At 37.3% G+C, this 144,179-nt stretch overlaps 1 protein-coding gene across 1 annotated transcript; it reads left to right on the top strand.

Annotated features, from left to right (window-relative positions):
- Positions 1-72,036: 72,036 nt before the first annotated feature.
- Positions 72,037-121,351, top strand: prkx (protein kinase X-linked). Its single transcript, XM_088914600.1, has 9 exons — positions 72,037-72,745; positions 89,205-89,373; positions 90,814-91,077; positions 95,880-95,999; positions 107,067-107,162; positions 110,557-110,614; positions 116,673-116,750; positions 118,264-118,417; positions 119,252-121,351. Exons 1-8 carry the CDS (start codon positions 72,571-72,573, stop codon positions 118,387-118,389), a joined length of 1,086 nt encoding a protein of 361 aa, XP_088770726.1. The 5' UTR covers positions 72,037-72,570; the 3' UTR covers positions 118,390-118,417; positions 119,252-121,351.
- Positions 121,352-144,179: the final 22,828 nt, after the last annotated feature.

Here is a 144,179-nt window from a genome sequence, read left to right as displayed (position 1 = left end):
CAGGTCATTAACCATTTCAATTCAGTTCAAGCTTTATTTACCCACTGGAGGAGATTTGTTGTACAGCAGAGTCAAACACAACAATACAACAAAAACAAACACCACCAACAAAGAACACCATTAAACACTAGTAGTGTTTCAGGAGATAAGAGTTATTTTGCATTGTTTGAGATTGAGATAACAGAGTTTGAAATTATTTCATTCCTAAATCTATTGAGATTGTACTGGGGGGGGGGACACAGAGACTTCTCTCAAATGGGAGTAGAGTAAATTGACAGAAGAGACAGTGAGCCCCATACTCCACAAAGCTCTTGGTCTTCTTTGGAACCCTTTAAAATCAACAAATGAGACAGTAGTAAACACTTTCAATAAATGATTGGACTAAAGTGATTTGTAGTTACATTAACGTGGTTACACAACTCTCATTGCCGTGAAAGCTTGGCCTTTGAAAATTGAAGTGATCGGGTTTCATGGTGGTAACACTTCCCCCAGAGCATTTCCAAACCAGCAACAAGACCTATTATTTCACTTAGAATTAAGCGTCATTAAAACATTTCTAATAATCTTTGTGTGCCTTGACTGAACAGCCTGATGCCTGTCACTGTGATGGCACAGGAGCGTAGATAAAGAGTCCTCGTCTTTGTGATCTTAGCCAGAGAATGACCTAGTAGTCTTTGCATGTGGGAAAATAAGGGAGGTGAGTTTGTCTTTTGGATAATGGTCTTCCCTAGAACAGTGAAGATTTCAACTCCCATGATGACTGTCCACTGCTGGCACCTGGATCTGTGATCTGTAGGGTGGGTACCAGAGGTATACCAGATGGTATCTCAGCCAATCACTAACTAGTGATGACTCCCCATATAAACCCAACACATTTTTGCCAGTTAACCACTGACTTGAAATCTTTCTCCAACTAATTGGCAGACTGACTTTTACAACCATGTGACTGCAAGCCATCTGAGTCAGGACTTAAACCTTTCTCCAAGAAGCCAGGCTGAGAGAGTGAGTTATTAAGGTACAGAATTCTTACCCAAGATATTCTTCCTGAAACAAAAGAAATCTTGTGTCTACAAACCAACTGTTATTTTCACCTGATCATCGCAATTAGACAGTTGGACTCTTTATTTTTGTTAACATGCAAAATATCTGAGCATATTCTTAACAAAAGCTATAGTCTGAATAAATTAAGTTCCCTTGTCTAGGCTTAGGCTGGACCTCAAGAAGATAGACTATGCACAGACTGTTTTTAAAGACTGCAGTCAACAAGACTCTACTTTGGAACAAGTAATAGTTTATTCCATGCTGAAAAGAAAAGAAAAAAAAAACGTTTCGGACATGGAGCCTTCTTCAGGTGTGAGAAAGACAGGGCAGTAAGCAAAGGTAATGTAGCGGGAGAACAAAACCTGGGAGAGAGGAGGAGCGAGGGGTGGGAGCGGGGAATAGAAAGACTGGCCAATCAGGAGGTGTGAAGTCAGGATAGGTGAAGATTGGTGCAAAATGAAACGTACAATGAATAGAGAGAATTTAGAAGAAAAGTAGTCTGTCGTTAAGAGAAGGGGGAAGGTGTGATCCTAGCTGCAATATAATTTTGGTTTCTGTAGTCTTTCTGATGTATGAGTTTGGAAAACCGTCTTTGAGAACACAGACGGCGAGATTAGAGTGGTCATGGCCGTCAGAGGTGAAATGAGAAACAATGGGCTTGGTGAGATCTTTAATCTTCACAGCCCTAACATGTTCTCTCAAGCAGTCTCGGAGTCTCCTTCCTGTTTCTCCAATGTAGATGGCTGGGCATTTACTGCAAGAGATACAGTAAATAAGGTTGCTCATGGTACAAGATGCCATCTGGGTGATCCGGAATTGAATGAGTGTGGTGTTAGATGTGTACTTGCAGGTGATACAGCTCTGATGCAAGGGAAAGTGCCTGGTGTGGATGGTTGCTGAGGGCGGTCAAGGGAGCTGTGAACAAGAAGGTTACGCAGATTATGTGGTCGGCGATGATGATGGGGCGGTCAGAAAAGAGGGCCCCAATGGAGGGATCATCCTGTAGGATGGAAAAGTTGTCGTTAATAGTCCTGGGAATAGGAAGTGTGTTGGGGTGGTAGGGAAGCACCAAAGGAATGCGATTGTTACGGCGGGAGTTCCTGATTCAGTTGATGGTCCGAGGGGTGTTTTTGGCTTGGGCAAGGGCCCTGTCAATAACACTGCTAGGGTATCTGTTGATGAAAAAGGAGTACATTTTGAGGGCTTGGTTCTGGAAATCGATGTCGTCGCTGCATAATCATTGTAGCCGAAGGACCTGTGAAAAAGGGAGAGAGTTTTTAGTGTGTTTGGGGTGAAATGAGCTACACATGGAAGTACATAGTAGTGGAAGATATGTTAACTGTATATTTGAGGGATGGGTGGAAGTTGGTGAAATGATGCAGAAAGTGCTCAAGCTGGTCATTAGAGCATGTGGCGGCACCGACACAGTCATCAATGTATTGTTTGTAGAGGTCAGGGACATAGCCAGTGTAGGAAGCAAAGAAGCGTTCTTCTACCCAGCCGACAAAAATATTGGCATAGCTGGGTCCCATTCTGGTGCCCATGGCAACTCCACTAATCTGTTGGTAAAAAAGGTTATTGAATGAGAATGCATTCAGTGTGAGAACCAATTCTGCAAGGCATTCCAGGGTGTGGTGGATGGATCAAGCACTGTGCGTTTGTCCAGCATCCGCTTGAGGGCTGTAAGCCCATCATTATGGGGAATGACGGTGTAAAGAGATGTGATGTCCATGGTAAAAATGTAGCATTTGGGGCCCTGAAATTGGAAATCATTAAAATGTCCTTGATGTATGAGGGAAGACGTTCAACCAGCGGTCTCATGAGGCTGTCAAGAAAGGCCAAGATGTAAGTAGTCGGACAGTTTCATGCTGATATGATGGGGCGTCCAGGGGTGTCCAGTTTGTGATTTTGGGGAGGAGCTAAAATTGAGATACCTGCGGATGTTCAATGATGAGCTTGTTCGCCTCCTGGGGGAGCTACTTACTGCTGATAAGAAGGGATATGGTGGATACCACTTCCGTTTGGTAGTCAGTGGTAGGGTCCTGTTAGAGAGGGAGGTAGGCAGAAGTGTCAGTTAGTTGTCTAGAGGCTTCAAAGATATATAGGTCCTTGCGCCACACCACAACAGTGCCTCCTTTGTCCGCTGGTTTGATGACGATATCATCTCTGTTGCGGAGAGACTGAAGTGCCCGAATTTCTCCTTGGGTAAGGTTGGACCTGTGTTTACTGGGTATAGAGAGTGTCTTGGGAGCTTGACTGGTACATTGGTTACTGAAATAATCGACTGGTGGAAAATGGCCAGAGGGCCAGAAGAGTCCAACAGCTCTGTTTAGGATTAATATTGTTAATGACATCAATAACCGGATTGTTGTCATCTGTCTGTGAAGAGGAATTGTCAGCAAAATGTGCTCTGAGACGGATCCTGCGGTAAAAGCAGTTAAGGTCGACATTGGTCTGGGGGATGTCCAGCTTCCTGGGAACTGGTACAAAACTGAGGCCTTTGCTGAGGAGGGATCGCTCATCCTGTGAAAGGGAAAGGTCAGAAGGTATAGTGACAACAAGGTTAGGATTGGTGAAGGTGTTAGGGGTGTTGATGGTTTTCTTCTGTAGAAGATGACTGAGTTTTTTATCCTTCTCTGTAGTGAGAAACTGGTAGAGTTTGGAGTTGAGAGATCTAATGAGGTTAGTTATAAAAGGAAGATGATGTGGAGTTGTCAGCCATAGAAATTCCTTCGCTTCTTTGATGTTGTTGTCGGAAAGGATGATCTGTTTTTTGAGGGAGAAAATGGTAGAAATCATTCGTTTCCTAGAAAATTGTTTTACAAGTCTTTGACTGTTACTCTGGGTGGTATCGGAGTCAAAAGAAAAGGTATTAAATTTCAGGTGAAATCCTTTAGGAATGATATTATGTCGACGACATCTGTAAAGGAATAGAAGGTGGTTAGAAAGCCTAGTCTTGGAACAGATAGCTGTGAAGAGACGGAATGGTGGTTTAGTGAGAGAAGGGGGCAAGTGGCCCAGGGAGGAAGAGAAGGTATGACGAAGAGATCTAGAAAAAGATTTGGAGGAAGGCATAGTGGGTCGCAGCAGGTGTAGGTGTAGTTCGGGTGGGTAGCTGCGTCAGCATGCGTAGGCTGCAAAGGAACAAGTAATCCCTCCATTGTGGCCCTCTTTTCTGACCGCTCCATCATCTCATATCGCCGACCACATAATCTGCGTAACCTTCTTGTTCACAGCTCCCTTGACCGCCCTCAGCAACTATCCACACCAGGCACTTTCCCTTGCAACAGAGCTCGCTGTATCACCTACACTCATTTAAGGCCCCTCAGGACAATTCCGGATCACCCAGATGGCATCTTGTACCATGAGCAACCTTATTTACTGTATCTCTTGCAGTAAATGCCCAGCCATCTATATTGGAGAAACAGGAAGACCCAGAGACCGCTTGAGAGAACATGTTAGGGCTGTGAAGATTAAAGATCTCCCCAAGCCCATTGTTTCTCATTTCACCTCTGATGGCCATGAGCAATCTAATCTCTCCGTCTGTGTTCTCAAAGATGGTTTTCCGAACTCATACATCAGAAAGACTACAGAAACCAAAATTATCTTGCAGCTAGGATCACACCTTCCCCCTTCTCTTAACGACAGACTACTTTTCTTCTAAATTCTCTCTATTCATTGTAGGTTTCATTTCACACCTCTCTTCACCTATCCTGACTTCACACCTCTTGATTGGCCTCTCTTTCTGTTCCCCGCTCCCACCCCTCGCTCCTCCTCTCTCCCAGCTTTTGTTCTCCCGCTACATTACCTTTGCTTACTCCCCTGTCTTTCTCACACCTGAACTAGGCTCCACGGCCAAAACGTTGTGTTTTCTATCTTCTCTTTTCAGCATGGAATAAACCTATTACTTGTTCCTTTGCAGCCTATGCATGCTGACGCAGCTACCCACCTGAAAGACTCTACTTTGGCAGAGCTGCCTGAGGCCAACACAAGGTAAAAGCTCTTTCTCTCTCCACTTTGGACCAAAGGACACTCCATCACAGAACTACATGTAGATACTGTAATTACCCTTCACAAAATCCGGTTAAAACTTTTTATTTGGATAATTTATTAGCAGAAGACCTAAACTGTAGCATTTCCTAGGACCACAAAATAATTTATTCACAAAACTTTATTGCAGTGAATTTATCAGCCTTTAAAGTACACTTAGCCTTGTTCTGTTGAACAACATATTGTTCTACAAAGATGTTTTGTACTGAAATGCAATATAACATAAAATGTTTTTCCAACAAGCCTGAGGCAAAATTGCTGATCCTTGGTTTTAGTTTTGGTTTAATATGTTTTACAACAATCAAACTACCCTACTTTAAATTAGATCTTTCAGCTCAGTAGTCCAGTAGATAAAAAAAGAACAACATAAAACTATTGTCATTCACAAACAGCATACTATAGTTTAAATAAGTTAAGACGTTTAAATAAATGTAATAATTGTGCCAAAGCATAGTTCTAATGTGCATTAGATGTAAACAAAGAGGTTGTAATAAAACAAATATAAATCCAAGCCCATACAAAAGAGCTGTCACATAGTGTTTTTAGAGTTTTTTTGAAAAGCAGCAAAGGTTAGACAAAGTATTCACAAAGCAGTGCACAAATTCATTTTTCTCTGAATGAAGCACCCACTTAGAAATACATTTGTCATAACAGTGCAATGTCAGTTCAAAATGACTGGAAAACACATTACCATTAGAAAGTAACTTCAAAATGTTACTGGGTCTTTTACATGTCACTCCCAATTTATTGCTTATTGTTCTAGAGGGAATATCACTCCAGGGTAATCTTCAGCTTTGGGCATACTAAATTATCAGTACAGTTTTGCATTTTAATAATTCCTTTTATATAGATTATGCACAAAATGTTTTGGAATTGTCTAGAGAGTGAGCCTTGCAAGAGCTCAATGTGCATTTTTTTCTTTATTTTACTAATCTTATTTTTGAACAAAAAACTAAAATTCCTAAACATTTATGTAGTCATCTAAGATGTTTTGAATGTTAATTGTGAATTTTTGTACTGGGTATTCAAACATATATCTAAATACTGATATACAGAATAGTGTGACATTTTTCAAAAATCATTAATTTATTAATCTCACAATACTTGCTAGGAGAAAATCTGAACAACTAGATAATAGATTTCCTTTGGCCAAAAAATATGCTTTTATTCTTCTCAAATTTAAGGGTCACTATTGACAAAAAAACATTTCCCTTTTGTTTTCATTAGGATTTAACACTTAGCAATTCTACAATCATGCATTTAGAATTTTAATTAGAATTTTAATCACCATTTGTGAGAATTTATCTTAAAGATTAAGCCTTTATTCTGTAATTGTTCTCACTTTTTAGACAAAGCATTTATTAACCTCTTTCTGAAAAATGTGTGCATGAACTTGTGGTAATCTGATATATACTTAGGATGCATAAAATATAATATTATACTGTAAATGTGATAAAAATATTCATTTAGATATACATTTAGATATAAACTCAGAATCTTTTAAATACATTTAAAGTGATTTAAAAACAATCTTTTTATTGTATCTATGCCGAGTGAAATAGTAGTGTGGTGGTCAGTGTTGTGGTCTCACAGCTCCTGGGCTCCAACCCTAGGCCTGGGCATTTGTCTGTGTGGAGTTTGCAGCCTTTTCATGTTCATATGGGTTCGGTATCAGTTGGTTTGGTGTCCTCTCACAGATGTGCTAGCTAGGCTTGACTGAGAATAGGACAATCTGAACACAGCCAATGGAGTCCTTTCAGGAGAGAGTAGGTGTGTGTGAGTCCTGCCTTTAACCCTGGGCTTCTGGGACAGGCTCTAGCTTGTCTTGACCCTCACTCAAATAAATAACTTTCAGATAATGGAGAGAGGTAGACGGGCACATAGATTACAGTGGTCTAATTCTATTGCTACTCAGTCTACTCCTGAACAGTAACCACAAAAAAAAAATCACAGCTTAAATAACTTTTAATAGTTCATCGAAATAGTGGACATCAGCAAAAGTAGGTCATCCAAATTAATCTCTATGTAAGCAGATCTAATGACACATTGAGATGAGCAACTTTCTGAAGGATATTGCTGGAATATAAAGGCCAAATATAATCATCACTATACACTTTTTCCTTAACCAACAAACTATATTGTGCACTGCATTTAAAGCAAACCTTATTGCATTTTAGAAATGTGAAAGTCCGTGTAGTCATTTTTTTTAAATAAAAGGAAAAATATTGTCATTTTTTAAACAAAGGGCGAAGAATGAAAAAAAATGAAAATATGAATAAAAAGTTACAATTGGGCTTTATTCCTCAGGAAAAAGGATAGTATCTACTATATTTTACCTTTTAAATGTGTTCCCGAAATGTTCTGTTTTATGATGACTACCTACACGTTTTTGTACTGACAGAGGAAGAGAAAATGGAAGGTCAAAAAGTATTTTAACCTATGGAGCTCTCCTGTTTATCCTATTGAATAGTCTCAACTAAGATGTGCAAATCACAGCACCAGTGGCTTAAGTGTGTGTTACTGCATTTCTTGATTGTAAGGGAGTTTTAAAAGTTGAAACCTAACTCAGGTGACTCTGACATGACTTAACACCTCACATCTGGCAGGTTTAGGACACTTCTCCTAAGCTGTCCATCCCAAACACCAGCACAAGGTTAATGGCTTGAGGAAATTACTTTCTGTCAAGAAAAGAACCAACCTAAACCTCGAAGAATCTCCCATATCATCTGTCTTTTCATTAGCTCTGAACAAAATGAGGTGGTTTCCTTCAGGGCAATTTGATTACAAGAGAAATCAAGCATGAAGAAGAATGTTACAGTCTGATAAAATTCTTGTTAAGCCACAGAGCCATTTATATCATAACCCATTATCTGTCAGCATTTGAACTCTTCAATATCTAACTGTCTTTTCTAGCAGTGCTTATCATTTGGGGTATCAGCCCTCATAATACACAATCTAGAGTCATCCCATGCATTGTGCTGACAACTCGGTCAATTATTAACGCTAGAGGACCATGGGATGATAACAGGCACTTAATTCAAAGCCATCAATTCCAGCTGCAGGAAAGGAGGAACAAACAATAGAAGCTAAGAAATGAAAAAGTAATAAACAGACTGAAATGTAGGAGTGCTCAAAACTCTTGAGTGTTTAGTGGTATTTTGCTGTAGGGATCATAGAAGTGAAATAGGACATTTAAATAATCTCCAGCTGATTATCTCATATATTCTTTTGATACTATAATACAGTAGGTAAAGGCATCCTGTATTGCATTTAAGTTCTTGTAGGTATTTTTGAAGGAAAAACTGGTCCTCAGCATTCTTAGAATACTAAACATTCCAAGGACATCACCTGAAACCTTAATTCTGTAGCTAATGTGTTTCAGTAAAGGCAAACAGCCCTTCTCTGTGCCCAGCTAAAAAAAGTACCTGTTCTTGCAAAAAATAACTGGTTGCAGTCAACAGTAAATCCCGGCACTATAGCTAACAACAAATACTCTGTGTGTTCAGGTCACACTTAAGTTCTCTCATTCCATTCAAATTATTTTTGAGTCCTTCAGCGGCAACTTAATCAACTACAACTACTATGTTTCATTGTGTTAACTGCAACTGCTATGTCTGGATCATCTCACACGAAGACACTTTTTTAGTACTGTATATTCTGTCTACTGGCCAACAATTTCTTAGGAAAAATTTAAGATACTGTACTGTATGTTAGCATTTAAATGCATTCCCACAATTCTCTGTGATATTCCTCTGATAGAGGAAGGCAAAGTGAAAGGTCACCTATGGAGGCCTCTTTATCTTTATCCTATTCAAGAACCTAAAATAAGATGGACAATATGTATGCAATCAGATTGGAATGCTGCCACACCTAACAGGTTTTATAAACCTCTTAATTTGCCCAGAGGTGTAACTAATTTCATACAGAGCCTATCCAGAGAGATCCTCTTCCTCGCATGGAATTTCACTCCCTCTGAGTGCTAATTACTCAATCACACCAGCTCTACCACATTCTACAGGTTTTTCTAATTAACAGGCAGCTCTCTCCCAAAGCCATGTCTCACTACCTCACAGACTTACTTTGGGATTTAAGTGATTTTTTAAAATAAATGATTAACTTTAAGCATTTACTCATGATTGTATTCTCATACCATCAATTTTGTTCTAACATCAGTAAGAATTTCGTAACCAACAGAAATAAATTTCACTATATATATTTTTTCCAGTAAAGCTGAAGAACTATATTCTAATCTTAACCATGATTTAAAAACTGTAATTTGAAAAACTCAGTACCTGTAATGTAGTATTGTTTATCACCGCATACATTTAATATGAAATGTTGCTCCTCTTTAAATAAATAAGGGATAACGTTTTTCATTCAGAAACAATGATTTATTAATCATAGAATGCTTAATATTAGTTATTGTAAGATTCTGTAGGCAGGACACTCCATCTGATAGAAGATGTTTGATCTCTTATCATGTTTTGACACAGTACCTCATCCAGTATATTTGCAAATCACAGCTTTGATGACTGTTTCCTTCCCACAAGCGTTAAAAAACAGCTTTTCCTGTGGCAGGGTGAGAGTGAAAGCCATGCAAAAAGAAACAGTAGAGTACTGTGAATGCTCAGCAGAGGCAGTAAGTACACACGGTCCAAGGTCAGCCGCAGAAGAATAAATGTCCTTGCATACAAGTAAAATGCTAGGTGTTTATGGTTATATAGAGTATAGTATAGTATACTTCTAATAAAACAATGCATTATTATTAATGCAATAATATAAGAACAACCATTTGAGATAGAAGGAAAAATCTAAATATATATATATTCCTTTTTATAATGTTGCACTAGTATGCAGAAACCATACTATTTTCTATAAGTAAATCATAATTTTTTCACATTTTAATGATATGTTGCATAAACAACTTTAATAATTATTACCACTGCTGTGGTTAGGAATCATCATAATAGTACGTTTTATGACTTCCTGTCATTATTTTTCAATGTGCCCTTTGCCTCTAGGCCTCCAGATCCTAGCTGTCCAACACTGTTATTTCACGCTGCATCTGTCACAGATCTTAGAATCTGAATTGGTTAAAAATACACTCATGCTTCACCTTCTCCAGATAATTAACTTTTTGACTCCTCAGCGCTCTAAACTTGTCATTCAATGGAAAGCAGACAGAATCATGGAAGAGCTAATGCTAATACTCTAACAGTACTGATGCAGTACAGTACTGATGCAGTAAGAAGGATGTGTCTGCTCGGTTAAACATTAATGTGATATCATGTGCAACTGCACAAACGTTCCCCACAAAAATATTGAACACTTAAATTAACTTTAGTTTTCCATTTTAGTTTATAAGGAATAGTGATCAGGCATAATCAAACTAATTGAAATGAGTTCTTTAAAACATAACAACAAGGAAGTAATGGAAATAAACTGAGTAAAACCTAAGGTAAATTAAACTTAATGTACACTTTCAAGTAACTTTTTATGTTTGGAGTTGTGTTTCTGCTATTTTGAAGTATAGGTTTTGCAGATATGATTAAAAAACGTTTGTTGCAAATAGATGAGGTAATGGTAAGTGGTTGATTGCAGAAAAAGTTTAAACTAGGTAAAAATTAAAGAACTTTTCCTTTTGGAAGTTTGCTACTGTAACTGAAACTAAAACTAATTTGGTAGACATTTCAGAATTCCTTTATAATTGCCTATAAACACTTTATCAGAGTAGTGTCTGTAGTCTCTAACAAGTTACTGTGGATGTTATAAACAGTTATAAAAAATATTATATATCCAGAACTACAGTATTCTTTTTTTAAGAATTTTAAATCATCATAATATGGTTCCATCCATTACAGTACCGTTGAAATGAAAGCACAAATATGCAATGATTTTTCTTGACACCCAAATGAATAAGATAGATATTTATATATTAATAATAAACTTTATTTTATATACTGTAGCACCTTCAAAAGAGTTTTTCACAAAGTGCTTTACAGAATGACAACAACAATAAAAAATACACAAGATATGCACAATGAAAATACACAATGAGAGGAGACAGTAGATGGGGTACTGAATATAGTAGGAGCAGAGGGGTAAACAATAGAACCAGTTACTGTAAATAAAGGCCCTTCTAAAGAAGACAGTTTTTAAATATCCTTAGGGATAGAGTTCCAAAGCTTTGGGGCATCACAGGAGAAGGCCCTGTCACCCATATAGTGTAGACAGGCTTGGGGGACAGATGGGAAACCATAATTAGAAGATCAAATGTTACAAGGTGGGGAGTAGGACAACAGCTCCAACAGGAACTGAGGTGCCAAGCCATGCAGAGCCTTATAGGTGAGCATGAGGAATTTGAAGTTGACACGAAACCTGACAGGAAGCCAGTGCAAAGTCTCCAGGGTAGGAGTAAGTGATGTTCAATGTAGATTTAGTAACCCTAGCAAGTAGAGCATTACAATATTCAGTTCGGGAGAAGACAAATGTATTGATCAGCTTTTCAGCAATATTTAGTGATAAAACAGGATGTAGTCTGGCAATATTTCTGAGATGAAGGAATGATGTAATAATTTAAATGGAAATATTGAAATACAGTACTTGCATATAAAATGAGGGAAGATGGATTTCATTCTGAAGTCATTTTTATTTATAGTGACTGTTAAAAGAACACTGTATTGCAGAATTACTATAAATTTAAAGGTTGTGGGAGGCTGGAATAAAGATTTCTGAGAGTGTGGAACAAGATCCCCAGCCATGCTGTTGAAGCCAATACCCTGACTTCTTGTACAAAATCAGCTGGACCTTGGATCAATTAGCTGCTAAAGTCCAAACAGGCTAGATGGGTTGAATAGCCTATTTTCATTTGCATCTCCTCCTTTGCTCTTAAATTTAAATTTTCCTTGTCTTCTGATGGCAATCTAAAGGATTTAATGCAGCTACCATTTTCTGTTTATCCGTTTAAATGCCCATGTTTCTGTTTTTCTGATGAGCTAAATGGATATTACACTTCCAGCTGTTCCTGTTCAGCATTTCTGTCCTCAGGAATGGAATTACAGTTCTCTACTATTTACCCAATTGCTTTGTTTTAACTTAACACATTAGCTTTCTTAAGCAACACATCCAAGTGAGGCATTCTATAATTGCTTTGAAGTATGAGAAAGTGTGCATTGTGTGAATAATTTTACACCTGAGGCAACAGGATCTCTTGACCTTGTGCCTCAGGCTCCAAGATCTCCCAGGTGCGTAACTGATGTTCTTCAGTGCTACATTGCAATTAGGGGTGTATTAGAAGAAATTAGAAAAGACTGGTGGGCTCCTGGTTTATAAGCATGGCTCTTGGTAATTATCTAATTATCATACCAATCAAGGTTGAAGTATTACCCAAATGAAGCTACCCTAATTAAACAAACAAAGCTATCCAAATTCAACATTAAACAGTGTTTGCCATTTCTGTACATCATGTAAAGCTAAAAACATTAAATTATCTTTAAGGAACTTTGTGGTCTCTTTTGCAGTTGTCCTGAATCTGCACATCAGTTATTTTATTCCAGAGGGCTTGAGTTTTTATGCCTCAGAATATATATATACTGTATATATTTTACTTAGCTGATACATAAAAATCCACAAACTTAGGGTGATTTGTGAAGCTGGATGGAAAAGGCAAAAAATCTTAAAATGTATTGATTTCTTTCACAAAAAAGCAATTTCTGCACCTGCAGAACTTTTTTGTGAGTGTTTCCATTTGATTTTTGTGCTGCCTACTGATAAAAGGCATCTGTAGAGGACTGGAAGGGTGCCTGCCTATCCTCAGCTGCAGAAGTGCTGGATCATTATGATGGATGGCTCTTGTGTAATCTGTCTTTTGTTTGTGTCAGCTCATGATAGCTTTTCAAAGGGGGGGAGAGTTGTTTTTTTTTCATACTTTTTATCACTTTAATACAACCACTTGCATTCACAATTTGTGAAAGTATGTTTAAATTGTCTTCATAAACTGTTGAAAGTGTGCAAAGCTGAGCACGAGTTAAATACAGTACATTTCTTGAAAGATTTTACATTCACCCCCACCACCTCTAACAACAGCAGCAGCTCCCCATCATAAAAGTGGTGTTGTAGTAGTACAACATGTATAAGAATACATAAGAAATAAATAGTAAAATGTAAATATTTGGAACTAGAATAAATAAACATACTGTACTTACAGGAAAAACAAACTCCATCTAGAACTGAATTAGAAGATTCTTATGCGGCAAGCTTTCCCATTCTGCCCAATACTACTGACTCTTGTAGTCAGGGCTGAATTAAGCCTGTACTGTATGGAGCCCCAACCAATAAACTCTTTGCCCCACCCCACCCCTAACTCACTGAAACACAAATATGTTTTTTAACCCCCACCACTATGGGAGCCTCTAGACCTCTACAGCACCATGTTTTCAAATAAGCCGAATTCTTCATTTTAAATTATTATACATTGTGGATGGAATATTAATGCACAATTGTCTTTTGACACCATTCACACTGAAAAGAGGCCAAAGTAGTGCTCACACATTGGTGTGTCCTAACCGTACTGTTGGTAAACTGTGTTTATAGTGGTATTAATGGGGAAATATGATACAAATATTAAATCATGCAATAACTGCAAAACAAATGTTAAGTGCGTTCACTTTTATAGGACCTTTTTTTTTGCTTTTTTTTCCTGGTGAATTTTTAGATAACTTCATCAGAATCTAAGGATGCTAGTGTAAAGCTGTTCTCAGTTGCTCTTACATTAATTTTTCCTTGCTTCTCTGTTGATCAGAAGCGATTTTTCACTCTTTTCAACAAAGGAAATGACATCACTAGAGAGTGAGGATTGTATATTCAATGGAAAGTGTCCACGTGTTTCTTGGGCCTGTATATATTCATGATTATCTCTTGTGACTTATAATATGGTAATCTCTCAGGAAGATTGAACTAAAGAAGAATAACCAACTTGTTTCCTGTAGGATTTTTTTTTAACAGCCTGTCAGTTGATTGAAGCCAAAGTGACTTAGTGGAAATACAGTAGGCAGCTGGGTACTCTAAAACTTAGGAAAAGAAAGTTATGGAGCTCACATTCAACCCCCTGTAAAGCTTATCTGGTTGCAACCAATTTGTTAAGTCTAGAAATCATACCTCTTTGGATGTGTGTGACTAATTATCTGAGTATTCCACATTTATTTATAGAATAAATAAAGGATTTATATTTTTCTTGTCTCAAAATTGAAAATAAGGCTTTGAATATATTTCGCTTACTATACTCCGACCACTTTTAGAAATCCAAGAGAGGTCAGCATATTATGATTTATGTCAATTTATGGATTATGACAGAATCTTCATGACAAGAAGGATTTTTCTAAGATCGGCTAAGGTAAAGCTGGGGAAAAAATATCCCAGTGACAGTGTTTATTCATTTCAAAGCTATATTTTCGTCACAGCCACAGAACTGTGAATGTGCATTAAAAATACAGGCAACGTAAATACACCAGTTTCATTTCTGATATATAACAAAAAACTGTGAACGTAAAAAACAAATTACTAAAAGACATTCAAAGTGGATATATCAGAAATGGGTAACGTTACAAGAAGCAGCTGGGAATAATACCTGTCTTACAAGAAAACAACCACAGTTTTAAAAGCAAAATATAACAGATTACATTTAGTTAATTTTGTATGTGCATTGTACTCAGCTTTGATAACACAGATGCATTTACTAAAACAGATAAAAAACACGTTAAGTGTTATCATTTATATTATTATTCTTAGTAGTATTAAATCATAGTAGTGGTTCAAGTAGGTACTGTAGCTGCGTCAGCAGGTGTAGGCTGCAAAGGAAGGTAGCGGGTTTATTTCATACTGCAAAGAAAGAAAGCACAATGTTTTAGCTGTGGAGCCTTCTTCAGGTGTGAGAAAGACAGGGTAGACAACAAAGATTAAATAGCACAGGAGAACAAAAGCTGGAAGAGTGGAGGAGGATGGAGAGGCAAAGAGGCCACTCCGGTGGTGAAAAGTGGAGAGGGGTGAAGAAAGGTGTGAAGTCGAAACCTGCATGAGAATAGAGAAAATTATACTAAATTAAGTCTGTCATTGAGAGAAGGGGGAAGGTGTGAACCTAGTTTCACGATGAGTTTTGTTTCTGTTGCCTTTCTGCTACAGGAGTTGAGAAACCCTTCTTTGAGAACAGGGACAGAGAGATCAATGTGATCACGGCCGTCTGAGGTAAAATAAGAAACTATGGGCTTGGAGAAATCTTTAATCTTTACATCCCTAAAATGTTCTCTCAAGTGGTCTCCTAGTCTCCTTCCGGTATCCCCAACATAGATAGCTGGGCATTTTTTGCAAGAGATACAGTAAATGAGGTTGCTGGAGGTACAGGATGTCATCTGGATGATCCAGAATTGACCTACCCTGAGCGTGTTGTTAGATAAGTATTTGCAGGTGATGCAGCAAGTTCTATTACAGGGGAAGATGCCTGGTGGGGATGATTGCCGAGTGCGGTCAAGGGAGCTATGAACAAGAAGTTTATGTAGATTGGGTGGTCGGCAATAAGAGATGATAGGGAGCTCCCCCAGGAGGCGAACCGTCTCAACATCGAACATCCCCAGGTATCCCAATTCTACTTCTTCCAAAATCCACAAACCCGACACCCCTGGATGCCCCATTGTCTCAGCATGCAATTGTCCGACCACACTCATCTCTGCTTTTCTTGACAGCCTTATGAGACCGCTGGTTGAAATGCTTCCTTCATATATCAAGGATATTAACCATACCCTCCAACTTTTCAATGATTTCCAATTTCAGGGTCCAGAATGCTCCATTTTTAGCATTGATATCATATCTCTCTACACCGTCATTCCCCACAATGATGGTCTTACAGCCCTCAAGCACATGCTAGACAAACACACAGTGCTTGATCCACCCACCCATACTCTAGTGCGTCTTGTGGAATTGGTTCTCACACTCAACGCATTCTCATTTAATAACCTTTTTTATCAGCAGGTTAGTGGAGTCACCATGGGCACCAGGATGGGACCAACCTATACCAATATTTTTGTCAGCTGGGTAGAAGAATGCTTCTTTGCTTCCTATACTGGCTTTGTCCCTGACCTCTACAAGCGATACATCTATGACTGCGTCGGTGCTGCTACATGCTCTAATGACCAGCTAGAGCACTTCCTGCATCAATTCATTAACTCTCACCCATCCCTCGAATATACAGTTAACATATCTTCCACCACTCTTCCATTTCTGGATGTATATTTACATCTATTAACCATCCACTACTCTCTAGCTCGGTCTATTACAAACCCACAGATTCACACAGCTATCTCCTGTACAGCTCTTTTCACCCCACTCACACCAAAAACTCTTTCCCCTTTCACAGTTCCTCAGGCTACGTCGACTCTGCAGTGACAACATAGATTTCCAGAACCAAGCACTCAAAATGCATTATTTTTCATCAACAGAGGATACCCCACCCAGGTTATTGATAGGGCCCTCACCCGTGCCAAAAACAGCCCTCGGATCATCAACTCGATCAGGAACTCCCAGTCTCACACCTGCATTTCCTTGGTACTTTCCTACCACCCTAACACACTTTCAATCCCCAGGACCATCATTAACAAGTACTCCATTTTACAGGACGACCCTGCCATTGGTACCCTTTTTTCTGACCACCCAATCTACGTAAACTTCTTGTTCACAGCTCCCTTGTCCACACACGGCAATCACCAGGCACCTTCCCCTGCAATAGAACTCACTGCATCACCTGCAAATACTTATCTAACAAAATGCTCATTCAAGGCCCCTCAAGTCAATTCTGGATCACCCAGACGACATCCTGTACCTTCAGCAACGTCATATACTGTATCTCTTGCAAATAATGCCCAGCTATCTACGTTGGGGATACCGGAAGGAGACTAGGAGACCGCTTGAGAGAACATGTTAGGGCTGTAAAGATGAAAGATTTCTCCAAGCCCATAGTTTCTCATTTCACCTCAGACGGCCATGATCACATTGATCTCTCTGTCCCTGTTCTCAAAGAAGGGTTTCTCAACTCCCATAGCAACAGAAAAGAAACCCTGAAACTACAGTAGGTTCACACCTTCCCCCTTCTCTCAATGACAGACTTATTTTCATATAATCTTCTCTATTCTCATGCAGGTTTTGACTCCACACCTTTTTTTCACCCCTCTCCACTTTTCACCACCTGAGTGGCCTCTCTGCCTCTCCCTCCTCCTCCACTCTTCAAGCTTTTGTTCTCCTATGCTATTTAATCTTTGCTGTCTGCCCTGTCCTTCTCACACCTGAAGAAGGCTCCACAGCTGAAATGTTGTGTTTACTCTCTTCTCTTTTCAGCATGGAATAAACCTATTAGTTGTTCCTTAAATCATAGTAGTTCAAGTAGGTAGCTGCTTCAGCATGCATAGGCTGCAAAGGAACAAGTTAAGATTTATTCCATGCTGAAAAGAGAAGAAAAGTAACTCAATATTTTGGCTGTGGAGCCTTCTTTGGGTATCACCTAAAGAAGGCTCTGCAGCTGAAACGTTGTGTTTCTTTTCTTCTCTTTTCAGCATGTACAGTACTGTATTAAATTATAACTTGCTTATTCTCAGATGGTCAATTCATGCAACACGTTTACAAGAAACAATTTATATATTGTATAGCTGGCATTGCAATTTTTCACATTTGACCTAGGAACATTTGGATCGATAGATTAAAAGAAGAAAGTTCTTCTATGATTTAGTTTAGTGGCAGAAATATCCTAAAATGTGCATTGATACGCAAGTTCCTCCATCAACTACAGTCTAGAGAACTACAGTCCTTCTAGATTTATTACTGTATATGGTTTCACAACATAGTTCAATTCATCATTTGTTTCAAAAGCCAATTACCTGAAAAAAATAGAAAAAGCTTTGAACATCACTACATGGTAAATTCACTTTTGCTAAATCACTTATAGCAATAATTTAAACATATTCTTATTTTAATTAAACTACAGAGTCATTAAATTATTTATGCCAGTATTACAGTCTTCTTACTAATTGTATAATTAAAAAAACAACCTGGCAAGTGTTGTTTTTGTCTGAAATTTGAAATACTGTATATTTTTATTATTTAGGTATTGCTGAAAACAGATGTGAAATGTATGTTTGAAACAGAAAGGCTTTTCTCCCTGTCACCCTTCCAGAGCCAAACTGCAGAGAAGACTTTTCTTATCTTGTCAGCCTCAGTTGAATTAAGTTGTAAAAAATAATAAATATTCTGTCATTTTATTTCTCTGCAGTATTATCATATACCAGCAGCCTGTACCTGTGTAGTGGGAGAAGGAGGGGTGAGATAAGCAGTGTGCAGCACATCAGCTCATTAAGATAGTGTGCTGCTCAAGGAGACAACTGTATACTAAAGACCAAGTTAAGTGCTGCATTTTCTATAGCACTAAAACTAAAGAGTAAAAATTTTCAGCTGCTTTCATGCATCATATGAGTTTTTTTTCCCAAGCCATAATTGCTTACTGTACATACAGTATGTTGATCGTATAGATCACCCGAATGTCTCTAATACTTTCACTGAAAATTAAAATGAATTAATTAAAATTAATAGAATCCTACAGGTTTCATAAGACTAGTAACTTTCAGATAGAAGTCATTTGGGCCATTATGGTCAACAATTGCTAATTGTTCTGAAGATCTTATCCAGCTTTCTCCTGATCCAGTGGACTTGGCTACAAAGCATTTCTGGGTAGCTTGTTTCAGTCATTCATGACCTTTGTGTAAAAAACAGTCTTCTTTTTCTGTCTTAAATGCACTGCCTGAGAAATTCATTTGTTCAAGGCTGTATTTAGTTCTTCAAACTTTTTGTTTGTCTGTTCTTTTTTTGTTTTGTTCTTCCTTTAATATTGTGTTATCCTTTTTAATCTATCATATACAGGAGCTGCATATTTTAATCTGCTTATGCTACAAGTTTACAATGGTAAATTTTAGATGATTGATATAAATCAGGAAAAGCAGTAGTCTTAACTCAAATCCCTGTGACATCTCATTAATAATCCTTTCCTAGTTCAAGATTTACCCCCTTATCAGCACTTTTTGTTTTTTTGCACATAAGCCAGTTCATAATCCACATGGATGCATTACTTTGGATTCCCACAGCTTTCAATATAAGATTTAATCTTTTATGAGGGACTCTGGGAGAAAAGGATCCAATATTGACTGTTTTTTTTAAACAGTTATTCTTAACTACAGTGTTAAAGATGACAAAGTGGCATTGTGTTTCCAATTTTACTGCTGTATGGTATAAAGATTATGATTTCAGTGTTTATTGTGAATGTAATTACATAGAAAAAAGTGATTGATCTAAACACAGTTGTCACTTTTTCCCTCCTATTTCATGCACACTGTGTAATACAAATACAATACAACTGCTGTATTTGCTACTTATACTGTATATCTACTGTATGTGTGTGCTGTGCAGTTTGAGACCCACTGAAAGCATTTCAGCAGCATTCATTTAAGGAGGAAAGTTAATTTATATGCATCAATTTACCTACATTTTTTGTTCTACATCCTTGGTGTTTAAGTTCAGTAGTTAAAAATTGACAAAGATAATGGCAGACCTTTGAGAACATAATGTATATTATGTTTTATTTCTTAAATAAATTAGAAAAAGCTGTGTGAGTCACAACTTTGTTCAATGCAGTTTAAAGCCAAACCAATGATGGATTCTATGACTATGCTTCCATGACAAGCAAACAGCCTCAACGCAACCTCAAAAAGAGGGATTGGATTAAATCAAATTTTAACCCAACCACAAATCACAAATTACAAGTTCATTACTTAAAAGTGGGTTTCCATTCAGTCAATGGAGGTAACCACTGTCAAAAAAGAAAGATGTCAGCAAAAACAAGGTTTATTATCTGTAATGTGATGTATAGATAATTTTTTTAAATTTTATCCGGGTTAAAATGTTATGTTGCTGTTGGTTTTAAAAAAAGCAAGTATTTTTATTCAGTTATGGTATTTATGGTGTGACATTATATTTTTATGTCTGTTTTGACCTGAATGACTAAGTTGTAATTCACTGGTCTCCAGAACTGTTCATACATTTACTATGTGTATTAAGATCTGTAGGGAAAAATATATCTACATGGTATAAAACAACAACACACTAAAGTGGTGTTTTTTTCTGCATGTCAGGTATTAAAAGACAGGTGTTCACTACAGCTGTAGATTCATATTCTTATCCCCCATGGTAGAATCTACATTGCAAATGTCTATAAAAGCAAAAAAAAATCTTCTGTCTCTTGGCTTGCTACCCTAAAAGCTATTCATCAATTTGTTTATAAATTACTCAGCAGAGATTTGGTAATAGCAGTAATCAATAATTCAAATAACACTTTTCACTGGGCTCTACGGCACAGGCACACAGTGTGATTATTTTTTTTTTCCCACAGAAAAGCAAGATTGAAGCCCATTTTTGACCGTGCCAGATTTGGCAGTGCTAACGTATCACATCTATTCCTATATTATAATTTGATGAAGGGTTTCATAATTAATCTCAGTTATGCCGGACACGCTCTGATAAGAAATGATGGGCTTGCCATTTACAAACATCAAATTTTATGAGCTGGAAATGAGCAGCAGTCATAACAGGCCAATGGACCAAGGAAAGATATAAACTATAATTTTATGATGGTGTGTCTCTTGCTGGCAAAGCAAAAATTATTATTCATATGTGTTAGAAAGCGTACAAAGATTAATTTTCACATATTTTGTGATCTTACAAATTCACTTCCAGATCAGATCCTTTGTGCCAAAAGCAGACATGAGCTGACATCATTCCAGAACCAGCTGCTCTGATCAATCTAGAAAGTAAGTGATGATTATTAGGAAGCAGCTACAGCTAAAGTAATAAAGTAATGATTCTGAAAATGGAAAGTCTGCCCAGACAGATTGGCAATACATTCACAGGTATTCAAAATGATTTGGGGATATTCGTGAATAAAATAACACACTTCATATTTTTAAGGAAAAGAATAATAATATTCCACAAATTTACTCGCTGTTGAAAAGAGGGACTAGTGACAGCATGTGGTACATTTAGGAAGAATAACAAATGCCAGATTCTTGTAGAAATATGAAAATTACATAGACTTTATGGGGAAAAAACATATTTATTAAATATTTCTTTGTTTCAGTTTGTGGATTGGAATTCAGCGTACAATGCCAACTATTTGTAATAATTTTTAGGTTAGTACTGCTAATAGTTATGTATACAATAATTAACTTTTTATGACATACTGTGAAAATGTCATTATTTAATTTTTTTTACATCTATAATTGTTACATTTGTTGAAACGGAATTGATTGCAGCAACCTTTTTTACAGTTTAAATTTCCAGAGTGTAGGTGCATAAAATGGCCTGCACCTGTAGATTCTGCATTAGTGAAATATTGTAACGCTACGGGGTTCACGTGGGCGCCCACGCCGCTGCCGCATCATGTCAGCCCCCCACCGTCGGGGACTCAAACCCGGGCCTCAGGCGTCACTCAACAGGGACCCAGCCCCTTGAGACAAAGGGAACTCTCCCTTCAGCCCAGCGGCTGCAGTCCCTGCTATTCACAGGGAAGGGCAGTGACGTCACCGCGCTGGTAAGCCGGCTCTCACAAACAATGGAGGCCGTATGCGTTACACTCTCCCCAGCTTAATTCGACGTCCTCGGAGAAGGGCTATCCCACCCCGCTTCTGACACCAATGTAACACTCCGGGGTTCACATGGGCACCCTCGCTGCTGCCACATCACGTCGGCCCCCCGCCGTCGGGGGCTCGAACCCGGGCCTCCGGCAGCACTCAACAGGGACCCAGCCACTTGAGCCAAAGGAAAATCTCCCGTCAGCCCGCTGGCTGCGGTCCCTTCTATTCACAGGGAAGGGCGGTGACGTCACCGCCCTGGTAAGCCGGCTCTCACAACCAATGGAGGCCGTATGCGTTACAATATAAACAGGCAACAAAAATGTATTCATCATATGTTATCATAACACAGACCTCAAAATATTGCATTAATAAATTACATTAGTCTATTTTCATGATGATTCTTAGGAAATACTGCTTTGTCACTTTTAGTGGCACTTCAAGTTGTCTGCTACAGCTGAACTAAACACCATTTGCAAACACAGCAAATATCTAAAGCATTGATATCTTCTTCAATAAAAATGTCATTATAATACACATTGTATATTTCTGCTGTTTTCACCTTTTTGTTACAGAATAAAATTACTCATTTTAAAAGACAGTATCCTACACTTCCAGAGGAGTTACTGTGTGAATATAAAGTTCAAATTGTTCCCACAATTCTCATCTCGTCTCTCATCTTGTCTCATCTACAGTAACTCTTAGGTTTAAACAAAATGAATAACCACATAATATAAAGAGTGCATTTCCAACACCAAATGGACAAGTGCTGACTAAATATAATTATATTCTTATATGGCGTTTTAGCCACTGTATTCCTCAGGCACTGAAAGCATTTAAATGTCTCAAGTTTGCTTATACAGTATTTCCTGGATTCTGAATCTGAGATATGTGAAAGTCTTCAAAATGAATAATCCCTTGACAATGATAGATTCTGCAATTTATGCTGCAAGTGGTACTTTTGGTTCCAATGGAAATACAGTGAATAAGAAAGTATTATTAAATTATTTTTGCAGAGCTCCTACAGTTACATGTCAAACAATACAGAACAAGTTCATACAACTGCTCTCAATACATTGGTATCTGTAGGGTGGATCATGGGGATGTGTGATGTTACAAAAGCAGAATAATTTTGTGAAAATACAGTATTAGTGTCCCTGTTTTCCACAGTAGTCAAGCTAGGTACTGTAAACTGCCCACTTAGTAGTAAAATGATCAGCTGTTCACCTGCATAACAAATCACATGAAAATATATAATATAATGTTCTGATACATATCTCAAGGTTTTATTGTATGAAAATATGAATACTTCTTATACACTCTAGTGCTTGTTGAAATTGCAATCAATGTAACTGTATGAACGTCTTTTGTTGACAAAAGCATGGTCATTAATTTTTAAGTTTTTACATTTTATAAGGTCTTGGAGTTATGCTAAGATCACAAAATGCACACAACATTTGCTGCTCATAAAAAGTTGAAACAGATGGTTTATGCATGGGATTCTACACCGATTCAAAATTCCAAAAAATTTGGAATTGTAAGAATGCCTTGAATCCTGTGAACCATGATCGTTAAGTCTGGAAAACAATCATTCTAAATTATGAGTTTAAAAAACACATTACAGCTTTTCGGTCTGAAATGTAATGTGACCATGCTTGCTTCAGTCTCAATATTCTTGAAAAAGTTGAGCTTTAGAGACATCACTATGCTTCATGAACACATTATACAGAACAAGTAATAGGTTTATTCCATGCTGAAAAGAGAAGAAAGAAAACACAACGTTTCAGCTGTGGAGCCTCCAGCTTGTGTCCCACTCAGAGTGTATCCTCCAGCTCCCTCACGACCCTGTACTGGATAAAGCAGTTAGAAAATGGATGGATGGATATAAACAGCTTTATCCTAGATAATAAGTTTTTCTCATTAAAGCTGAGATGTTGAATTCCTAAACTTTGCATATACTACTCTTTTAACATCAGAGAATGGTGAACAGGAGTGAACAACCATTTCCAAAGATGTGTGAATGACCCAGCAAGTGACACATTCCGTGACTCCTATAGACTGGAAAGTAGCAACTGGACTTTTTGTTGATCCCTTATGATTTTCCTTGTGCAATCTCACAATTAGCTGTTTCACGTGCCCTTTTCAGCTCTACACCTGCAGTTCAGTGAATATTGAGTAGCACACTTTGGAACTGCACTTCCATTGCAGCCACTGTACTTCGATTGCAGCCATTGCAATTCTACTGCATTTCCACTACAGCTACTGCAGCCAACTGCAGCTCTCTCCATTGCTTCTCTGGATATCCTGCTAACTTTCTAAATATGCTCACTACTCCCTTTCACCTCCCACCTTTTCTTCTGTTCTTAGATCTATTTTGTGATTTTAGCATTCCCTTCTCAAATACCACTCAATTTTCTTGCTTCCTTCCCTCTGTTTAGGACCCTCAGTTCCTTGGCATTCTCTCTCTATCCCTCCTCCACCTATTCCTTTCAACTCTCAGTGGACTCAGACACCTCCAGTCTCTTTTGTGCCTTTGAGTTTAATTTCCTCCCTGCTCCCACACCGGTCATTCCTCTCCTGTCACCTATACTCTCCTAATGACTCACCTAATGAATGCTAACACCACTGCTAAATCTGAGCTGGGAAAGGTTAAAGTATGTTTTGTTTTCTTTTCCTCGGACATTGCAGCATTTATGTTCTTGGGCAGTGAATACAATTATTGATTTTCAATTATCTGAATAACTCGCGGATTTATAATGAAATTGGTACAATATTGAGGCTAGTCAGTCCACAACTAAGAGCTTATTGTGCACCTCATTATAAACCAAAATGGTATAAATGAAACAAGTCTTTTGGGTTACAAGCAACATTTGGAATGAAGTCAACGTTACAGATGATCAGCCATTCTTTTCCACGTGGAGCTGAAATGAGAGCGGAATGTTTCTCTGTCAGCTTCTCTTCCAGTGCAACTCGAGGGGATTGGACATTACAGAGCAGAGTTAAAAACTGCGCGGGAGGCTGCCTTGCCTGGTACACTGCCCAGGTCCATCACAGCACACATGTGGCACTAGAAAGCTGAGGCTGGAACCAAAATCAGGGTGGCAGATCACCAACAACAGGAAAATGATGATTTGGAGATGGGAACAAAAGCACCATGTAGGGCTTTCTTTCTTGTTTTATGCCTTCATTAGGGAACATGTTATTCTATTTGTCAGCAGTCAGTGACTCACGGTTCATTTACAGCCATATGTCATGCAATGTTTAGAACTAACTGGGTGTTGAGATTTTCATAATAGCAACTCCAACAATATCCTGTCAAAAAGTCCAGTATTATCTGGCTGAATCAGGCATAAAAAAATGACATGTTATGGGAAAACTACAAAGTAATTTTGCATCGTTTATCAGCCAAGTTAATCAAGCTTCTTTCTTAATATTTATTCAGAAAGGGTTTTGTCATTACCATTTTCCATTTACTGTAAATTGACTTTTTATGTTTACATAACTGATAATTTTATAAATGGAAAAAAAGAAAAAAACACAAAACCTTGCTATTTTGACTTTCAATTGGAGCATATCCTGCAACCCTATTTATGTTAAGAAGGAGCTATAACAAAGAAACAGTGAGTATGGCCTTGAAATTTTATTGTCATATAAATACACAGCAAAGTATTAACAACAGGACACAACCACTCCAAGGTCATACACCTTAATGGCTTGTGAAATAGGATATTCTGGGGGGCACATTTTCAGAGATTTGATAATCTGCAATTTACATTTTTAGAAATATCCATATAGCTGGCACTTGCATAATTTGCATTTGGAATAAATGGATCTGCCAAATCCATGTATGTAAATTATTAAATGACATAATGTCCATTCTCTTTGAAATAAACATCTAAAAGTTTGATTAAATGTATTTTTGAGAAAGGAAGGCAATATCTGTTATGACACTAATGCATACAGACATTTAAAAATGATCTATCAATATAAAGTCATGAGCCATTCCCTCAGGACACGATACAGTCTTGTTTTTTGTGACCTTCACAGGCAAGTGAGGTGAACTCAGTTAACACTCTCATTTTAAGGTATGGGACTTGATTCAACAGGTGATAATCTTTTTCCCCCTTTCTCTACATGCTCTACATTTTGTATTTACACAAAATATGATGTATATGCAGTGAGTATCTATAAATATACCTTTGTTATTTATCACAAAAAGGCTGCCACCGAGCTCATTGAATTGTTGGAATACAGAGATTTAGGTTCCTCTCGGACAATATTAAATAATAGTTGGCAGCAGTAGTTCTTCAACGACTGTGCCATGAGTCTTAAAGATCAACTACCCCCAAAGGTTGAACTCAAGAAATAGCTGACAATGTTTCTCTTTGACACGCAGAGTCTTGTAGATACAGCGTAAGGAAACAAAAGGCTACAGAAACCATGTTGTGAGTATTAAGATTTAGGGTGTGTATTTTTGCATCTAAGCCTAGATCTTCAGGATCATAGAATTATACAGGTTTTATTTCAGCTTCTTTATTAGAAAACCAATAGCATTTCACAAAATACAGCATCTGACATCTCCTATAATTAATATTTCTTCCAGCAGAAGCAAGCACTCTGTATGGGGCTACTGCAGGTTCTTGCTTTCTAATAAAATTTATTAAAAAATGCAAAGTATAAAGTGATATAAAAATTGTAAAAAAGTAACTTGTTGTAGAAGGTAGCTCATGCAGAGATGAAATACACAGTGCAAGTTACAAAATGACTTGAAGGTTGTGGCACATGACCCACTCAAGCCTCCTTGTACTTGTCTAAAGACTCAATTAAAAATCTTCACACACACTCAGGCATATTTAGCAATGTGTAGAATACCTAATGATTCTTGTAGAAACAAAGTCACATATGTCCCTGCAGATCAGCCCCAGTAATTTGGTACCAGGTGTAAAGTCAGGTGCCTCCTTTCAAAAAAATATTTCCTTTGACGTGCGTCACACACAGGCTGAAGTCCATTGCATTCCTGACAAGGTTCTAGGTGTGAAACAAAAGTCTTTATCTAATGGAGTGACCTTCAGGTGTCATCAATAGCACCCATTGAACAATACTATGCTATGTCCTCAAAGATTATTAATGACCAAACACCATTAATGTCACGATTGTAATCCCTCCCCCTTAAGGGCACTCCAGCTCATTCACATTTTAGTTGATTTTGTGCACCTGCTCCCTGTTCCAGCCTCCCTACAAAAGCCAGACGCTCACCCTCTTCCGGGCTCTGCATTGGAACATGGACGCCCGGAGGCCTGCCTACCACCGAGTCGCCCTACGTCCGCGGCTCGAGGGCATTGGCCTCCTATCGGTGTCCTGAACCAGCCGAGTCTGGGACTTAGAGCACCTGGTCCCGTTCCCCCTTTTTCTCCCTGACCCTTTGCCAGATCCCGCTCCGGTTTTTAACTTGTCTGTCTCGGATTGGATCACCTTGCTCTGGACTTTTGCCTGCACTCGATTTCCCTTCGGACTCCCTTTGGACTGTTTGCCTGTACCCACAGTCACCACCAAGTTGATGGAAACTAGTGTAGGAATGTGATATTTTGTTAAAACACTGTAAATTCACATGCTTACTCTAACACACACACTCCCCTATACCAAAGAAAGAAATCACCAAGATAGAATGAATGTGAAAGTATGTCTATATTGAAACATAAGCTTCTAAACATATACTACTGTATATATCAGATTAATCAATTCTTATTATGGACACTGACCATGAAATTGTACATTACAAAACTTAGTATAACTTTCAATTTGTTAAATAGATACTATTTCATATTGTGTATTGGAACTTTCTCAAACTCACAAGAACAAAATGCAGATTTTTAGCGCACACAAACAAGTTAAGTCATAACCATTCAAATGGAAAACCTTGAATAATGTTATTGGATTCGTAGCTTTGCAGAACGATAATCCATTACACCTTCAAGTTGTTTATCTCTAAGTGCCTATGCTCACATCCAGCTGAGGAGATAAGCGAATTGAATTTGATATTCCTAACCTAGGGCTTACTGAACTGATTGGCACATATAGGCATATGTAAAGTAAGTCAGCATAAATAGCCATGTTAGGGTTGGCCTTCAACCCTTAAACCAAAAGATGACCAATCATACAAATAACTCACTCACTGTGAATGTGGTCCCCAAGAGGCAGAGGTATAACATTACAAGTAAATCTATGGAAAACTGAAGTATGTGATCTGCCTTTGAATATATGAGGATACACAGGTTTTAATTTGCTGTTCTAGTACTACCTACTGTGCAGAGTCTCTAATGCTAAACGAAATCCAGAGAACTAGGAAAGAATATACAATTTAACAGAACAGAACTAAAAGTGCAGCTTATAGTAAAACAGTGTAATTTATACATCTGTAAAGAAGACTCAGTATGTCATTACACAATGTTATGAAACACAAGAAAACAAAACAAACATGCAGAAGTTTCATAATAAACTGAACTTAAAGATAAATTTAAAGATATATATTTTATATTTTTTCTTGGCAAATACAATTAACAGTAATATAAATGAGCACATGTAAAAAATGACAACTTGAACTGTGAAAAGATTTTATGATTGGCAACTGAGTTGCTAGGCTGGAGTCTCTGCTCTCAGTAATTCTGCTGAGAATTTATGTACTGTACATGCCTGTGTGCATTTCTAAAATAATATTACATTCTTTAATCACCTTGTACCACAAAGCACATAGTGTTGCCTGGAAAATAAAGGCTGTAAAGAAAAGATAAATATAAGAAAGTACAGTAGGTAACATTATTATAACAGTACTGTATATATAACATTATTATAATTAGCACAGGAGTCAAAACCAACTGAAGAATCACTGTTCTATCTATATCTATATAAAAATCTATATCACATTTAAATCTTTCTACATTGTTAGCTTCCAAAATTGTTACCAATCACGTGTTGCTGCAGAATTATAATTGATGGCTCTAAAATTGCTAAAAAAATATTTTTAGTCCCCCCTTGTATATGTCATGTTCAGTAATGACTTGAAAATGTATTATTGACACAGACTTGGCATTAAAAACACTTCTTGTGAATCTACAGACTAAGGAATCATGATATATATTAACACATATATACATAATTTTATGTACCATTCATATACTCATTATGACAAGCTATATTTTTGTTTGAATTAATTTATAATCTTTCATCTCCTAGGCAGAACAATATCATTGTGGTAAGCTGAGAACTGAAGCTTGTAAAGTCTGTTATTGTAAGGTCATTTGTACACGGATCCTCTTTAATATGGAAAACGCATAAGCTATGTTTTGAAACACCCACAACTGTAATGTAAAATTAACTACCTTTTGGAACAGCTTCCAGCACAAATGTCCTAGGGAGTTCTTCAACACAGATGAGTTTTCTTCATTTATGACAAGGTTTATAAACAAACTAAAAATGGGACAAAAAGTACTTCTTGATATTCAAAACATGTTTGTATTTCTCTCAGATGCCTTTTTTAGCTCATTTGAAAGAGAAAACCCTTGTCTCATGCAATGTACATCACTGCTGACACAATACATCACAATCTAAGATTTGCACAATAAATGGAGGTGAGTGTGCACATTAGGGGGGAGGCCAGCACAGTCAAAACTTCAACTTTGGTGATATACTTCCCTGAATATCTATTCTGGGTAGCAAAAACTCAATATTTCTCAATATTTCTTCAGAGTACAGTTTTCAGGAAAATCACCTGAATAATCGATATTATGAGAAGACATGCAGTACCAAGAATAGTCTATAAAATTATGTTAAATTAAACTATAAATAATTAAACCACACTACTACTTTTAAAGCTCAATGCTGCTCCGGGGGCCCAGATAATTAAACCCAGAGTCATTCTACAAATTGTTTAATAAGCTAGTTGCTTTGCTTCAAAGGAAAAGTTTTTGCATATATTTCATGTAGCTGAAAGTCATTAGTAATACTTCACCAATAGCGAAGTGGCAGGGAAGTGGAAAAAAATGTATTTAGAAATATGTGTCATTTATTGTCATGCCACCTCCTTCATATTTTTAAACTCTAAATCTTCTTGATATATCATTGTTCAATCTGCTTGCTTCTCATTTCAATAGTGTTCTATACAGTACAATGATAACATGTGAGAATAAAAATTAAATGTGTTACTTTTAGTTTAACTACGTTAGAATTATTCTCCAGTTTAAAGCAAGACATTTCTTGTGCCAACTCTTGATGAAATTATAGTTTCCATGACTAAAGCTACTACAGACATTCCATTGTCGATGAAATAGTGAGAGTATCTACAAGGAAAAAATGGTACAGGAACAGTTTTCACACTGCCACATATTTCAAATCCAATTTTTGCTTCATGTCAACCAATTGAATAAGCTGTTTGAGCAGTTCTCAGATGGCCAAATTACATCCATGAGGGACCCATTGGCCCCAACCCACCACAGACATTTTCGCAGCCCTAATTTAAATGTATGTTGGAAATCTTGAGAGAAGCCAGGGTATCAACTTCAGCATCATGGGTGGGTGACTTGTTCCACGCCCCCACAGCACACTGTGGAGAAGTGACTCCTGTTCTCTTTAGATGTAATTCTGCATTTCCACTTATCTTCTCTAGTTCACAGTTCGCTGCTCATTGCATTAGGACTACTGTAGGTGGAAACATCACATGATAATGATACATACCTGTACACTGGAGTGTGTCACATACAGTGATACACACGCACTTTTAGACCTGTGCTCTAATGGCTGATACTCTGGCTGATTTAAACTTGTCCTTTATTGCAACCAGACTGTGACTTGTGATGCTGTATTCCTTCTTGAGATCTGCATGATTAAGTCTGTCGTTGAGAGAAGGGGGAAGGTGTGAACCAAGTTTCAGAAAAAAATTAGTTTACAGCATCTGCATTATCAGGATTCCTAGGAGCAGTCAGTGTCTGACACAGCCTATAAACAAAGACCCCAAGTCTCGAGGCAGTAAACTCTGACAGAGTTTTCTTACTCAATGAACAGCACAGGGGAATATTTTAAATTAAATTTAACCTTACTGAGACAAACAGCTGCAATTGCAAGAACAGGTCAAGAAAGGTATTAGAAAGGCCAAGAGAGAGATAAAAAAGAATATTGCAATGAAGGCTAGAATAAATAATAAAAGTTATTTCCTGTCAGTACTGCAATGGCAAAAGAACAGCTAAGAATCAAAATATCTTTGAGATAGTGGTAAGAAACTTTTAGAAGATGAAAGAAAAATGGCTGATGTATGAAATGAACATTTCACTCTGGTGTACATTAAGGAAAAAATAGTTTCTAGTATTAGCATAGAAAACGAAGAACTGTTTCTGGTAATAAAAAGCAAGTAAAACAAAACTACTGTACTGGGGCTGCTGCTGTTTTGTCAGATTTTCAAAAGGAAATTAAGAATGTTATTATTGACCACTGCTGGCATCCCGTACAAGGTGTATCCTGCCTTGGGGTTGCTTGCTGGGATTGCCTCCAAGTCCACCATGACACTGTATTGAAAAAAATGATTAGAAAATGGATGGCTGGATTGACCACTAACCCTTTAAAAAGTCACTCAAGAGACGGGTAGCACCTCCATCAGATCACCATTGGCTTAACTAGAACAGTTTAGCATGTTCTTCCAGCTCTTCAGGTCCTTGTGCTTTAAAGAGACCTAAAAAAACTTTACAGATATGCTGGCCATCCAGGACCAGGACTGTGGGCCTGTGAATAAGGATCGTATGTTTGGTAATAGGATACTAATGGATAGCCAAGGTAAAGCATATATTAAGACAGAGAAATGGTTAATATAAAACAATGAAGGTAAGGGGTGGAATTCTAAAATGGTGTGATAAAAGTAGGTACCTCAGGGATCTGTATTAGGACAACAGATCTTCCTAATTTAGATCAGTGATATAGTTTCTAAACTCTAAAAGTATTTACGTTATTCAAGGTAGTACAATTTGTCTTTACCATATTAAATTAGACACTGAAATCAGTCCAAAGAAGAGATACCATGTACTGCACAGTACATTCCCAGGCTCTAAAAATGTATTATACTGTATGACAGGCTAAAAGATCTTAAAAGGAGAAAGAAGTGAGGGACCTGGACCAATATTCAAAACTCAACACCACTGACAAATTCCACCCAATGGACATTTTCCAAAATAACGGTGAAACATGAATCAGAGGACTCAAGTGAAAACTAAGCGAAGGTGCATTTAAAACTGAGAACAGATTTTTTTTTTACACAAACTTCTATGAGATTATGAAAAAGGTACTCAGCTACATGTCTAAAGATGATATGCAGGCTTTCAAGAAATAGCTGGATCAATTATCTCCTAACAAACAAGCCAGAGAGGCCAAATAACCTCTTCTTATTTGAAGCCTTTTTCACGTTTCTATGACTAGGACTACTGAACTTACTACAGTATGATGTATTTTCACAGTACCTTCAGTTATAACCTAACTCTTTGTCTAAGGTCTACTATGTAAGTGTGCCATTATGTATTCATGGTTTAATGAATAGAACCTGCTTGGATTGAAAATGCAGATGAGAAGAATTTCAATACTTTTGATTTACACCACATAATAGGGATGCAAGAACACATGAGAGGCCTATACAAGTTGGCAGTGCTTTCGTTTGGATGTTTTGTTTAGTAACAAATATCCCCATCAAATAAAAAGTGGTTATTTAAACAATTAATTTTGTTGTCTTTATAAACTCATTCACGGGGAGCCAGGCAGCTTTACTGTAGATAAGGAATCTATGGTTTAAAATGAGCATGTCATTTCCTTCACTATGTTAGAATATGAACAGCCTTCTTTAGCTCAGTAAATAACTGATTTGTTAATAATTATCTAATAATAATAATAAATAATAATAATTTGTTTAAAAAATAATGGAGATATATTTTATTTTTTAACAGGTATTATGGTATCAAACCATTTCAAATATAATAAGATACTGTAGTTCAAAGAGCCAAAAATAATACCAAAAAGGAGGAGAGGACCACTTTAAAATAAGCAATAAACGTATACAAGCAGGGTCTGAGGGAGATATGTGAAAACTTGTCTTTGAATGTCTACTGTTTCACTTAGCTGTTCTAGAGAATTTTCTTTGCTGAAACGTGAAAAATTACCCCCTATAAACAGCAAAAGAAGCAAAACAAAGAGCATTCGGATTATTAGTGACTGAAAACAGCTTTACAGCATCCTTAGATTTTGATTAAATTTATGAAGAGCCGAGATGATGGAAAGAAGAAAGGCAAGCACGAATAATTTTGAATCCAATGGTACTGCAGTTATAGTTTCATTTAATATTTGTACTGGATTCCTTTCCTAATGAATACTTTCTCAGATTCAATTTAGCGGACAGTTATCTTAGGCTACACCATTGCTTGAGCTCACGTTTGATTTCTTTGCTTTAGCCTGGAGCATGAAAGCTGTTATAAGACAATTGTGTTGCGTTCATATTCCATCAGTAATGTATAACAACTTATAATGGAGAATTAAAGAACTTGGAAATGTGGCATCTTTAGCTATAGAATCTCACAATTGACACTTTTGTGGGAATTTAAAAATGTATTTGTATCGCAGTAAATCTGTATCGCAGTAAATTTGTATCGCGTAAAAAGGAATGGGAGGCTTGTTTGCTTAGGGCTCTCAAATAGAATAATCTGGCCCTGGATCTAGGGCTCAGAGACCAGTGAACAGACATATGCTTGTCCCAGCTCAACAAGAGGAATGGGACAGAATTTGACAAGGCACTACATTATCTGCAATCAGGTACAGTATGAAACATGCATTACAGGTGCGCATCTTTCTATTAATTCCAACAGTGGTTGGCGTACACTGCTAGCCTGTAACTATCATAACAAATCCCTTCCTGATAAATTCTGTTGTATTCTACTCAGCATAATACATTTACATGCAGCATGTCATATCTACAACAAAATGTCAGCACACCTGCTGCTGCAAAAAAAAAAGATTATTTTCATTTTCTTGATATAAATTTGTCAATTTTGCAGCTGCAGTCTCTTTTGATACTTGCTATAGTAGCAGTTTGCTTTGGGGTATGTCTTTTGACTCAGTCTTAAGGGAGTCTCATGTAAGATGCTCTTGTCAAACATCTGTACTGCTTTAAGTACTCAACACAGAATTTTTCTTGCTGAATCACATTTCAAAGATAAAGAAACAAGACATAGTTTGGTGTTACTTGAAAGGCATGTCTGTCTTTCAGATGTATAATTGAAATGACAGAGGGTCAATATGGTGTTGCACTATGAAAAGCAAAGGTCACAATGACAAAAGAACAATACTTTAAGTAGTGCATTAAACTACTACTTGGCTTCTTGATATTAGCCCACTAAACTAAAAATTAATACAACCTTCCATATTAAAAAAACAGACAAAATATAAACATTTATGAAGGCCTAATGCATTAACATGGCTAATGATAGGAAAGTTTAAATGTATTATAATCAGTATACCTAAACCGAGTTTACACCTTTATGGTGTTTCAAACAAAAATTCAGGAGAAAATCAAAAACCATAATGTAGCCCAATTCTACTCATAGGCATATACAGTACAAATCTTGCTTCCAAAGTTCCACGTGCATGTATTTTCTTGTTTTGTCCTGCACTCAGCTAAAGAAGACCAGTAGCCTCTTACCTCCAGCTACACTGCACTCACAGCTCTCCTTTCAGCCTGCCACAGCAGGCCTACACAGTGTGTAGTGGCCATCGGGCCTAATTGCAAGTCCTCAGAGAACTTGACCCCTCCACAAAGTGTCTTCTAGATCCAGATCACCTCCACCCTTGTTTATCCTCCCTATCCCCAGCTGTCTCTGTACTCGCATCTCAGACCTTTCGCCCAATACACTCAACACTTGCTTCCTCTGCCCCCAACTCTGCACCCACTCACTCCACCCCACCTTCCCATCTCCATTCATGGTCTATACTCTTGCCTCTGCACTCAAAATCAGATATCATGAACCTTCTGAGACATCTGACCTGGGTTTCCTTATGCAACCAATTTATAATTCACACTCCTCATATTCCTGTTATCTGATCAGTGATTGGTGATTAGGTTTCTCACTTTCAATGCCAGGATCTTACCTGCAGATTCAGATGCAGCAACACAGCTGGATCATCCCTGTTGGGAAGCCAAAAGCCATCCTCATTTCCCCATGGGCACCTTCACTGGGAATGTAATTTTTTAGGGCATTGCACCGCACACTCTCCACTCTCCAAAACTTCCAGCAGACGTCTCATATTTGATTTCCTTCATTCAACTTTCTAACCATCCCTTAGCCCATGACCTTCATTCCCTAGGTCAAAAAGCAGAGCTCATCCATTCAGGTCTGCTTATCTAATCGTTGCTTTCACAAAACTGCCTGGGGGTATCTGCAAATCAGTTTATTCTTCAAAGGCCTCCAAAAAGTGGAGTTGCCTCCCCCATCTAAACACCTGCCGATTGCCAATAGAATTTTAATTTATCGCATCTTATCACTCTGAAACTGAATAGAAATATTCAAAAACTGAATAGAAAAGTTACATAAGTCTTTGACCTGGGGTTATTATCAGAATTAATATTGGTATTATATAGTGTCAAATTATAATATCATAATAGTAATTCAGGTGGGTAGCCGCATAATCATGCATAGGCTACAAAGGAACAAGTAAAGGTTTATTCCATGCTGAAAAGAGAAGAAAGGATACACAACGTTTCGGCTGTGGAGCCTCCTTCAGGTGTGAGAAAGACAGGGCAGACAGCAAAGATTATGCTGAACAAAAGCCGGGAGAGAGGAGGAGGTGGGAGCAGGGGAGAGGCAGAGTGGCCACTCAGGTGGTGCAAAATCGAAAGAGGTGAAGAGAGGTGTGAACCAAGTTTCAGAATAATTCTAGTTTCTGATGTCTCATGATCAGTGTGATCATGGCCATCAGAGGTGAATCTTTACCATGATCACACTGATCTCTCCATCTGCGTTCTCAAAGAAGGATTTCTTAACTCCTATAGCAGAAAGACATTAGAAACTGAAATTATCCTGAAACGTGGTTCACACCTTCCCCCTTCTCTCAACGAAACACTTGTTTTCTTCTAAACCTCTCTATTCATTTGTAGGTTTCGACTACACACCTCTCTTCACCTCTCTCGACTTCGCACCACCTGAGTGGCCACTCTGCCTCTCCCCTGCTGCCACCTCCTCCACTATCCCAGCTTTTGTTCTCCTATGCTATTTAATCATTGCTCTCTGCCCTGTCTTTCTCACACCAGCAGGAGGCTCCACAGCTGAAACGTTGTGTTTCCATTCTTCTCTTTTCAGCATGGAAACCCTGTTACTTGTTCCTTTTTAAATATCATAATATATTTCCATATACTATATACACATTATATAAATTTAATTGCTCCAGAATGTAACTAATGAATAAGTGAGTACACTACCTTCATTGTTTGTTGTCTGAAAATTGAGACAATTTGTTCTCAATTGGTTTATTGGGATAAATAAAAGAAGAACATCCACTTCTTCAAAATATGATCATTCAGCTACTCAGAGATACAGGCCGGCCCATATGACAAAAAATATTATTTTCCATGCAAACACACTAAGAATGTAGACTCCATTTGTAAAAGGGTTCAGTTTGAAAGGAAAGCTCTAAATGTTTGGACAGCTTCAAAGAGCTGTATACGGTTTAATTAACTGCTGTCATTCTTTATGTTAGGAATATTATTTTTGCTGACATTTCTTTCACCGTGCTTTGTATTGCAGTGAGTGAAGTCATTTTCAATTATACTTTATCAATAAAACTTTTCAATCACTTGCTTTATCAAGGACATTACACAATCCTTCTTTCAGAATTGGATGCCTTATACTGTTCACTGACTTCATCGTGAATGCCACACCATACTTATGTTTCTCTTACTACAGAAACCATGTTTGATCAGTCAAATTAAGGACACAATTATTCATTTATTGAAGATAACAAAACAAATTAAAGACAACAATTCATATCTGGTAGGCATCAGCATAAAGCTTATATATATATAGTACATTGCACTCTCGCTGTGCTAATAAAGTAGCCATAAATGCCTTGTGGAATGTTTTATTTTAAAAGCAGTGCTGATCAAGAACATTTTAATAAGGGCATCTGCTGATACAAAAAATTAAAGCTCCCTAACACTGAAAGTAGTCTGTATCAAGTATCTCTGGACCAAATGTGTTGCCATTACCTGTCCAATACTCTGTTTGCAGGTAACTGAATGATCTAGCAGGAGAACATACAGGTAGGAGTATAGCACCATGGATAGGATCATGAAATCTTTACAGATTGTGCTGCTGCCTATGATGATGTCATCATTTATTTGTGTTACTGTCCATGTCTCAGGGAAGTGTCTTTGAGCACGCACATGATGATATTCTCTATGATTTGTATGACTTAGGTTGGCCAAGGTCAAGTAGCAGTCTCCTCCTTCTATGCCCCCTGTATTTTCTTGTTTTCAATGCAAGGTATTGCAGAGGGCAGTGTGAAAGACCGTGGCCATTTAAATAAAGTGCTTCTGCTTTGACATACTGTCATCGCTATAGAAGTCCAAATAACAACATTGCAAGTGGTGCAATGCATTAATGACTTGTGGAGATAGCCTTTAACAATGTGGGTATTTGATACATATTTGTCCTGCTGATAGAAAACAGATGAACACTCTAAATACATTGTGCAAATATCAATGAGTACACATGAGCAATACAGCTTACATTTTATGCAGGCATTACATTAAGAAATATAGAGGACTTCATATATGTAACATATACTGTATATTGTATATATCTATACACTGTATAACCCTAAGATATACTGTACAGTAAATGATCCCTGTGAAGATGAGCCAGTTTCTGCCAGCTGCTGTTTTTCAATTTACAAGCTATACAGAGTCCTAGATTTGGCTATTGCTGTTATAAGGTCACTTCTCCCCTTAGATCTTATGGCTTGCCTTAAGGATATACCACTGGGCACTATCAACTGAACCAAGTGTAGGCGTTAGTTAAAGCCTGTAAGTCTCAGAGTGCCTGTTTTGTGTTAATATCAAACTTTCTGCTAGTAACACCGCTGTGACTTCCCAGGGTTAGGCGATATGAAACGTGTTTATCAAGGCAAGATGCAAGTTTCCTTCTTAATTTGTCGGAAGGTTTTTTGTTTTAGAATAATCTTCAGGATAAGCAATCTCAGACAGTTCCACAGCTCCCCCTGCTGTAACTTAATGCAATGACTATCCCAGTGCTAAATTACCAATAGCTGTGTTCCGTCTGTCAAATCTGTCAGGAAAGGTATTTAAGGCAATATGATTCAGCTGTAGCTAGAAGGGGTTTCTATGTTTAGCTGAAATACAGTGGCTTTTATGTAATAATTATGTCCCAGCATTTTCCTCAATCAGCTTGATAACATTAAGAATGTTGTCAGATGCAGCAGAGTGAAAATGAACAACAGCAAGCTAATTTTAATGGGCAAGATGTCAGAGCCCAATGTATTCCATCAATTAAAATGGGCCTCAATAAATTTCTCCTCAGGACTTGAGAATCTGTACATTAAGAATGAGCATTTTCCTTCGTATGACCACTGGAGCAATGCTTGTGACTAATCAGCAAATTTTGCAGCTGTGTTTTAGTGGCTTGACCGGAGTCTCTAATAATTATGTGAGCCTGTAATTTCACAACAAACATTGTTTTTTACTTTTCAGATCACTTTAGGGGTCAGTACCATAATGGATATTTTCTTTGTCCTTTTTGTCATAGGCAGGGATGCAAAAGCTTTTAATAGAACAGTGTCAGTACAGACCTGCTGGGGAGAGCTTTTCCAGGTCACAGCAATCAAGAGGCCAATGTCCAAATTTTGGAAATGTAAAACAGGCATGAAGAAACTGGGTGTGCATCAGATTCTGGCATCAGTTTGATTCAAGGAATATTTAAATATCACATTTCAGAGAAGATTACAATCAAATGTTATACAGCAGCTAAAGATGACACAATCTAATGATTTAATAAGCACCTTCTGACCCACGGACATTAGACTCCATCACAGTACAAACAAAGCTTTGCTTTTGCACTTCATTAAATTAGACTCCTAAACAGTATGTTTCACTCTCATAGAGCTAAGATAAATATTCACGTAGAAAGCATTAAATGAACGTTGTTGAATTATTTTCAGTACCAGTTTTTCAAATATCAGATTGGTCGGAATTTATCAAGGTGTCTTTTTTCTCACAGCAGCAGAGTAGAAAGCCCAAAGGCATGTTACTGAAAAAAAATGCCAATTATTTCTGTACAATACATCAGCATTTTGCAATATTATTCTTATCTTGAAACTGGACTGCTGACACCAATGGCTTTCAATATCAAAACCTTGCTTTTTAAGTTCACAGTCTATACCGGGTTCACAGAATCTTTTTGTCTAGCAGCTATTTTTAATTTACAGTCAAATACTGCATCATTTTAACTTCTAGCTATTCACTTTCAATCTATATTTCAGAGGTACAGTAGTTTATCTCTTTTGCAAATACATTTCTGCAGTAACTGAGACCCAGCACTGCCTTGACACTCTTTTTGTGTCTCACTTGCCCAGGACCTTCACACTGCTTTTTACAAAATAGTTTTACCCTTGAAACAAGGTACTGGCTGCCCTTGTGTAGCAGTTCTGCGCAAGCTCTGACCAGCTCTCAAATCTTAGCAGATCCTAGCCTACAGTAGCTACCTCTTACCAAGCAGTCAGCCTCTCAGCCTGAAGTACCCACTGCTGCTAGATGGGGAATATAATAACATTGCTTCAGTTTAGAACACTGAAAATGTCCCCTACATTTCTTTGCAAGTGAGACCTCATACATTTTCTCGCAGAAAAAGTAAAGGACAAAAGGTTGGGAAGTGTTTTTTTTATCTTAGTTTCTTTTGTAGAGTTAATTTTAGTTGTGCTTTTTTGCAGACCAAACTTTTTATAAGGAAATAAGCACTCCAAACACCCAGGTTTTAAATGATTGAACTCCTAAGATCTCTGGCCCTTGTGAAGGTACTGTAGGAGTTGTGAGTAACCATGATTTTATTCACCTAAAGGTAAGTTGGATTAGCCCGGTATTGGGATATTTTTAAAAATATGGTGATATTACTGTTTATTTTGTTGTGCTACTACTACTGTACAGATGAGTTTCTTAAGTCCACCCATTGCTAGTCTGATAGTGCCCAGGATTCCTGAAGGAGCTACAGCACAGTCCATAGCTTGCAATGGAGCAGTGATCTCTGTGAGCTTGCAGAATTCTCAGTACGAGCTGCATCAGTCCTACATGGATAGCCAACTTAGCTGTAGGCACTGTGGGACTCACTGTCTGAAAAATTACAAATGGCTTTGATGGAAAATATTTCAGTGGAGATGGCAGACAGCCCTTATCTCTCCTGTATTGGCACAAGGTATGTTTTGGTAAAACCAATTGGAAGACATACAGAAGTGTATAAAAGAGTATTAGTTGCATAAAACAAAAGTGTAACATAAAAAGGAACTGTTTAGCAGGTCTGAGCTTGGCCAGCAACTGGATGGGGAACCTCCTGGAAAACCTAAGGTTTCAGCTGGAAGAGGTGTTAGTAGTAGGTAGCGCTCACCCTGAGGTCTGTGAGTGACCTAATACCTCAGTATAGTGCTGGGGATACTATGCTTCAGATCTCATCCTCCTTCCAATGAGACCTAAAACTGAGGTCCTGACTCTCTGCGGTAACTAAAATTCCCAGAGTGTTTCTCTAAAAATGTATAGGGGTTACCCCGGTGTCTTGATCAAATTTCCCCCTGGCCTTTACTGTCATGGCCCGCTAATTATCCCTATCTATAAATTGGCTTCATCACTCTGTTTTCTTCCCCGCAGATAGCTGGTGTGTGGCGAGTCGTCGCATCGTCCAGGTGGGGCTACACATTGGTAGAGGTGGAGGGGAGTCCCCATTACCTGTAAAGAGCTTTGAGAGGACTGTCCAGAAAAGTGCTATATAAGTGTAAGGAACTATTATTATGAGATTATTATTAATTTTATTTCCTAGAACTGCAGCAAAGAGAGATATGGTCTTTTAGTCCCTGGGCAAGGAACACAGAATCTTAAGTGCATTGATGTTCTGGCAAATTTATATTCAGGTTTTGAAATAAAAACTCTGAAGTTAAATACATGGTAACATGCCATTTAAGAACAATAAAACTAAAATTTAGAATTTGGTGGTAGAGATGTAACCAGATACTTGACACCATTATATGCAGAGGATTATTAGTCTATTTTTATAAGCCTGTCAAACAATTCATCCACCCATCGTTACAAGAAGGATGTTATCAGAGGGATGCTTGTTTCTGGCATGGGCTGCATCAAAGTCCAGATTCTTATGCAACAGCACAGTGATACATAGGATGCCAGTCCCTTACAGAGCCAAATATTGTGTCACTTTTGCAAACCTTTCTTTTCTTTAACTGTCTTTATAACTTTATCTTTCAGCTTTATATCTCAAGCTTTTGCCTCAGGCTGTTGTTCTGGTAATTTTCATAGGTTTCAAATGAACGTGTGGACATGCAGAGCTCCAGGTTTATTCAGAATCCCCTTTTGACACTGTTGAAGAGCTGATTATGTAATGGGAAAGAAGCATGAGCATAAATATCTATTGCAAAACATTTGCAGTGTACTGCCATAATGCACTGTAGATGATGCAAAAGGAATGCAGAACTATAAGTTATAGCTGTTCATGTGTATGTCTTAGTGTGTATTGTGCTGTTTTTCTGTTACCATGATCTATTTTTCTTTACAATGAATAAAATAATTCAGTTTTTACTTTAATTACATACAGTAAGGGGTTTATATCAAAGCAAGAAACAAAGTTTCTTAGATTTTTTATATACCGTATTTAAACTGACCCCAGTGATGCATTTAATTAACACAGAGCAGAGTTTTTATTATGATTTAAGTTGATGGGACGATGTTATCTTGACCTCTTACATATGACATAAAGAGAGAACAAACCCGGGCTCTTCTGGTTTGTGACAAACCTAAAATGTCATCCTCTGTGTGAGTTTTGTTTCATTAGAGACAGAGACAGACACAGTAATACAGTTTGTGGCTCTGCAGTCGACTGCTGGGGTCAGTTCATTATGCTGTGGTCTTTTCATGTGTCTTCTAGGACCATGAGGGATACGGCTTTGATGGATGATGACAACAAAGGTTGTTTGCCTTATGTGAAAAGCTCAGTAATGAGTAATAAGAAAACAAACATTTCTCTCAGAAAGTTCCTTGTACTACCACCCCTACAGGGTAAAATAAAAACAATAACAATAATAATCCATCCCTCCATCCATTTTTTAACTGTTCCATTCAAAACAGGGACATTACAGAGGTTAGAAAATGAATGGATGGATGATGATGATGATGACAAGAAGACGAATACAAACATTTGTTTTCTGGAAAAGAACACAACGGACTATTTTCCAATAGAAATTTTCGCTGACTTTTATGTTGATTAAACACGGCATGTGTTTCATTGCAAGGTGTACTCAATTTAATGATGAAGGTACCAAGTCATAACCACACATATGATCAGCGTTTGAAAAATGGACCATTTTGCTGTTCAGGTTTTAAAAGATTAGATTTTTTTTTCTCTTTTTCAGTTCTGGGAGACTGGATGCAAGGTAGTTTTTTCTAATTATTATAAATATATAGGCATATTTAAGAGCCATACACCAACTCTTCCCTCAGGGCCTATAAATTCTAGCTTGTGCCCTAGGCATCAATCACAGCATTTACTTGTGCTGTAGTCTGCTGTACATCCTTCAGGGCTTTCATTTTAATTACTGGTAAGGTGCTGAAGTAAACCCATACAACATGCTGCAGTCTAACAGAGTAAATATTAATAAGTCACACACCCATAAATATTTATAAATATACGTAGCAGGTTAAGCTGTGAATACAGAAATTGACATACAGTACCTATTTATAAATGACAAGAGGTGCTCCTAATTTCAAGCCTCGGTGAAACCACACACCAAATGCCAGAGTTCATGTGCAGTGGGTTTTAATTGTATAGTACATGGATTCCAGTAATCAATAATTCCCTTGTTTTATAGCCTAGTGTGAAGTGATAGTCTGTAAAATCTGTGGTAAATTGAAAGTAAAGAAGTGTCTCACTTGTGTAATGATTGAATTTCAATGCACTTAAGTGTTCCATCTAGCATACTGTATATCGCAATGCCTGTAATAGTTTGCTTTCATCTCAGGCAGGATTTCCATAAAAATTAAAACACTGCAGTGAACGTCATACATAAACCCCTTGTGCACCCAAAGCAAATGTATTCATTTTTCACCAGTAACCTGTTATTCAATAATCAGCCTTGTGCCAAATTATGTAACAGCAAAGTATAGTTGTGTTATTGACCAATATTAAGAACATAAGAATCTAGGAAAGATTCTAAACGAGAAGAGACCAGTTTGCCCATCTAGTGTGTTTGGTTGCCAGTAGCTAATCCGAGGATCTGATTCATTTATTTCTTGAAAGAAGCCAGTGCATCAGCTTCAATAACATTGCTGGGTAGTATCTTACAAACTCCTTTGTGTCCTTTATGTGGACAAAGTGTGTCCCACTCTCAGTCTTGAATGCACTTCTCCTTAGTTTCCTTGAGGTCATGTTTAATTATTGATCTGTTGGGTAGACTTTGTGAGTGCCTTTGAGGATTCTGAATGGTACAACCAGGTCCCCTTGTACTTTTCAGTGTTGAAGAGGATTATTCTAACATTCACAGACAATTAGTTCTGTTTACCTGTTACCAATATAAAACCGTGGCCAAGATCCTTCTCTGCATTAGGTATTCCTAGTCCTGATCAATGTAATCAAACATTAAGTGTAGTTTCCTTGGTGTCTTTTGTTTCTTTAATGTACTGTATGCTCTAGTATTGATAGACTCAATTCAAAATGTCATAGTTTTCACTCCATATATTTCATGACTGTGGTCTTCTCACAGCATGTAAACATATTGTAAAATATATTTTCCTGTTTATTTTGCAGTAGGATTAAAAATACAACCAACCCTGTATATTTATTGGCCTCCCAACCAATCTTTCACAAACACACCTCACAGACCAAGGATTTAAATGGCAGGTTCATCAGTGACTGCCACCTGATTGCAACTGATTAATTAAGTAATTATGACTAAATGAATAAAGTGCACGCTACTGTGCAATGTCAGTGGTGTATATCATCTTAACTGCACTGTAAAACTCAGCAGGCTATGCTACAAGGAAAGCTTCTTTCAATTACCAAGGCAGAATGCCAAAAGGAAAATAGTAACAGTGCAAAAAAAGTAATAAATCCAGGAGTATTTTTCTAAATACTGCTAATAGAACATATACCAAAAGCCACTTTTAAAATTAACTTTTGTCTGAGAAGGATAATAACCAGTGTTACAATTACATTATTAGTACATTATTTATAAAGGGTCACTAAACATATCCTCTGTAATCAGTGGAACAAATTACTGTTTTTATGGGTTATTAAAACACAGTAATTGGCACTCTTTAAAATAATGCAGTCTCAACTCTGGTGAACCTGAATTCATAGTTTTATTTTTCAATCCAAAAAATTCCCTTACATGAAAAAAAGAAGTCCAAGGTCATTTTAAATTGTGTGACTTCTTTAAATATAATGATCAAACCTAACTACCTTTAAAATAATACAGCTTTCCAGCACCATCATTGTAAGCATAAATAAAGAATATTATTTTTATTTCTACCCAAATGTTTACGTATTTTAAATTTGATACAATGAAAGACTAAGAAATTACAGGCAAATGAGTATGATTTGAAGAAGTCTTATTGAAAACACCAAAATTAAAGATATACCTTTTTTATTTGGCTATATAGTTTTAATTCTCTTTCTGCATAGTACCTAACACAATTGTGTCACTTGGCAGCAATCTGTTTTGTGCATTACCCCAGAGGTAGTTTTTAAAGAGAGCTTTCCTCTATATGCAACCCTGTTAAGGTTACTGTCATTCTATTCAGTAAACAGCAACAGCACAATGGCCTGATGTTCCTCAACAGCTAAATTGAAAAGGTTATTCTGAGTTCTTCTACACTCAAAAAACAAGACCACTTCAGTTTTATATGTATGCATTTATCTCTTTGGTGGTATGAAGTTGTCTAGACTAAGTTCATGTCTTAGCAGGGAATCAAGTGATGTGATTACAGAAATCTCACTGGTATTCATAGCAGAACATTTCTCCATAATGTGTTCAGACTCTGCATTTTTATCAGAAGAAAAAAAAATCATATTGTTTAAAATTGATAAAGCCTAACAGGCCACATTCTCTGTCACCTACTTATCCTTATCAACATTAGAATCATGAATCCATTTCCACTTTTAACAGTCGCCTCAGACAAATAGACCTGTCACTGCTGTTATTCTGTTAGTCACTTTATTTCACTTTTGACATGTCTTGGAAACTTGATTAAAATATGTAGAGCTATTCACTCCCCTTCACAATAGCAGTATACAGGTATATTATAGCAACAACAGCAAAAACAGGACAATGGCAAAGTTTTAAGATATACATTTTTTTCAGTTTTGCTTAAAAGAATGTACAAATGTGGAAAGCATCCATACAGTATGGTTAAAACAAATAACATCTTCTATTATGAGAGATGTATTGTAATGTCACATTCTAGTCAGAAATAAGACACATTTAATTAAGAAGCAAAAAGGTGTTATGTTTTTTTGGTCTGAATTGGCTTTGCATGGTAATGAAGTTCATAGATTAATGATAATGCTGTAACCTTGTTTCAGTGAGTTGTTTGGAGTGCTTCACAGGAATCCCTTTGATGAAATGAATTTGATTGAAATACAATTAAATTTGTTCTTTTCTAATGAAAGTGGGGTGCCTTCCTGTACAAAGGCACAACAGAAAGCTCAGCAATACAAATGTGAATTAACCTGACCTTCACCGACACCTAGAGAGAGGAACACAAACACTCAGATTTGGGTGTTGGGCTAATGAGGTTCCCTCAGTATGAAGAAGAAAATGATTTATCAATTGGATCATCTTCTTTCATAAATGTAAGATTGGGCACCCTGATTATTTACGATTTGCTTAAATAAATAAAGTGTATGTCAATTTGTATAAGCAATGCTCTACCAAGCTATTAAAGACTGGCATGTTTCATAGGAGTAATACTAACAGTCCAGAGCAGCTGCAATGTCCCAGGATAGGGTATGTCCCAGAATTCCTCATTACAGTGACATAACAGGAGTCCAGGTCTTCCTCAGTTTTCTTTGCGATAGGATAGCATCGCAAGTGGCATCACAAGAACCCTGGTTGTTGGTGCGCAGTCCCCATTGTTAATTAAACACTGAAGGCAACAGCAGATCTGGCTAATGTATGACTTCAGAAGGACTTAAAGCTAAACAGTTTAGTCCACAATCACCACAGGCATCTGTAAACATCTAGAAGAACTGATGTGCAAGTAGTAGCCCACTATTATAAGATCACTTTATTGATAATATACAATTTTTTGTATTAGGAATTTGTCTTTTTCGCATACCCCAACATGCTCTCCATGAGACACACAGACAGGGAGAGAAGCAACCTTCCAGCCACAGGCACAGACACTTAGCCACAGAGGTATTTTGTAATACCTTGATAGAGTAGTAAATAAATACTTTATACAGTATGGATGTGTGTGCTTTTGTGTTTCTGTGCATCTGTTTCTTAGGTGCTGTACAACCTGTCTTGGTATCCATTTCTCATTTTGTTGCTTTTTTAAGAGTCACATTAATCTGTACAGTAGCTCTTGACAGTTCAGGGTAGCAATAGTAAAATGAGGAGCCTTGTGAGAAAAACATCCCCCATTGTTTTAAGAACTTGTTGAACTATGCAGCATGAAATAGCACGTGCAGAATCCATCCAGGTGTGATGTGAGCTTTCCCTCGCTCATTATTCAAACCTCATCCTGCATGTCGATGTTTGTCTGTAGGAGCAAGGTCGTCCAGGATACTCCACATTCACATTGCTGCCTCTGATTCTACCTGGCAGTACTTGTGTCAGGAAACCCACGTTCACAGGATGTTGTGTTGAAATACCCACACAAGTTTCACAGTACAGCCATGAAGAATGGACAATTGCCATTCTGTTTCAAAGGTTTCGTTAGACCAACACAATCCATTTACACAGTGAGCTTTATTGTTCTTTATTTGTTGTGTCCTTGGCAGTAAGCAGATGCTGCAGGAGAGCATTAAAATAGCAGAATACTGAGAAATCTGTGCACCTTTTCAATACAAATTGAATGTTCAAATAACGTCAGAGTTAGTGCTCAGTGTTTTGGACTCAACATTTTGCTAGAGAAGCCATTCTGGAGCTGCTATACTGGGATGTTTTCATAAGACTCGTTTGACATTTATAGTGTCACTGGCCCAGTTACTCTCCACTGTGACAGACTAAGTGTGAAACCGTTCATCACAGGAGAAGAGCCATTAAGTGGCTGTTATAGCAGAATTGTGAAATCCAGTTCGAGAGGGAGGTAATGTCAAGAGGTGAAGAATAATCCAGTAAGAAAAATTCAAAAAGTACAATTCAGGAATCATTCTGTAAACTAGCAACTCGCTTAACATTTCAGAATAGCTAAAAGAAGTGAATTCTTGGGGCTGCCTTGGCAAATTACCTTTTTGAGCACACCTGGAGGTCTTTAAGAGGAAAAATCCATTTTATTAGGAAACCTTGACAAATTCACAGTGCTACAACAAACCACCAACGAACACACCTGATAATAAAAAATCTATATGTTATAACACATAAATAAAACCTGAGAAATATATAATTTCTGTCTTTTTTAGTGTTACTGTGCTTAACAGGACATGATTTTCAAACTTCTAGATCATTTTATCAGTCAGACATGCGGGTCTTAATGAGACTAGATGGTGCTGACTGTTTTTATTTTCATTTTCTCCTTCTGATTTCTCTTTCCTTATCTCTTTTTCTGATTACTTGAAGTAGACTTTATTTGACAGCTTAAACATAAAATCAAGGCTCAAATCTGTTTGAGAAAATAAAATCACAGCTGGTAAAATTGTCCTTTTAAAGGTAGTGGTGTCAGAGAACAAAATCTCTATCAGCTAATATTATTGTTATATTCTATAATGTCCTTTTTATATCCAAGATGCAAAAATGAATATCAGAATGAGACATATTCTGCCTTTTTATTGTTGGTAAAGAAGCAAATTTAAAATTGGTATTCAGAACACAACCCTACAAAGTAACTGCTTTATTAAAAATGCAAAAATATATATTTAAAACCATATGGGGCTCCTTCCTTGAGCAATATGCTGTAATTGACATTGTTAGACAACTTTGCAGGCTATAACAATTCAACTGCAGTAAAAGTGCCATTAAACCGCAGTTATACTTGAATTGCACATGCATCTGAGGTGCTATTGCGTTTGTACAGATTCAGTGCTGCTTAACTATTGTTATATGTCAAAAGGGTGAATACCACTGTCATGAAAACACATTAAATAAACCCCTGCTGCGTCTACAACTGCTATAAAGAAGGGGGCAAACTAAATTGCTGCTTTCCTTTTATTGGAATTCCACTATGTTAAATTACACAAAAAGGATTTTGACATACAGTACATTTTGAAGATTTCAATAAGGATTGGTGTCCAGGCCATTCTAGATTTGTGACGCTCTGATGCTTTATATGCTATTAATATGCAAGAAAACAGCACTTGATAGCTATTTCTTTATATACTGTGTTTCTATATGTGTGAGTGTGTTTTCTGTGAACATAGGTACATAGCGAAACCTCATCAAACCTCCAAAATCTGTTGTGTATTGTAGTTGCTCTTTCTAACTACAAGGGGGCAACAGTGACTTTAAAAAATCCTCAGACTGTACTCCTTTGTAACCTTAAGCATGACAAAAACACAAATGTCATGATTAGGACAGATAGAAATTCCCAAACAGACTGGTATAGAAGATTGAAACATTAGAAAAAGTTTTAATTGCAATGTAAATAATTCCACAGTTTGGGTATATAACATGTTGTATGAATGAAAGACTTACTACAGATTAAAGTATTTCCTGTTCATCCATTTAAGATAATAAAATATACCGTATAAACATATAAACATGAAAAGTATGGCTTTATGAAAAGTAAGACAGAATACAATCATATTACACAAATATATCACTTGAACCCTGAAGGTCTTCATCTAGAGCTACATGCTACATATGCAGTATATGTAAATAGACACTTGCAGAATGGCTCAGAAACCACATTATTATTCCACACAGTCTCTGTCTCTGACAGGCAAGTTTTAAATAATTCCTGAAGCTTTTTTATTGCCAGCGGCAAAATGCTTAAAAAATGTAAACTGTTGTCATATTATTTTTTCTTTTAGACCATTCAAATGCACTGTTCTTAAACTATACAAAATGTGATGATACTGAGAACTTATTTGAAGATGAACCCATGTTCTTTGTTTGGTTACCACTAATACTATACGTGTTATAATCTGGGAGCTGAACAATAAGCAACACTAAGAAATATTTCAGGTGGGTAGCTGCGTCAGCATGTGTAGTCTGCAAAGGAACAAGTAATAGGTTTATTCCATGCTGAAAAAAGAAGAGAAAAAACACAACATTTTGGCTGTGAAGACTTCTTCAGGTGTGAAGAAGCCTTCTTCACACCTGAATAAGGCTTCTTTCTTCTTTTCTCTCTTCTCTTTTCAGCATGGAATAAATCTATTACTTGATACTTAGAAATATTAATGAACTTCATACTTTCCTTGCATACTGTATACTATACAGTTACTGTATGTCTGTTGTAGCTGCAGAAACGTATGTCTAAATAAACCTTTTTCTATGCAGGCATTACTGTATATCATATCAGTCATCTTTAAATCTCTGTGTCATAAATTCAGTACATTATGTAACAATATGTGAATAAACCTCTGTTGTTTATTATTGAATTTTTTGTACAACATGAGTTTTGAAGAACTCATAAAAAATGACATTTCAAACAAGTTCTAGGAAACTAACACAATAAAAATCAGTGAGGCTTCCAGTATTGGCTTTTTATGACTCCAGTATCGCTCTGCACATTAAGATGATTAAGAAGAACTGCTGGTCTGGCAATAATATAATTTCATAATTATGATGTTTAAAGAAAAGAATAGGAGTATAATAGGTTTCTTTGAATTACAGTAACCATGCCCCCTGTTCTGTTTGTATACCCAGTTATTTCAATTGTGGTGCTTTTATTTAAGCCATGCTTTTAAATTTGTTTAGTCATACTGTATCATTAACGTTTTTGATACTAGAAAGAGAGAAATGAGTTGTAAATTTGAATTTAGCATGGTTATACAGGAAATATTTGAATGTGTGTTCAAATGTTTAAGACTAGTACAATAGTTTGTTTGATTAAAAAAACAGTGTAATAATAGTATTAATTTTAATACTAAGTATTACCTTTAATAAATGTTGAAATTCATATTAAATGTGTGTATTTTTGAAACTGAGAGATAAGCACTGATTTTGCTTTATTTTTCCAGGAAAATATTGAAGCACTTGTGTACAACTGATTGGTAAGAGTTCCATATGCTTTTCAAGTAGGTCTAAATCGGCCATGTGTTATGCAGACATTATATCACATTATAACATTGTTGTAAGTACACATACAAAAAGATTCAAGGAAGAGCTTCAGGGATACTATAGCCTCTCTAATCATGTACTGTTTAAGAACCTATCTCAACTGTTGCTAATCCACACCACACCAGCCCTGTCTAACAGCCCACTTATCCCTCCCATTTGTGTGCTGGCACATAATCAAGGGCCAACTGAATCCTCCTAAAAGCCCTCAGAGGACCTTTGTCAATTAATTGGTCAACTCTGTAATGAGCTGTAAGTTCACCCTCAAACTTTGCTGTAGTGAAGCAGATTCTGCTTTATTAGGAACAAATTTAGAATCCCTCTCAGACATTTCCTGAAATACTGTTAGCTGCAAATACATGGAAGCTGGTTCCAAACTCACAGAGCCCACTCTGTGAAAAGGTTTTCCCTTTAGTTTCCACTTGTGTCCTTTGGTTCATGTGTAGTGTGCTCTCACGAGGCACCAGTTCTGTAGGGTTTGGGCATTTACGGGGACAATTATTAATTGTAGCCGTAAATCACAAAATGATTCTTTTAATGGCTTTAGAATCCAACCATGCGATATAACTCAAACAACGCGCACACACAGGTACTAATACACGAGGATACATTTATTAATACATAGAATATGCATGTAAACCTAACAGATCTTATCGTGAGGGTTATCAGAATACAAAAGATATATATTCATTCAGTTACGAAGAGTTACATATATCAAGAGGACATATGTTTGGTATATCATTCATTTAGACCGTTTCGTAAATGAACTTGGTTATAACTTCTACATTGGATACTCAAAACAAGTACATAACTCTTAGGAATTAAATTGATATCAACTGGTTGGGATAACAATTGAATTCTCGAGCTGTAATGCATTGAAGTTGAATACTCATCCAATCTCTGGGGATTCAGATCTCCTGCGGGCTCTCTGGCTCCGTGCCAGGCTGTGCTGTGCGGCTTGCGACGGTGCGCTGCTGCTGCTCACTGAAGACCGGCAAGTTAGTTTTGGCTGAAACTAGCAAAGTTTGTGCACAGGAGAAAAGATGACTGTGGGTCCCAGCAAGTCAGGAAGAGGACCGGTTCGTTCCTGATGAAGCGCTAGTTCTGAATACTGATTCAGCTGTCCACAGTTCCGACCTGTTCACGAGGCTTGCTGCTGGCGCTAACCTCTGGTGGATCCTCTGGTTACTCTCTGGCAACCTCCGCTCTCGACTCTTAGAACAAAGGAAAGTTATGGAACTCAGACACACTGGCAGTTCCGTGGTTGTCCGGGCTGAGTCTAAGGATGGTCAGGAGGCGCAATGCGAGAATGTCCTACCCTTGGGAGCCTTTCTGCTCCTGGGCTGTCCTGCCCTGGAATTGTCTCGCACCCCTGGAATTCTCCTTAGAATTCCCTTTAGAATTGCCTCTAGAATAGTTCTTTTTAAATCTTGGAGCTCTGTGTTGCCTGTTTTTACCTGGAGGAACTTCAGCTCGTTCATTGGCTGAAAGTCTCATGGGCATCAGAGACCCACGTGGGTTACTCGGCCCTACCAGTTCCTGATTGGCTGATGATGAGTAACCATGCCCTCTGACCTTGGGGTTGTAAACCACTTGGATGAGGCTCTCCCTTGGAATCTTGCAGACTTTTAGGCGCCAATGGATGACCATTGATCGTGATAGCCAGGCTTAGCTAAGTGCATCCCCATTTGGGAGCTGTCCCTTATCAAAAGAAAACATCTTTAAATCAGCCTGCATGAATAGTTTCTCTGTGGCTGCACCACAGAGATGAAGATAGAGATGGGGCCTCATTTGGGAAAGCACAGCAACACTTAATTCTGTCTTATTAACAAGCATTGCCACTACACATGTATCCCTGTTAGTTCTGAATACAGTACAAGCACTTAAGATGTGAGCATAAGAAAATCCAATTGGTTACCAATGAGTCTCTGTTATCCTTGGAGAGAGAGTTCCAGAGCTTGGGGGCATAACAGGAGAAGGCCCTGTCACCCATAGAGTGTAGAAAGGCTTCAGAAAAGGAAGATCAAAGTCTTTGAATGGCCCAGTCAGAGCCAGACCTCAATCCCATAGAAAACCTATGGAATGACCTAAAGAGGGCTATGCACAGGAGATCCCCTGGCAATTTGAAGGAGCTTGAACTTTTTTGCAAGGAAGAGTGGGATAAAATTGCAAAGTCCAGGTGTGCAAAGTTGATAGAGACTTATTCACAAAGAATTACTGCTGTAATAAATACAAAAGGTGCTTCCACAAAGTATTAGTTTGGGGGGGGAGGGGTTGCACACTTATGCAACCAGGGTGTTATATGTTTTGTAATTTCAATTATTTTTACTAATAATTATCTATTTGTTTTTCTCTTGCATTTTGTTGGTTGCAAGGTCACATTAAAGATGAAAAAATGTCTGACATGATTTATCTTGATTTCTGGCTTTACATCACAAAAACCTGCAATTTCAAAAAGGGTGTGTAGATACCCCAGTGAGTAGAGCATTACAGTAGTCAATTGGGGAGATAACAAATGTGTTGATCAGCTTTTCAGCCACAGTTAGTGATAACATAGGACATAGTCTAGCAATGTTTCTGAGGTGAAAGAAAGATGTTTTAACAATATGCTGCATGTGTGGGTCAAATGTTAATGAATCAAATATTACCCCAGGGTTTTTCAATTGAGACTGAAGCTCAAGTATAGTATCTTCCACAGACAGGGTTACAGGATTGGCTTTACAAAGTTGATTGGGGGTGCCAATTAGCATGACTTCAATCTCGTCACAGTTAAGATGAAGGAAATTTTGAGTCATCCAAGTTTTTATGTCAGAGAAGCAATTAGATAGAATAGAGACAGCCACATCAGTGTCAGGTTTGGTATGGATGTACATTTGAGTATCATCACCATAGAAATGATAGTTGAGGCCATATGTGTTAGGAATCCCTGGTGGGGAGATACAAGGATCCTGTGCAGACGCAGGCACGGGTAGTAGATGAGGCAGGCGAACAATCCAAAACGATAAGCGAGTATCGTGGTCTAAAGGAGAAGGGTGTACAGCAACCAGGAAGAGCGTAGAAAGCGTACAATCCGAAACAAGAGGCAAGGTCGTGGTCAAAAGGCATAAGGTAAGTTGTAATCCAGGGAGAACACAGGTGGCAAACAGTCCGAGGCGAGAGGCGAGGTCCAAAGTCGAAAAGGCAGAAGGGGAGTCCAATATCCAGAATAAATGAGGTGCGGGGAAAAACGCCGGATAGAGCTCTCAAGGAGTAGGCTCAATACCGAGCAGCGGGAAGCAGGTTAAGATGGTATAAATAGCACTGCGTACCGCACGGTGGAGCGTGTGCAGGTGGGTTAACTCGTGCGGCGGCGTTTGTTAATAATCACCCGCTGCTGGTGCTGATTAGATCGCTTAAGAGTTGGTCTTAACTGCCTGGCGGTCGTGACAATATGATCTTAAAAGCTGACCAATTAGAAACATGTAAATGCTGAAAAGTAGGGGACCCAGTATTGAGCCAGACTATTATCAGACTTAACGAGACCAATGTCAGACCTAAATCCGCTAAGAGAGATAAAGTGACAGCAATCAGTGAGGTAAGACTTGAACCATTTGAGAGCAGTGTCAGAAACTCCAAACACAGTCTCAAGACGAGAAAGTAAGATGTCATGGTTAACAGTGTCGAAAGCGGCACTGAGATCAATAAGAATGAGGATAGAGAGAGAACCAGAATCATAAGCTATGAGAAGATCATTAGTTACTTTGACCAGGGCAGTTTCCGTGCTGTAAAGTTGACGGAAGCCAGATTGGAGAGGTTCGAAAAGGTTATTTACAATGAGGTGGTTATGTGACAGCACATTCTAGAATTTTTGTTGGAGATGGGGCGAAAACAGTTTCAATTGTCTAGAGTCATGTTAGGCATGGGGGTAATGGCAGTAGTTTTGAGGACCGCTGGTACAATACCAGTGCTCAAGGATTCATTTATTATATTGAGAACAATAGGGCAGGACTGAAACAGGACTGAAATAAAGTGGTGGAAACGGGATCTAAAATAGAGATGGTGGATTTCATGTGTGAAACTTTTTACTGAGGGATGCAGAGTCATGAAAAGAGAAGTTGGAGAGAAGGGAACCAGTAAAGTAAGACAAGCAGGCAGGAGGTGTGGGAATGATATGTGTTGTGATGCCAGATGCTGTCTATCTTGGAGCTAAGGAAATCTAAAAATGTCTTGCAAAGTTGCGATGAGGCAGGTAATGTGTTGGGGCAGTTAGGCTTTAACAGCCTGTTGATAGTTGAGAAAGGATGCCTGGGGTTGTTATGGTTATTTTCAATGATGTGAGAGAAGTAGGTGGATCTAGCAGACTCTATTGTAACCTTATATTCAGACAAGTAATCTCTCCAAGCCTGATAATGTACGTTTAGGCCAGAAAGACGCCACCTACGCTCAAGTTTCCGAGAAACTGCCTTCATAGATCGCAGATGGTCAGTGTACCAGGGGGTGGAGAAGAAAAAGAGATGGTGTGAGTTTTTAGAGGAGCAATGGTGTCAGGGGTAGATAAAAGAGCGCTATTAAGCAAATGTACTTTGCCCTCAAGAGGATCAGAGGTAGAGAAACAAGATAAGGAAGACAAAACAGAATTTGCAAACCTAGGTTGATCAATTGATCGCCAGTTGCGGAAATTTACAGAGATATATTTGTGTGTGGGTGTATGTAATTTTTTGTTACTTTGTATCTATTCATGCATCTTTTTTTTTTAACCGGTGTGTCCAGCTCAGGGTCACAGAGGAGCAGAAGCCTACTGCATCCCGGAAAGCAATGGGCGTATGGTGAAATACACCTTGGGTTAGATCCAGTCCATCACAGGACAGACAAAAACACAGACACTTTCACACCAGAACTAATTTTCCCAGAAGTCAATTAACCTGCCAGTATGTTTTTGAACTGTAGGAGGAAACTGGGGCCTCCAGAGGAAACCCACGAGAACAGGAGAGAATATACTGTACAAAAACTTCACACAGACATCATCCCAGGAATTGAACCTGGTGCCCCTGCAATGGCAGCAATGCTAACCACAGCAGCATCTTGGCACCTCTTATATCTACATATAAGCTTCTTTTTGTTTTTTGCAAAATAAGAAAACACCATGAAAAATATTGGGAAAGCCAGATTACAAAAATGTGCTAAAAAAGGTGATAACAACAAAACATCCAGAACATCTAGGCCCAATGCTGTCAAAGCACAAAGGAAAACAATAAACAGTTAAGTGAAAAGCATCAGTGCATTTCTGAAGCAAAAGGGTGTGTGTGTGTGGGGGGGGGGGGGTATATTTCATTTTTAAAACACAATTTGAGTCAAATTTTCAATAGGCCAATAGGAGAGGTACTGAATACTGAAGACAGAAAGACAGGGCAAAAGAAAAAAAAATGTAGCATGGGCAAAAAGAAAGGCTTTTTTATTTTTTTATCTTTCACCATTACAAAAACTTATCATCTTATCATGTGTCAGATTTCTGGAGGACCTTTACAACACATGAACAGAAACCTCTATCTCAGAAGCTCTATCTTTACAAGTAAAGTATTTCACTGCTCCCTGCTGTCAGATGGCATAAGGCAGGGAACAGTATGGAGACAAATAGAATAAAGGGTGAAATGAACATGCAGAGAAAACATTTCTCTCTTTTTCTTAGTACTATTTACCTTCAAATGTATCATTTACTATACATGGTACTATGCATGGAGCTATACATTTTGAGATAGTCCAGGTTAATTTGATCATTGCTTTACTGAAATTAAAAGATTAATTTGTGTGTCATACAAGTTCACTGTAGCAGAACAGCAGGAGGGCTCCTTATTGCATGGCTCACATATAGTACGTACACTTAGAAATAAACTCTTTCTGAAGATCTACAGTAGTCTCTTCACTGGTGCAATTTATTCATTGGAATAATTTGAAATTATAGCTTTAATATGTGCTTTGATGGGTGGACCCAAAGACATTTTATTTAAAGTTCATACACTATATATTTTTGTCTGTGTACATAAAGTACATGGCATAGCCATTGCAGAAAACTTAAAAACTGAGACACTCTTGTGCCTTAGTCACTCTTGTGTCACAAGTCACTCTTGTGACTCATAATACATGGGGTGGTCTTATTTCCAGAAAAGAAGTATTGTTAACAAATTAAATACAATGATTATGGGTCATCTTGAACCACTCCATTGGGAAAGTAGACATTTTTTCCAGGACAAGGGTTTTGTCATTTTTTGTTAAGGAAATTCATCACACATAATAATGGGGTGTTTCAGAAGATGAATAAAAAAAATATTTCCCTCAAGTATTCACCAAGAAAAACAACCAACAACAGGCTAAGGCAAGACAAACTCCCACAGCATTTTAAGTACATTAACACGGAAAAGGAAGAGATTACTTGCACTAGATATAAAAAATCTGACAGTAATCTACCAGTTGTACCAATCAAAAGAAGAAATATGTGTTAACCATTAGCAAAACATTTTTAACAGTCACACAAAACATGGTCGAAACTTTTGACCAGATAAATTGAAATGTTGCGCCCATTTATATCATGAATGACAAAGTAATTATAGTCTAATGTACTGTAATTATGCATCATAGGTTTTTTTTTACTGTAAGATAAGTCATACTTCTATTGCATGTGATGGAGATAATATTTATAACTAAACTAGAGGATTGCTGGTTTGACAAAGGGGTTCTAGGGTTTGTCAATAATCAAGAAAATATTTGTTTAACAAGCAGTAATGGATTTAATCATGACACAATGTATTTAGATTTTCAAAAGACTTTTGACAAAGCTCTACATACTGTATAAGGTTAATTCTCAAAGGATGTGGCATCCTAGTCAGTGCAGACATATGGATTGACACTTACTTAAAGGATAGAAAACAGAGTACATATATAATAATAATTGCTTACACTTATATAGTGCTTTTCTGGACACTCCACTCGAAACGCTTTACAGGTAATGTGGACTCCCCTCCACCACCACCAATGTGCAGCATCCATTTGAATGATGCAACGGCAGCCATAGTGCGCCAGTACGCCCACCACACATCAGCCATGTGGAGGAGAACAAAGTGATAAAGTCAGTTCATTGATAGGGATTATTAGGAGACCATGACTGGTAAAGGCCATTGGAAAATTAGGTCAGGATGCCAGGGTAACACCTCCTTTCAAGAAACATTCTGGGATTTTTAATGATGACAGAGAGTCAGGACCTTAGTTTTACATCTTATCAGAAGGATGGTGCCCATTGTAGGTATTGTAGGGGATAAATGCACTTATTGGTGATTGATTAATATAAGGAGTGATCTACTGTACCACAGGGATTTGTATTTGGTCCACTGCTTGTCATAACGTATATCTGAGAAAAAGTTTGTGAACCCTTAGGAACTATCTGGATTTCTGCATGAATGGCTCCTAAAATGTGATCTGATCTTCATCTAAATCATAATAATAAATAAAGACAGTCTTATTTAACAAACAATGCACACAACATTTTACATTGCCATATCTTTATTGAACAAATGGTTTAAACCATCAAGGTCATTGATGGAAACATTATGTGAACTCTTATGTTTAGTAACTAGTGGAACCTCCATTATTGGCAATAACCTCAACCAAATGCTTTCTGTAGCTGCTGATCAGACCTGCGCAGTGGTTAGGGGGTATTTTAGCCTATTCCTCTATACAAAACTTTTCCAGTTCATGTATATTTTTTGGATGTCTTGCGTGAATGGGATTAAGGTCTGAACTCTGACTGCCATTTTAAAATACGGAACTTCTTCTGTTTGAGCGACTCTGTTGTTAATGTACTCCTGTGTTTTGGATCATTGTCATGTTGCATGACCCAACTTCTTTTGAGTTTGAGATCACAGACAGACGCCCTGAATTTCTGCTGTAGAATTTCCTGATACAACTTGGAATTCATTGGTCCCTCAATGATTGCAAGCTGTCCAGGCTCTGAGGCAGCAAAGCAGCACCACACCTTATATTCCCTCCACCATGCTTCACAGGTGGGATGAGGTTTTGGTGTTGGTATGCAGTGTTTTGTTTTCTCCAAACATAATGCTGTGTACATTTACCAAAAAGTTCAACTTTTGGCTCATCTGTCCACAGAACAGTGCTGTGGAACATCCAGGTGGTCTTTAGCAAACTTGAGATGGGCAGCAATGTTTTTTTTGGAGAGCAGTGGTTTCCTCCATGGTAACCTCCCATGAACACCACTCTTGTTCGGTGTTTTTCTTATGATAGAGTCATAAATACAGACATTATCAAGTGCAAGAGATGTCTGCAGATCCTTAGCTGTCACCCTAGGGTTCTTTGTCACCTGTTTGAGGATTGTACGGTATGCCCTTGAATTGATCTTTGTAGGACGCCCACTCCTGGGGAGAGTAGCAACAGTGCCGAATTTCTTCCATTTGTAAACTATCTACCTGAGTGTGGACTGATGGAGGCCCAAGTCTTTAGAAATCCTTCCGTAACCCTGTCCAGTCTTATGAGCTTCTACAACTCTTCTTCTGAGGTCCTCTGAAATTTTTTTAATTGGCCCATATTGTACTTCAACAGAATTCTGTTGTGAAGAGCATTGTGTGATTTTTAATACGTCAGGGCAGGTCAAACCCACACCTGAATTGATTGGAACGCCTGACTCATTGATTGGAATACCTGACTCCAATTACCCTCTTTTTAAGATGTCATTATCCTAGAGGTTCACGTACTTTTTCCATCAATGACCTTGATTGTTTAAACCATTTGTTCAATAAAGACATGACAATGTGAAATGTTGTATGTGTTGTTTGTTAAATAAGTCTTTATTTTTTATCACTTAGATGAAGATCAGATCACATTTTAGGAGCCATTCATGCAGAAATCTAGACACAGTAATTCCAAACATTATTATTTAATGTAAATTGTATTATTTACATTATAATATACAGTACTTATTCAGCATGTCAAACTCACAAATTGTATAAAACCATGAGAATTAACAGACACTACTGAAGAAACAAATACAATTCAATACAATTTAGATTTAGAATGTGTGTGTTTCTTGTTGTACGAATACTACAACTCAAATAGAGGCAACATGGAGGTATAACGACAGCATTCCATTACAGTTACAACTAAGACTCCCCAAGCCCAGAAAATGATTTCTATAAATAACCCCTGAAGCTATGATGTAAAAGTGGCTTTCATTCTGATAGGAGTTCAGCCAAGTAGAGTCGAGCACAGCTTATTTCTGTAACAAATCCCCAGCACCTTAGCTACCCCAGTAGTGGGAATACCAGTCCCAGTTCGTGCTTGTGTGGCACATGACTGCAGTGATCTTAACATTCGATGATGTTTGGTGTTAGGCTCTTCAAACCATGATAAAGAATAGTGAGAAGTCAAGTTTCACATTTCTTTTATTGAAAGTGTTTCTAAAAAGCTCTAGGGATGGGAGTTTCTAAAATGTTCTAGGGATGAAGAAAAAAGATATAGCATTTAAGGTTAAGATCATCATGAAACAGTTACAACAGATTTGATTATTTCTTAAATTAGATTATTTCTCACATAAAAACCGATTTCTAAAATTATACCACACTATATAACATAGTGAAATCCTAACAAAGCTAAGTCAAGGATAATCAGTCATAACAAGTCACTGGTACTGTATGTGCTGAAGTATGTTTATAACCATGCCACAGTTAAACTCAGAAAACTGTAACAGAAAAGCACTGCTGCATATTTTAACTGAGTTTTGATGATCAGAGCACACATCAAAGACAGCGCTACTGAAGCATGTTTGTGAGCATGGAAAATAAAAGATTCCTCTATGAGTTAACATGAAGAGGAAATAATCAGTCATTGCTTCATTTTCTTCTCAGGATTCAGTTCTGTGATAAGATAAAACACAACTCACGTAGACCTGTGACCAGACAAATATGTGTTTTCTGTGACAGGCTTGAATTCTCTTAACCAGCAGATATCAGCATGAAAAGATTTTGTTTTGGTTTTTTTTGTTTTTTTCAAGTCAACACACAAAGTTTGTAGTTGGATCCATTTCAGATCAATTTCATTACTATTTCAGTATATATGTGATTTTCACTGGAGTTGAACTGGAGTTGAAAAATTGAGACCACACTTGCAAAAGCCAGTTAACAACCCAAAGGAAAATAAATTATCAGGGGATTGTTTATTACTTAGAATATTGATAACAAGAAATAGCGAGGCTTTTAAATTTAGCTCACTGGTACCTCATTAACAGACTATGACGTGCTTTGAATGATAAAAGAACTATGGCAGTGACGTTTATTCCCCCACTACAGTTGTAAATCCAATGGCAGGGCTTTCTTCAGCATGAAGAAAGATAAATAGTACATAGGATCAAGTAAAGGTTTATTCCATGCTGAAAAGAGAAGAAAAGAAACACAATGTTTTGGCTGTAGAGCCTTCTTCAGGTGTGTTCTTTTCTTCTCTTTTCAGCGTGGAATAAACCTTTACTTGTTCCTTTGTAGCCTACGCATGCTGACACAGCTACCTACTTGGACATAAATAATACATATATCATACATACAATGATAAATCAATAAGGACACTAGATGTATGGACAACAATTTAGTACTGCACTGCACTGCATATCAACTTAGTAATTGAACAGGATTCACCCATATGACAAAAAATATAATTAAGGATGTCTACAGGATGCATATGTTGAAATCCTACAGTATAAGACAATACAGACAATTACAGAAAAATAGCTTGGAGACTAATTAGATACTGTACACTTGTGCCAATTATATGCAAAAATCTGCAATTTCCCTCACGGGATCAATAAAGTATCTATCTATTAACTGTTACAAATGTCAAGATGTCAGTGTTTGCATGACAAAGATTGAGAGCAATATGAAGGACTGGGAATTGGCAAAAAGGATACTTGTTTCAACAAATGCGGTAGCATATCCGGAGACAATATGACAAGACATGAAATACTGTCTGGAAATGTGTTCAAACCATCTTAAAGCAACATCTCAAAACAGTCTATTATCTTTCTATATTGACTATCTTGCTCTAACTTCCCAATTCCATAGAGCCACTCTCACTGGTCGATTAATGTAAGATCTGTAGCAAGAGAGAACATAGCCCGAAGACTTCACCAAAGTGCCCTGTATATCAAGCATCCAGTGCTCTCTGTACCGGTAATAACAAAGCCTTGCTTATCCTGCTATCACTAATGCCAGGAATGGGATCAGAAGAAAAGCTTCAATGTGCTCTTCATGAAAAAGCCAAAATTCTGTCTGGAGGCAGATTCTTGAAACACTGATGGATCTGAATTCAATGCATATTTGTATGGTAATATACAGTACATGCAATCATAAACTCATAAAACCATAAACAGGTTGTTTTCCAACCCTGGCACCTAAATTACTTATGAATTGAAACCTCACTTTTTTATCCTGTATATTTTCTCATTTGTAAATTCAAATTATTGCATAATCAGGATTTTTTTTTTAAATTTAAAGCAAATTTAAATTAAATTAGCTCAATGACTCATGCAACACTCCCACTCCTCTGGGGGAGGGGGGGGGGGTAACATACTGTACAGTTTTTCTACCCATATCTAGTCCTAGGGACAAGCATAAAGACGTGAGAATTTGAATATGATCCCAAAGACATTAAGAATTCACAGACTACTTAAAAAATGACACATGACTATATACCTAATGCCAATGGTTAGCTTTCTAAAGGCAAAGAATGAAAACTATTTTGAAGGATAACAAGAAGCTTGTAAATTCAGGTCTGTAACTAAATCTGGTGAAAAAAGAAGTAAGACTGTGCTGTAAAAACAAGTTAAAAACAAAGTTGTTTTTTTCATGGGAATAGTTATTCCACTAGATCAAGGTTTATAGTAACAGCTTCAAAGCAGATGAATTGCTTATGATATATACCTCTTTTGAGGTCATGTCTTGTTATAAACACAGATTTCCTCATTTAATACTACCTCTCCTTATCTCATAAATACTTCAGGCAATGTCAGTGATTGCTGCTGAAATATATTGCTTTATAATACATATTTTTGGCATCCATGATAGAATGAGTTTAATTTCATGCTGTGGATAGCAGGTAAAAATCAAGTACTCAGTAAGTGAACTATGATTTGATTATGAACCCAAACAAGTATTGCTTGTATTCCAACAACAGTACAACAGAAAAAAATAAGTTAGTAACTGTTGAAAAAAGAACTTTGTTCACTCTTATCTTTAAATATTGATGGTGTTCTCCTTGGTCTCACTAAAGACATTTGTTTATGTATGCTGTTTTATGTTTTTTTGTGTGCAGTGTTTTTTTAACATGTATAAATGTTTACGCAGATTTGCAAGTCTTAGACAATCAACAGTTACAATATACAGTATGTGTGTCTTTAGAATAATCAAATTTCCCCAAGTCCCCTCTTGTTTCTGACTATTTTAAGAATGTTGACAGTTGTTGATACTTATTTGGGTGAGACATTTATCATTTTAATAATCTTTAATTCACATTGATCAGAATATTCAAAAAACAATATAAAACATTAGTTAAGCTATTATACAGAAACTCAAATAGAATGTATTGGTCATTCCCAATTCACAGAGAAAATAAAATCAATATCCTAAGGATGATATTGAGAGAAAGAAACATTAAGAGTAAATATGCTGGAGTCTTTTTTCTACAGTTACACTATAAGTATAGCTTTTCAAATCATTGCTAAACAATGTGTTTACCTTAAAATGCAGTGTGTTGGATTATTTGACCTAAGAGCTCTGAGGTGCTCTTTAAAGGTACAAGAATAGACAAAAGCTTAGGTTCCCAGGCACTTCTCCAGTCTTTGTCATCCTCAATTACAGTTCTTAACCCCAACACACTTAGACAAATCACCAGACTGCCTTTGCGTTCTCACAATCCATGGAGACTTAGTCTTTAGAGATTGGTGTACCTCAGCATTCCTCAGACCTACAAAGCTTTCAATAAGAAACACAGTTACTCAGTAATCCCTGAAACACATGATAGAGGTTTAACTTGACATCTCTTTTAAAATGTTTGTTTTGGACTACTGTACATATGGTACCCTTACAAAGTTTTGGGACAGTGAAATCTTAAACTACTGCAGGAGTTTTACTATTAACTCTAATAATAACCATTACGGCTGAAAAAAAGCATAATGTAAGTATTCACATAACTACTTTAATACATTATTTTTAATTTATTTTAAATCAATTAGTTCCTACTCTCTTGGGCTAATTAAACAAACTGGTAGTTTTGATCATCAGATGTCCTTTGGTTGTCAGTTATTTGATGTCGATAATAAGACTCATAAAAGAGCTGTGAACATCCTATCAAGCTGTCTCACTTTGCCTTCAGTTTTTGGAGTCTGTAGTCAAAGGTCAGAATGAATAGAACTTTCTGTTAAAGAAAAATAAACCATTTTGAAACTGAAAGGAAAGAAGATCATCAGATTTGCATTCAATTGAGCAAGTATTTTGCAATGTGCAGACCAAAAATAAGCATGAACACTCCAGGAACAGGAAAGAGGTCAAACTACAGTAGCTGAAGCAAAGGCTTGGTAAAACTTGTAAAAGTATTACGCAAAGACTTTAGTGAGCTCAACAGGTTGCAGACTTCACACAATTATTGCCTCAAGATAAGCATTCAAATACAGTCTTTTATGCTCTGAAATGTACATAATGTGAATGCGTCCCAGTGCTTATGACCAATTGGGGTTCGTGGCAAGGGTTGAACACAAAGTACTGTACAGTATGTTTTTTTTAATATAATCAAATGGATGCATGGAATTTCTCTGAAATGACACATACAGTATATTATATTATTCCTGTTATTCAGAACATTCATATCAATCTTATTTCAAGCTAAATCTTGGACAGCTAAGTGTTATTCCTTCAATCTGTTCAGCTGTCAATCAAGCCATTTCCTGCTCAGGCACTGTCACCAACACATTCATGCCCTGGGGACTGTTCACTTTAGCCTTCTTAACTGAGTGAAGGAGATAGTACACTATCCCGTTGTGTTTCAGTGTTTTGTCAACAAGGTCATTATCAAAAATGAATTACAAATTATGTATTTGCGCCAACCAACTAGCAAATCTTCCACTCTTTCTCTGGTAAAAATCCCAAATGTCATTCATGCTGGTCAGCTGTCAGATCTATAAGTGGGAGAAGTTTCCAGCCTTCAGCCTCTCTAGATTAAATCTACTTTATGGTCAACTCTCTTAACTGAATACAACGCCCCTCAGCTCAGTCACATGATGCAACTTGTGTCTAGTACATGCACAATCTATTCTGGGAGTTGTTCTTAAAAGCTATCATACCCAAGGGCTTTGAACATGGCTGTGTTAGGCACACAATAGAGCAATGAACTTTGTTATTTGTTATATAAAATCAAGAGCAGAGATCGTCCGACTAATTGCAAGGGTAAAAGAAAGACCCTGATACAAAAGCAGAAGTTAAGAATTTTACAGAGCTGGAATCTGAACACTGGTCTTGATGACTCAAATTAGTGCAAGACTAACTAAATATCTACCTTCATGAACCAGTTTCAAACAAGTATGAATATTGGAATGGAAATTTGGAATGCCCTGGGACTCTTTTGATCAAATAAAGGGGAAATATTTGATAGTACGATTTGCTGTCCTAAGGCTAACATTCTTCTCCACATTCCTTCATTTAATCAGCTCCCAGTGTTAGCTGAGGGTGCCCAGTGGTTAGTCCAGCACCAATATACAAAGAAGATTCATCCTGAGAGCTCTTCTAACACCCCTCTTGGTGACTAAATGGAATCACTTAAGAAAAAAAATGATGATTTTGATGATTTTGAAAAAATAAAGCACGGAATGAAAAGATAGTATTTGTCCGTATGTGACTTTATTTCAAAATCTTTTCCCCAGGGGAATGATCTAATTGTTCTTGAATGACCTCGATGATTCAGCCTTTGAGACCTAACTTAGAAAACTAGTCCAGAGGCAGATTCCTGGGTGGAGAAAAAAACAGTATTTTGTTATTTAAATGTAATATTTAACCTCTGGTTCTACTTCCTTTTGGAATTTATTCACTGCATATGCATGTTAACTACTTCTTTTTAGTTATACTATTTCAATAATGTTCAAATTGTAGCACATTCACTTTGGAGAGGATCCAAACTTACAAATTCCTTCTGAAACGGCAATTCTGAACTATCCCGTTTTTGAATACTTTTTATTTTCCACATAAAACCCAACAAAAAAAAGACAAATGCATACAAAATTGGGAGCTTATAGACAAATATGAGGAAAGGAAAGGCATTAGCAAATCATAGCTCATTGATATTTTACAAAATAGCAGTTTCAGCAAATTAATATTATAACTCGGAATGCCATGACTACATGCAGGATTTTAAAAGAGAAAACAAGGTACATACAGGGTAGTTAGAAAGAGTTTGCCACAACAATGCTAGTTAAAAATATTGTGAATTTTCTAATCCCTCTATATATTTCTTTTTATACATTCCCTGTCTAAAAAGGAAATATTATTCAGAGAACTTCATAAGTAGATTTCACCAGCTTGCCCCCTTGATAGGTGATGTTCTCTATCAGAATCATGGTACTGTAGATAACATTAGACAATATATTCTAAAAATAGTCACAAATGTATAAAATATTTATAAAACTATAGCTACTGAATGATTCAAAGACTGTCTACTGAAGAGAAGCTGAAGAATAAAAGCATTTTGTTTGTAAACTAGGCTGTTAGTAATGCTTGAACTGGCTAAAAGTAAAACACCATCCATAGGAGGCTCTCCATCCTGAGGCAGAAGAAGAGTTTGTGCTTCTTTGCTTTCCCTTTTCCCACTGAATGAACAAGGCATTTGGTGTTACTAAGAGAAGAGACTTTTTCTTCACTGTGGCTAGGATTGGTGTGCTCATCAGAGCTAAACGGAGCAAACTACAGTGTGAAACAGGCATGTTCCTGCGAGGAGACAAGTTATAACAATATCAAATGTGCAGCCAAATACCAAGAGTGCTGGCGCATTCCAGACTAGGAACGTGCCTTAATTGGGACGGCTTCGTTTCGCATGCACAGTTCCAGTACAGCGCATGTGATAAACTGTGGGAGTCCACATATGTTGCCACAATATAGACAGTTGCACTCCAAAACATTTCCAGAAAATGTACATTCTTTTATTTTTTTCAACTTTCACTGGTGTTGAATATTAACTTCCCATTTCAATGTAGCAAGCCTGTTTTTGAGACAGCTTTCACAAATAGAAAGCTATAGGCCATACAGGCATAAAGTATAGACTATACACTCTGCATCTTATTAGTTGAAACACTAGGAGTCCCACAATGTATAACATTTCAGTCTGTGGCCTACTGTGAATAGGTGTTATGCTTAAAAATATATCACTTATTTTTATCCTTTGTCATTCATTGAAACGTCAACTCCTGTTCATGCTTGGTTCAACATTTTAACTGATAGATTAGACAGCTAGATGGGTAGGTCAAGTTAGTTAAACTAAAATGTACTGTAAAAAGTTCTATCACTCCCAACTTTGAGTATTGTGATAGCATATCAAACAAAGGACATTTTTTCCCATAACGTCATTAAGATGGAAGTTATTAAGAGATTAGATGGATATGTGCATATCAAGAGTATAGGGAAAAAAATGCAAAAATAGAAGCAGTCCTATTGCCATGCAATTCTGATGCAACAGAAGTAATTGAAACATGCCAAAAAGAGTTGTGGTGACAAGTTCAGCATTAGAGGATACATAACATAACTGTGACAAGAAAGAACAAAGATGCTGAAGTGTACATTTATTCATCAGTCAGCCATTCAGGCAGAAGAAGGTATCCTGGGTGAATCGAGAATCTCAAACAAAGAGGGCTGATTCAGGTATTTAAAATCTTTTAACATATTGACCATGTAAACCCTACAGATCAAAACCAACAGTCAAAAACAAGCCAGATGACAAAAATGAACATACAGGAAAATGTTTTTTTTTTAAACTGGTAGTGGGAGCCTAGCACAAGCCATTTGGCCATGTTATTGAAGCCAACACCACTATTTCAAGAAAGAATGGATCAGATCCGTGATCAATTAGTTACTAGAAACAAAAAGTTCTAGATACAGTAGGCCAAATGGCCACCTCTTGTTTTCAAGTTTCTTGTGTTTTTATGCTTCTTCGTAACATGTAATTGTTTTGCTTTTGAACATCTTACATTGTTTTATGGACACTGTCTAACAATATTTGTCTGTGTTTTCCTCCTTTCTTGGAAAGTGGGAACAATTAAGGAAAAATTACATTGTGGGTGGAAGTGGTATTTGTAGACCAGAAGATAGACCTTCTCCCTATGATGAATCAATTCTACAATATGTTTGCAGATGTCTGTGGGAATATAGGACCACTAAACCATTAGCAGTTTACACACTTCTGCATGTAATGTGGGTAGCAGATCAGTAACTTCTTGCAGCCTGAATTTTGCAGCCTGTTAATTTATAAACCCTTCCCATACTGTATGCAGACATTTTCCCATCGGCTAATCCAGTACATGGCTGTGGGGGGACACGGAACCTATCCTGGCAAGTAATGGGAGCAAAGCAGGGTACACCCTGGATGGGAAACCAGTCCATTGCAGGACACACACTGACACAAACACACACACTCACACATACTACACATTCACACCAGGGCCAGTTTTTACAGAAGCCATTGCGAGGCTGCAGTGCTAACCACTGTGTCACCCAACCCTCAAACCAATATCTGTAAATCGCTGACGGTGTAATATGTTTTGCTGCTGCCTTTTGCAAAGACCTGAAAGCATGTGCAATGGGACTCATGCCTTTTGTAAGGGCTGTATACATGTATAAGCCTACTTTCCCGTGGCATATCTTACTTAGCAAAGAGTCTGGTCTGCTACTGCTTTACCAATATTTTAATGAATAGCCTGTGAGAAAAACAAATTAAAAAAGCATACCCATTACCTCCCTGCTATTTTGTTAAACAGAACCACCATTTTATAAATGATATAGGAAGTATTTTGGACAGAGGTCCCAGGATTTCTGCATTTGCAAAGGGACTTCACTTGTATTAATTCAGTCCATTGACAAATAATTAGGGTCAATCTTCTGTGTTCTTTTTGTTCTTCATCATTTCAGTCATTTCATTAATTTCTAGTGTGGCTCTGGCTCTCTGGCTTTGATTCAAATATACTGTATTGTTGTCTCCCTATATTTTGGAATTAATTATGAATTATTAATTATCCATTTATCCATTTTCTAGCCGCTTTATCCAATAGTGGATCATGGGGTAGTAGGAGCCTACTGTATGCTGACAGTGGTAAGCAATGGGAACAAGGTGGGATACATCTCGGACGGGATGCCAATCCATCACAGAGCACACACTCACAGCAGGGATATTTTTTGAAAAACATATTAGTAACTTAATTACTTGGGAAAAAAAGAAAATGGACTTACGTAATTACTTTAAAAACACATTTACATGTTTGTTTACTGCTATGCTGCCTTCCCTTGTCTGATATTTAAATTAAATCCACCAGCATGCTGAGTGATCTGTATTCCACTTCTTATATACAATATGTGTAAACAAAGTGAAAGGCGAAATGTTGTTTACAAATTATTTGATACCATAAGGTGTGAGGGATTTAAGGCATAATTACATACTCAAGCCATCTGTTTTAAAGATATACTGTAAAATTGTAGCTTCCTTGTAAACTAACATTTGTAAACAGTTTTGTTTATATAGTTGTACCGTATTAGGAAGTTGTTGTAAAAGTGAAATCTTTTCACTAATGGGCCTTGATATTTTCCCGCAGACTTTAAAACCGAATGCCTTTTGTGTTCAGTTTAGCAGGGTAAACATCTATAAAACAGTCAATGCACATTTTATGAAAAACAAATCTACCACTGAAAAAGAGTGTAATCTTTATTAAAGGATGGGTATTATCATCTATTTTCCAGTGATTTTTTTTCGTTGCGAAGGGTGTCAAGACTAAACCTAGTTATTTGTGGATGTTTTGAAGTTTCAGTAGTACACTGTAAAACTGAAGTTGTACTGATAAGTTTAATTTCAAATAGATGAGACATAAGAAATATTACAAACAAGGGGAGGCCATTTGGCCCATCATCTTGTTCATTTGGTGGTTAGCAGCTGCCCAAAGAAGCCATCCAGTCATTTCTTGATTAAACCTAGGGTCTCAGCTTATAATACAGTACAGTATACTGTATCTGTGTAGCTCACTCCACATTCCCACAGCTCTTTGTGTACAGACTTACCTCCTATTTTCAGTTGTAAATGCACTTCCACATACTCTCCATGTGTATCCCCTGGTTCAAATTCCCAGGATAAAGGATTCAAAGAATGAACTGCTGATTGGTATATCTGTTCATCCATTTTCTTGCCGCTTCGACAGGCTACACCCTGTACAAGACACCAGTCTATCGCAGGGCAAGCTCACAGACACAAATACTGTATGCATACACTCACACCAGGGCCGATTTTCCCAATATTCAACTAAGCTACCAGATAACTGCTACAGTATATCCAATTCAGGGTCACTGGGGAGCAAGAGCCTTTACCAGCATGCAACAGGCGTGAGACATGGTACACCTTGGATGGGATATCAATCCATTGCAAGGCACACATAGACACAGACACTCACACAGCCACACCCAGGCCAGTTTTGGTATATTGGTTCCCAAAACGAAAGAATAAACCAACTGTACTTTAGTGTGAAGAAGTTCAATTGCCCACCCTCACAGAAGTGAGTGGCAGCCCAGATCTGTGAATAGTTCCTGGGAATATCTAAGATGCAAGTAAATCACCACCAGCAAATCAATGGACTCGGGATTAAAGGTCATGGGTTCAAACCCAAAGTGGGAATCTGCTTTTGTTGTTCCCTTGAGCCAGGTACCGTACTAACATTGTTCCAGTCAAAATGCTGTCCTGTATAGATGGAGCTCTAGGTTGCATTTGAAATGAAAATTTGATCTTACAATACAGTAGCTGAACATTCAGTTCAGATATCTTGCACACGTACAGCGGCACTGTTAAATGATGAAATGGAGATTATTTAGACACTGAACTGTTGCTCTGAACACTGTGTGGAGCATGTACAGCCTTAAACTCCGACACCTCATGCACTGCTTGTCTGCCTTTCTAGATAAAAACTGTTTAGTAACAAAAGATGACAATGTGACATTTGATGGGCTAGTTATATTATCAGCCAGCAGAGAAACTATGTGCAACGCTTAGACTTCCCTTAGCTGATGAAATTATGAATAATGACTAAGATCACAAAATTGTGACCAGAACACATACACCTGTCACAGTGGTTCTTATTAATAAAACTTAAATCAGCAGACTAAAGAGAAGCTACATATTAAGCTTTGGATTTTGGGAAAGACAATGTTCTCAACACTTCTCAACTTTTAAAAGGGTCTTCTTTCGCAGTGAATGGGTGAGTCTGAGTCAAGAGATAGGGCTCTCAAGTAGCAGCTTCTCATTTGAGGATCAGCAACAGCTGGTGGGATTTAGTATTTTGGGAGAAGTCTTAAGGCTGGTGGGTAGGGTTTCCTTTTCTAATGAGCAGACATTTCAGATTCACATCTGCAATTTTGCCGTAAAGAAATAACAAAACAGAGTTTTGAAGAGATACTCTGTTTAACATTGTTCATTGTAAATATGGGAATTGTATTTTAAAACTGGGGTCTGTTTAAATCGATTTCCCTTTTTAAACTAAGGTGTATCGAATAATTCTCTGGTTTTACTTTATTATTCCGAGTTTTAAATATGATATGAAATACTGTATTTATTTTAATAAACTTTACTAAATGTTTAAAATGAATGTTTGGAACATTAAGAAGCATTAGAGAACTTCGTGTAAAAACTAATATAACATGAATTTGTCCAAATGTACAGTACAGTACGTCTTCTCTGCTTTCGTACAGTACATGCGTGAGGACATGCATGTTAATCATACAGTACATACTGTATGTACTGTAGACTGTTCACCAAAAGAGCCTGATTTAACTTTTTATTTAGCTGTTTGCTGCAATAAAGCAGTAAACTTCCCCCTTAGCTTTTTTAAAAAGTACAAAGAATTGTTGTTCACCTCGGCGCCGGCCAAGCACAACAACTAGTTATGTACAGTAGTTCAGTGAGGGCTGTGCGCATCGACAAGAGCGTCCCCTCCAAGCTTTCGGCTTGACCTGTAGCCTTTCCAGTTTCTTCCGCTTTTTCACTGGCAGAGGACAGCAATGAACCAGGCTCATTCAGGCTTTCCATGTGCAAGGCACAAACAGGAAAAGCGAGTCCTGTCAGCTGCCAGTCTGGCCCTGCTCCACCTCTGGAATAAACTAATTGGCCGACGATTTCAGAGCCCTTTCTCCATTCGCTCACTACGCTGCCATTTACCACTGAACTTTGCCTGCGCCTTCCTTGCCCACAACTACAGCAGTTTGAAATTGTAACTGAAGGGGAACGGGTTCAGGTTTCGTTTGGGGGACTGCGGGAGAAGTAAATAATTTAAATATTCCAAATTGCGGAGAGCGACAGGCACCATTTCAGCTAAGAACACGAATCGCCGCATCCAATGTTCCGTCAAAAGCAGCCTGGAAATACTCAGCGGATTCATCAAATGAGGAAGTTTAAGTAGTCTTTTTGTCGGTTGTTGTTTTTTTGCACAAGGGACCTGAAGTGGTCCCCTCTCCTGTTTTCTGTGACGCCTGGCAACCATATGGTAAATGTTTTAAATGCAATGAGAATGTGAGGTTAGCGCGCACGCAGTTTTTGTCAAAGAGAACCCTCTGAAGAAGAAATGATCGTTGCAACGGGGCTGGAGACAATGGGGGTGACCACCGTGCAGAATTAAATGTGGGAGAAATTGAAAGTGCTTTCGGAAAAGGGAGAGGAACTTTTCGTTTTGTGATAATATCAGAGGTGCTGAGGGTAATAGGGTTAAGTGGCATATCGGGTTTCCACACCCTGATGAAAGATGGCAACAGCGAAAGGCAAGTCTGGAGTGAACAATGAATGTGCCTCATTGAGGGAGAGTGCCAACAGCGCTGCCGCCAGCAGTAGTAGCTCTACTGGCACTGCGCAGATAGGCGCAGCATCACTGACCAACAGGACTTACCGGCTGGAGGATTTTGACACTGTCGCTACAGTTGGTAAGTGCTGTACCTAAAAGGAGAAGTTTGGAAGCTGGGGTTTATTTACCATTGCAGATACGTTTAAATTCATGCTATACGGTTTTGTTCCTCATCTGTATCATACTGTAGAACTCCGGGACAAGGTTAGAATTTATTAGGAAAACCATACACTTTGTTTAAGTATTTTTTATTTGCAGTAATGCCAAGATGTTTGCTGTGGTCATTGCATGCTTTGCTTTAAAACACGAATAACTTACGTGATAGTAACACATTTTGGCTTTTTTTTTTAGTACTGTATGTATTGACTGTTGTTGACAGCTACAGTATGTGAAAAGTAAAAGTATGCTCTAGGGGTTAAAAACTTTTTCTGCAAATCTCAAATCATTGGATGTGAAGATGATAAAAGCACGGTGCTTTGAGGTTTGGAGTTGTCATGTTAAAATCAATTTACAGGATCAACATTTCTGTCAGAATCTTTTCCCAAGTACTTTGCTATAATGTGTTTTATTCCCAGAACACCCACTGTGTACATCCTAACAAATCCAAGCATGTCAAGTGGACAAGACCATGAAGTTTCACATTAAAATTGTTACCTATAGACATTAACAGTAAGTGCATGTAGGACTAACATCCGGAGGCACTTCTTTACACAAAGAATCGTGGGTGTATGGAACACTGTGGACCCTGGTGGGTCTGCTTTCTTCTTCTAAAAGTGGAGAGGGTTTTTTTTGACTGACAATGGAATCAATTATCAACTTGAAAAGGCAATGTAGGCTAGATAATAGCTCATTATACAGTGTTTGTAACCCTTCTGATGTTCCTTTGAAAAAAAAAGAAATAAGGCTGTTATAAGATCAATGTTCTTCTTCAATTAGATAAAAAAAACATAACGGACATGAATTTAAAACAAGCATAAGAATGCCAGCAGTATGCAGCATTAAGAAGAGGTAGATTGTTCACACTTTCAAATATAAAAGAATACTTTTAGGGTAGAAAATGATTAACTGGGATGCCAGAATTACATTTACATTTCTTTCATTTAAAAGGATTTATGTTAAAAAAACCAATCCTATTAAATAGAAAAAGAAATTAGTGTACATTGTACAGCAACTTTTGATTGTACTCTGACACTCTAGCACTGGACAGATACTGTCCACTTAAAATGTGGGAATGGAGTGACGTTTATATTCAACAACACCTTATTGACAGAGAGCACCTGTGAATTCAGACATGCCAAGACTTTGTTGTTTAATTTAGCATAATTCTGTCTTGAGCTTCAAAGGTGCTTTCCACATCTTGCAGTATAGCAACCTATGGAATGTTGCTATAATCAGATTCATTCATTGTAAACTCCTTCAAATTCCAGTGCTCGTCAAAGTGATACAAACTGGTTCTTTCTCATTAGAAACAGAAATAGAATAAAAATGAATCGAGCTTTGATGCATCTTTGAGTGACTCCAGTTGTCTCATTAATCTGAGTGTATCTTGCTTTGTTTATATAATTTTTAGCTTTTATTAGTCACAGTGGAGGGCAGCTTAGTCTGGAGTTCAAGATCACACTTTTTATTTTTAGCATTTGCAGATATAGCAAATTTTCATAATTTATTATTGTGTATATTTGCCGTCATTTCTTTGACTATGGAAGAAAACCCTTCAGTCTGAAGGAAATTAGCCAGTTTAAAGGAATAGGGTAAAGGTTAGAACAAACAGGTAATACAGATGACAGACTTTATTAAATACAAATGTTATTAATTTCCTCAGTGTTTTGCAGGGCATCAATATTTCTTGCAAGGATGATATTAATGTTTCTTTTAACTTTAAATATTAGGTATAGTGATCCACAGGTTACGCTAATAAAATTATATTCCTTTGTGATGGATCGTTACTGCATATATCTGACAAGAAACACAATGGCACATTTACAGTGCCAGTAAATCCCACTTATCATTTGTTTAGCACATTCTTGGATAAGGGCATCCTGGAACTGCAGAGTCCTGAATTGAACTGGATGAGTATTCGTCACTTTTTGCAGCCTGTGCCAAGCATGGCCAGTAGGGCTCCAGACATGAGGTCACCTAGGTCAGTCAGTTCTCTGCACTGCATGCTGCATAAGATAAGCAGTGATGACATATGCTTCATTTAAGTAAGCATTGCCATTGTGCCTAAAAATATGGTTTTGCTGTGGTACAGAAGGTCTGAATTACGTACCAAGTAGCAATCATAATTCTATGCTTGGACACACTGATTTACCCCGCACTTCACTGTCCCTTCACTATCTGTAGCACTTCTGCAACACAGAATGTGGTACAGAGATGCTTCTTGTATTAGACATCTGAGTGATGTAGGGGTGTGTCCTAAATCAGTGGTTCCCAGCCCTGGTCCTGGAGGGAAATGCTTTTTTCTCCAGCTGAGTTCTCAGTTACACAACTGAACTCTTTATTGACGTAATAATACAATTAATTGGAACTGTTTGAACACAACTCTTAAACATGTCGGAGGTGGCCTTTTAACAATTGAATTTCCTCTGTATCATTACATCATTGAGTGGAAAACAAAACTTGTAAATATTCCAATCAAGTTACTTATTAGTTCATTTAAGGCTTCAATTAAGAAATTAAGCCGTAATGGAAGGAAAACCTGCAAGTATGAGGGCCTGCGGGACTGGGTTTGGGAGTGTCACAAAGCGTCTTCCAGGACCCTATGTGTCCTCACTGCCCTCACTGCGCATAGCAGGGACCTCAGCTGCCTGAGCTGAGGGAGGTCTCCTTTAGCTCATGCAGCTGTTGCGTTACGCCGAAGACCCGGGTATGCGTGCCAGGTGCTGCGGGACGAAACGGGTGGTGGAGGGCACGAGCCCATGCGGAACCGCGACGATCACATATGCAGACAGCACAATCCGGAAGGGAGTGAGAAAACACAGGGAAAAAAGACTAGGATAGGGACTGGAAAAATAACAGGGGGCATGTCCAAGGTGCGCTGGTGCTCGGGGGGTGTGTCCAAGGCAAATAAGTCCAAGGGAGTCCGTTAGAATATCCTGGGAAAGCTAATGTCCAAAGCCAGGTGATCCATCCTGACACAGATGAACGAAGTTAAAAGCCAGAGTGGGATCTGGCGAAGGGTCGGGGGAAATGAAAGGGGGGTAAGGGGGCCAGATGCTCCCAGTCCCGGACCCAGATGGTCAGGACACCGTTGTGAAGCCTGTGCCGTCGAGTCACTCCTGGACTCGTGGGTAAGCGGGCTTCCGGGTGCCACCTTCCAAAGCTGAGCCCAGATTGGAGGCAGGTGCAGGGGATAAAGAATAAAGGGCTGGAGCGTCCTTAAGAGAAGGGGTTTGCGATCGTGACAGGGAGCCCCTGCCCTACATCAGTGTTTTTCAAACTCGGATCCAGGAGGAGCACTGCCTCTTCTGGTTTGTGAGTTTTGTGCATGGTGAATACTTGTGAATTTGCTGTTAGTTCTTAAAAAGTCAAATGGGATTTGTAATTGCTATCAAACCTGTACCCAGTTGTTCTAATTGCTGAGGAGAGGCTACATACAGCTCTGTCATTGGTAATAGTACTCTTGAAGTAGAGTATGTATGCAGCTCAAGACTGACTGAAGAAACAAGTTAAGTACAACTCTAAACAAGGAAGCAGATCAGTTAAGTCATCAATTATTACTGGAGACGCAGAGCTCAGCTGGAATGAAAACCTACAGGCAGTGTTTTCCAGGACCAAGGCTGAGAAACGCTGTCCTACATAACCCCGAAGCTAGGCTCTACCTGTTACAAAGGCAGCTGTATTTAGTTGATTTGATATTGTATTATCCATATCGCTCCTTATTTCAGTTCACTTTAATTTGTAATGATTAGTAAACTGCCATTGATGTTCCATATGCAGAATTATGATTAGACATTTCTGGGGGTCTGAAGTTGCGACTAATACTTGAGTCAAAAAATCATTTGCCTTCTGATCTGAAAGGGAGTAATATGATGCTAAGTCTTAACAGTTTCCTAAAGTTGTAGTTCAAATTTCTTGCATGGTAAGGAAAAAAGATTACATTGCGTGATAGGGGTTTATTAAAGTATACGGACAGAGAAGCCTTTTAAAGTGGGTTTAGAGAATATTATTTATTTAACAGATGCAGTTATGCAGGATGACTTGGAGTTTGTGCAAACTTTACATTCTGTATATTGAGCGGCGTGAAAAGAAGCATCACTTACTGTATTTATAGTCCATTGTTTCCAGAAATCCCTGCCCAGGGTAATGACATTTTCGTGTCAAGTGCACTGACATTTTATAGAACAGACATGACCTTCTGTAAGTGAAGTCACTGTACGGATGAAAGTCACAGGGTAGTAGTGTGTGCTGCCACTGTTGAAAGCAATGTGAGCAGTAAATCCAGTATGTGACATGTGCTTTGCGCCAGGTTGTATATGCTGCGTTATGAGATTCCGCCCCATTCCGGTTATAGATCTGGAACAAGCCTGTTTGCTGGGCTCCAGCACCACACATCCTTCCAGCTCACCTCACTGATGTTCAGTTTTTTTTCAAGTCTGGACATAAGTACCACATTCTCATCTCGCAAAAAAAAAAACATGAGTCGCATGAGGACATGTGTCGTTACACCTGGATGAGTCGACAGGAAGGATGGAAAGTGAGACACCAGGACTCAATCAGTTTGGCGTCATGTAATCAGGCCACCATCGATCTCTACAAATGGTGTTATGTAGCACCTAGGCACTACTGGCCTGGCTTTCTAACTTGGGCCTTGGCAAGATGTCGTGAGTCATGGTCTCTCAGATCATAACCTGTCATCAAAAGACTGTATTTACCTTGTTTGCCTATTATATCTTGCTGGTTTAGAGATTGCTGACTAGGACACCAAGCAGCTCCAACATAATAATAACACAAAGGCTTTGTTCTTTTAACACACAGGCATACTGGTTCCTTACTGTGTTTTACCACATTCACACCAGGCCACTTTCTCACTATGTGATTTAGTGCACGTGCAACAATTGAGTACACTTGAGGGTAAGACAGTCATGTATGGTCATCTTCCAAAATCGGTTTGCTTTTCTAAACATCCCCTGTACATACATAATTCTGATTTTCTTTTGAAGCTCAATATGCAGTTGATGAGCTGTAGGCAAATGTAGAATTTTAGGAGCTGTTTCAGTCATTACATTACACTCTCCATTATGAACCATAAAGCACATATGTCCACATTTTTGGAGTCGGTCTTAGGCACACTGAGGAGCAGTATGGTGGTCTTTGAGAAGCAAAGCAGTGTTTATTTTGTTAACGTTATTATATTGCTGTAACGTGGCATTTCTATCTTCCTAAAGAATTCTATACAAATCATGTTCTGTATTGTAACAAGAGGTCATTATGCACTTTTCTGCTTGTCATGCTGTGAAATTGAATAGACCTCCAGTTCTAGCCTGGTGTGCTAGGTAAACATCAATCAGTGCTTCTTTGGAATTGTTGAACACAGCCTGAGTTCTTGTAAATATTTTATGACTTTGGTAGCATTTCTATGACTGTGGTCTATGTGTGTGCCTTTTGTGTCAGTGATTATGGGTAAAGAAAAAGACTGAGTTTTTTTTTTAATGCGAAGGATCCACTGTAGTTGAGTAGCTCCACATTGAGCCTGTTCTTAAAAGCATGACGTTGTGCTTGACTGAAGTTTATGAGTGCAGTAGGCTATTTGTGGCTCTGTTAAAAGGAACAGAGCAATCTTTTGCAGCAATTCCATCTACCTCTACTGTGCCAAGGAAAAATATTCCCATCTAACCAAGACAGACGAGTGGATGGGATTGATTTTGATTTGTTTTCAATTTTCCTGATGTTTGCGGTAGAAAAGAATAACTAATGAATACCCCAAAGATAAAGTGCTATAACCATTATTTGTGTTTTCCCCTCAAGGAACTGTATATACAAGTGCTATTCTCCTGATGTTTGTCTTGATGAGATAAATGTTAGACTTCTGAATTAGGAAAATGTAAAAACATAATTTAGTTGGAACAAGGAAGCCATACCCTGTCTTTGAGGATTGGAATCCTGCAGTTAGTACAGAATTTTTTTAATTCAAACGTTTTACAACTTACAAAATAATTTGATTTTGCATCCAGATAATTCAGTGAGTGCTAAGATCAGAGGTGGAAATGTAAATGATCTGACCCCGTGACTTTAAAGGTAACACACTCCTGATTTGCATTGTAAATGTCATACATTTTTAAACTCCAGTGTAGGACCCTAAGCAACCTGTTGTATATGTAGTGTATCTGCTTTCAGTTTAATGTTAGCAGAACTGTTATCCAACATATGAATTTTATGTTTAACCTATTGTATATTGTGCTGCTAAGTGCGTAACTGCACGTGTGCATGCCATTGTATCTAATTGACGTAAATGATCTTCTTCATAGGGACACAATTAATAGATACAGGGAGAGTAAAAGCAGTGGTGGATTATCACAGCTCTAAACCACACAAGAAGAAAAAAGTGGCTGTCATGTAATGCTGATAGAATGATATGCGTTTTACATACTATATGCAAAAGCATGTAGGTTCTTTAGATTTAAAGGTTATTGGTTATTCTTTCTTTGTTATGTCTTCCTCAAACAGCTTGCAGCAATGGTTCCAGAGAGTGTAATAATGCTGTTTCGATTACATTGTAACCACTTGGGAGATGCTCACTGAAGATCCATCTGTTCCTCTCTCTGTCATAATGTCTGGACAGAGATTTTTTTTTTACAGATATGCAGGAAGAAAAAATATCTTGCATTTCTTCAGCACATTAGATTAAGCCTGTTACTGTACTCGCGGTTCAAACAGCTTCTTTGCTGTTCTTTCAGGTTATATTCAGGTTATACTTGTTTCCGTTTCTCAGAGCCCTGCGGAACAAAGCACTGTATGGCTGCAGTACAGATTGCAGCAATATTACTTTAGGATGTCATCAGTATGCAGAATTTAATTCCACTTTGTGGCAGGGAAGTATACAAAAAATTCCCATGTAGTTTTCATTTTAGTAATAAGTTAAAATATTAATACCCAGCAATGTTTTTGCATTTGCCTCTTTAAGCTCCCTGTGTACAGTATGAATTTCTTGTGAAATCCTAGAGCCCTTTTCTGTCATTTGCTTGCTTTTCGAAACGTTTTCAAACAAATCTTCGACCTTAGTCTCACTATTTTTGAATCAGTCTGAAATATTTTTCTTAAAAATGATGTTTTCATCGAGACTGCAGCATGACTGTGGATGAGTATTCTGTATTTCTAGAAATATTTGCAAGCCTATAGATCCTACATTCTATAAACTATATTTAAACATTTGAGGCTTGATGTTGTTTTATTGGGCTTATTACAAAGTATTGCTTTTTTTGTTAAAAAAAAACAACTAAATTCCATTTCTTTGTCATTCCTTAGATTGTTACCCTGCAGGTTCTGCTTTCAGTCAATATGGACTGGGCATCTCTGCCATTTCCGTCCTAGTCCTGTAACGTATGCAAATTTCCAAATAAAACACTGCTTTCAGTCCTTGGTCTTGGTCTTGGGTTTCTTGCATCCACTTAAAAAGACGCTTCTTCCCGTGGAAAATTACATTTCATGCCATGTCACGGTTCAGAAAATGATCCCTAATAAGACTTGCAAGGAAATCTAATTTGCTCAATCTTTTGTAGGCTCATAAGAGATTTACTGCCCATTACAAATCAGTTAAGCTCTTATCTGGATGCTTTTATTCTTTTAATTGTCACTTAAAAATGATAAGGAAAGAACTCATTTCCTTAAGCTTTACAGCTTCTTGATTCTCTATTGTATGATGGAACTTTATTTTACTGTAAGTCCCAAGAGTCACAGATGAAGCAAAAATAATGTGATCAAAAACCTAAAAGCCATCATTCCAAGGGTAGTCAAAGCCATTTTAAATATTTATTTTGAAAAATCTCTGTACTTTTGCCTTGCTGCTTTAATGTGGTGTGTATAGGCCAGGATTGCCTTTCAGAGGCACAGTGTCTTTAAGCTAATGGATCTGTGGAAAGTGCTCTGCTTTCCTGTGTGTACCTCATAAAAATGTGGTTACCAAAAATTATAAATGCACTGCTTGGCAACATAAAGCTCTGTCTTCTGCAGTGAGAATTGCTGTATGTTGTTGAGAAGTGCGTTAATTAAATATCCCTGATCAAATGTTTTATTTTCTGAAACTTAGCACTTTTGCTCACAAACCCATTCACTCTGCTCATTGTGGCTATAGGGCTACAGTACGTTTCTTCAACATGTATTGAGAACTGTGACTGCCATTGGCTTAGGAGACTGTACCGAGCATGGCAGAAGGGAGCAAAATCTTTTTTCTAATGCCACAAGTATAATATGAGTTGTGCACAGACTTCATATATCCATTGTGATTTTTTTATCACCCAAAACTAGGGCTTCACCCCTATGGTAGGGGAAAGCCTATCAAAAGGACGCTCTTTGCTGCAGTCCTAGGCACTTTTGGATTGGTAATAAGTAACACTTCTGTGCCCCATCACAAGTGGCTGAACTGGTGCTCATCTTTTCTAAGAGCCATGAATACAATGAACTGTGGATGTAATTAGAAGAAAAGAACACTGCATAGTTTTTTTTCAGCAGCAGCAGCTTTGTTAAAAGAGGAGAAATCAGTCCTTCCTTTCAGCCTCATTCAGTCAGTAAAACCAGTTGTGTAAATGAGCTGTTTGTCTTATTGTGGGGGGTTATACCACTATCCAGCTACTAAATTGTGGCTTTTAAAGAAACCTTTGTTGCTTGATCAGAACCTTAAGGGAAAACCACTCACATTTGGATATGGACATAAGTCTGTGTCCTTCTAGTCATAGTTTTCAGAAGACCCAAAAAATGTTAAAATATCTGTTGATGCTTTAATCAAACATCTTAATGATATTTAAAAGCTTGTTTTGTTTCTGCTCATCAGCCCTTTGGTGTGTAGTATATTATTGGCTGAGACACATCTTTGCTTTGTGTGAGGTAGTGAGCCTCACATGGACCTGAATTATACATCCCCAGCCTCGTACTGCTTTGGCTCCCCAGGAGGCTGACTCTTCATTCCACTGCCTTACTTACTGTAATTACACTATGTCACTTGTGATTACTAGGGACTCTTCATCACCTGTAGGGCTGGGTATAGCTGGACAGATCTTGGTGTCTCTAGCACTTGCTTTGTTGTGCTTCTTGGAAATCGTACTTCAAATCATAGTCAGCAACATATGACCTTTATGATTCTCCTGGCATGTTCTGTACACATTCTTAAGAGATGTTATAATTAGTATTGTCATATGCATGGTAAATTGCTACATATCAGGTTGTGCCCTTATACTGGTGCATTAATCATTGCTGTTGGAATGGATTTTATATTTATTTAGAATGGAACTACATTAGGTTTCTTTGAATTTTGTCGTTTTGTTCAGTGTAAAGGCAGCTTGAGCAAAAATGAGCTTGGACAGTTGCATTTCTTGAATTTGTACATTTGAATATCAAGCACATACTGTAAAAGGTGGCACAGTCTGTATTTGCAAGGGTGTTCAGATGTGTGTTACTGATGATACTGTACTGAGCACCTTCTGAGTATGGAGACCAATTCGAATATAAAGAACTGAGCACAGAAATCCTTTAAAGAAAATTGGGACACACAGATCTGCTGAGTTATACGTTCCCCTTCTCTGGTCTCAATAGACTTTATCGTGAGTTAGATTTCATTGACCTATGTAGTTGTTTCAAGCACAATGTGATGAATCACTGAAACTGTACCTATAGAACAGGATGCACTGTAAAATGAAATTGAAATGAAAACTAGCAAAGATTGATCCACTTTGCAGAGAAGAACCTGTTGTGTTGTACAGCAGAAGCTGAAGACATTTGTGGAGTTAATTTGTCAATACAGTGTTAGGCCTGCAGAATGTGATGCTGAAAACCTCAGAGATTGCAGTTCTAATTTAATTAAACACATACATTTATAATCACCCATTTATAATGTACCATTTAAACTGCAATGTCATGTTTTTACATCATAATCTGGGTTAATACGTTGTTTTTAGTTATTGCCTGACAAATTACTCATATTTCTATTAGTTTTAAGATACTGATGCTCAGATGTTAGAGTCTGAAAGCACTGTATAAATGACTCAGGATACACTTTTGTGTGACAGAGGGCCTTATATGAGGTGAAGTTATTGTTACGAAGGAAATTGTTCCAGTCAGAACAATGCAGGAGTTACCAGTACTGCAGGTATTTTTGTGTTGACCTTGGATCGTTCTGTTGCCAAGGGATAAATAAATGAATTTTCCACAGTTCCAGGACTTCAGGTGCAACCCCTACAGCATGTCCTCTTCAAACATGCTGTATAGCTGCTGTTTCATGTAATAAAGACTTCTTGACAGTTACCTGCTTTTCTATATCCTGGTGAGGCTGTTGTTTTTTGTGGTTAATGCTTTAATTCCTTCACGGAATGAATGTTGTGCTGTTTTGCAGTGTTTCAGCAAGTGATAGGATTTGCCTGTCACCTGTTTCCATAGTTTCTGTTTTCATCTGAAACCTAAAAAAAGACCTTTGTTTCAACAAATACTGGAAATTGTACCACTTCTAGTACATCTTGCATATTTTGTCTGAAAGTATAGCAGGGTACTGTAAATATAGGTTTCCTTCCAGTATAGGAAATTGCAGAAGGAGGCCAAGAGTTGTTGTATAAGAGCACAAACCTAAAAATAATTAATTACATGCTAGCTAATGGCCTGATAAGTTGAAAAGTTAATGTTAGAAAACAAAAATATTTCCTTTTTTAGAAACTAATAATCCCCAACTTTCCTTGTTCCCTGTAGTGTGTATTGGTCAAGTGTGATGCCCTGTTACTCCATTTAATCTTCCTGGTATCACGGTACCGGTGTATAGTACAGCAGTTCTGAAACGTTTACCTAGGTTTGCTAACGTTTCTCTGTGTATTGAGTAACAAGCTTCATAAATAATTCTCTCCTCTCTCTTCCCAGTGGGATACCAAGTAGAGAACGATTGTAGTATTGTGTTACACTGAGGTATAGTCAGACTGACAGAACTCTGTTGGACCCTTACAAGTGTTTATTACTGTAACTAGGAAACCCTCACTCAGCTTGAGGGATTCACAAAGCATTTAATGATCCAGAGTGCTCTGGTGGTACTCACCTGGCCACTGCACTAAAGTAATGAACTGCTTTAAAATGTAAATAGTGTGTGAATGTCTGAAAGATTGGAATGGTTTAATAAAATGTATCATCTGCTGAGGCAAAATATCTCAATTCCATCTATGGCTTGTGCTAGCAAACAGTTGATCAGTTCTTCATTAGCTTAATAGATGGCAAGCTAGTTAGTATAGTCTGTTAAGTTGAATTTGAATTTTAAAAGTCATATTAAATCACCAATTTATTTTTTTTTTACTTTTAATTCCAAATTACCTCCTCCACATCTCCCTCCACACCTCACATTGTGGGGAAAAAAGTACAAACAAACCTCTGTCTGAGGAGAACTGAAAAAAAAATAACACAGGTGTCCTTTAAGACAATTATTTTTTTACCTGTATTTTGCAAAGCCTTCATTTTTTGTCACACTTTCAATAATGTCATACTAGTATGATCTCTAATGTAAATTCCTTAATTGTAGGTGAAATACTGGATGTTTGTATTCTTGAACTGTAGCTCCAAAAATGCTAATAAGATAAAATCACTTTATTAGCCATATACAATTTCTTGGATTAGGAATTTGTCTTTTCGCATACCCCAGCTTGCTCTCCATGAGACACACAGGCACACAGACAGGGAGAGAAGCTTGGGGTCAGGGTGCAGGGTCAGCCATTTATACGGCACCCCTGGAGCAGTTGGGGTTAAGGGCCTTGCTCAGGGGCACAACGGTGTAGGATTCCTCTGCCGGCCTTGGGATTTGAACCAGCAACCTTCCAGCCACAGGCACAGATCTTTAGCCACAGTGCCACCCTTCCGCCCTATTCTCTCCCTAGCAGTAGGGTGCTGTAATCTCATGGAGGTTTATATAGAAGCTTTCGATTAAAAAATACATCCAAAAATGAGATCTTTTGTTAAGAAGTGCTAATCAAATAATTCAGGTGGTAATTAATATATGACTATATCTTTTCAAATATGAAGAGTACTCTGCAAAATGTGCTCTGTAGTAGGAGCTAATGAATCATACAAGGTGGTAAAGGAGAAAGCAGATGATAAGATATCTTCATTGTATATCAACAAGATTAATTGAGTACATAGAGCTCGTAAAAGGATATAAGGGATGGTGCAGGAACAGAAAACCACAGAATAACGCTGTCTTCTGAAGCATGTATTGAAAGAAAAGAGGAATCATGCACTATGCAGCAGAGCTGTGCGACATGACTAATGCGACTCTACAGTGTGAGACAAATTACTTTTCTCTAAAACGTACAAAGCAGGGAGAACTGCTTTACTTTTCACCACAAAAAAAACTTTTTCAGTCTTAAAAGAGATGGCCAAGAGCAAAACAGCTGTACTGTTTTGCCTCCAATGAATCATTTTAAATTGTTTCTCTTGGGAATAGCGGGGTGTTTTGATGCGTTATTTCTTTTATATTCTTTACCGTATGGAGATAAGTGATGCACAGGATACCACTGTTTTTTGTCTCTTCATCTGGACGGCTGATAGATTTCATAATGCTTCGTGTCTGTTTTTCATGCAGAAATGGTGTCTGAAAATGACAGAAATGTAATAGATTGTAGAAGGGGTTACAAATGAGAGGAAAGCTTATAACCCATCTAGTCCGTTTGGGCGTTAGCAGTTAATTGACCCCAGGATCTTATCCAGCTGTTTGCTTGAAAGAGCAACAGCATGGCTGAATAGCTTGTTCCACACTCCTACAACCCCTGCCTTCCATGAAGTTTCCACTTATGTCCTGTGGTTCATGTTTTACTCTTCAATTGGAAGAGGTCCACAGGGTTGACTTTGTAAATGCCTTTGAGATTATTGAGTACTTGTATCAGGTGTAACATAATTTATTTAAGATACTTTAGGGCAAATACAGTAGCTGCCAGGGGCTGTATGTTTGTCCCTTGCGTTCCTTGGGACATATGCTGTGCAAAGACAAAGTCAAGTGAAAGAAGTTTTCTTCCTGGCGAAAGGACTGTTCTGCAGTATTTTTCACAGGGTGACCTTCACATTGTGCAAACAGGAGAGAGCTACTCTCACCGTGATCGCGTTCCTGCACTGCGGCATGTGACTAGTCAAAGGTTTAAATCTCCTGAGATGTCAAGGCAAATAAAGTACTCTTTTGTTTTTCTAACATACATCTTGTGGCTTGTAAAATCACACTGTAAGCTTGAACTAAACCTCATGCAGTAGGTCTTGTTTTTAAGGGGATGCCTGTAGATACTTGCATAATATCTGTGTTTTATTGTCTTATACATCACATTAACAAGCAGTTATTGGAACGTCGCTTTGATTTAATATGTAGAATATAAATGGAGAATCCTTTAAGGATGCTTCCTACACAAACGTGCTGTTTAATACGATAAGTGCCACCTGCTTTTACTAAGCCATGCAAATGATTATATTATACTATTGTGAGCTGCCCATGGCCTGGATATTAACATGGAAGTTAACAAAGGGATTAATCTGGATAGGAAAATATTGAATATGTCTGCAACTCCTGCGTTTGTGGCAACAGACTTGCAGATTATCCGGTTGTCATTCCGTAGCCTGTGTGATTGTTAAATCGAGTATGCCGACCACATACATTAATACACAGTTTATATGTGAGCAGTTTTTGACAACAATAAATTTGCTGGCCATGCATAAGCATTTGTTTTCTATATAAATTCTTTTAACCTTTTGTATACATTTAGGCTTTTTGTTTGAACAAAATCCTTGTAGACCGAAGGGTATCCTGACTTAATATTCTTAATAACCTGACTTAATATACAGTACCTTAATATTCCTTGTTCTATACTTTAAACATGGTAAATCTGAATTTTCCAGGTCCATAGCAATTCCAGATTTGTTAGATTTGTTTTTCTGTGTAAGCATTCCAATTAAAAATTAATATCAGTTTCATTTGAGGTAAATAATGCTTGTCAAAAACTGACCTGTTTAAAATGTATGTGGATATACCTTCAGAAAACTCTTGCTTTAGCACACACATAAGCAATTATAAGTACTGAAAGAAAATGCTTAACCTAAATACATTTGAATAGCTTCTAAGAACTTTTGTGGTAGGTGAATTGGTTTATAATATATTACTCTATTACTAGGCAATGTATTAGACTCAAAACTATAACTGAGTTAAGTTTAACTGAGTGCATTTGATATATCTGTATAGAAATTTAAATGTATTCATATAAATATACTGTACACCAGCATCTATTTTAGTGTCTTCTTGCAGGATGAGCCTTTTAGTTTAATTTAATATTCTTACTAAACCTTCCTTTGTTTTCTGTTTTTGAATACCATGGAAACTTGGCTTCATGGTGGAGCACCTGTAAAACAACATACCTTTCATTTGCAAAGGACTTTACTAATTACACTCTTTTGGAATTTTAAAGCACACGGCTGTGTTGACTGGAGTTTATTTTACTACCCATCGAGCCCACGTCAGTGTTCTGTCTTTTTCTTATACTTAAAAAAACCCAAGACCCAATAGGAAGTGTTTGTGTTAATGATACTGGGTACTTCAGAATTGTTGCCTAAACCTGGGTGTTGTCTTTTTCTTTACCGATAGCTGTGTTGCTATGGTAGTGTGGTAATCTACAAATACGTTACGTTTCAAACATGATTAGAAACTGTGTCAGTTTCCTGAAATGAGTAAGAACAAGCCCAATGTCTGTTGCTGCTATACTTTTATTTATGTCTGCTATATTGGTTTGTTTGATTATGATGAAACTGTACTTAGATCATACACTGTATGAGTGTTCTTCTTTCACAAAGGTAAATGAATCCAGAATATGTGCAACACCTCTTTGTTACATTACAAGTCTTATAGGACTGCCTTACTCATCTGATCAGATAAGTGTTGAAATGAATGACTTTAGTTATTGTGTTCATTTCTTTCTTTGTTCAAGTTTGTTTCAAGAGTAAGTTAATTTAATCTGGCTTGCCAGGGAACCACTGGGAAGTTTTTACGCTTCAGGTACTGCGGAAACACTAGCATGTGGGAAATGTATGTATTATACAGTGTTTCAGAATATTTGGGAGATTGATAATTACACCTCTTTTGATTCCTTCTCCCTCAGAGGCGCTGGTAGTGATGGCCTAAGATGTCTTAGAAACCCCTCCCAAAAATGTGACATTCACACAGCACATACAGTACATGCCCACACTGACCAGTCACTTCCCTAACACACAGAGGTATGACAGGGCTCTGCAAGCAACGAAATCCCACTGTCCTTGACTGAAGACCCCCAACAAGAGTTTTTTTTTCCAAAATGTTTTGTACACAGCAGACTAACAACATGCAGTAACTTCAGGGGAGAAGCAGACCTCACATTGTAATGTGAAGAACACCTAATCTTTGTAAGACAAGGCAACTCATTGTTCAAGCAACATCACAGTACAGTGAAAGCAATTGTAGTCTGTGCATCTGTATGTGAGCTGCATGTGTAGGGCACGCTTCAGATTGCTGTGTTTGGGGAAAAAAGAACAGAATGCAGCCTTCGCTCAGTAGCCATATTAACTTAGGGAAAGAAAAATGAATGCTCATTCGAAGTAAAGGTATGCCCCTATTCTCTAGTAATCTTGTGTACAATTGCATAAGGTGTACAGTAGCTGTAATCTATACTGCATTGAAACTGGCACACTACATTACTCAGGCAGCTGTGACAGTTCTGCGCTGTCTCTTGACTACTACCCTTCTGATGGTTTGGAGCTGTCATAACCTGTCTATGTGAAAGGGTTTATACATCCAGGCCAGTGCTCTCATGCAGTCTTATTCATACTGGTGTGGCAACACTGCTGTGTGGCTCACAGCCTGGCAGTCATGGGATCTTAGCAACCCAGCAGTCATTTTTTCGTATTTCTGGTGTTACCTGATGATTACGATGAGCCGCGTAATCATCACAAAAGTCAATAAGAACACAAGATTAAGGCGTTGCAATTGAATACCTTCATACGAATGAAGACAAAAATGCTGCCACAAGCTCCACCTGCTGCAGAACATTCTATGGGCATCTGAAACATGCACATCTGTAACCAAGATCATCTAATGGATGTATGGACAGGGAACAGTTGAACACACTGATTTTTTTTATTTTTACCCCTCACAGGTTGTTTTTAAACAAGTACATTATGACTTTTAAAGTGCTATCAGCGTTACAGGTTTTAAATCACATTACCTTTCACGTCTTTCAGTTATCGCTGTTGCAGCAGTTTTCTCTTGACCAGTTTCATTAAATAACTGATAATGTGTGCGATTGCAGCTCATGCTATTATAGTTTGCGCATACAGAATCTATTGCTGTTTTTTTTTTCCACCAGGCACTGGAACGTTTGGCCGCGTTTTTCTAGTGAAAGACAAAATCACTAGGGGGTACTTTGCACTGAAAGCGATGAAGATCCCTGACGTCATCCGACTGAAGCAGGAGCAGCACGTGCACAATGAGAAGGCAGTGCTCGCTGAGGTTAATCATCCTTTCCTTATCAGGCTGTAAGTGTCTGACGTGGTGACTGCGGGCTGCTTGCTTTATCACACATGGAGTGAAGAGGCTTTAGGATCTGAAAACAAGGCTATGGCATAAATGTGAAAAGAATGATTCACTCCCTGTTTGATATAGTTCTGAATGTTTTTTTGAAAATGAGGTGATGATGGAGGTTGATGATTAGGATAATTTTTCTCTTTCGTACAGGAGTTGCACTGTAATCTGTGTCATTTCTCCACTAAGCATACTTCAGGTTTTTCTTCTGTAGGACTCTGATGAGAAGTTTGCCTTGTTTTTTTTTAAATTTGAGTGTTAGACTGGATGAAACACTCAAGACCCCTGATGAGCAAAGCAACAGATCTCTGTGATCTTTTCAAAGTGATCCAAAGATCTCATCCCGCTGTTTCTTGAAGAAAGCCAGCGTATCAGCTCCAACAATATGGCTGTGTAGCATGTTCCACACTCCCACCACTCTGTGTAAAATATTTCTCCCATTCACAGTTCTTAGTGCACTTCGTCATAGCTTCTGCTTGTGTCTTACTGTATGCCCCTTTGTGTTTCACTCTTGATTCTGATGGATTTGGGGAAATTGCTTGTGTATTACTAGTACCAAATTCATTATTATCATGGAGATGTTTTTTTAATTTTTAATGGTGACACACGGAAGCAGACATTAAACAAAAACAGCTTGTGGCCCCTCTATTTCATGGTAGAAAGTTGGGATCCCATAATCCTACACAAGATACTGACCGCGAATGGGGGGAAAAAAAGCTGTGTGGCCTGCTCAGCAGACTGGCAGTCAGAAATATGCTTAAAAGAAAATACAATTTTTGGCTTAAACTTTGTTATTTCAAATTATAGAATGTTTGTTAAATTATACAATAGTTAATGATAATGTTCTCTTTTCCTGGTGTCTACAGATTCTGAGAACCTGTTCTCTGCAGTATGTCATTAGTATGTCACTAGCTTATTCAAAATGTTACACTTTGCATGCATTATATATTATGATGTACCAAAAAACTAGTATAAAGTCACAGGGCCAATTTTGTCAGTAAGACAATAAAGTCACAGTTGCAATTTTGGCTTTAGTAACTGTGAGCTTTTTTAAGAATAAAGTAGAATTTTATTTTGTATAATTATATTTTATCATAGAATTCTGGACAGGAGTTATGATTTATTAAAAATCATAACTTCCGCCTACAACAGATAACATCTCCTGTACTTCCAATTAGGATAAAGCAAAATCACTTTCTCTGTGAATGAAAAGCAAAGGTATCTGTTGCATTCTAAACTAAAACTATTTCCAAAAAACTTTTAGCTGTGGAAAATTGTTTAGACTTTTAACATTTGATTTCTTTTATGAAGTTAATGAACATTCAATCTCAATCTGGAATTTCGGCATCTAATATACATCTTTTTCATCTGATGCTTTGTTGTTGATTTCACAGTTTCTGGACTCATCATGATGACCGATTTCTGTACATGTTAATGGACTATGTGCCTGGAGGTGAACTCTTCAGCTATTTGCGCAATATGGGCCGATTCAACAACAGCACAGGACTGTTTTATTCTGCAGAAATCATTTGTGCGATAGAGTACCTGCACTCCAAGGAGATAGTTTACAGAGACTTGAAACCTGAAAATATATTGCTGGACAGAGAAGGCCATATGAAACTCACAGACTTTGGATTTGCTAAAAAGCTTGTTGACAGGTATGTACAAGTATATCAAGCATATTATATACTGTATACAGGAACAAGTAATAGGTTTATTCCATGCTGAAAAGAGAAGAAAACACAATGTTTCGGCTCCACAGAGTGTTTTCTTTCTTCTCTTTTCAGCATGGAATAAACCTATTACTTCTTCCTTTGCAGCCTACACATGCTGACTCAGCTACCCACCTGACATATATATATATACAATAAGTATAGCTATATTACGGTTTTGTAATGGGTATATCCCATTTAAGCATTTTAATCGTTACGGGACAAAAAAGACTGTCGACTTTATAGGATATTATAATGCAAAACAAAACCTTGAGTCTGATTTTTCTTGTGAATCTTTCCTCCTGCTCTTTCAGTGTTTTGATTTCCTGTTATGTGTGAAGCGATATAATATAGCACATCCACCTCAGACACTTACATATACATCTGTAAAAAAATGACTTTAATGATCAAGCAGTTACTGCAGCAAATTCCCATTTCTGGGAACTAGATTGTTCAGACCATAATAGCCATACCTTTTTTGGTCCACACGCTTGGTAAAACACCATCACATATTTGCTTGTTAATTAAGTATCTAGCTCCTGGGGTGGTAGTGTGACAGTAACAACCATTGTGTCCAGGAATATAATTAAAAAGATAAACAGAAGTCAATCTTTCCTTTAGGTGGGTAGCTGCGTCAGCATGCGTAGGCTGCAAAGGAACAAGTAATAGGTTTATTCCATGCTGAAAAAAAGAAGAAAGAGAACACAACGTTTCGGCCGTGGAGCCTTCTTCAGGTGTGAGAGAGACAGGGCAGTAGGCAAAGGTAAAGTAGCGGGAGAACAAAGGTTGGGAGGGAGGAGGAGTGAGAGGCGGGAGCAGGGGACAGAAAGAGAGGCCAATCAAGAGGTGTGAAGTCAGAATGGGTGCAGAGAGGTGTGAAATGAGACCACCGAAACTAAAATTATTCTGCAGCTAGGATCACACCTTCTCCCTTCCCTTAACGACAGACAACTGTTCTTTTAAATTTTCTCCATTCATTGGTAGTTTCATTTCACACCTCTCTGCACCCATTCTGACTTCACACCTCTTGATTGGCCTCTCTTTCTGTCCCCTGCTCCCGCCTCTCACTCCTCCTCCCTCCCAACCTTTGTTCTCCCGCTACTTTACCTTTGCCTACTGCCCTGTCTCTCTCACACCTGAAGAAGGCTCCACGGCCGAAACGTTGTGTTCTCTTTCTTCTTTTTTTCAGCATGGAATAAACCTATTACTTGTTCCTTTGCAATCTTTCCTTTATACCCTGTGGCTGAGCTGAAAACAGAACAAATTCCTCTGTTATTTTTTAATTATTGCTATAAGAACTAACTTGTACTTACATTTCAGCAGAATCATTATTTTTGGCATTATATGCATGTCAAAGCAAAAGAGGATTTATGCAAAATGTCTTTAAATCACTATGTATGTACTATTACATCTAAACTTTTAAACAGCTCAAATGGCGATGTACATGGTATTTATGTTTTGCTTTCTCTTTGAATTGGTTTTAAAATTGCTGTAGTAGTGTTCAAGGGATTGTTTCTCCTGTATCTAAATGGAGGTTGGTGAGTCAGCAGCCATTCTAACATCTTAAATCATGTCATTTCTCAGTGCATACATTAGTGAAAACTATTTACATCATTGAAAGGCAATAAAATGCGTAACCATAGTCAGAAAGCAACTCTACAACATTTAATAGCTCCTGGTTTTCGTTATGATGGTGTCCTTCTATTACATGTGTGTTCACACCGCCATCTAGTGGATATCAAAGTATTTTCTTGGACTGTAGAGAGTTTTCAAAGAAGATGCTTTATAAGCCCACAAAACAATGGTAATACTGCTCTTCAACATCATTGACTCAAAGATGTTTTATTATAAGTTGATTCTGCTTAAAAATGTAATTTTATGTTCACTAATGTAAAAAATGTAGATAAACGTGAGTTGTAGGGAAACACTATAGTTTATGAATTTGCTATATCTCAGCTTTTGCCAAAGCAGGTCTGTAAGGCTTCAGTGTTAGAAAGTAAGAGGTAAAGGTTAAAATGTCTTTGTGTTGTAGGAATACTGTTATCAGATTTGAATGCACTGTACACGTACCTTGTGCCACAACCTCCTTATTCTGCAATAAAAGCTAATATGCAACACTGAAGAAAATAATATGGCATCACATGAACACAAATAAAACGGACTGCAGGGAGACATGAATTCATTAAATGACATGGGGACCTTTAGTGAACACAGTCATCTCCTCCTTGCTTAATTCCCTCCTTGTATCTCACAGCAGGAAGTGAGGCTTGTGCTCTTTTCCTATTGTTTGAATAATGTGTTTTGTTGTCAGCTTGCTTTGAGACAGAGAAATAAACTCAGCACTCAGCTGTGATTCTCTTATTTCTCTGAAACTGTAGAGAAAGATGTATTGCATTTATTCATTTTTCCAGCTAGGTATGCAGGTAACCATGGGTTGTACTATATAACCATGTAAATATACAGTAGTTCCATGTTAAAAGACTGTAAAAAGGTATAATTTAAGGTTGTATTTAATATACTGTACCTAAATTACCTTATGATTTTTTTTTGGCTTTAAATGTTGGTATTTAGTCAAATTTGCAGCATCTGTGCTGTATATTTGGTTAGCAAAGAAATCTCCTAACATATGTCATTGCGTATGTGGTGTTTTATGAAGCACTCTGCCTCCTGTTGAGATTTCACTCCTGTTTTCGTGGAATATTTTTCTTGATGTTTAGGTTTTTAAAAGTACAGTACACAAGAGAAGCACATACTGCCATACACTCAGAAGACCAGGAGAGACAGGTATACCTGAGGCTCACAATAGGATATGTGAGGCTGATAAATGGAGTAAGATCTGATTCTGAATCTCATTTTTTTGCAATTGAAGCACCTCTGTAAGATCCCTAATCTAGTGGACATTCCAAAGAGGGTAGAACCTGCTTACAATAACATAAAAGCTTTCCCTCACGTAATATCCTTGCAAAGACCTGAACATCAAACTGCATATTAATTAGATAACATCTTCAGATAGAATTTTTAAAGAATAAAAAACATGTAAAGGGGGTTAGTGTTAGTTGACATCCTAGAGGACAATACAGGAAACTAAAGGATGAATAAAATAAAAAAACATGAACACAGACAACTTAAGTTTTATAGCAGTATCTATCGACAGAGCTGTATCTCACGAGTTAAAGATCATTACAAAACTTCCATTTGGCGTTTTACCAATCACAGTTAGAGAAGGCAAAGAGGGGGGAGATGATGTGCTAAAAGAGGATGAGTACTGACACTAATGTGAAATCAAGTCATGTCTGGTATTTATGCTGCATGTTTAACTCCTGTGACCAACTCCCCCGCTCGCAGTATAGATTATCTCCGTCACAGTGTCAGACAAGGATTGCGAAAAGAAAGACAGGAAAGAGGCTGTGTGAGGAGAATCTGTAGCTGGTGTTTAAAATAAGAGGGTAAAGTGTGGCTCAGATTGACAAAGGCATGCTGTGTGTTCCCTTTGCCCTTACTGACTGATGAGCATAAAAGTTCTAAAGTAAGACCTCTGGTGGCTCTTAATGATCCCCTCAGAGTTAGAGGCCATGAAAACAGCAGGACTTCATTGAAGAACAGGAGGAAGCCTCCTTCTGTAATGTTAGAGAACATACAGAAAGTGAAGCACATTGATTACAGGGAGTATACTAAAGATCTTTGCATTAACTCAGACCATATGTATTGAGGCCTTGATGGATTCACTTTAAAAAAGCACATTAAAGTGGTGGACTTTTCTGGCTGTGAGGTTCTGCTTCAAATTTCACTTCCACAATATGAGAACATATTAAAGGATGGTCTTTAAAGTCTCTTTTTACACAAAGACTGGAAACTCACGTCTCTCAGCAGTGCTCAAATGGCTTTGGCAGACGACCTGTTGAAGCTGATTTTTATCTTTTAAAAAGGACTTTTGCTAAAAAGTTCTCAAAGAGTCCTGAAGCAGCAGCTCCTGCCAGCTGTTCCTCCATCATCACTCACAGGACAGTGCACTCACCATGGTAACAGTCATGATAGACCAAGTACAGTAATTAACACAGCTCTGCAGAGCGCTCTGTGGAAGCAGCAGGTTTTTAACATTTATGTCTTAATGATGGCAGCACAGTGAGATTTATTATTCAGTCAACTACTGAGAGGTGCAGAGCTTCGTAAAACATGTAAGACGTGCAACTTAATGGCTTTAATAGTAGAGGCTGTACGAAAATTGAGCAAACTGCATGGCATTAATTTTAAGGGATGGCCAGAAGTTCAGGTGTTTTTGTCACCTTAGGCAGCCTTCAGGATTTTTATAACTAGGATTCAGAATCCCTTCTACATCTTTATCAGCTTTGAGTTATATACCTTGGTAGCCTGCATTTAAGTGACAATAAATTTTGTTCTTTTTTTCTGTATTTACAGTATAAGAACATTTTCATCTGTCCTCAAAGAACAGCTGCTGTAACCTTCCAGCTCATCTAAGAACATATAAACACGAGCCATTCAGCCCATCTAGCTCTTCTGATAGTAGTTTATTGATCTGAAGTTCTCTATCAGCTATGTGTTGAAAGGAGCCACGGTATCGACTTCAACAACCCGGCTGGTTAACTTGTTCCATCCCCCTGTAACCCTTTGGGTAAAGGAATGAAATGTGTTTTTGGGGGTTGTCCACAAGGTTTTGCCATGACCCCTCCCCTGAACCGACAGCGTTATTAGTCCTCTTCTGACAGGGACCGTTTTCGTTGTTTTTGCAGGACCTGGACCCTCTGTGGGACTCCAGAATACCTGGCTCCAGAGGTGATTCAGAGTAAAGGTCACGGCAGAGCAGTGGACTGGTGGGCTTTGGGAGTGCTGATTTTCGAGATGCTCTCCGGGTAAGTTCTAGTCCGTTTGTGCAGTTACCCTACTGGCCAGAGCCATGGTTTCGAACAGAAAAGTTCATTGGTGGGGACACTAAAATTAAGCAAATGCCAAACCAAAAAAGTGCATTTTTACAGAGCCTGCAGTGTGTGGCTTAGCTTTTTTTTATTTTTAACAATTGGTCTTTCTACTGTTGGCCTCAGTGCTGCAGAGCAGTAAAGATTCCATTTTGGAAATGTAAGAAGAATTATAAATGAATTTTGCAGATCACCCTTCAACATCCCAAACAAAATGCCTTGCAATGTGCTGTATTCATTTATAGCTGGAGTGCAGTACAGGAGTCCCAGATGATGTTGAGATGGCAGGAAACCATCCAGACTGGGCTTATAAACACATTGCATGCTGGCAGGGTGTCCGGCAAAGGAAGACTATCCACTAGCAGCACAGCTCACACAACAACATTCAGCAGGCATCTGGTGATGTCTAAGGATAGCATTTAGGATTAACAGCACTCTGAGACATCACAGTGAGACATGCGTCATGTTGTGAGGGATATGGTATACTTTTATAGAACTGTAAAGTGCTGTATTTCCAGAATTCAAGTTGTTTGTCGTTCTGTAAACGTTTTTGAAGATTTCTGTTTAACACAACATTTAACATACAATATCAACATACAGAAGTTATTGATTCCAACATTCGGCACTTTTCACCAGAAGAAACCAAGGTCATGATATATACAGTGGTGTGAAAAAGTGTTTGCCCCCTTCCTGATTTCTTATTTTTTTGCATGTTTGTCACACTGAAATGTTTCAGATAATCAAACAAATTGAAATATTAGACAAAGATAACACAAGTAAACACAAAATGCAGTTTTTAAATGAAGGTTTTTATTATTAAGGGAAAAAAAAAATCCAAACCTACATGGCCCTGTGTGAAAAAGTGATTGCCCCCCCTGTTAAAACATAAATCAACTGTGGTTTATCACATCTTTGGAAAGCTGAGTTCAATTTCTCTAGCCACACCCAGGCCTGATTACTGCCACACCTGTTCTCAATCAAGAAATCACTTAAATAGGACCTGCCTGACAAAGTGAAGTAGACCAAAAGATCCTCAAAAGCTAGACATCATGCTGCGATCCAAAGAAATTCAGGAACAAATGAGAAACAGAGTAATTGAGATTTATCAGTCTGGAAAAGGTTATAAAGCCATTTCTAAAGCTTTGGGTCTCCAGTGAACCACAGTGAGAGCCATTATCCACAAATGGCGAAAACATGGAACAGTGGTGAACCTTCCCAGGAGTGGCCGGCCGACCAAAATTACCCCAAGAGCGCAGCGACGACTCATCCAAGAGGTCAGAAAAAACCCCACAACTACATCCAAAGAACTGCAGGCTTCACTTGCCTCAGTTAAGGTCAGTGTTCATGACTCCACCATAAGAAAGAGACTGGGCAAAAATGGCCTGCATGGCAGAGTTCCAAGACAAAAACCACTGCTGAGCAAAAAGAACATAAAGGCTCGTCTCAGATTTGCCAGAAAACATCTTGATGATCCCCAAGACTTTTGGGAAAATACTCTGTGGACTGACGAGACAAAAGTTGAACTTTTTGGAAGGTGTGTGTCCCATTACATCTGGCGTAAAAGTAACACAGCATTTCAGAAAAGGAACATCATACCAACAGTAAAATATGGTGGTGGTAGTGTGATGGTCTGGGGCTGTTTTGCTGCTTCAGGACCTGGAAGACTTGCTGTGGTAAATGGAACCATGAATTCTGCTGTCTACCAAAAAATCCTGAAGGAGAATGTCCGGCCATCTGTTCGTGACCTCAAGCTGAAGCGCACTTGGGTTCTGCAGCAGGACAATGATCCAAAACACACCAGCAAGTCCACCTCTGAATGGCTTAAGAAAAACAAAATGAAGACTTTGGAGTGGCCTAGTCAAAGTTCTGACCTGAATCCGATTGAGATGTTGTGGCATGACCTTAAAAAAAGCGGTTAAGGCTCGAAAACCCTCCAATGTGGCTGAATTACAACAATTCTGCAAAGATGAGTGGGCCAGAATTCCTCCACAGTGCTGTAAAAGACTCATTGCCAGTTATCGCAAACGCTTGATTGCAGTTGTTGCTGCTAAGGGTGGCCCAACCAGTTATTAAGTTTAGGGGGCAATCACTTTTTCATCACAGGGCCATGTAGGTTTGGATTTTTTTTTTCCCTTAATAATAAAAACCTTCATTTAAAAACTGCATTTTGTGTTTACTTGTGTTATCTTTGTCTAATATTTCAATTTGTTTGATGATGTGAAACATTTCAGTGTGACAAACATGCAAAAAAATAAGAAATCGGGAAGGGGGCAAACACTTTTTCACACCACTGTATACCTGTACATTCTCATATTTAATGAATGATTGGTTCATGAATAATTTGTAATTTCATATGCAAATTATTTCAAATAAGAATGTAAATTTCACTGTAACAGAACCATTTGCACAGCTTAGATCAAAGAAGGCACTGTTTCACTACCAGAATTGCTCCAATCAGCATTGATCAATTTACATTACTGACTGAGATAAGTTGGATCTCAACTTGAATGGTATTTCATGCTCTGATGATCCTGTTCCAGTAGGTTAAGGTTGCCTTTGAAGTGCATAATACTGACCATTGATGTCATAGAAATGCCAATATCTTATTTCAGAACAGGAAAGCACATTTAGTCTAATGCACATTGATCACAGTCTTGCATTGTGAGGAGCCTGTCTGTAGGTGCTGTTGGATTTAATTATGCCTCCAGCAACCACTGCTATGACATAACTAAGCATTAGAACGAAACTGTTTTCCCAGTGTTGCTTGTACATACTTGTGCACAGATGAAATGCCCATTCCTGTTGGGTTTAATAAAATATTTTAACCATAAATCTCAAACAAAATAGCAGCAAATGGGAACAAAAACTACACATAAAAAGTATAGTGTTTTCAGTGCAGTGATGTTACACTCAGTTTAAAACCCAGTCATATTTTTGGCTTAAAGTCTGTTCATCATGACACTTCAACCTCCATACTGGATGGTGGGAACCAATTCAACGGCCAAGGTCAAATCGGCATGTACAGATGGGGTAGAGGCTCCACAGTTGTTTCTGCTGCCACCCCACTTCTCGTTCTCGGAGAAAAAAGTATTTTATGTATCTGCTTTCAAATTGACCTCTAAGCAGCCTGCAAACATGCAGATCATGTTCACGCAGACAGCAAGCTACTGTCATTCTGCAGATGGACGAGTTGTTGCCCATTCCTGGGCAGGTGTGGTGTCCATTATAGAGTCAGTTTTCTAGTGTCTCCAGACTAGGCTACTGTCTGCTTAAGCAGACAGCATCTCATGCCTGGGGGAGTTTCTCTCACAGATGGGGCACTTTCAATTTTGCTGATAGAGAAATCTTCACTACTGAGGTTGGGCATGGTAATCCTCTTTACTTTTGAGCTTGGTGTTTTGTGGTTCCAAAACGCTTTGTTCACAGTTTAAAAAGTAACAGCATTTATTAATAGTTATTGAAGGCCGTTATATAATATGCGTTTGTACAGACTTGCTGTTCACACAATCCTGTGGTGCAATACTAAACCGGCCCAGTTTATATTACCAGTCTGAACCCATGTTCTGCTTATTGTTTTCCATCTGTTTTTCAGGCTTTTGTCCCCAATAATCAGATTTAAATGCAAGTTTATTTAGATAAACAAATATTATTAGTTTTATATCAATAGGTCATTGGGGACATGAGGTTATTTACATTTTAAATAGTGAAATGATAGGTCTGTACATATTATTATTTCTACCCTTTTAAATTAGCTTTTTAATAAATTATGTGGAGCATGAAAAATTGTTCTTCTTCTGATCTCTTTTTTAATGCAAGGTGAAACTCTCAGAGAGCTCCCTTACTGTGTCTGAGCCCTGAAAAATAATAGCACTGAGAAGGAGAAAACATTAAACAGACATACTTGTGATAAGACAAGGGCCTGAGCTCCTTGATACACACCTTGGGTTAATAATGGTCTTGAAAAAGAAATATCAATGAGAATAATTCATTTGAAAAACGGAAAGCTTATATGTTGAGGTTTCTTGTCAAATTGATCCTGTTGACTGAATAAAGGAGAAAATCCCATCGATGGCATTTAAAAGTATTAAAACTTTAAAGTATACTTATAACAGTAGCTATATCACTCTGCAACCCGTAACTGTCAATCCCTTGAAGATAAGCAGGTGTGAGCCAGGTCAGTTCCTGGATGGGAGACATCCTAGGAAATCTAAGGTTGCTGCTGGAAGTGGTGTTAGAGGGGCCAGTAGGGGGCGCTCACCCTGCGGTATGTATGGGTTTTAATGCCCCAGTATAGTGGTGGGGACAATATATTGTAAAAGAAAAAGGTACCATCCGTTGGATGAGATATAAAACTGAGGTCCTGACTCTCTGTGGTCATTAGAAATCCTAGGGCGTTTCTCGAAAAGAGTAAGGGTTGTAACCCCAGTGTCCTGGCCCAACTTCTCCCCAGCCTTCACCAATAATGGCCTCCCAATAATCCCATATATGAATTGGCTTCATTACTGTGTTCTCCTCCCCACTGATAGCTGATGTCATCCAGGTGGGGTACACCTCATTACAGTCCTCATTACCTGTAAAGTGCTTTGAGTGGAGTGTCCGGAAAAGCACTATATAAGTTTAAGGAATTATAATTATTCATTTTATTTCCTAGAAGTGCATTATTTTATTATTAAAGGCATTGTTTTTTCTGATTTGTACACAAAGGATGTCAGAGCTGTGTATCTCTGTGTTCTCTTCAAGCAGGTGAGGTTGAGATGCTTCCTTTTTGATTCATTTTCCTTGAAAGTTCTTTATAGAAAACAAACTGTTCTTTTTTAATGTTATAAACCAGAATACATAGCTTTAAATTGTTCATGTGAAAAGCCTTCAACATATAGGTGATTTATTTGAAAAGTGGTCACTTCAGATACAAAACCGTGCTTCATATAAACTACACTGCTTTAAAAACTCAACTGCATCGAAGAATAAATGGAAGGCAGAACGTTATTTTTTCATTTCTGTTAAGGTGTGTGTGTGTAAGGCAATAAAATTGTATAATTGGTTCATTCTTATCTTTCTGATACCAAATGCTGTTAATTCACTGAAAAGCTTAACACAGACTTGACAGTTGTTTCCAAAACAATCAAAAATATTCAGTTAAGATGGAGGGGAAATTGGGTGACCACTAGAGGGCAGAATTGCTTACTGTAAACTTAAACTTGATCACTAGGGTCCTTTGAACTTATTTGTAACTTTTGCCTCAAAAGAGTAACCTAATTTTCGCTACTGGCACTCTAATTTACTGAACAGCTGTGTAATCCTTCTAAATTTGGCATTGCTTCATTGGTTTGTTTAAAAATTCATGTTTTTCTAAGAATAAAGAATAAAATTCCCTAAACTTTTTTTTCTTTAAAATAAAGTATAGGATTCTGTTTTCTACAAAAAAAAACAACGAATTTCTATGCATTTCCACCTCCTGAGTGCCGCTTTCCCCCCCTTGGCACACATACTATGTTAATTTCTATAAAACTAATTCACTGGAACCGACTGGAGTATTATCTGTAATGTGAGGAATGAATAGAAGATTACACATATTTCTATCATGAATAGAAATCTTGTGTAGAAATGATGGATTTCAGGTTAGTTTTCATTTTTGATCATTTGAAGTATGAATACTGATATATGAATATATATGAATGTAATGCCAGAAAAAGCATAAAAGAGCCTCCCTCCTCATACTGTACCACACGCACAAAACAAAATTGGTTACGGATGTTTTGGGAAAAACACATCCTAATCATAACATAGAGCCAGAGGTAATTGTTTTGGGACTGTATTTTATTGCTCAGGGATAAAGAGTTGTTATGGGTATAAAACCTATTTTTCATTTCCTACATTTCATTTGTTTTTTGCATAACTAGCAGTCCCAGTGGGGAGAGAGTTTTAAGGTTCAGATATAGCTAACTCTAATTTGTGCTTAAGCCCACATTATGGATCTGTGTGGAAGATAATGCTTCCCTACCTCCAAACCCAGCAATTCTGTGTGCTGTGTTCCTTAAACCACATTTGAATACATTCAATAAAGCATAACGGAATAATGACTAAGTCAAATTATTGCCATTGGAAGGCTGTATTGATTAGGTCCGACCTTTTACTGGAGTATTAATTTTATTTTTCTGCTAATTAATTGAAAATGGGGGTTTTGCTGTTGGCCACACATGCAGATCTGCTGGTGAATTTACACTCCGACACATCCTCGGATGTTTCGATTATTTAAAGGTTTAACAGTTTAAAAAGCCAACTCTTAAAATAAATACACACAATGAGTAATTCTACTGGGTAAACATTTATCATCTTAATGTCATATTGCTATCAGAAACAGGAGGAAAGAGAACAAACCTAATCTTAACCGGGCCTCTGCAATTAGATGATTCAATATAAAGGTACTGTAGTCAAAGGAAGTACAGTGCAGTTAGCAGTCTAGGGGAGATCTTGACCTCTCATTTTAAATGGCATTTCTTTCCATCCATGGTGAAAGCTGATCACTTAACTAAATGATCAGGGGATTATATCAGAAGTGTTCTATATCTTAAAGCTATGAAGAAAGCATAAATATATTCTTCGCCAGTTACCTTTCACGAGATGTGTCTGAATATTGCGTCTCTATGTACTGTAGCTTTTTCTGTTTGTTCTTCTCATTTTTGTCTCCCTTAAAGCCCATCACTGAAATGGTTTATTACTGTAACAAAGAAACAAGAAACATTCACATAAAATGTAATTGCACTGGGAGGAACAAAAAGATTGTTCCAGTAAATGAATTTGCCTAGTATAGAAATAGTATTGCAGGTCTTTGCGCTGTACTTAGTCATATTATTTATTGTGTGTTTGGACTAGCATGGATTTCCCTTCTGTTACTGTTTTTATACTCAGATTTCCTCATCTCGTCATACTTTCTGCACAAAGACTTCTGGAAACCAGGTGTCACAGGTTTTTCTGTCTTTAAACGTATTAGTCTTGGCCGATGACTGTTCATGTTCTGCTCACAGTGCTTTGTCAGGGATTGTTCTGTGCTCTTTTCTACCAGACATTCTCCAGATGGCACTTTCTTTCCACTGACACCATTTGCGATTGTGATTAGCTTGTATTACTTTTGGACAAAAGGCCTAGTCTGAAGGAAGCTCATGTTGCCATAGATACACCTTCCCCTGGAGTACATAAGAAGGCCTGTCAATGAAACATGGGCTTTCTTATGCAGGACAATCTTGGGCAGCACTAAAAAATAATAATAATAAGTTCGGCACATTGCACCTCACCGTATTCAGCAGATATTTCCACAGCATCAGGATAGGAGAGCTAGATAGCTAAGCATTTTAAAGGAAGACATTTATGGATTTAATGCAAACCCCAAGCTTAAACTTCACACTGGACATTGCAGTTTCCTTGTGCACAACCCGAGAATCCTGTGACTTTGTCATGAGCCTTCCCAGCGTGACCTCCAGAGGGTTCAGATATAGATATTTAGAAGTTACTAACTGCCCTTTAAAAAAAAATACAACCCTTTGCGACTGCACTCAATCACTGAGAGCCTTTGAAGTGTCTGCTCTTATAGTGTATGTCCTTTGCCCCTGTGGTTTTGGACAGTTAAAGAAACATTCACGAGCCAAGACAAATGTTCTCTTGAGTTTTAAGGCCATAAGATCTTTACGGTCCTTTGCTTAGTTTGTTGACGGCCTCTTGAGTTTCTATTTACTGCATGGCCTCCCAGTGAAGATTTTCCCGCATCTGTAAACCAGTGTTTCTGTTTTAATCCAGGCTGTGGCTGTGGCTTTAAACTCTGATTTGCTGCTGTGTCTATTTCTATTACTGAGATTTAAATTACTTATTGTTTTGTTTGATGATGTTCACAATATTTTTTTTGTTATTGCTTACACTTTGTTTTAATACTCAACATTATTTTTGATTGCAAAGGAGCAAGTAAAGGTTTATTCCATGCTAGAAAGGGAAGAAAAGCAATGCAACGTTTAGGCTGTGGAGCCTTCTTCAGGTGTTTCTTTTCTTCTCTTTTCAGCGTGGAATAAACCTTTACTTGTTCCTTGGTAGCCTACGCATGCTGACACAGCTCCCTCCTTGTATTATTTTTGATTATTAGCTTTCCATGTTGGCTGTTGGAAGATATCAGGGATGTGTTTGTCGAAAAAATGGTTATGCACTGTAAATGATATTGTAAGCACTTACTGATTACTGAATATCCTTTTTTCATATGTATTGAGGATCACATTATTACTGTTATTGCTAGAAACAAATCTTGACTTTCATTATTTGCACAGAAATCTTATTTTATCCACTAACAGTATGGATGGATTAATCATATCCATAACAGTTTTTGAAAAAAAGTCTGTGGGTTTTAGTTTGGTTGTGGTACGCCTTACCTTTGACATGCACAGTTGCCATTTTGGACATTTGTAGCTTTCCTTGTTGGCTAATTAGCAGGAGTCTCAGCTGACTTTGAGGTGTTGCATAATTCCAAAGCTACAAAAGCAACTGAGTGCTGTTAACTCATCAGTCATGATGATCAGTGGCTTCACTTTTCCTAGGGAAATGTTCCCCTATATTTGCTGTTGCATTGAAAGATTAATTAGAAATCCATTTCTCGAGAACAGTCCAGACAGTGTTAATGGGTCTTGGTCTGGTTGGATTTTACCAGGTCTGATTTGATTTTGCCACACTTGACAGGCACTCTGTGCTTTGTGTTATAGCTCATCATCATTTCTATTTTCAGAGACTTGCATTTTTCATCTTTAGTGCTGTGACACATTCATGTGATTTGCTTCAATCTGCAGGTCATACAGTAAATTGTGGTTTAGCGTGTTGTGTTGGATTCTATAAACATATCCTCTTTGTCGTATGCTGTACAGGTACTGTATATACATTTTTTGTTAGTATTATACATTAAACAATAGCATTCTTTTAATTTTTCAGAAATAATTCATTGTTTTTTAGACCTGTAACTTCTGGAGGAGTTAAAGGGATAAAAATTAGAGTACTGTATGTAATGTTTACTCTCACCCTGCAACATCAGTACTTCATCAGAAAGGCACTGCATGAAGATACGCATGCACAGTCATGCTTGAAAGTTTGTGAAACCATTGCATAATTTGAGATTATTTGTTTTTTTAACCACAAAATGCATATTTAATCAGAATTTGTCACTTCCTAATTGAAATAAAGGATAATCATTCACCAATTTGATTGTTTTGAAAGAAAATGTCCATACAGAAAAATAATACACACAGTATACAGAAATTGTGCAGGTGCAAAAATAAGTGAACCTTTGTTCTATGACTTACGCCAAGGTAAAGCAGGATCAGGTGGGCCAATGACAGAGTGTTAACCAATTAACCGAGATAACCAATGAAATTGAAGATCTGAAATGATGTGTTATGGAAGAGCAAACATAAATAATTGCACGAAAGTAGGTTAGTTACTCTTCCTATGAGTCTAGCACCATACCTTGAACAAAGGAAATATCAGCAGAACTGAGGAAAAAAGTAGTGAATGCTCATAAATCTGGACAAGGTTATAAAGCCATTTCAAAAAGATTCAGGCTTATCCCTACTGTCAAGCATGGTGGTGGGAGTGTCCTTGTATGTGGCTGTTTTTCTTACTCTGGCCCTGGGAACCTTGACATCATTGAGGGAATCATGAATTCTGAGAAATATCAAGGAATTCTTGAGAAGAATGTCAGGCCATCAGTTCGAAAACTCATGCTGGGCACAAAGTGGATGTTTCAACAAGACAACAACCCTAAACATTCAAGTACGTCCACTGAGGAATGGCTTAGGAAGAAGAGGTTCCGTGTCCTGGAATGGCCAAGCCAAAGCCCTGACCTGAATCCTATTGAAATGCTGTGGCAGGACCTGAAGTGGGCTGTTCATGCAAGACATCCTTCAAACCTCACAGAGCTGGCAGAGTTTTGTAAAGAGGATTGGGAAAAAATCCCTCACCTGCTAAAGGAGGTGCCACAAGTTATTGACTGAAATCATTTACCTTTGCACACAAAAATATCTGGTGATTTGTTAAATATCACAGTCTAATAATCTATGAGTTCAAATCCCTTTTTATGTGTGGGAAGTCTTTATTTAGGACATTGATTCTATATATTCATTAAGAGTTCAGCTTTACATAATATCTAAAATAATGACCACCTTGAAGGGTTCACAAACTTTCAAGCATGACTGTATTTACTGAAATAAAACACCATCCTGGTTGGAAAAGATTAAGCCCAAACATTTGCACTCCTATGCAAGATATGAACTGTTCACATCCAAGCTTTTCAGACCCATTTTCCACTAGGGGCCTGGCATGAATCTGGTCGATTTAATCAGTCAGTAAATGCATTAATAAGTACGTGGATTATGACCTTTTAGGTAATTCCTCAGCAGGTACAAATCTTTTATGGAAATTAGCTTGGCACCAATTTTTTCATTGACTTCAGGTTGGAGATGAATTATCAGAATGATCTCGGCAACATTGTAACAGCTTTGTAAGATAGAGTGCGGGAAGAATTCACAGGGGGAAAGAGGAGAACCTTGGACAAAAAGGAGGTGAAGATTGTGTTACACTGACTAGTGTAAGTGCCTTAGAAATAAAGCTGTATAAAGGCAAGCTTGAATATGTTATTCACCGTAGAGTTGTTAAGTAGCTGGTTGTCCATTAGGCATCAATAGTTGCTTGAATTGCCCTATTTAAAGACAGGGTTAATAGTTTTGCTAAAGTTTTTACATGAGTCCTGCAATACTTTTTTTCTTCAGTTTTAATTCCAAGTTACTCCCTGTAGATACCAGAGGCTATTTTGGCTCAGTGTTTTTATGATTATTTCATGTGGCATTGTGCTTTCAGAACTTATTTTCAGTTGCTCACTAATATGATGAACAGGATTTATTAACTTGCCGCTGACACCATATTAGAAATGCGTGATGTAATGATACACTGACATCAGTCCATCGGACTGTCTCTGTTTTTTAGGTATCCTCCTTTCTTTGATGACAATCCCTTTGGCATTTACCAGAAGATACTCGCTGGCAAACTGGATTTCCCACGGCATCTGGATTTTTATGTAAAGTAAGGTTAAACTGATTGAAAATTAACATAACATCACAGAAATAAAAGATGTAATTTTAGAAGAAATTTAAGAAAAAACACATTTTAATCAAATTACAATAACTCATTAGTTTTTTTTTAGCTTAGAAGGGACAAAAATATAGCTGGAAGTTATCTTGGAAGTACAAACCAGTCTTTAATTTAAAATATCAAGTGTTCTTACTCTGATAAAGTGATTTAATACTAGGAGCTAGGTTAATGTCTTGTGTATCCTATGTGCTTGTTTTTTCATTAAATGTTATATCATCTTTTATTTTCACAGTCCCTCCGATAACAGGAGAGCATTTGTCTGTGAAACCTCCTGAGTTAGCATCTATTTCCAATATTACACTGAGAACTTAATGCTAAATTCCTGTGACCACTGTATGTTACACTGTGTTTCGCAAGAGAAATGTCTTGCTTTTCTATGATCAAAAACGGCAAATGATTTCTGCACTTTGTTGGCAAGAACCTTGTTATTTACTGAGGGAAGAGAGGCCACATTCTGTTGCCAACTGGTCTTTTCTATAAAAAAGACATTTCACTTAAACACCAAATATTTAAAGAGATTTATGCTACTTTCTCACATTTTGATGGATAATCGGGGAAGAAACAGGCATGTGTGTATTTGCTGGGAGACTGTGATCATTCACAACTGACCTCAGAAAGTATTTTAGAAACTTAATGATTCACAGCTTAAAGCTATTTTTGACCAAGTATCCTTATTTTAATGGTTTTAAAACAAATTATGAAAACCAATACACCAGGAAAATTTTGTCTCTCTTTAGTCCCTGTCATGGATAGTTATAGAAATGTGCTACAGTCTCCAAGTTGTTTTTGAGATGGAAAAATTTAATTGTTAGAACGTGTTTATGTAACAGGGATGGGCAGGGCTTGTGTCAGGACATACAGTACACAAGAAAAACAGCTGTACTTAGGGGTGGAACGGGGGTCAGGGGTGTGTACCCTAGATCTGTCTCTCCCTGAAAGAAAGAAAAAACAGGAGAAAAGAGCCAGAGAGCAAAAAACAGAAAGTAAAAGTCAAACTTGAGATCTTAATGAGAATCATCACAATTATATAAAAGATAATGCTGATGTAAAATCAGTCCAGAGCACAACTAGATGAATTCCCAGACTGACACGCTAAAAGAACCAGACCGGTTCCAGGGAACTGGATTCAAGTATTTAAGATCCTCAAAGGCATCAACAAAGTCAACCAAAGGGATGTCTTCTGAGTCAAAACCAAACATAAACCAAGTGATAAAATTGGAAACTACAAGGAAATGCATTTAAAACTGAGAACAGGAAACACTATTTTACACAAATTTTTGTGGCAGTCTAAAACAAGCTGCCCTGCCATGTTGTCAGAGCTGATATCCTGGCTGTTTTCAAGAAACAGCTGGATGAGATTCTCTGCTTAGTTAGCTACTAATAACCAAATGAGCTAAATGGGACAAATGGCCTCTTCTCCTTTGTAACCTTTATGTCTTGAAGCTGCAGAATTCGTTACTCTTTATGGTGGGTTTGTGAAAGCATAAGGTAATCAGGTTTACAGCATGTGTGTAGCACGTGGTTAGAGAGACTGTATAGTCATAAAGCCAATATCAGGATTTCTTTTCCAATTCCAAGCAATTTGTTGGTTTAACAATCATGTACCCTTTCTTCTTATCACGAATTAGGTCTGTGTACGTATAAATATTTAAAAAACGATGCTGGAAAGGCTGCAAAAAATTGTGAAAACAGACTGAAACTAAACAGATTTGGTTTTACTCATTGTGGCTAGGTCCTATATTGTATTCCCACTTTAAAACTGAGCAACAACACGTTGTGCTTTACATAGTAAAAACCTGCCCAGTGTTCTGTGAAAGCAACACGTACAGTATGCTTCTATGTCTCTTGCTGTCGCCGTAAGTCTCAGGTTTTTACTCTGTTGAGCACAATAAGGAGCCCATGTAAGATCTCTGAGTATGTCACCATTACTTCTTTGAGGTGGCCTGTGTGGATGGCAAACAAGTCTGCTAAATTTATTTCAGACTTCGTGTGAAATGTTTTCACCTAACCGTTCTGTAAAAGAGCTTGCAAAGGCGAAAGAAGGGAAAATCATTTGCCTGTCGTCTGCACACATGTAAACTCTAATGGCAAATTCAGCTGTGTTGTCCTTGTCCTTAAATCATTGTAGGCTCCTCCAGCAGCTGTTAAAATGAACTGTGGAATTTGACGACATTACAGAGTCTACACTATTCAGTTCACACTAAGCCAGTAGCGATCTGCCTTTACAATCCCTGTTCATACTGTTAATATACACTTTTATCGAAGCATAGTTCTCGGAGGGATTTTTGAAGTGTCAGAACTTTAGCTAATATTTTAATTGGCAAAAAAATTGAATGAGTGAACAGGGAAAGAAAAGCCTGTACAGTGTTTTTGTGACACATCTGAAAGGGGCTTTTCATCTGAGGTTTCAGCAATCATTGTCCCAGCAATTACAATGACATAAGCATTGTGAATAGTTTCACACATCTCCTGACAGCACCTTTAATATATCAGTAACATGCCTTACAGACTCTTTAGTTGCTTTGCTGAGCATTTTTAACTCAGTATTTTTCATATTGAACACTAGAAAATGTCAAATTGAAAACCAGCAGCAACATAGAAAATCTGCTAAACATAAATTTTATCTATGAAAACTGAAATACTGGACTTTCCCTGCAATAATGGGGAAATATGCAAATAATAAAACAAGGTCAAATTAAATACAACATAAGATTAAAATATCAATGGTGCTCCATAGGGCTAGGTCAGTTGCTTACAGTGGGTGGTGTTTGTGTTTAGTATGTTTTAACAAAATGTATGAATTTATGATGCTTGAAATACAGATCTTGCATGTTTATGATAAAAAAATCCTGTGCAATTTTCACTGACTTGATTGCAATTATTAAAAGATATGTCAAAAGATCCGGGAGTCATTTATATAAAGTAGACAGTATAGATAATTTATTTTTCATATAGTAGTATTTTGGGCTGAAGATCATCATGTGTGACTTAATGGACATTCAGCAATAATGGACCCCCTATTAGTCTGTTAATCTGTAATACATTTTACTGTATGGTGAGGTTTCAGTTGTACTGCTGAGACTTAGAGACATGCCTGCCTTTTTAATAGGTTTTGTATTTACCGGGATGGAAAGGTTAAAGACTAGTAGAAATTTTGTACAGTACGTTAGTTCCCAGATAAAGACCTGGTGAAAACATTTAAAGTAATAGATGATGTGGGGTTTTGTATTAGTCACCTATCATACTGCATAATACTGTCTGCCTTGACAATACCTCTGATATTGAGTGCACCAAACATTTAAAATGTCTTTGCATGTCTCTTTAGGGACCTCATTAAGAAGCTCCTTGTCACTGACAGAACAAGAAGGCTGGGAAATATGAAGGTCAGTTTCTTTCTAAGTAATTTGTTTTGTTTTCTCTGCATCATAGGCGTTATCCTCTTGGCCAGGTCAACATTGTAAAGGATATTTTTTTTTTCTCTGTTGGTGTATCTGGATAATGAAAGACTAAATATAAAAGTACTTATTCATACAAGTTAACTGTGAGAAATGATTCGTAAGTCTCTGAAAAAGGAAAGGCCGAAGGCCGTGTTTGACACTGTTAAAACCCTTGGCTTGTTGTTTCTTGGTGGTGTAACAGAAAATTGAATACAAAGACGTCTTTCTGTTTCTTAATAGAAAATACAGTATGAAATGAGAATCGACAAGGGGAAAAATCAGTCAGTGAAAAAAAGCAAATCAATTTTCAGTTGTGGAAGAATGTTGCCTGCCTTTTGAAAATAACAAGGTGAATGGAGTAATTGCTTTCAACAACTTTCGAACTGTATCAACAAAGAAAGGATTGCTTATAGGACAGTTAAAATATTGCCTCTCGTAATTCAAATTTGTGTAGAACTGGAATGTACTGTATGTCTGTTGGATTTATGTTAATGAAGTGATGTCACTGACAGATGAATCAGTGCACGCCACTGAAATATGTGACTTCTTACTCCTAGAACTGATATACCCATCTTTAGTGTGGGGCTGAATGGGATGCTTAAATCAAGTACTAAACAAGATAGGTCCTGGGTCTCTTTAAGATACAGTATATTACAACACCCTTGTGATCAAAAAATGCATTTTAAATTCATTGTTGCCATTCTTCCATCTACTTTATAAATAATTTAAGTGTTGTTTTTTACTTTTCTAAATTTAGGTTCATTTTTTTGTATTTTGTTTTGTTTCCTGTATGCTTCCTCAAACTAGAAATTTGCAATATATCTGCTAAATTAAGTCTCTGAGAAAATTGTTACCCGTGGCAATTGTAACTGAGCCGAAGTCATTATTACTTTAATGAGTCAAACCCTGCAGTTACAAGCCCACAAGCAGTGTCCTGTCCCTTCTTATATGACCACTAATGAGTCTGACTTCTGAAATAAAACCAGAAGGTTCAAGTACAGTTAACCTCTTACAGTTTTAAGAGAGCACTAGGAGATTAATAGACGGAACAAGGTCTTACTTTAATGTAAGTTGAGGGTGCAGAGCAGAGGTTGGATAATTCATTCCCTATGATTATTTTAATAATCATATAGATTATCTTTTCAGTGTTCAATTATTCCCATTAATGCATGCATTGATATATCGCATTAATACTTACAGTTTAAGTATACTGTAGTTCACCATGTGTACATGAACTGTATCTTTCTTTCACAATCATCCAGATTTTACCACATTCAAATAAATTAATGCAGTACATCCTGATGAAGGAATTTGTTTTCAACTGACCAGTAATTAAACATTTATCCTCCATTAAACAGTAATCAATGCTGTTTTTTATTGTTTTATAGTTGTAAAAAGTTGTTTTTCTTGATTTAATGGAATAGCTGTAATACTTTTAATTGATTAATATAGAAAACCGTTCTGAAGCACTTACTTCTAAGCCTGTAAAGGACTGCCTTTTAGCAGCTAGATTCCTGTTGTAGTAGTTGTTTAAAAATCATTCTTTATTGAACAAATTTGCAAAAAAAAGTGTAAGGGCAAATAGAAAAGGTTAATCTGGAATTAATAGTGACAGGCACCTTTTAGTTTAGAACTTTTCCAAACCAGAAACCAGTTTATTGCAGCACCACCTGTTTGATGTTTGTCACAGAGTCAGTTTACATTCTGCTGGTAGTTATTAAATTCCCAATAGCTAACTGGTGAGTAGTTTAAACTAGTTAATACCACAGACATACCAGTTCTGACTTTTAGAAAACAGTGTCTAGTTTCTACTGGAACAAATGGCTGCCTATTTTTTCACCAATATGAAGTTGAAGATGTAGTTATTAAAGGACTAGTTTTTAGTACCTTTACATTATAATTAAATGTTTGATGCTTTACTGATGCACGATTTATGGTTTGGATGGTCTATGTATGGTTAGATGCAGTAGTGTTTCAAAAACTATTCCTTGTTAATTACAAAAAAGGCAGAGTTTCCACCCCATACTTTTGGGAGTACAAAACTGTGACACCCACCCATCAACCTTTGAACTTTTGCTTTTAAGTGTTGTCTAATTCTGATTGCTGTTTATGACTATTATATAATTAAAAAAAATGCAGGTTCTTCACAATTTACAACTTTAAAAAATGTATGTAGAAAGAAATAGACAGTGCCTGTACATATTCCATAATGGAATATCAGTGCTGTGTGGAGGTCATATGGAGAAGGACCATAAAGAAAATTGTGCACCTTCACATGAAGTAGGAAGAATCTCACAACTGTAAAGATAGCAGTATGAGGTGAAGATATTATGCAGGACTTTATTTTTTCACCCGTTTTCCAAAAACACGGGACGACATTTTGCACTGTAGTCATTTCTACATCTAGCTTTGTTTGAGTGTTCACTCACATTAATTTCTAAAAGCACAGTGCAATTATGATTTAGCCTATAAGTAACACATGCTACTCATTTGCAAAGATTACTTGCTCACAACTAATTAAAAAACGTATTCTGATTCACTCATACTGTAAGTTAGCCCCAGGTGTGCATGTCACATGCAATCATCCAGATGTTCCTTGATATCTTCTTGCACCATTTTCACTTTAAATTATATTCTGATTATTTATATATATAAAAATTTGGAATTCTGTATTAAAGGGTCTTGAAATGAGAAAATATCGAGTTTGTACAATGAAAACAATTTCGTAATTTTAATGAAGCGATAAGACTGTGAAATATGAAGCACATAATTAGATGCAGAGCTCTCCTCCACCTTAAGTACTAAGGCATGCAATTAGGAGTTAGCCAGGTCATACTTATAAATATTTTATTTTGAGTCACCATTGACCTTCATTAAAAGCCATTTCACCTGCTGTTCAGTCATGTGTAAGAGGGGAATTCATAAACATACTCAGAATGTTATCTTTGTAGCTTCATGTTGTTGATCACTGTCATTTAAAACTCTAATGTAGAAAACAGTTCCCAAAAAATAAAGTTGGAATGTTTTAATACAAAAAGTTCAAAGGTTGAACAGTATGGGGCATTTGCGGAGGGGACGAGATTTTTCACTTGAATAGAATGTAGATGTTTTGGCTAAAAATGAAGGAAAAACTGGAGCCCTGTTCACACTGGGGAGAACAGTATTGAAACCTATTATGGTGTATTCATACGTTTATATTTATCATACCCCTGTGGCAAAAATCCAGACAATGGGATAGTCATAAAAAGAGATGGGTTATATTATTATCTTTAAATTTATTACTGAAAATGAATGATAGTATTAATTTACTTGAAGGTGATATCCTACTTCTGTCTTACACAAAATAATCTATAACTGCAATCAGCACCTCTTGTGTGAAAGCTATGAACAACAGCAGGAATATGTGTTAGAGAGCATTTTGTTTTACTTGCGTGATCTTGCATTTTTTTTTTTGGCCTCAGAAAATAAATTGTTTTGTGAGACAACCACCACTGCTAGTCATATTTCTCCAAAGTCAAAACAAATCACAAAATGTCCACGCTGAATTCAGAATGGCCAGCCTCCATTTTTCTGATCAGTGCTGAAATAGTAGAAAAGGTTTTAGGGCTTTTCATCTCGATCACCTCCTGTAGCTGACAGTAAGCAGGTGACACCTCTAGCAGTTCCCTAGTTGCTTTGGATTGGTAAACAAATTTGAGTTGTCTATATGTTTTCTGGTAACTGTCTCGTTCAGTGTGCCGACTATTGGCAGCTTTGTTGCTTGGCAATTAAAGATGCCTCAAAAATAAGTAGAGTCATTCATTTAGCAGACATATCACAGCACAGTATTGTGACTCACAGTTGCTCAAACTAAGTGGGCTGTGTATAAAAGAGTCTTTTTGCACAGTTGTGTTGTGTGAAACTTATAGCACACTAAGGTTTCAGGAAAGACCGCCTGTTTCCAGTTAAGTGGCAGACTCAAGGACATTAACGGAGAACGAGGCACTCTGGAAAGCAATCGCTTTGGTCTGTGTGATACAGAGATGAAAAGAAATTGCTCGTTCTTTTTTTTCCTTTATAATGTGTTGGATAAATAAAGCAGTATCCCCCTCCAACACTACTTCTAAATGTATTTGTAAATTTAGAATAAACTACAATCAGAATCTACCAAATGGGCTAGATGGGCCATATTGCTCCTCGTTTGTAACCATTCTCGCGTTTTTAACAACCTTCAGAGAAGGTGTTTGTCTAAACAGAAAAAAGGTGAGGTGCACGTGCCAGGGTGCGTTGAGAAGAAAAGGAAACAAGTTAAGTCAATATTTCAGCTCTCAATAATTGTTGCAACACAGGAACTCCACACTGACAGCTCCCATGCAACCAAAAGTCACATGTACTGCCCCCTTGTGGAGCACAGCAGGACAAGGGGGCAGGTCCCTGTTTTTACCTGATCTGAGCTGGTAGTCCTCTGGGCCTTGCACCCGTATGATAGGCTGTCCATCCACGTGGTGGTCCACCAACCTTTCTTCACTGCAACAAAAACTGACCTTGTCTCCCCCAGTGTTCTCTTCTGTCCTGCAAAGGCATGTCTTGCTGAGCTGTTGGTCAACTGCAATCCGAGTAAAGTTATTTGATTCAAATATTATATGTTTTGATCTGTGGGAATATGTGGATTACTTACGTTGGTGTTTATTTTCATTGATGTTAGGGATCTTAGAGGCCATCTTATTTAAATGTATAATTAAAACTTAAAGCCACGGCTGAGATTTGCTTTCAACACTTTGTAACCCTCTTGCAACTATGCACATATTTACGTGATCTTCTTTGTGAAAACAGGATATGAATCTCTCTCTTGTTTCTCCTACTTTTGAACTTGATGCTGTATTATCAAGAGATGAGTTCCAAAAACAGTCAAATCTTGTTAAAAATAATCTCCAGTCAATTCCTTAGATGATTAATCAGTTATTAATCTCTTTATTTTAACAATTCTGCTTATTTAAACTGCCTGCTTACTCTTGTAGCAGAAGTTTTGATCTGTGATGAATGTAATGTAGAGTATTTTTCATTCACATCTGCAGAATTGGACTGAAGTCTGAGAAAGCATTAGAATTCCTACAAAGGTCATGCCTGGTGTGTATGTTAAAATGAAATTGACATCTTACTGTAAATGTCAAATATAAAAAATGAAATATCGTTAAAAGTAATAGGTTTTTAGAAATCTTTTTTAATGTATAAAAGTTGAAACAGCCTACGATTGCTCATGGTGAGTGATGTGTGTTGCTCTTGAAAGGTCTCGGTGACACAGCATGAAGAAGAGCAGGCACAGGAGGGAAGGGGAATATAAATGTGTAACCGTAGTTTTCAAAAATGAAAGTGACATTTGATAAAGCCCAGGCATAAAATGTTTTTTGTTTAAAAAAAAGAAAAGATTAAGTAAACAAGAATTCTTTCTCCCTTGGCTGAATTGTACCTTTTCTTTTGATAGTGCCAAACAATAGCTTAAAAGTGCACCTTGGTACAAAAGCATTTCAGGGGGAAGTTGACTTGCATTGGTTCAGTATAAAACTTTAAGATATAGGGGGAGAAATTTTCTCTGATGTCCATCTGAGTCAATTATAAGAGCCAAAAGCAGTGATGTGGGTCAGATTTAACTGGTTGACTAAGAGGTTGACATTTTCCCTATCAGGATCTTTGCTTTTTGAGTCACAATCTGATTATACTGTATGATTTCAGGGCTGTCTGTACTGCTGGATTTTCCTTACTGTTGTTCAAGATCAATTTATAAAATGCATCTATTTGTCTTAATTAAATAATAGTTAATGCAATAATAGCATTATACATTAAACAACAAAATTATTTTTATTCTATATGATCATAGAATTTCACAACTGCTTGGTAGGTCTTTCCAGGGCATTGCAGCCAGTGATCCAACCTTGCCACTATAGCCTTAACCATCCTAGAATAAAAATGCAGTGGCTTTGATGCAATGTATATTGAAACAGTCAAACAAAAAACTTTCTCTTCTTAGAATGGAGCGGATGATGTGAAGAAACACAGATGGTTTAAGTCTGTAGAGTGGGATGCCGTGCCTCAAAGAAAACTTAAGGTGAGACCTTTTTCTGAAATTGTTTTCTGACACGAATGTTTTTTTTTTGTGAAACGTTCATGCTCTGAGAGACAGTTAACTACGAAAGTAACCTCTGCAACAATAATGTAACTGTGACCATAAAGGCTGTGCATTGATAGAAGAGTTTGAGGCAGATTTGGAAAACAACATTATTAATAACACATTGGAGCTGCTACTAATTAGGGCCTCATTGGTTTTTCATTTTTAATTCACGCTACTGTTACTCGGTGTATTTTTGATGTTAGGAAAAAAAGGACCCTTTTCTTTGGCAAGTGCAAGTCGTAAAATCTCCAGACGTTTGCAGATTCTGTGGACCTAAAGTGAAATGGTTTCAATCTGAACTTTTATGAATATACAGTAAACAGTATAGTAGCTTTCACAGCTTCCACATGAAGTACATGAATGTGCAATACATGTATATTCTAAAAGTGTGTCCAAGATTATCAGTGTTAAAAGTGCACAAAAAATGTTTTGTTTCTAATCCTTAATTCTGATTTGTGTTCCATTCTTAATGGAGGACTATTGAGAATGATATGATTTTTTAGTTCAATGTCAAGTTTACCATAGCACTCTTGTTCAGTGTTCCTGTGTATTAGATAAACTAACACTGGGAAAAAATGAATGCTGTATGTAATAAATAGGTTTACATGAACACAGCTTTCTAAACTCACCCAATAATACTAATATACATATAGCATTGCACACAAAACATTGACCCTAGCTATACTGAACTGTGTATAAAATGAAAACATTATAAAAATATATATTAAAGAATAAACATTTCTGACAGATACATATGGTGAAGAAAAGTGATTAAATGATTACCTTCATATGATGATGATGAAGGGTATCGATGATAAGGATGCACTTGGAAGCAAAGGGTTTAGTTGTTTGGGGGTTTTTGAGATTTTGTCCAATCATGTAATAACCTTAAGAATTTATTTCTCTAAACAACCAACTTCAGGAGCCTTGTGCTGTGATGCCATACTGCTTTGAAAGGGTATTAACCAAAACAAAAGTACAGATACACTAGGAAAGGGCAAACATCTTGTGGTAACAGCACACACGACACAGAGAAAGGAGGGTGTTAAGTGGTGCAGAAAGTATTCAATGACTGCGGGTTACTGTGCATTTTGGTGGACCAAGTATGACGACACAGTCAAATGTTTCATGTTCGACAGGTGTTTGTTCCCATTGATTTTTTTGTGTATAATCACATCCGCATCATAGAAGGGTTTGCTGAACTCGGAACTTGAGTTCAAGCACAAGGCTTAGCTTCCAAAGTCCCAAAAATGTGGCTTAATATTGCCTTTGCAACTCCAATATCAGTTTTGTTTGTTCTGATTCCCAAATATAAATGCATTCTAGCTCTGTAAAAGGAGAACTGGACAAGCCTAAAGAGTTGTTATTCTCTTTTTTCTGTCATTGATTTCCCACCATTATCTAAAATCTGTCATTCTTTAGCCATTGCTAATCTGTTATGTCTTTTCAGCCACCAATAGTGCCCAAAGTGTCTCATGATGGTGATACATCAAACTTTGAAGCCTATCCAGAGGATGAGTGGAAGAAAGAGCCGCCTGTACCTCCTAAGGATCTAGAAATTTTTAAGAATTTCTGATCAAAACTGCCAGGCAAGTGCCTGCCAGGTAAATATAGAACAGAGAGATTTATGTGATGGTTCTTGTAACAGAACTTTACGGCACTTTAAAAATAGTAAAATAAATGCAATCATTCATGCTTGGAAATCAACATGTGGTATTGACAAGTCAAAAAATGTACTTCCAGTGTCTGCATTTGGCAGGCAACATTAGATCAGTCCCTAAATCTCTTGTGTTTCTGGAGCCAGTCTGGTTTATGTATTTTAGGTCATGCACATCTGCAAGTCAGAGTTAAGTGTTATGTTGTAACCCCACAGTGGGGGAGAATTTGGAATGTGGCCACACTTACAGTAGGTTTAATTGAAAACCAGTTTTTCAGAGTTACAAAATTGTGAAGTTAAGAGCACTGGCTTTCATTTGTGGATTTATTAAATTGTATTCCTTTACTTAACGATAAAAGTAAATCTGTAGCAGAGTTCCTCTGCATTTGGCCCTTCCCAGCAACACTGCAATAGAAAATTACTTCACTAGGATGAAAAATTTTCTCTTCTTTAACTTTATGGAGGACATGTGTAACATGCATTTTGTAATACAAGAGCAGATTACATTTGTTTGATTATCACTTGTGAAATAGCAGTGGAGAGAAAACTAGAATTAGTCAGTCCACTGTAACAGGTGGTGGTTCCTCAATGTGATCTGTTGTTCCAGAGTTTATTGAGAAATAGACTTATCATGAACTTTGTTCAAATGTGTAGTAACTCCAAATAGTTTAGTTAATCTGCATGAGTGTACTGTTCATTAACCATTGGTTCAAATGTGGTGCTGCATTTCATTCAGACAGCTGAATTTGTAGAATCTCATGGCTTTCTCTTCATTTTACAGATGAAGAGTCTTTGACCTGAGGGAACAACCCCCCATTTCGAGAAGCTGCTCTTCAGTTCAACTGAGCTTCCTTATACTGTATATGCAACAATCAAAGGTCCTCCTTAAACCAGAACAACTGTAAAAATGTACAAAGACACAAACATCTTTATCAGGTTATTTTTTATTTTTTTAGGTATGAATGGTTTTAATTTTGATGAAAGTTGGAAATTAATACCTCTTTAAGTTGTAAATTTGCTGCTGCACATTGTTAGGATACAGAAGGAGGTATGCAAGCACAAGAATGGCTAATCTTTAGTTTTTATAGCACTTGGGCTGTGATTTTTTGTATTGTTCAATGATTATAATGCATATTAAGTATTGGACCTTTGGTAGACGTAATTTACTGAGCTAAAGGGATCCAAAAGTGCTGTAATCGTGTGTTCAGTAAAAGATAGGCCTCATTTTTAATATTTCTTTATTTATCACGTTTGTAGTGTCAAGAAAATCAGAAATTCTTGTTTTACTTCATTCTCTAGACTGGCCCAAACCTACAGATACATGCATTGTTAAAAGCCTCATTTTGTGTCGAGTTGTGTTGCTCACCAATTGTCAGAGAGGGATGAAATTTTCTGGGCTGAATTAGATACTTCATTAGTCTTATTATTTTAAAAAATCAAGTTGTTTTGTCACTTCAGACAGTTAATCAAAACAAAAATTTGGAAATATGACTTTTAGGAGTATCCATGACTGCAGTCTGCATGCTTAAGTTACATATGATACGCTAATAACAGTCTGGGAAATTCTCTACCTTAATTATAAATTCGGACACTGCTTTGGTTAAAATTTTAATTTGTCAGCCCTGGTAAATGCATATCAGTACTGTATGTTATCCTTTATTTATTCCAAAATGGAATTCTCAGTCATATGAAGATGTGAGACAGTCTATATGGGTACTCGGTTTAGTGGTTTCAAAGAATCTGTAATCATTTAGCCAATGAGATTTGTTTTTCCAGATCCTGTGCTCTTAGGCCTTAATATGGTTGCTATGGACCAGTTATAAGTATTTGGGTCCTTTAAGTGACAGGTGTTACTGATATATGAAAAAAGGAGAGATAATTCCTTCAGGCAGCTCAACTATTATTAATAAAATAAGTGGAAAGATATTTCCATTAGACTTCCAGTAATCATTTAAAAAGCTTTTAAATTAGTGTGATCTTAAACTGCTTTGGGCCTCCTTCCAAACAATTCAATTGAGGATGTGTGGGGCTGTGAAGGTTAATCATTTGATTTTGAAACACAGCACACTGCATATTTTAGTTTTATTTTATTTATTTTTTTGTTGATGTGAGTCATTGTGCAAGTTTCTGAAAATTTAAAAACTTGATCCTGGGTACCCTGATTTACTCTGTTAAACCAATTTTCTATTTTCTTAATTTGTTGAAGTTAGTTTTTTAAGCAAACACCAAACTTTGTTACAATAGCACTCTCTGTATCATAAAGTAGGCAGAGAATGTTTTTGATACACCCATTTTTTCAATGCCTTATTTTTTATATTAATATTTTATTTAACTGCTTTTCTTACCTGTCTGAGTGTTTCAAAGTGTGAGTTAACAGTGTTAACAATTTGTAGTACTGTTTAAAATCCAACCATTTTATCTAACATGGGTAAAATGTCTAATGTGCTGGTTTGATTTCTTCTTAAAGTCATGTCTATATGTTTCTGTTCACTCTGTTTAAAACCAAAGTCAGCAACAAACTGCATGGTTAAAATTTAAATGACCTTTGACAGACTGGAGAAAAACTAGTAAGGAGCATAGGTAGATAAAATACAATAAACCACGTTGTACAATAAACCTTACCTTGTTTTGGTGTTAACTCCATAATATGTACTATTGACCTCTGTAGAATTAAATTAGTTTATTAGATGGGCACAGACAACATCATTACTAATGTGTATGTACCCTGTATTATCTCACCCAAATTGCAAGTGTATTCTCTGATAGATTGACTGTTAACAATGCTTGTATTATGAAAAAGAAAGCCTCTGCATTTTCCTTGATGTTTCCATCTTGGCATAAACCCACCAAAAGTCTTGTAAAATAAAATATTTCCAACACATTTTACAGTGAATCAATTTCCCCTTATCTCCACTATGCTGATTGTATTGTCATTTATATTGATACATTGATTCTCACTAATGCAGGGTTGCATTTCTCAAACAGTGTACAGCTATTGGTATCTTAAGATTTTCGAGGATAGGGATGTTCTTGTGGTTGTTTGTGCCTTTGCTCTTCCAACAATGCAAAACCTGTACAGTAGATTGATAATTTGTGGCTATACAGTTCAGCCAGGCAGCTTGATGCATTTCTGGATGAACTCAATCCTTCAAGCCACACGCCAGTCTCCGAATCCCTACTTAATAGAGGCTGATGGCTTTCCTTTAGCATAATAGACCTCTGACAACCAGAAAGCTGCTATCAAGAAAGATTTGTTTGGAGTTATTGGCATGATAGGTCAGAGTTTAGCGTTCTCCTTAGAAATCATGAGCACTTTTCAGTCTCCTCAACTGAGTTAATTTACAAAACATTTGCGATAAGAATCCAGCAAAGTTTTTTTTTTTCCTCCACACTTATTTGTTCTACTACAAAATGCCACGAGCCTATGTGCTTGGAAAAACATGTGGCCAGGTGACCCAGAAGCGACATGAGTTAACAAGGTATAAAATGACCCCTTTTGCCTTTATCCAAAAGTATAATTAAGTCAAGGATAAAACTTTACCTTACTAAACCAATTTGTGGAGCAATGCTAACAATAGTGCTTTCATATGACAGCATATGAAAAAACATATAATAATAATAATTAATAATTGCTTACACTTATATAGCGCTTTTTCTGGACACTCCACTCAAAGCGCTTTACAGGTAACGGGGACTCCCCTCCACCACCACCAATGTGCAGCATCCATCTGGATGATGCGACGGCAGCCATAGTGCGCCAGAACGCTCACCACACATCAGCTATCAGTGGGGAGGAGAGCAGAGTAATGAAGCCAATTCAGAGATGGGGATTATTTGGAGGCCGTGATTGATAAGGGCCAATGGGAAATTTGGCCAGGACGCCGGGGTTACACCCCTACTCTTTTCGAGAAATACCCTGGGATTTTTAATGACCACAGAGAGTCAGGACCTCAGTTTTACGTCTCATCCGAAAGACGGCGCCTGTTTACAGTATAGTGTCCCCATCACTACACTGGGGCATTAGGACCCACATGGACCGCAGGGTGAGCGCCCCCTGCTGGCCCCACTAACACCTCTTCCAGCAGCAACCTTAGTTTTATATATAATATAATATATATATAATATAATATTCAGAGTCATGCTGAGAGAGCTATCTTGCTTTCTTTATGCACAGATAGATTTTCATACATTGTCAGCTACACCCTTGGAATAATATCTAACACAGACAACCATAACTGAATCTTTGAAAAGATCAATCTTATGATGCATTGTCGCCACATTTTGGTTTTCATTTAAGTTTGCATTTTAACTATGATTAATAATACTCCTGGTTGTTTTATATATGCAGTTTGATCAACAGTTGATAATCAAAACATTCATGAAAACGTGACTTTTCTAACAAGTGTTTTAATTCTTAGTAATCGTCTCGGTAATCTTAGGAAAATGCTCTTCCACAGTGCTTAAACATTTTTTTGGTTTCCCCTAGTGGATGTGAAATAAAAAACTATATATATTTTGTCAAATTTGCCATGGCTATTTGAGAAAGACCAGCTACCTTTACCACCAGTGCAAATGTTCATTAATTAAAAATCAGTGCTGGCTCAGGTCCAGGTATGATTTCCCTGTCAGCTGCAGTAACAAGTAAATAGCACGGCACAGCTTTCCAGGAGTCTTAGTCCCAGTCCTCTTGCTCCCCTGTATGTTTGTGTTTTAACCTTATCCTTTCCATTTGTAGTCTCGCTTTCTCCAATTGGCATCAGGATATCGCAGTGCTTTTCTTCGTATTGTGGTGTTGTGATTGGGCTTTACACATTTCTGAAAGTCTGTCAATTATCAGCTAATCCCAAGCAAGTCCAGAACCATTGTTAAGTGGAGAATGGAATTCTCTTCTATTGGGAAAAAAAATCACAGTGACATACTGCAGTGAAATAAAGAAGTGCATTAACTTAACGGTTGGTTGTACTGTAAAAGGCTATTAGACTTTATTATCGATGATTATTCTGTATCATAATCTAAAAATCTTTTCAAACAGTTCAAATGAAGTGGAGTTAAAAGTAATCGTTGTTCGTGTACTGTGGTTGTGTTGTTTTGATATGTGATAAAATATAAACTCCAGATTCTGATAAACTTTCATTATCACTGGAGTTTTCTTCCAAATGGCCCTTGTTAAAGAATGATCTAGTCAGGTCCCGTATTGTTTTTCTTAGTTTTTAATTAACATGAACTTTGTACTTATTTTTAAAAACTTTTTTCATTTTCACATCATGCTTCCAATATATTTAGGAAAAAAGAAAGCATAGACCCTAAACGTTGAGGATACAATGTAAATACAGTATAAATGTGAGCTCAAGTCAGAAAATGTGATTGCTATCTGTTTCAAAGATAGTCTTCTGATTAAATGTTTGAAAAGACTAATAAAAACAGAACATCCACTCATATCTGTTACAGTACATTGTGTCAATGCAACTGGTTAAAGCCAGTATATGGTTCAAAGGGTTTACAAACTATTGCCGATAACTGTATATTCCACATGGCATCTCTGTACTGAGCAGATACTCTATTACTTAATGTCTGTGCATGTTTTTCTTGTCCAGCCAAACACTAGTGAGCAGGAAATTCTTGGATAAAGAGATCGTTTAACTCTCAGAGGTCCTTGAAGATTTGTGCTTCCTCCTTTCACATAATAACCTCTGATTTAGGGATAGAGATGTTTCTACAGTAGATATAGATAGATAATACTTTATTAATCCCGTAGGGAAATTGATGTAATTAGATATGACCTAATATATTAAGTTCATTGTGTGAAGGTGTGTGTAAGCAGTTAAATAAGGATTTTGTTTTTATTAGATCATTTTATATTCTATTTTGTCATGGTGGTGTCATCTGGTCACCTATCTTTTTCTCATTTTAAACAACTTGGAAAGCAGATGGCTGACCTCAGTCTCTGTACGTACCATTTCTAAAGTGTTCCTGTTAGAAACGATCCCATAATTTTTAAAGAGACAAACCGTTCAAAGCTGTGTGCGATATTAAAAATATCTGCAAGACAGTCCTAACATTTAATAAGGCCACCATGACATATTCATTTCCTAAGGGCTAGCTAGGTCTTTTTTTACCACCAAAAATAAAGCATTCATCAAAGTGATCTCAGACAGGAATTCTCTCTCAGGCACAATCTGCACGATTGCTGAATTGTGCCACACAAGCGGAGTTCTCCTTCATGTTGCCAGCAAGCTGTAATTGACATTTGCATACAGTTTCTTGAAATCCTCTTAGGGGCTGGAGAAATAGGTGTTAAGCTATAAAACCAAATTTAGGTTTGGCTGCTATAACTTTTTTCTGGTGCTGAATATATTTCACAAGAATAATATTACGAAGGTTTAAAACTTTTTAATTTCCCTTTAAACATACACTGTTGTTGTTTTCTGTTTTCTGGGATCCCATACAGAATGTCTTTGTCATTTATTCCTTTTTCAACCCTTTTTTGTAGTTACAAAAAAGTAATTATTTTAAAATTAATCGAGAAAACTTGTAAGATTAACAGCTTTGTCATGCATCTTATTATACTTGGGCGGGGAAATATTATGTTACTTTTACAAATCAAAAAGATAAGATGTTAAGATAAAAACCACTGAATATTGATGATTCTGAACATCTGTTTTTTTTAGTGAATGTTTTTTAGCTGAAATCCTGACTATAACAGTAGATTTTGTTTTTCATAGCTTTGGAAACCCAAGGGATGGTCTGTCACCTTAAATGATCTTAGCAGATTTCTCAGAAACCACAGCAATTTGCCACAGCTCTTTTGGGAGTTTTTAGATATCAAACTTTTAGCTCTTCCTTTGTGATGAAAGATATTCAAAAGCTTTTTATTCCCTTTTATCCCCTTTCAGTGCATGTTGCAGTTTGCAGATTTTATTACATTAGCTTAGTGACTGATATCCCTTCAAGGTGATTAAAAAAGAAAACAGTTGGTTTATGCATTTAGTTCCTATTACAGCAGCCAAGTATCATATAAAAGATAGTCCTGTCTTGCCATACCACAAAGTAATAGATATTTTAGAGTTTTCCTATTGATTTATACTACACTCTGTGCTGAATACACAGCATGCATAACACAGATGAAACTGCTTTACCATATATTGATATAACTAGATAGCTAAAATGCAGCACCAGTATAAAACGTCTTCAGTATTGAGATGTTGCACATACTGTAGTTTTGAATGACTGGGAATTTGTCATTAAGGGCTTTTCTACCATTGGTATTAGACACTAAATGCACCTTTCCTGAGAATATTTTTTTAAAATACATCCTTAGTTTTTAAGCTTTTATCCTCCTTGAATTCAGAAAGTGAATATCAAAGAAAAGTTACAGTCTGCAGACATCTTTTTTAAGCTCGAGCTATACACCATGCAGAAATAAGAACCTGGAGGGAGTTACCAATCGTGGGTAGGGGGGCAAATTGTGACTTGCTGTACCAGTTTGAACAATTAATTATTCTTCTCCAAAACAAAGAGTCTCTCTGAGATGTTTAAGGACACGTGTCTTGAACACATCTCTGTACTGTTTCAAAAGATGTCTGTGCAGAGTGATTTTGATATCAAGCTGACAAGTTTCTAACATATCAGAAATTGATGCAAAGAAATTCAAAATGTTAAAATCCTGAAAAACAAAGAAGAAATAGTATGAAAAGGTGATTTTCAGGGAAGAACAGCTCCATATAGTATGGAAAACAACAGTTTTAAAGAGAATGACAATGCCCAGCAGAATCCCACCCACAGTTTGGATGACTTTATACATATGTGACAGCTGGAGAAACAGGACAAAGGATGTGAGCAGAATTCCACATACAGTATGGACTGAAAATCCAGAAACATCACAAGACCTTGTGGAGCTGGATTTCACTGGGGATATGTAAAATAACAGCAATAACATCAGGTTTACCAAGTCACTTTGTTGTAAAAAAGTGTCTGGAAGAGGTAAGACATAAGCCATAGATCCACATTCACTAAAATAACAGTTTTAATCACGATTAGTGTCTAATAAAAGATGTTGATGAAAAAGGCTATGAATTCCTTATACTCAATTAGATTACTGGATATGCAAAGAAACCAGTTATTTACAACATTGAATAATCATATTATATGAGCATGTTATAGTAGTTAACATGTTAATAGTTATTTATATTCTGTGTCTAGTAATTAAAACAGTGATTGATGAAAACACTGCATTTTGTTCATGCCAAAAATGATACCTCTCCAACATGTTTCTGCAGAAACCTCATAAATTCTCTTAGATATCCAAGGCCAATAATGTATTGAGATTTGGATTGATTTCTTAAGCTAAAACACACAAAATACTATAGGCAAGACGTGATTATAAAAGCACCTTTCAAAGGTCAGCAGCATGTTCAGGTTCCTTTGTTATTTTATGTAGTACTGGATGCTTGGCCAAGTCATATTTAAACTTTGACAGTGTTACCTCTTCAACAAAAGTTATTTCAATGTCAAAAGATCATTTGAAAAGCTTTCCTCTTAGACTGTAGACTGCAGCACCAGGAATTTATTTCCCTTGATTATGTGGCCATGCTACAGTATTTGCAGTCTTTTCTTTTGGCTATTCAGCGAGTTAAACAAACTCAGCTTGCTTATATGCTTTTCATACAAAACATAGAAGAGGACACAGGATGCAACTGCTACCCAATAAGAAAACAGAAGACATTCTGTGATTACAATTAATTTCCTGTGTTGCAGAAAGGTGCTTTTAACAACTGCTGCTGTTGAGTTGCAAATTTGTATGGGTTTGTTGGAGTTTGTGTCCAGAAAGTGCTTTGCTTGAATTGTTCCAGGTTCAGCAGTTTTTTTTTAGTACAGTATGTCAGGCACCTGTAACGAACAGTTCTTTCCGGACCCTATGCGGACGACACAATCCGACGAAGTGGGGAAACACTGGGGAAACGTCATGCAGGAATACGGGGCAGAAGACAGGGGGGCGTGTCCAAGGTGCGCTGGTGCATGGGGGAGGTGCGGCCGAGGCGAACAATCCAAAAGAGTAGTCCTTAGAGAGTATCCAAAACAGAAAGGTAATTCCAAAACCAGGAGATCCATCAAAGCGCGGAATTAAAACACGAAGGCCGGGCCGGAACCGGCGGACAGGGAACAGGAACGGGAACCGAGGTTAAAACCTTAACCTTAACCTTAACCTTAACCTTAACGGGACCAGGCGCTTCCAGGTCCCGGACTCGCACGATATGGAAATCAGATGCGGAGCCCGGATGAGCGTCTGCGCCTGGCTTTTAAGGTGGGCTGGGAATAGGAAACAGGTGCACAGAATAAAGTCTCACGGGAAAGGGCTGGAGCACCCTTAAGGAGGGGGGACTATAATCGTGACAGCACCATGCTGTAAGCTTATGGTGACTAATGGATTTAAATGTTAATGCAATTAAGACCTGGCATGGTGTAGGACTGGTGAAAAAAGTAGGGCCAGGCACATGATCTAGAAACTCTAGTCCCATTTGCTGGCAAGATGCTGTCCCAATGATTAAGTTTAATCACACTGGCACACTGGGTCATTGGAAGCAATTGCTAGGGCAAACTGCAAGCCATTTATTACATCATGGTGCTCTAACTTAAGTCATATAAACCAAGATGTATTATTAATCTGTGGATCATTTAGAACTACCACTTCAGCAATATTTTAAATACAGGGTTTGCAATACTTAATAACCATTGAGGTTGCTTGCAAATATATCACAGACGGGCAAATGCATTAAATCCACTTCTGCCAAAGAAGATACTTCAGAAGAATTCTTCATTATTTTGGAGCCAGAACATGAGTCTATTAAATTATGCCTTTGACGATTTACTGTCTCCATCCAAATCCAAAATTTTAAAATGTTAAAGAGAAGTCTATTTTGTGGCAGATTTGTAAGGGACAATACTAAAAGTACTTTTGCACTGTCATATGCATTTGCTGATTTTTCTAGTAATATGATTGTAATAGTATACTGTACGTGCAGGCTCCTTATTATTGAAATTAGTTTGTTTTTGTTCATTTAAAATAAAATCAACCAGAAAAAAGGGTGTTTAAAAGCATTCAAAACTCTATTGAGGTAATGTATGCATTAGTTTTCTTCTTCCACAGTTCCACCTAACAACCTGTGTTAATGGATGAAGATTAATAAGGCACTACTTTTTGTGTTAATTAAGAGCCAATACCGTTTAACTAAATCAAAGTTTTTAACTTCTCCGTTTGTTAAAGTCACACATTTCTTTTGTCACCAGAATAAATAAAAAATGTGTTATATAAATATATTAATAATATATTATTTTTTTTCTTCAGTAGGACAGTTAATGCTGTGTCATTGGACAACAGTTCAATCAAATATAATTTTACTTACAAAAACCTTTACCTAAAAGCTGAAAATATCAATATATCAAAACATCAATTGTCTGCATCTGTTAACTGGAATTTTCTGTAGAGTACTTTAACACCCATCTATAAAGAGAAATTGCATTATTTTAAAATAAAATAATCAATGAGAACTTGTTAAACACTGGAACACAGACATTAAAGATGATATATATTATACAGCTGTTAAAAACTGGCTTTCAAATGAAAAGATGGTCAGTTTTTTATATTTATCTAAAAAACATTAATCTGCAAATATTACTTTAAAATTATTATGAGAAAAATAAAAATGACAGAAATATTAAAACTTCAGAAAGGCTGTAAATGAGGCCATTGGCTCCATCAAGCTTTTTGGTTGTTATGAGGTTCCTAATTTTTCACCTGATGTGTTCTGCAATGCAGTACTGTGCTCTGCAGGAGATTTACACCTCATCTGGTTGTTGTTAATATGCTTTGAGATATGAGTAATTGTTAGTAGTAAATTTTAACCACTGCCAAAAAACTACTTTATTAAAGCAAAGGAGATCCATCCAATTGCAGTAGCTATCTTAAGAAGGTAGCACCTTCACTGTTGTGGACCAAAGAGAGCACAAGTCTTCAGCTAAAAGTTATTGGTTTGCTTCCAATATTGGAGGAAGTATTCTTAGCAACGTTATAACACATGACTCCCACTGTTAGCATTTTAAAAATATTACAAGGTTTTATTATTTGTCTACACTAGTTTTAGTTGAACTTTGGGGAAACATTGTGATTTTGTTTACTTTATTGCTTTGCTGTCCAGTTTTCCTGTCAATATTCTCTTTGGTTCCCAATAAAATTGAAAATTTAGCTTTCAGAAAAAAATAAAATGTTATTGCACAGCAAAAAACTTTTGAACACATGAAGGTTTGCTTGCCACCTGTTTCCGATTATGACATATGATCGGCAAAGAGTCAGATTGCCCCAGCATTCTGGCTCCCCTTACACTGGCCCACTGCTAAATTCACGTTGAGGGGCAAATAAGAGTAAGAGGAATTACTGCAGCAAGACCATCTATTGAATATATTTTTTTTCCAACAATCAGTTACTTTTAAATAAATTTGGTGCTATATTTTACAAGAATCTTGCTACCCATTAGCTCTCATATGAAGCCAGCAATGTGTCAAGAAAATTGCATGTTGTCATTGGCTACCCTTTGAAGCACACAAAGTCAACTTATCAGGCCGATTCAGAATCAGGCCTGTCAGGGGAGATCTGGTCAGACACTGCACAATCCAGTCCTAGTGAGCTCTGTTTGGTGCTGTAGCTTCGCTTCCTTGTTCTGACATCTTTGGATTTCAAAATGCCAGGCTCCTGCTAAGATCATTCTTTATTCCTGTGTCCGGTTCGATCAACGACCATAATCTCCCTGGGGGTGATATTGAAGTTGCTTTTCTTCAACTTTTCACCATGTTTCTGAAGCTTTTATTCTGTTCTCCTTTGGTGTGAGTGCTTTGGATAACCTGGAGTAGAGATCCTTCTCTGGGAACCTGGGATCTGACATACAGATGACATGACCAAACCAACTGAGCAGAAGGTGGGTGGTCAATGTTTTAAGTCTTGTGCTGCCAAATTGGAAGAAAACACTGTTGTTGCTGCATCTACCCTCCCACTCGAATCTAGTATCTAACAACATGATTTAGATTAATTGTCCATCATTCTGGAAATCCCATTTTAAAAAATCTCTGGCATTTAATTCCATTGAATCACATTTTCTTTTCTTTGTGACTTTCAAACAAAAGTATTATAATGCTAAGCTTCACAGAAAGCAGAAGGATTTTTCAAAGTTCTCACGGCATGTGCACCAGTTCACTTAGTTGCTGGTACTATGGCCTCAGCTTCAGCTCAAGGGAACTGGGTTCGATTGCAGACAGGGCTGTGTGGCTTCATATGTGTGTTACCATGGTCATGTAGGTTTGTGTTACAGTAGGTACTTTTGGTACTTTAGTTTCTCAGGTTAGGGTTGAATGGCTACTTTAAAATGTAAATTTAACCTGGAGGAAATTTCATGCCTGGGAGGCACCCAGCACAACTAATATAGCTATAGCTACAGAACTATAGAGCCAGGTCAACTCAAAGGGCCAGATAGCCTTCTCATCTATAACCTTTCTGATGTTCAGAATGAGAATCAAACATGAAGGCATTTTTCTCTTAAATTTACATTTTAGCACAGTGATTACATGCTATCGTTCTTTCATCAGAGCACTTCAGAACAGTTAAGCCTATAGAGTTATATCTAAATTCAGATTAACGTACGTATGTACTTACATATATATTTGTTTCTGTTTTTCATTCTAGTTAGAAAGTTGTAGGAATTATAGAAAGGCACCAGGGGAAGAGTAACTCCAGGCCAGTAAACAAAATAAACATACTCCCCTGGAGGTTTCAGGATGCGGCTGGGCCTTGGTTTTAATGGAAAATGTCATGTATTTTAGTATCTGGAAAATTAGTCTCAGTTTCCTATGAGTTATTTCCCTGGTGTAACATTGCATAAACCTGTTCCAGACCAGAGGCAGATGCCCCAGGGGAATGTGTCATAACAGGGTGCCTCTCAGAACTTCAGTCCAGCTAAAACACTGCCCAATTCAGCTCTTGAAAAGTCTAATGCTTCTCTTTAATAGCTCTTCTGCCAGAGATCATATCTCTTCCTTTTCACCAGGAAACTGATAATTACAGTGATTCTAGGGATTGTTAACCTTGTTAACATTTCCAACATACACTGTTGGTTGCTGAAGATTTCGTAGAGCACATCAATGTCAGGACTTAATAGGTAACGTTAATGTAGGCCCTATAATTCCTGTTTGAACTTCATTACAGCTACTGTATGTCTTTACATGCTCCAAGTGTATGCTAAGAACACCTGCTTAGGCAAACTTGAGTTAAATCCAGGGATAAAAACGTTTTTTTTTTCACCTAAATGCGAATCTCTTAAAAGCAGTTAATAATGATTTTGTGTCAGTTAGAAATCCCATTATTAAGACAAGACACTTTTCATTCAACCCTGTCTGTATTAATCTGTAGAGTTTGTGGTGACTGTGTGACTGGAATCGTGATGTGGATCACAATGTGATTCAATAGTGGCATCATCAAAGTATAGTCAAAGTAAGAACTGGATTATGGGTGTTAATCCACTAACTAACAATCAGACGGGTTGCATGCTGCACTTTTAATATTTAATGTAGTTGTAAAATCTACCTATTAGTGAAGTGTTGTGTTTCTGTTCAAATAGAAAGAACATTTTAAATTTAATTAATTGAAATTGATAGACTTGCCTGATAACTTGTTCAAAAGGGCATTTTATTTATTAATATACGTATTTGTTTCTTTCGTTAATCAGTTCTTATGCCCGTTTTAAATTTCATTATTGTTTTATTTATGATCACAACATGCATTATGTATGTGAAGAAAAATAATCTCATTTTTTGGTTTTGGTTTTTCCCCAAATCCACTTCATATTTTTCCCCTTGTGTATGAGTCTTACCTTTTGGCACGTGAATGTTCTCAAGGTTGCTGGTCAAAGTACTGGATAAAGGTCAGGTGAAATACGGCTGTACTTTTCTTACTTCTGTGTGAGGGATACTCAAGGTGTGCCATGTGACACTGCACTTTTCAAGTTGGTGTTCAAAATGAAGCATTAGTTTGCTAAAGGAAGTGTATCTTTGGGAATGAAGATATTCCTCCTTAATAACTTGGTCAAGACGGTTTCTGGTACATACAGTATTAAGCACAGCGTAACATCAGTTATAAACAGCAAAAAAATTACTTTGAAAAATATTTTAGCAATTAAAAGTGCACAGATGTGAGTGTGTGCATGTGCCCTGTGGTGGACTAGTGTCACATCCAGGGTGTACCTCGCCTTGCACCCACTGCTTTCTGGGATAGGCCCTAGCTCCCCTGTGACTCTGAATTGGATAAAGCAGTTAGAAAATGGATGGGTAGATGGATGGAAGTGCACAGATTTCACACGGAGAAAGATGACTTGTGTAGAATTTAGACATTTGGATAGTCTTAGAATTCCCTGATGAAGGGGAGGTACTTTTGCATGGGAGGGTTCTTCTCTGTTGCAATTTGTTTTGTGTTTCAGTGGAATCCCTATGCCTGTACTCAACATCTAATTTAAGCTACAGTGTGTCAGTGCATTTACAGTATACTATATACAAGGACATCTCAATGGTTTCCAGAAGATGCTTTCTAACCATTAAGCACCCCTAGATTCAGATTTAAGAGATAAGATAAGATCAATTTATCAGCCATATACAATTTCTTGCATTAGGAATTTGTCTTTTCGCATACCCCAGCTTGCTCTCCATGAGGCACACAGTCACACAGACACTGAGAGAGAAACTTGGGGTCAGAGCACAGGGTCAGCCATTTATACGGCGCCCCTGGAGCAGCTGGGATTAAGGGCCTTGATCAGGGGCCCAATGGAGTAGGATTCATCTGCCGGCTGTGGGATTTGAACTGGCAACCTTAGCCATACCATGCAAATGTAGTTAACTGTTGTTGGCTGGTTTGCATTTTAAAATTTTAAGTTGCAAGGTGACAATAAGATTACTTAGTAAATTACTGAAATGGAAAGAATTATGTTTAAAAAAGAAAAGCAACAATGAAAAACTAAATTCCCATCATTGTGCTATACTACTGTATATATCAGTTTTACAACATGGTAATTGTAAATCATATACTGTATATCTCTTTCAAACTTGGTTTTAGTAAAAGTAGAAGATGCTGTTTAATTCGTGAGAAGCCTATGGTTCATTTCCTTAATAGATAGACAAGGCTTTATTGATCCCGAAGGGAAATATATACAGTATACTGTACCTCACTTAGAAATATTTGACAACTATTGGAGAGAAATCTTTTAAATTCAAATAATGCTGAAATTCTAAAATACTGGTTGCCATGAAAGGTTTGAAAAATAAAGTCGCATCCTTCAGCTTCAATGTCTTATCACAAACAAAATGTGATTTCCCAATAAAACTTTTTCCACTTACTTGATTTTTTTAAAACAGATTAAATTAAAACATGATCTACTGTAAAACCATAGATATATACTGTATACTGTATGTTATTGTTTTGACAACATATGTATATGTTGAGTTTGGTTTGTATGATAATACAGTATACAAAAATGTTGATGTTTTTGAAATAAAGGTCCTTGGACAGGTTTTGGTAAATAACTGTATTATGCTTATGTTATTTATGTTGATACATTTTTGTATTATATATTCCAGATGTGGGTAATTGACCATGTGACAATGCTCTATAAAGTTTTGCAGTTATTCTGTGAGTTTAAAATATAGGATTTTATAAATCATGTTTTTAACTCAGATATCACATTGCTTAAAATGCACATGACAGACCTTCTTTATGATTTTGGCAAGTCTACTGAAATGTTTAAAACCATACCATTCTTTAAACTCTTATCACAACGTGTTGTCAGTTTTCTGAAATACAAAACACAACAGCTCATCAATAACACATTGGGTCATATTTGGGTTAACCTTATATTTTATGTCATGTGAAATTTTACTTTTCAGATTTTACACATTAAGCATGCAGTTGTAAATCCCAGAGGTTTCTTAATTTCAGTCCAGAAGTTCTGTTATTGAGCATGTAGATGTCTAACACAACTGTCTTTAATAATTGTCTCCAAATTATCCTCATTATAACTACATCACTTTCATATTGCAAATAGCATGGCATGAATAAGGTCATCTTTATCTATGTACTGTAGCTCTGTTTCATTTTAGCTTTATAGCATTAAAAAGAGATTTAATAGAAATAGTGGCAGAAATGTACTGTACAAAGCTGTATCTTGCACTATAGAAAGCACAATACAAAAAAGACCTACAGTACGTTTTACAAATGTAAATTTGAGTTTAATAATGCAGAAATAAAACTGTGTTATAACTTCTTGGCCTTACAAGATGTGTATTTCTAGAACAACAATTTTCTCATGTTTCTAATCTTTGATTACAATTTGCACTAATACTGTATGTCAGTTTTGTAAAGCTGTTAAAAATGGATTTTAGAAAGTTAACTAACATTATTTAATCTTAATCATGTTGCAAAAAGCTTTCTTAAATGTTTAACAGACTTTTTTCTTAACTTTGAAAAGAAAAAAAATATATATAAAATATTCTTTATAAATGAACTATTATGGAGAAATGCTGAATGAATGCATTCAAAGCAAAGGCTACAAGTTTTCCCAGTGTTAGTCCTCATCACCTCAGACTGAACTTATTGTCTAACTTATGAATCATTGCATTGGCTTTGGTGTTCTTACAATGCTTATTGTAACGGTTCTTCATCCATTTAATAAGGAATGTTCTTGTTAATACAATCTCTTTTAACAAGAAAATAACAATATAAATTATTAATAGGATAACGTTTCTATAACTCTATAGAACTGACATTGGGAAACGTTCTAAATGCTACTGAATATGAGGTTTTAACTTTTATTAATGAATGTCTGAAATACATAAATACTGTACTGTTTCAAAATAGCCTTGACAAATTTAGACTATAATAAGATCATGTTTTCTTCTGAACCCTTTAGTATTAGAATTCCTGAAATCATGGATTTCATCTGATCAATCTGATCTTTTCTTCATTTTTTAAACCTTTTTTGAACTTCAAATTCTATCTCACAAGAAAACCTCCCTCATGTTCATTTTGAGCTTGAAGTATTACTGTATGTTTTTCCCATGAGGAACTCTTCACACTCAGCACTTTACTGCAACTTAAACTTCTGCTAATATGATGACAAGTGCTCTTGTTCTTTCTGCTTTTGAGATCTGTACTTCACAAAGGTCATGATTCAGCTCAGATGTCTTGTCCAAATTAATTACCTTGTTGTGGTAACTGATCTTTAAGATTTTTATTAATGTTCAATAACTACATTTAATGGAAGGGTGTTCTCAATAAAAGTAACTTCTGGGAAACATTTGTTCCATTTAAATTCAGCCAATATCACCACTCCATAAATAATACAACATAGCTATTTACAGGATTTTCTAATACTAGCTATCATAAATTCTAGTAGTATTTAGTTCAGATGGAGCAATCACGACACAAAGGAACGGATAATCAAAACTCAGCCTAATAAAACCACATTTGAAACCTGAATGCAAATGAGTGTAAGCTCTTTGAGGAATGAATTATTTATTCTAATTTAATAATCAAAATAATTTGAATTACTGTTTTAGGTGGAAATGTATTGACCTTCTAAAAACCAAAAAACATTTAACTATAATTTTATTGCAACCTTTTCTCATGAAAATCCACTCCCTTTGCAGACATTCACAGCTGCACATATTTAAGGCATTTGTCATTTCTCTGCCTATTATTGTTCATTCTGTCATAATAATCTCCCAGAGCAACATATACTCTACAGCATGTTGCAGTCAAGGTCTTTCTGCACTATTTCAATGGCTGTGCACACGGAAATTTGGGGAAGAATGTGTCAGTTTAGCAATTTTACAGCCAATTGCTTTTCTGCCTCACTAAAGTACCTACTGTACATTAAACATTATAGTGTTTTTAATGCTTGTGTTTAGGATATACGGTACAGCAAGGTAGAATGTGTATTCTATCTAATATTATCTTGACAATCGTTTGTTAGGAGAAGGATTTGTTATTCAACATAAGAATGTGCCTAAATCAGACTAAGCCTAATCTGCTCAAATAAGGCTGTAAAGTAGGTACACTGTAGCTGTAAAATCATAACTCTAGTGTTGACAGTGCTTAATTTGAATTAGAAATGTATCGGTATAAATGCTAATAAAAGGGAGATATTTGAATGTGGTGTCAAAACACATATTCAATTTAGGTTAATTATATCTGTCAGAGATTAATTTTAATAAGATTAGTCAGGTTACCCCATAATTCTGACTGTCATTTTATACCTTTCCAATCATTCCTATTGGCTATATTCTGGGAAATTTAGATTGTCTGAGGGATGGAGATATTTCACTTTTCAGGATACTCATCTTTGAAAAAGCGAGACTATCAAACTCCCTGGAGGGGAGCGAATACAGTATTTCTATGATAATGAATGAGTGTAAATACAGAAGTCAATTGGATGTATTCTTCAGCTGAGTATAGGCTTGGAAGAAACACACTAAAGGCTTTTATAAATGTGACAGTTTAAGAAATTAGTGTCTTGAACTTTAGCCCTACAGTGGTGTGCACAATTACCCTAGAAATATCACATCTATCTCAATGTTTTCTTTGAAGTCAGAGAAGTGGCACATGATGTCTTGTGATGGATAAGTCACACATGGAATACCTGACACTACCCCCAGTGACATTGAAGGCTTTCTACTTCAAACCAGACAGGCAGGATCTAGAAACATTACTATTAACATTACAGGGCACAGGAAGCTCTGATCTAACTACCAGACATTGCCTCATGACAGAATGATGCATTTAAATTTCCATTTGCTTTTCACAGACCTCCGCTTATCCCACACTACAGTTCCCCTGTGTTACCTGATAGATCATTGGTGAGCCTGCTTTGTAATCCTTTTTTTTTTCTTTGACAGCATACAGTTCCCAATGACGAGCCAGGCAATTTGGCACTGCACTGTTAATTTCAGATTATCTGGGAAAGAAATACAGCCACTGTCTTGAAAACCAACATGCTCTGTTTCCTGATGTTTCTAATAGCGTACAAAAAGAAAAGATAAAAACAAATCTTTAGAAAGAGATTTTTGCAGATCTGCACCATTTTCGTACATTCATACTGGGTTTTGGTTCTTGCTGAAACGCAAACGAAGACAAAGTACTGTTTGGCCAGGTTAATAAAAAATCTCAGATTACTCACTTTGTGAGCTCAATGTTTTGGAACGTGCAAAGAGAAAACGTATAAATTGAACATGAAAAGAAGCAGAAGCAGTATATACAGTAGAATTGTAATATAATGTAATGTAATTGTAGTTTTTGAATTTTTATAGCAGAATTCGCAAATGGCATTGAATACTGCCAAAAACTAGAGGTGAGAAACACCTTCATCTCAGTTGTGGGAGTGCGGAAAGTTGCATACCGGTCTGCTTACCTCAGATTTATCTGCTGTCCTGGCTTTTGACGCCACTGCTGGATGAAGGCCCCGGCTTTTAAGATTGCTCTCTCGTGGTTTCCAGGAGGAAGAGGAAAGCTGATACGAGTGAAAATTTAATTTGGTGGAGTGTTTTTTTTCAGATGCTCACAAAGGTTTTTACTGTTTTCCCAGATTGCTTTAAGACCTGGAAGTCTTTGTAACAGTAACATTATTAGATTTCCACATTACAGTGTCTATCCTCCAACTTGGTTTTTAATGTCTATGCTGAAGTAACACTCTCACAACTCCAAATATAAGTATATTGCTATTTATGTGTCTTTTCTTTCAACCTACCTATGAAGTTACATATTATGTTAAACATAATGGGAATTTAATTTTAGTTTAAGTTTCCAATATTACTGTCATTACTACTATTATGAATTTATTTGTCTCATGCCTTTGTCTGAAGCAACCTACTTTTGCACTGATTTACAATAAGTAAACTAAGACGATGTGAAAAAAGTCTTTTTTCAAAGGTTTTCTTCAGAATGCACGATGCTCAGAGGAAACAGGTTCAAATCCTGTTTGTTCAACCTATTAAAATTGGGATAATGGGTTATTATAGGCTCTTTTGTCAATCACTGCTATCAGTGATACCTGTTTTTTGTCTTCCATAAGATTTGAAACATCGGATTTACTGTTTGCAAATTCCAAATTTGCGTTGTTATAAACAGATGAGTGACCTAACAATGTACAGTAAACCCCAAACATTTATTTTCTCCTACATTGAGTTTAAGACTGTTGTGAAAATTCAAGCTGAATAATAATTGCCAGATTCACATTCCAATACTGTACATAAATGGGAAATTCTACATCCCATGTGTAGATGTACTGCAGCTCTACGTGATTATTATTTTGTCATACAAAATCTCCCAGCATAGTCATTTCATTCTGGCCTTTGATGTTGGTCACTGTAAGAGTGTACCGATGCAATAAAATTCAGTTTATGTTACCATCTGGTTCACCTCTGACACACCGCCATCCAGATGTGATTCTTATTTGAAAGTGAGAGGCACGTGCAGCTGTTCCGCCCGTGAGCAGAGCAGGCGTGCATCTGCACATTTCCTTGTTGATGTCACCTGCCTGGAAACATCAGAGAAAAGGGTTTCTTTGGACATGGCTCTGATGTGCTGTGTGTTTATTTGCGCAAGTGCCAAAGGCCATTCAGGATTGATGGATTTGCCTCAAAAGAGCACATGCAGCATGTAAAACTTTAGCCATGAATTTGCATACTGTATAACACCCAGCTGAGATTTTAAGGCATTCTCTGAAAAACCCACAGTATATCATCCTGAACCACAAAAATCATCATTATTGATGTACTATCTTACAGTATACTTTCTCATTCTTCAAAATCTATCATACCAACTTATCCACTGAAATTGAGGCACAAAGACTATTTGCAGAAGTACCCTAGCAGCAGACCTGCATATACACCTGTGCATGTACCTGGGCATACCTGTGCATCCAGGACCATTTTGCTTTTTGTCCTTGCTATTACAGATGCACTATGGGTGTGTTTGGAACCTACCAAGTACCAGGTGCAAGTCCAGATAGCTCAATAAGGTTGTCCGTTGTCTTGTAAGCACACTTACAGGAGTGTAGGTTCAAGTCAGTCGACTCAGGCATTGACTTTCTGAAAACTTCCTTAACAGAATGCCTTTGGAAATACAGTATATGACTAATGTGCTTCGGATGTGACAGGTGAGCCTCCTTTGTGCTTCTCCACAATGGAAATAAACAGTTTAGCAGCAGTGTAGAGTCCTGCTCTGGTATCTAGGCTTGTAGCTGGAAAGTTGTGGATGGAGGCACTGCTCCTGTACACCTCAGCAAGACCCTTGGCTCAGAGTGCTTCAGTGAAATGATTCTGAATAAAAGCATCAGCCAAATAAATTAATAACAGACCCCTGTCATCCTTCGGGCTCAATGTCTTTTGCAACCAGTCCTAACTGCAGCTAAAACAATTTTGAGGGAGCTTAAGACACCCTCAGATCTCGCTTGGTCACAGATAGTGGTTTTATGCACTGAAAAATGGTAAGGCTACATTTTTCTAGTGTGGAAACACTGACAGCATGGCAACTCACACATTTTCTTATCTTAAAAAGTGTTTATTTGCCCCTTATTTCCTTTCTTTAATTCTGGGTCGACATGCTTTGTCTTCTTTTTTGTCATTGCCGTTGCAATTTGTTGTTATATTTTGGAAAATGAATCTGTGTGTTAGATCAGTAATATTTATTAGAACATAAATGTATTGTATACTGTTCAAGCCTCGCAAGGACAGATCTGAGTACTGCGTTTCTTTATGTTTTTCTGTTTCTCCCTGTCGACCTTCAAAAGCACTGTAATAATTTTACTATTCAAAATGTAGAAAAATAAGAAGAATTAAGAAGAATGATGAGAACAGAATAAGAAATTGAGGAACTCCAGCACTTACAGTATCTGCCTTTGCATGTTGAATGTCTTCAAACTAAAAGATCAGTCAACACAAAGGATTTACCTGCAAATTTTTATCATCTTGCAAAGTATAGTTTACTACCAGCAAGAACATCTGCACACTTCTTAAAGGACTATCCTTAAGAGGGCAAGAGATCTGAGGTTTGGCAGGCTAACACAATGTACAGTGTTCCAGTATCTAAGGTGCACAAACAAGTTATTTGTTTCAGATAAAAAAACTAACAAAAACAATAAAGCAAGTTCCTTCAACAGCCTCTCTTGCTGTGTCATTCTTCCGTAAGGAATGTCTCTCATTTTTCTCAACAAAGGGGAAAAAAACTCAACGAAACATTACCAATATATATTCACAATACTGAACCATATTGGTTTACTCAGATCTCAACCCTGATCTTGAGAAAATAAATAAGGCATTTTAAATTTGGAAAACATTAGTAGGTAATGGCAGATCCTATGTCTTTTAATTATAACCTCTCAGTAACCTTTAACCTTAAGGCCAGCAGCCATGTTGTTTCTGCTAATGTGGCGGAATCAGCCATCTTAAAACACTCTTTAATACATACCCATATGTTAAGGGAACAGGAAACTGTCTTGTAAAATAAAAACAGTTCTGTGGTGTCCGAATTACAAAAAGACAGGCTGCTCTATCACAACAGCTATCATGTTCTCAAAACATAGTTCTACAGTATATGTCACTCCATTTCCCTAGGAGTGCATAATACAAGAGTGTCATATTGAAACTTACTCATTAGAAACAAACACTCAGACCTGAAGTTATTGTCAAGCCCTCAAAACCCACAGTGTAAGAAGGAAAATTAAAATAATAAGGATTGAATTATTATTGAATTTTGCCTTTAATTGTTTTTACAGTTGAACACTAAATGGCTTAATTAAAAGTATTTGAGATATGGGTATGGTTTAGCGTCGATCTTTTTTATGGGCTCCATCTGGGGTTTTGGCTACCATTAAGTTCTACTGTATGGCCAACCCCACCCAACAAAAAACAAAACAAGATACTGTATTCCAGGCTTGTTTAACATAATTAGAATGATATTCCTGAAGGTCTGTTAGTTATTGAAAATATCAGCCTGTTCAGTAAACAGAAAATATGTTTCACTTCCAGAACGTGCACCCATTGTCAGGTACTGCAGTTTATGCAAACATTCTCGATCAGCAAGGCTGTGCTGTGCAGAGAGAAATCTTATAGCACGTCTCCTTTTACTCCTTACTCTAGCTGATCTCCTCTGTAATAGGGCTTTTGCTGTACGTCACCCAGGTGGATGCTGCAGTCATCTGGTGGATAAAACATTGTGTGTCCACCACCTTCTTATGTACAAAACACTATAAAAAGTGCTATAAAGGTCAGTATATTTATTAATTCACCCATTCATTGCTTTAAAAATGAAAACACATTCATAATTAGCATTATTCAAAACTTTGAATGCAAAAAGAAAGATATTGATCGTTGCTGTTTCTTAAAAACACAAAACGATATCATTTTATTTTACTTGATATGTCTTTAAATAGGCACTGCATATTTTAGTACAAATATTCAGTACATAATTAAAAACATGAGAATATGAGAAAATCAAGAAGGGGAAAATGCCTTCTCTCACAGTTCATTTTTATGTTAGCCAGACGTGTCAAAACGTTCAGAAGAGTAAATCTCTGAGATTCCGTGGCTAGACAGATCACCTTCCTTCCAGACAAGCTAGTTGAAGTTTTAACTGATATCTGAGAGAGTTATATATTGTGCATGGCAGCATCTAATCTGCCCCAAGAAAAGCCCACTATTTTTACCTCAACAGCATCCTCTGGTTATCCATTTCAAAGTTCGTGAACTTTTCTAAATGAAAATCCTTATCTTTTTTAGTCTTAAATGTCCTTTGTCATTTGCTCATAGTTCATAGCTTTGCTTTCTGACCTACATTTTTTTAAAAAGAAATGCATAACCACGGTATCATTTCCCTTTTATTTTAACTGTAATTAATGAGGTTCTGCTTTTGACTCCTTTCAAATTCATGAAATCAGGAATGAAAAGTATTTATTAAAATGCCTTCCCACAGATGGTCCTCATTATATTTTATTATTTTTCCAAAGTATATTTCCTACCAACACAGGCTTCAACAGTTCATTAGGCATAAGAACGAATTCAAATCTCGCTTAGTGTATTTGTATAATGCAGCCTGCTCAAAAACTGTAGACAGCACAGTGTAGGTTTCTATTTCTAATAAACTAAGCCTTTTTTATAAAATAAATTAAAATTATTTGAAATTGTAAGAACTTTGCGCAGTGTAAGTGTTATTTGTTCTGCCGTCCTTCCATCCTTCCTGGTAAATGTTTTGACATTGTTGTTCTTAACAGCAATGTTAAGATTATAACAGGACCATTTTTAAATTGACTGTTGATTGCTAGTAATGCTGCATTCGCAGAGAGATAATCTATTTCAAAATCAGTAATATTATTTTCACTTATCTTTGAAAAGCTTTTTGTTTTGCTCCCCGCCTTCTAACAACAATGTCAAGCATGACAAAATTTTCAAAATGATATTTGACATCTGCTGCCGTACTGAATTTTGGGAAGGGTTTCTGAGATTCACAGGAGGCCCAGACTTTGCATTGACATGCCTCTGTGAGAACCAGCTGGCATCCTAGAGTTGCACAACAGCAACAAGAGGACCTTAGAACTCTGCAGGGCTGATCCTCATGACCCTGAGGGAGGTCAGGTGGTGGAAAACACCTGAGGAGAGTGTCAAAACCCAACCACCCCCACAACTGCAGAACCAGCACAATGGAGAGCACTGCCCGAGTTATGAGTCTGTCTTGCAAGCTGCATGCTAATGGCCAATCTGCTGCTGTTTCAGGCCAGGGAGAGCTTCCAACCCAATCCTCTTGATGTTGCCTGTTACCAGGTACACCAGCGCCAGACCACTCTTTTTGTCGGCGGCAGGAATTACTCACATCCCCAGCTGATTCCTTAGATGAAAAGCAACATCATGATCAATCACCCTTAAGTTAAGTTTAATGATAGGCCAATAAAGAGTGTAGTGGTTCAATATCCCTGTATTTGAAAATAATATAAGAATTTGATGTTTTTGTTTAATCTGCCCTGTGCTCTGAGCTGAAATTAAAACAAAAAATACAGCTATATACTAAAATACTACAGCTATAGTATCTTCACAAATGCAATGTATGCTTATACGTCACTAAGAAATCTCAATAGTTCATTGGGGTTTTGAATTGCTAGCTGTGATACCATTAACAGCTTTGCTAGTAAAATTGTCCCTTAAAGAAGGAGAATTTAAGGCTCAAGAGCATTGCAGTAAGTCAACAATTGCCTCTGTGTAATGGGGAAACTGTTTAAAAACTGCATACTGTAGCTAGATAGAACACATTGATTGGCTTCTTGTGATTGTTTTGTTCTTGAAATGTGAAAAATTTTGTGCTACTTAATTTGCTGATGTTTTTACTAGAGTCAAGGATGATCTTTCAGAAAACCTGTAAATAGATTCCCGTGGTTAATAACTGTCATTTAATCTGTGAATTGTGATTCTAGGTGATTTTTGCTTCCACTGGTTTTAAAGGATCTGTATAATACTCTCCATTAAGTGTTTTTAAAAAGTAAATGTTTAACAGCTCTATAGGCTGTAAATCAAAATGCGTGAGAGTAGTCAACTTGGCTGGATTTGCCTTCTGGAAGCCCTGGAAGCTTGTTCCAAGATCAACT

This window comes from Atractosteus spatula, chromosome 4 (genome assembly GCF_055471065.1).
Source record: "Atractosteus spatula isolate fAtrSpa1 chromosome 4, fAtrSpa1.hap1, whole genome shotgun sequence".
In the NCBI taxonomy this organism is placed as follows: Eukaryota; Metazoa; Chordata; class Actinopteri; order Semionotiformes; family Lepisosteidae; genus Atractosteus; species Atractosteus spatula.
The sequence above is the reverse complement of the archived record's forward strand: the minus strand, read 5'-3'. Positions and strand labels throughout refer to the sequence as shown.

Excerpts from the sequence above, each read along its gene's own strand:
- prkx (XM_088914600.1), top strand. The coding sequence starts at position 72,571 with ATGGCAACAGCGAAAGGCAAGTCTGGAGTGAACAATGAATGTGCCTCA. Across the intron at positions 72,746-89,204 it reads TGACACTGTCGCTACAGTTG|GCACTGGAACGTTTGGCCGC; the intron begins GTAAGTGCTGTA and ends TTTTTCCACCAG. Across the intron at positions 116,751-118,263 it reads TGCCTCAAAGAAAACTTAAG|CCACCAATAGTGCCCAAAGT; the intron begins GTGAGACCTTTT and ends ATGTCTTTTCAG.